We start from the raw sequence: 142254 nt of genomic DNA, 5'->3' as shown, positions 1-142254 counted from the left end.
CATTCTGCATTAGTACCATAGCTAAAAGTCAAGGAAAGTTGATGTTACTTTTCGCTAGGTACCTATGAACATGTCTTAATCTGCTAGACAAGTGGGTTCCTCTTCGTTCTTTTGGTGAGCAATTCTATTCTTCCGTTTCTGGCAGATAGGACGAGCCTGACGTTGTCATACTCATAATTCTAGTCAGAATATGAGTCTGATACCGCTCCGTTGGGCTGTGAGTATGGGGCGTGTTTCAACCGAACCCGGAAAAAAAATGGCTCTTCGCTCAATTGGATAGACCTACAACCAATCAGAGCAACGTAGTATGTTGTTTGTTGAAAACAAATTCAACCCAAGCGCTCTTTGGTGACGTGGTTGATTACGTTACTGTTGATCATCTGTCCATCATCGTATAAAGCCCGCCCTGACAATTTGATTGGTCCGAACAGCTCTTGTTCGGACATAGTTTTTCCCCAACCGAGCGACCCCAGACCCAACTTCCCGACCAAAATTGTTTGTGGGCGGGGCTAAGTTCGGCTGGCACCCAGGCTAAGATAGGATTTGAATGGGGTGTGAATTTTGTAAAGGGTGTTAAATGTGTGTATTTTGGGTTGGGCGTGTGATTCATTTTTTATTAATATTATTTAATATAATAAAGTTCTGTGTAACGAATTATTAACAAAGGAATTATTTTGACCCTCCCCCCCGGGCAGACACGGGGCGACCCCCCCCCCCCCCCCCACCCCCACCCCCACCCACCACCACCACAAATTGCTTTCTAATCTGTGGGAAACACTGCATTGTCTTGAGGACCAATCTCATTGTTACGACCCTTGTTATTGTGTGCTGTTCTGTGTTCTGTGGTTCTGTTTGTACTCCCTTTTTTGTCCCCTCCCCGCTGCCTCCTCCTCTCACAGGCGCGTCCTGATTGGCCGGTCCCGTATCCCGCTCCCGACCAATCAACTGGAGATGGCATAAGACGCCGCGCAGGTCGACCAAGAAAGGGAAGAGCTGACAGACCTTGTTTCAGTGTGCTGCTTGTTCTTGTGACATTCTGGTATTTTACTTCGGTTCGTTTGTGTTTGTTCTCCCTTGTTTTGTTTGTATTGTTATTCGTTTTGTTTCGATCTACACTCGGTGTAGCTTTTCTTTTGGCCCCCCCCGGCAAGGAACAAGGGGATAGGCATGCTACCCATGGGTTTACACCTCCCATCACGTAGGTAGTTACCTGTTGGAGAAACACTAGGTAAGGAGCAGGTACCACCCCTTGTACTTTTGTTTAGTTAGTTTGTGGATAGGCAGACAGGGTGGTTTTACTTATTTTCTTTCTTGTTCTTTTCTTTGGCAACGCTCTCCGTTCCCTTGTACCCTTGTCGGGGTTACTTATCCAGCCAATAAACCTTTATATATACATATATATCCCTGTGTTCAGTGTTCCCTATCACCTGGTCTCGTTTCCTGGTTACCTGTTGGGGTTGCAGCGTTGCATCCTCTCCCCGCCCTAGGCAACTCACTCACATCTGGGGAGGGTTTGTAACACTCATCCTCCACAACAAGCCTATCTCTTTGTGCTTTCATCCACGATTCTGTTCAAAACACAGATCCTTTGATTGAAGCTGCCTTTGGCTCATACCAGTTTATCTGATCTTTACTCACTTCGTCAGCTGGTAATAACTGCCTGACTTCATTATTCAGCTGGGTAAACTCTTCATACAGCTTGAAAAATCTATACAGTAATTCCTGTTCAACTTCATCAACATGCTCTCCATCTTTCTTCATGTTGTCTATTTCTTTCATTTTAGTTATTAACTGAGTCATTTTCGATTTCCTTTGGCTAATAGTTTTTAATTGCTAAAACACTAAATCCCATTGGCTGAACAAAGTTCTCAGTTGCCTGAACTCATTTAGCTAATTGTGCTTGTCTGTTGTCAATACCTTAAACCATTTCACATGGTAAAACACAATTTGCAGATCTCACTTAGACTTTTCAGCAAAACTCTACACATATTGCACATGTCATCCATACTGGTAAACACAAGTGGCAACAATCAAATACAAATGGAGAAAACATGTCATTGATTAAACACAACCACTCAAAATTGATTTCACTTGTTTCAAATGATGTGACACAACCAATAAAAGCCAGTTCAGAGAGCAAACAGGTTGTTGAAGGTGAGAAAATATTGCTTGTCGACAAAGTGCTCTGGCCTGACCCAGCCCAAAGACAAGAAGAAGCACATTGATCACATGTTTACTTCTTTGATTTTTGTCCCTTTCAGTATTGTATACTGTAGTACAGTGCATTGCAGGCTGTATACTGTACAATGAACACATTCTATGGCCCTGAACCAGGGTGGACTGGCCATCTGGCATACCGGGCATTTGCCCGGTGGGCCGACGCACTTTTGGGCCGACTCGCCGATATAATGTATGTTTTTTTGGGGGGGTCGGGCCGGCCCATAAAGAACTGACAGCGGCCCATTGTATTTTTCGTTTTTTTGGTCGGGCCGGCCCATAGAGAACTGTCCTTAATTGGCACTCTCCTGACCCAATCAAATCCAAGAAGACACGAACCCGCCTTAACCCAAAAATGCCAGGGCCGATTTTCGGTCCCAGTCCAGCCCTGCCCTGAACATTGTGCTTTCCATTTGTTACAGTAACAGTACTGACTGCTCAATAGATTTTGACTGGTTGCAGGTTCATATCAACAAAGAACAAGAGTGAGTTGTGAGATGCAGGGTACAGTACTGTATAGGGGTACAAGCAGGGCTGGACTGGGACAGAAAATCGGCCCTGGCATTTTTGGGTTAATTTTGCTTAATATTGCCTTAGCAACTATCAAAAACTATTTACTGTTTATACTACAGGTGATGATGTTGAAGCCCCCCCAAACATGCTAGAAATTTTTGTACTTTTTGCGGCATCCGCCTGTAGATTTTTTTTGCTTTTTCTCTCTAAGCTTTTCTGTGCCTCCCTTGCGCTTTCGTTTCTCCATTTTTATCGATGCTAAACTTTAACGATGACAAACCATGTTAGGCATTAGCCAACAGCTCGTGTCTTCTTGGATTTGATTGGGTCAGGCGAGTGCCAATTAAGGACATTAACCAATGGGCCGCTGTCAGTTCTCTATGGGCCGGCCCGACCAAAAACAAAAACAAAGGGCCGCTGTCGGGGGTATTCGTCGTAGCTCGCTAAGCAGTTTAGCGAGCTAATTTTCAAGCTAAGATAAAAAACGCCCGTCTTTTTGGTTCGGGGAAGCAACTTTCGATAAATCACCATAGTAACATATCAATTAGCACTAACCTGCTCCAGAGCAGGCTAACGTAAGTGTAGCTGGATAAGCTTGCCACACCCCCGGAAAATAACAGGGCAGCTTCCTTTTTGAGAGACCCAGTTGACCAAGGAGCTATATTCTAGTTCGATTACCTTTCCATACCAATAGAGTTCTTCGCAATCGCCAAGATCCTTTATTTCATTCGGATGAGTTCTTGTTTGAGCGATATCGATTCAGCCGACAAGGACTCATTTATTTGCAAGACCTTCTCGAGCCGACACTGCAAATATCACACGCCGCAGCAAGCTTTATGCTTTATTATGAGCTTATGCTGCTGTATGTGAATATGTAACGCTATGTTTTAGGAAATGTCTTGTCTTATCTGTTGTGCCTGTGCTTTTTATATGTTTCACTGTGGGAGAGTGGGAAACGTCATATCGATTCCTTTTTATGTCACATGTGAAGAAATTGACAATAAAGCTACTTGAAACTTTAACTGTGCTTCAGACTGCATAGCCTTGAGGTTTTTTGCGTCAGGTATAGGCTACATTTTTATACAGTATAGGCGATGCAGAAAACATTGGCAAAGCCGCAGCATGCGTTGCTGTAAGAAAAGTGTACTTGGCGCTTAACCAGCTGATGAATTCATCATATTCCCTGGCCATGTCCCAGTCAATGAAATCAAAGAGGGATTTACACATAGGCCTACATGCATATACACATATAGTACTACATGATATAAGCGCTTTCAGTACATATATCCTCATAAGTGTCTATGAATTCGTATCAATTAGATACTCTTTGGCCTTTTTATCTAGCCTACTTATTCTGAAAGAGTTGAGATCATTATTTTCATTCTCATTATTATTAATGAGACCATTATTAATTTCCATTAAGCCTACTGCCAGAAGGCACATTTAAAGACATGTGATCTGATTGATTGGGGTAATATGAGGCACTTAAGACAGTTTTGAGGCGAAAGTTTCATTTAGCAAGAGGATTCAGAGGTTTTGTAAATAGTGCTTGAAGATGAGGTTTTGTGTTTACAGTTTTGAGAAAATGGGTGACTGTTTCAAGAAATGTGTTTTAGCAATCTTGAAAAACTGTAAGCCTTTGAAGCTTCTCTTCCATAGCCTTTGGTGTGAGCTTGCGCTCCCTCTTGTGGTCATTATGAATTGGTGCATCAGGCAGCCATCTTGGAAGCTTTCAGCAATGGCTAAGCACTAATTCGAAACAAACTTTTAAACAATCAGAACAATCTTCAGTCACTCCATAAACTCAAAAATGAACTTCATAGGTCTTCTCTACTGTCTTCGGAAATTAACCAATGCTTGAATGAACTTCCACACGTCTGTAGTAAGCAGAATGAAGCACAATTTCCTTCGGCGGAGCTCCTTCTTACCGCTCCACTAGCATCATAGCACATGTGTTACCATGAAAGCTGCACTTACAATGCTCCATCCATCTTGAGAAATCTTTTCTCACCAACGTCCACATTTATCTTCTTTGTTTTTCGTTGAATGTCCTTCCTTTCCGTTTGGAGTAGTTTTCTGACTAATGTTATGGCAGCAGATCAATATCTGTGACATTCTTTGAAGCACTCGGGGAAAGTAATGTACACGTGCAAAACTTAAAAGTTTAAATTTCTTTATCTTCATAAATGTTCAAGTAACCCATGTATTTACATAAATAAAAGATTCTTATTTCACGATTAAGCTAGCACGGTCAGAAAACTGTGAACCTCCGTGCCTCTATGTTCCTTCCAACTAAGCGTGCTCTCTTCACATGGTCAAAACAACGTGTCAAAATAAGAGTCTCTACTTTACAGAGATATTCATTATAATAACAAGGTGATACAAAATAATATTATTCCAGAAATAATACACATCTTGTTTATGGCCCCGGTACTAATGCTGAGGGCTCGCTGATATCGCTGTCTGTCTTACTAGAACTTCGTATCTATGCGTCGTTGCTAACGTGTGCTGACGTTGTGACGTTAGGCTAGCACTGAGTTCCCTTGTGCGACTCAAGGCACTTTTTGCCACAAAAACTTAATTCAAGCCTAAACCGTGCAACGGAATGTAAATAAAAATACAAGCAATTCAATCGGGACCAATACGAACATGTTGAGACCTACGTTGTCTATGTAGTCCAAATAGTGAGGGATCCTTAGCCCTGAGGGATCCTCAGTAATATATATTCCCCAATATATATTATGATTACGGCCTTGATTCATGCAAATTATTATGTAGCCTTCATTTCCTATGTTATAAATTGCTTATGTTGATAAAAATGTACTATATTGGTTGTCTTTATATCAACTTTGCAGAGTGCCTGGTTCTCGAGATATTCGTAGGAAACTTGCTGCAGACCAGAGGACCAATCAGAGTGAAGCGGCTGGGAGGCGAAGAGAACAAGCCAATTTGGAGGCAAATTAATTTGTTCATTATTTTATGTCGAAATGCTTATCCAAACAACACCAATTGCGGCACTGCACTCTGTTGGATTATAAAGAGGACACATGCAGAATATGAACTTTGCAGGGTGCCCGGTTCTTGAGTGACTCACGACAATGAGTTACTGCTGCCCAAAAAAGGAAGGACAGCTAGCAAATGCCACAGAGCCGGATGCATTTCTGGGGGGTATTGTGATTACGGAAAGGGATTGTATAATTTTTTATATTGATACCAGAAGGACCCAAAGACTCAACTACCAGTCGGGCAGAGGCTGATGAGGCACACCTGACCCCCCCAATGCTAAAGTCTGGAGTTTCTGGACGGACTCTCTACTTCACATGTGTCAAACTCAAGTGTCAAACTCACTCAGCTTAAATGGTGTATTGAAATAAGTCTACGCTGCTTTACAGCGTGCATTGACCATAAACTACATCTCTCACAATGCATTTTGATGATGTTACGGCAAAGTGATGACATCCCGCCTCTAGAAAGCAGTGTATACACATCAGTGTTAAATAGTGATGGGGATTCCGGCTCTTTTTTGTGAGCCGGCTCGTTTGGCTCAGCTCACTGAAAAGAGCCGGCTCTTTTGGCTCCCAAACGGCTCTTTAAAAAATTAATATTTTAACTATGAATTTGACTATGATAGGTGTGAAAACAATTTGAATTTAATTATTAAATGAAATCATACTCTACCTTGACCACAATGTCTTTAAAAATGCATTGATTTGTTATGGCTCTCCTCCGAGTTTCGACTACTCGTCTAACTGAGTGTGTGTGAGTTGGCTCGGCCCTCCCTCATGCAGTATAATTGGTTGACACCGCGTGTATGATTGACAGGAAGAATGTGAGGATGATCGTGTGCGCCTTTAGGCCTACAAGTATTTTTTAGTTGTTCTTTGAATTAGTCAATTATTTTAAATACAATTAAAATTCATTATTTCATAATCATTTGATTTTTATAGGCTATATTAATCTATTAAAAATAGAGTTGGCTCTTCAGATATGCGAGCCAGCGCCCGACGTTCACCTACAAGAGCCGGCTCTTAGAGCCGCATAAAGCTCAAAAAGCTATTCTGCGTTCAAATGAAGGGCAAAAAAATTCGCTCTCACGTTATGCGCGCTTGCATTAAGTGTGGAAGTCCCTATCTAGCATCACAACAAACCCAGAATACGTTTTAGGTTTGGGCTAATCCCCGCATGTTTACAACGCCTGGCTCCGTGCCTGATTAACACTCGGATCGATAAGCAGTCTCTAAAATGGTAGGCCTATCAATATAAAATATAATACGATCCCCTTCCGTAATCATGATACCCCCAAAAAATGTTCACTGCACCCTGTGGAAGAAATTGCGATTTCCGGTGTGCTTACATTATTCACTAATCAATATAACTAGTCATTGGATACTAGTTAGTATGTTCTCATGTAAGCTTGCTATTAATAAGAGTAGATTGTGTCTATGTGTCAGGGTTAATAGATGTTCGTGATCAGGAGAAAGTACTGGGTAAACGTCCTTTGTCACGACTACAAGGAGAGTGCCAACTATGATCTCTCTAGTCTGAGTGGTCATGTGTTGGGAGCTGTGAATCTCTTCCTCTGAGACTGTTGTAACGTCATTACTGCCTGACTGTCACTATCTATGTTTACATTCCTGTGCCCTATAAAAGATGGTCCTCTGGCTTTCAGAGCTGAGAGAGACATGATTGAGACCTAAGCCTGGTGTTGTGTTGTCATTTATTGTCAGAGGTCTGGTTTTCTCTCCCAATCTGCAGATTGATAATACTTATTAAAATCCAGAACTCAACTGAACTTAGTCACTCCGTTTATGAAGAGACGGACAAAACACTTTCTTCATCAATTGGTGTTGTCGAGCAGCAGGATTGCAGAACCAGATCCAGGAGAGACCCACGGCAGCACCAGTATAAAGCAGAACCCGTGGTGCACAAAACTAAATGGTAAGGGGATCCTTTTCCAAAACCCCATTCACGGATTGCTTTATGCTTGGTGCGCCTGCTGTCCCTCTGCGATGCTGGTAACGTAAACAATTTAAGAACCTTTTATTGTGACGTTCAGTTGGGAGCCTGGTCTTAGCAGACCAGAGTCTGCTAGGCCTCAACAGGAGGAAGATAATACTAGAGAGGGTACAATTTCTGGGGAAATTGTAGGGTGTGCTTGCTTGCGTCGGTTGCACAGGGGTCCGTTTTTGAATGACATTTTTACAACTGATATTTCTGTATATTTTATATAAAAATGCATACTTATTATTTATAAAGATTACATAGATTTAAAAGCATTTTTTTTGCTGCTCATTTACAACTGAAAATACGAGTGAAGTGTAGAATGAAATAGATGTCTTCTCATTTCCCCTGCAAGAGGCAGCCTCAACGTTGAATCAAAACGAATACATTTGGCAGACCGGTGTAAAAATTTACCTAATCTCTATGACTTAAACGTCATTTTAAGTTTTTCCCTTCTCATGATATTTTCAGGCATTTAGCCTACTCATTGCATTCATTCATTAATAAAGAACTCCCTTTGAAGATTATTCTACGACGTTACCCGGCAGTAGAAGATGGAATCGCGATTCAAACAGTACCATCTTCTAACTGAAAATATGCCCCCCAAAACGTAAATAAGCTTGACATTCATTTAGTGGAAAATCGCTCATTCATAAAAAGCTCACTGGTAGCGATCATTGTCAGTAACAACGCAAAATGCGATATAGCCCTGTGTGGAGAAGCTGCCCCGGTAAATTGTACTACTACGGTACAGTACTAGACTACTGCTGTGTTCGTCTTGGTAGCGATTGCGTTGGTTGAATTGGATTTAACGTTCCGTTGTACGGTTTAAGCTGAAATTAATTATTTTCATGAACAGATTGACAACGTTTAGGCTGTGGCAATGAAGTTCAGGTTAGTAGTTAGATAGACTTTTGATTTAACCCTTGTGTTATCTTCGGGTCATTCTGACCCATCAGCCGTGTGACCCACCGTCGTATTGCGACAAATTTACCCCATACAAAAACAAAGTGAAGCATTTTCTTTTAACCGTTGGGCTGTCGCAGACCCCCCACATTGCAAAGGTTAAAAGAAAATTATTTTTATTTGTTTTTGTATTGGGTAAAACTGGGTAAACACAACGATGGTTCGTTATGAACCTTTGGGTCATGTGACCCGAAGGCAGCACAAGGGTTAAGTAAGGGGAGTGCCGAACATGTTCTGTCGCCGTTTGACTTCCTAAACAGCTGTGTAAGTTAGATGTTTTTGTCGTGTGTCTCGCGTAAGCTACAGCGTTGCAGTGAGCTACACTGGTTTGAAACCACAGGTAATGGTAATTTCACCAACAAATCGTTTACTAATGTCAGAATAAATCCTACAACGAAAATGTATATGTGAGGAATGTTTATTTTAACGATTGAAAACAGATAACGCTACATAATAGACTACTGTAGTATGTGTTGCCCGGGCAACACAGGCTAATGTCATGATGCTAATACTTCAGTGAAATAGTAGACTACTGTTTCCGAAAGTAGATGTACTTCCTTAATAATATCAGCTTATACTGTACATTACACATCACAATTGTGTGTCATATCACAAAGTAAAATGAGTAAATAGTTATCACCCTGGCCTCTTTGCTTGTGGCGTTTCTGCAGCTGCCTTGCAGTAAAGCTATAGTTAGCCTAGCTATCCCCCAAGTTAACAGATGCGAAACGAATGTTCTGCCAAAGGTAGTCACGCGTGTTTTCGTGACGTTAGTGACGTAGTGACGTTAGTAACGTCAGTGACTGTGGCTAGCAAATTAGCCACCGTTAGCTTCACTTTTCGCCACAAAAACTTAACTTCAGCCTAAACCATACAACGGAACGTAAATTCCAATAGAAGCAACTCAATCGCTACCAAGACGAAACTTTTGACACCTACGTTGTCTATGTAGGCCAAATATTGACTGAGTTTTAGGGGGGCAAAAAGAAATAAAAATAATAATAATAACTAGAAAAGGCTGTTCCTGCGAAACAGCAGTGAGAATGCTGAAAACCTGAATGGGGATAGCTGACCATGCTAAAAAAGCTGAAAATAGTGAAAATTTAGTAGAAAGTTATAAGCTGAAGCTTCAAAGCAACCGAAATGTATTTTTGAAAGGGGCTGGAGCAGCATTCCAACAATGATTTGAAAGGATTTACCATTACTTTTAAAGGGAGAATAATTTGCACAAAAACCTTTATATTTTAAAAAGTATAAAAGTGAGAAATGAGAAAATACTCGCAAGCTGAAATGAATTTCAAAAATGTGTGAGTGACACAAAAGAGGCAGTGTGGAAGCTGAACTGCATCATCTGCATCATCTTAACAAAGCTAAGAGCTAAAATAGCCTACAATGCGGGAGAAGCTGAAAGCTGAACTGTTAAACAGAAGAAGTAGGCTAGCTAGTCGGAACAAGAATATTATCGTTTTAACAGCTGAAATTATAGTTGGGATAGTAATAGCAGTAGCAGATGTAGCCTACCATTGAGTGCGTTTACTCGGCTTTCTTAGTAGGATTCAATGTGTTGATGGAATGAAACATACAGCAGTAGAGCCGATACAGGAAGACACGGCGACACTTTGTTGCAGAAGGATGATGGTGCAAGTTTTGTCCGTGGAGCATACAACGATTAATAAAAAAGAATCATGTAGACGCGTTTATTGAGTAATCGCATAACTAATTACACATGTAAACGGAGTAATCGTATTATTGGCATAAACCGACAATTGCTAGTAATCGTGTTTCTCATGGTCAAGTAAACGTACCAATCACCTGTGTGAGAGACTGAGTGGTGCGTGTCTGTCGTTACGGTGATGGTGCAGCTATGATTGCTAACGCGCTGAGGGCAGAGAATAAGAGAAATGTAGCTAGAATCCACACCTCAAACAAGATAACCTAGACGCAAAACTGTACGTCCAATCCAAAATATAAGGATATTTTCCGAGACCCAAGACTCTGCCGAAACCAGAGATATTCTTTATATGTCTGTGCAGTCAGAAATACGACTCTACCTGCAGTTTCAAAAACGTGTTCCTTTTGCTTTCCTGGTGCTTGTTTGTTTGGTTGCCACGGTGATGGCGCAGCTGTGATAGCTAACGAGCTAGGCAGAGAGAAAAACGAACATTTACCTAGCATCCACACCTCAAACAAGTTGACCTAGACGCAAAACTATACGTCCAATCCAAAATATAAGGATATTTTCCGAGACCCAAGACTCTGCCGAAACCAGAGATGTCCTTTATATGTCTGTGCGGTCAGAAATACGACTCTATCGGCAGTTTCAAAATCTTGTTCCTTCTTGCTTTCTCTGACTGATTTTACTCACCTCTCCATTGAAGTTAGTGAGAGAATTTGAAAGGCTGCTCTCGCTTCAAGTCTCATAGCTGAAAATCTGTAAATGTGAGCTCTTTAGTAGTTACATTGGCTGAAAGAGGACAATTTTTCCTACATTTTAAGGTATAACTTGTTTCTGTAAGTTAAACTATATGAACGTTAGAGGAATTTGTTTGACAAATTAGTTGAATATCAGAAAAAGAGCCATTCATAAAAATCAAGAAGGAGCAAACATTTTAATGTATTTCAAACTGTCATAATTCAAAATTGGCTGAACATTTGAAAAAGCTGAATCATTTGGGAATAGCTGAATGTCTTGTGAACATTTTAAAGGTTGAATGGTGTCTCTAGCTGAAAGTAAGCTGAAGTAGTTACGTTTGAAAGAGGAGGAAGCTTTTTAATGATTTAAAAAGGATTTATCATTACTTTTAATGGGAGAATAATTTGCACAAAAACCTTAATGTCTTAAAAAGTATAAAAGTGAGAAATACCAAAAGTCATAGCCATCATCTCCTGAAGGAGCTGAACGTTTTGATACAAAAGTTGTAGGAATCGGTTAAAGTATGCAGAACGAGTTAAAGGCCAAAAAACGGCGGAAGAACTAAGAAGTTGAAAAACAATAGTGAGAATGCTGAACAGCATTCTCACAATAATATATATGTGAGAGAACAAAGTTTGTGCTCTCGCCGAAGGCTTGAGCACACCCAATTAGAGTTTTGGTTTAGTAAATTTGGGTCATTAATTGACTTGCTATTTTTACTTTGTCTTGGTCAGAGTTGGCAAACTCTGATAGCGTACAAGAACTCTGGTCGTGTGAAGTATTGAAAAAGTATGTAAAACAATCTGTGTTCTTGATCTGAGGCAAAGGATCTGTTAAGAGAATACGTCCCATACTCTTGATCTGGGGAAAAGTATCTGATAACAGAGAGTATGGTTTTACAGATGCAGACCAGGGGTGAACCAAACAAGGAAAGGTATGTGTTTCTTTTAAAATGCACGTTTACAGCTGAAAACTTTAGTTGAACAGAGATCTTATGTTGGTTTGAATTGTATTAAGTTGAATTGTAACTGTATTAAGTTTTGTGTTGGGCTTTTCTCTTTTGAACAGAGATCTTAGTGGGACTTTAATTTTGGTTTGAATTGTAACTGTATTAAGTTTTGTGTTGGGATTTTCTCTTTTGAACAGAGATCTTATTGGGACTTTTATTTTGGTTTGAATTGTAACTGTATTAAGTTTTGTGTTGGGCTTTTCTTAACCCTCGTGCTGCCTTCGGGTCACATGACCCAAAGGTTCATAACGAACCATCGTTGTGTTTACCCAATTTTACCCAATACAAAAACAAATTAAAATAACTTTCTTTTAACCTTTGCAATGTGGGGGGTCTGAGACAGCCCAACGGTTAAAAGAAAATGCTTCACTTTGTCTTTGTATGCGGTAAATCTGTCGCAATACGACGGTGGGTCACAATGACTGATGGGTCAGAATGACCCGAAGATAACACAAGGGTTAAGACCAAGCACAGTAGGTGGGCGGTCATAATGTATCAGGGTCACAGGTTTTATGCGAGAGACCAACTTTTAAGGGTAAAGTGGTTTTAAACAAGTTAGGGATACTTTGAAAATGTAAAGGGGCAGTTAGGCTTTTAACTGACAAGCTTGGCATTTAATTATCAGCGAGGGACACAATCAAATACTAAGGGAAAGATATAGACTGGCAGTTTATGAATTAACTCGTCCCTTTTAAGCACGAATTGTGGTTATTTTGTTACTTATGAGGTAACGGAGTTGAGGAAATTATTGTATGCGTGTTCCCAAAGAGTTGGGTCTTTGTAGGCGCGTCCCATGATCGAGCGCCGGAGGGCGAGGATAGTTTGGCTTGAAAAAGGCCATATTTGTAGTTCACTACCACATGATATTGTAGTTCTTTTATTCTTCAATATTGTGACCGTTTTACAGTGCTATGAGATTGTGCGACTGTTTTATAGTGCCATGTGATTTTGTGACTATATTCTAAAGTGCTGTGTGATTCTTGCTGCAGTAAATCATAAGAGTTGGCTACATAGCCTACCGTTATGAGATTTGTTTCAGATACAATGGGTAATCTAGCTTCCAGTACAGGAGCGATAGAGACGTTGTTAGTCCAGCCCGATATATGATTTGATTTACATGGAATTCAAGCAGTGTCAAGCATTGAGAGATGGCATGCGTGGATTAATCATGACCCGAGACATTGTTTTCCGCTGGAGTGAACGTTTGATGTAAAAAAAAAAATATATAGGAGAGTTTAAAGCGGTTTTGAAAGACAAGGAAACAAGTCGGACGTGTAAACAATTTGTCAGCTGGCCAATGTTTATGATATGGTTAACTGAAGCTACGAGACGACATGGCATTGTCTATCTTGAGAAAATACAATCAGATCAAGCTAAAACGGATTCTGATAGAGAAGCAAGAAATGACCCGGAGCGTCTTGAGACAGAGAAAAGATGATCAGACTGAACAAAGTCATAAAGTGAGGGAACTCAAGACATTGCTCGAACATGTTAACATGAAGTTGCTTGAACAGACTAACAGTGCCAAAACTAATTGTGAGAAGTCAGTAGTTGTGAAACAGGCTGAAGGTAGCGCTAATTCTCAAGGGAAACAATAGAGTCTACCAAAGATTTGTAGCCTATTTACCTACGATGAAGATGATGTTGTTGCTATAGCTGTGGCTATGCAGAGGAGAGCCAGAGACAGGGAAATGCATTATTAGGGGAAGCAGCGGGTCAGGTGCAGCCAGAACAGAACCTACAAGAGAAGGTTTATATCACAGCAAAACATGATGGGTGAGGTTAATCAGGAAGGCCTGTCAGTTGAACCCCCAGGTATCAATGAACCCTATGTGTGCATATCCAGGTCCTGATGTATGACAGCCTATGTACCTTTATCGCCCATGGTCAGTGACTGAGCTGAGGGAGCTAGGAAAGGGATTTCCTGACATGAGAGGACTCAGCAACATTTCTAAGAGATTTGCAAATAGCTATCAATGCCAACATACCTACTTTTATTGATTTGAATCAAGGCTTAGAGGGTGAACTCCAGACCGTTATGTTGAGAAAACTTAAAGCATAGATTTCTGATGGTGTTTAATGGCAGTAATACTGGAGGGGTGTTGCTTGACTGGAGCAAAGTGTATGATCGCAAACAGAAAAGATGAGGATCCTACAGATGATCTGGTAAGACTTACTAGGATTTTTTTTGTTGAAAAAAAAACATTCTGGTTTTACAGCAGCTGCATCCCCATGCCACTTTATCATTTGTTCATATGTGGATTGCTTCCTGAACTCCAGGTAGAAGTTAAGAAACAGGTTCTAAATTGGGAGAACAAAAACTGTTGATATGATTATGGATTATGTCAAACATAATTGTACATTGATGCAGGAGAATGCAGGAAAGAGTCAAAGCAGGCTGCATCCGGCCCTGGATGGAAGGCAGTTTCAATAAAGATGGGAAAGCGAATGTTTGTGCAGCAGAATAGGCCCTATATTCACAAAAGCTACAACTAAAACACGTTTTTACATCGTGACGTTACATCTTACAACTGGCCCTTTGAGGGCAACCATAATGCTGATGTGGCCCTCGGTGAAAATGAGTTTGACACCCCTGCTCTACTTGATAGTTCTCACACCCTATTGTGTAAAGATTTGGTCTGATTGGTTGTCCTTGTGTATAAAGGGAAATGTGATGCATTGTTCTGGGGATTCTTCATCTTCTCCTCTGCTCTGGCTTGTCATACTGTCCTACTCCTTGCTCACCTCTTGCTTTCTCTCTAATTTACAATGATCATGGTAGAGTAGGTAAGATTTAAAGCCTTCATTTTTTTCTACAGTTTGCCTTGTAATTGATTTCATTCATTTTCAATGTTATTAAATGTTTATTTCATTTGACCTTACTTTGACCATTCTTGCTCTGATTTAACCCATAGAGTCAAATAACTGTAATTCTATTTGTATTGGCATTATTTGATTCATGCTAATACACTGTTCAGTTTCCCATCTTCCTTTAAACCATAGGGGAATTCGTTTTGGTTGTTTGGCCAATATTTAACCCCCTACAGTATTGACGCATAGTATACCTATTTTAGACCATAGTATACGTAGAATAGGTATAGCTCAGTGGTTGAGCATTTGACAGATCAATCGGTCGCAGGTTCAAATTCTCCCTGTATTATGCTATGGATAAAAGCAACCAAATAATAGCATTATAGTATGAAGCATTGCTTTAATGGCATATGTGGACATGCAGTAGGTAAGCTGCTTCAGAGTTGAACTTTGTGCTATTCCCGGTACACATTGAGTTTGCATCAACTCACTTGCCTGTGTATTTCCAATCCAACATTGATACATGAACACCTAACACAGCACTTACTTGTGTAAAGACCTGTCTGTATGACCAAGCAGTTGGTGAGAGGATCTAATACTACAGTGGATAATGAGGATAATGAGGTAACAGTTACAACACTGCTGCATCTGCCTAAGCTGCTCCTCATAGGCTTGTTAGCTGTGTGTCTGGTGTCATGTATTACAGAGCATGTGTGCCCTGCAGCTCCGAAAAGGGCCTGGACACTGACACAACAACAGCAGTACCTACACTGACACAAGGTCCAGATGAAGCCTGAAGGGTGGTCTACAAATCCAATTTGCATACACACACACACCCACATCCATTCACTCAATCTTCACACACACATTCTCGTTATAGACTGCATGTTTCCTCATGTGTGTAGCCTGTGCATAAGACAAAGGTACTCTCCACATTTAAATGCAACTGGGTTCTATGGGCCAACTATGTAAAGCAGGGCTCTCAAGTGTTATCAAAATGGGGGGGGGGGGTGTTTTCTGACTGGCTTTTTCCTCTCTAACTCGAGACAACTATTACCTCAGTATGCCTGCGCCTCGTCCATTAATTTTATATAGCGAGAAATGGCTGAAATGTATGAGTCTCACGGCAAATGTGTTAGACTTGAGAGCCATGCTTTAAAGCTATATACACATTCGCTACCCACTTTTAAATAAAATTCTAATCCAGGCTTTATTGGGTGTGCTCAAGCCTTTGGCGAGAGCACAACCTTTGTTCTCTCACATGTATATTATTGGGTGTGCTCAAGCCTTCGGCGAGAGCACAACCTTTGTTCTCTCACATATATATTATTAGGTTCCTCCGGTAGGAGGGAACCTATTGTTATTGTTGGTATTCTTATTATTAGGTTCCTCCGGTAGGAGGGAACCTATTGTTATTGTTGGTATTATTATTATTATTTTTCTTCTCCTTGCGCCCCAATATCTCAAAAAGTCCCTGGTCATAAATTTTCTAATTTGGCACATTGATACTACATCCAAGTGGGTACCCCCACACCAAATATGGGCCACATCGGACCATAGGGGGCGCCACAGGCCACGCCCAAAAGTCCGATTTTCAAAGTGATGGCATTTCCACCCCATTGCTCCAATTCTTCTGAAACTTGGTGTGCATGCCTCATTTTTCATGAGGAACAAAAAAGCCTCAAGGACCCATAAGGTCCGCCATGATGGATTTTCCTGTACTGTGATAATTTGGGAAAACCTTCAAAATTCCTCTTCTCTTGAACCAAAGGTGAAATTGACTTGAAATTTGGTACAGATATGTATCATTGACGTATTTAAAAACGTTACTTAAGGCAATTGAATCAAGTACAAAATGGCTGAAATGGGTGTATTTATGTAAATGTACACATTGCCTCAATATGTTTGTGTCACTAAATCAAATGTATTTTTGAAGGATGGTTCAAACTTAATAGTCTTTAAGGTGAGATGCCCCTGAAGTACCATGCAAAGTTTCACTTTGATATGTCGAAATATGGCTGAATTACAGATGTTTGAACTTCGACCAAATCTGACAATGCTCACCTTTGGAGAAACAGCTTTTTTTATTATCCAGTTTTGTGTAATCCATGTCTGGGAATGGCTCAATTGGCTGGTAAGCAAATGGTTGTAGGTTCAAAACCAGTCAGAAGCATAGTTTTTTATTTTTTATTCTGGCAAAACGGTTTCTAGTCTTCCGATCAATCCTCCGGTTGTAAAAACATAGCAATGCGTGTTTATTTGAGCCCATCACAACACTCTGATCATCTGTTTAGCGAGACTGTGTAAACCACTGCAAAACAAGCCAGGTTCACCACAGTAGCTAGCTACTTGTAGTCTACGCATGGTAGAGATAACTCTAATGGTTTTCTCTAATGAAGTCAATTGATTGTTCAGGTGGATCCCTTGCCTGTTGCACAAATTCATTTCAGTAACCTAAGCCAGGACACATTCCCACTGATGCTAGGCATGATTTAAAATTCCCTTCCATGACAAGTTATGGCACTCCAAACAACCTGTTTAAAAAAACGATGAGAAAGTTATTCTTTACAGCAGCAACCCAGTCATACCGTTTTTATAGGAAATGTACAAGCAGTTTCAACTTAGGCTGAATCTAACAACACTTACCACAGGAGAAACAGCTTACTTTTTTATACAGTAACTGAACATGACAATATTCAACACTGAGAATAGGGCTGGGATGGTGACCTGTAAAGTATAAGGTTGTAGGTTGGAATCCAGCCATAGTCTTTTGGCCTGTCATAATTTTGATTATCTGTTTAGTTCAACAGGATGACATCTTTCTGAAGTACCACAAACAATTTCACCTTGGTATGTCAAAATATGATTGAATTAAAGCTGTTTCAACGTTGGCTGAATCTAACAACGCTTACCACAGGAGAAACAGCTTACTTTTTTATACAGTAACTGAACATGACAATATTCAACACTGAGAATAGCTCAATGGGCTGGCATGGTGACCTGTAAAGTATAAGGTAGTTGGTTGGAATCCAGCCATTATCTTTTGGCCTGTCATAATTTTGATTATCTGTTTAGTTAAACAGGATGACATCATTCTGAAATACGATGCACAATTTCATGCAATTTCACCTTGAAATGTCAACCGTTTCTTAACCTTTGTCCAAAAGCTGACCAAAGCTAATACTCTGCCCTTTCTATTCATACAATCTCAACAGTTGGTGTGTAGCAGAGAGGATAGAGAGACTGACTTGTAACCTTATGCTCATGAGTTCAAATCCCCATTCAGCCTGTTGTTGGCCAAACATTAAGTAGTTTTGCTCCCTTGTTGTCCAACTCTCGATCTTCTGCAGTGTACATGTTTATAATATTTTGCCATTTTGCGGAGGAACCCGCATCGCTGCTTGCAGCTATATTTATTATTATTTTTCTTCTCCTTGCGCCCCAATATCTCAAAAAGTCCCTGGTCATAAATTTTCTAATTTGGCACATTGATACTACATCCAAGTGGGTACCCCCACACCAAATATGGGCCACATCGGACCATAGGTGGCGCCACAGGCCACGCCCAAAAGTCAGATTTTCAAAGTGATGGCATTTCCACCCCATTGCTCCGATTCTTCTGAAACTTGGTGTGCATGCCTCATTTTTCATGAGGAACAAAAAAGCCTCAAGGACCCATAAGGTCCGCCATGATGGATTTTCCTGTACTGTGATAATTTGGGAAAACCTTCAAAATTCCTCTGCTCTTGAACCAAAGGTGAAATTGACTTGAAATTTGGTACAGATATGTATCATTGACGTATTTAAAAACGTTACTTAAGGCAATTGAATCAAGTACAAAATGGCTGAAATGGGTGTATTTATGTAAATGTACACATTGCCTCAATATGTTTGTGTCACTAAATCAAATGTATTTTTGAAGGATGGTTCAAACCTAATAGGCTTTAAGGTGACATGCCCCTGAAGTATCATGCAAAGTTTCACCTTGATATGTCAAAATATGACTGAATTACAGCTGTTTGAACTTGGACCAAATCTGACAATGCTTGCCATTGGAGAAACTGCTTTTTTTATTATCCAGTTGCTAAACTTTGTGTCATCCATGTCTGGGAATGGCTCAATTGGCTGAGGAGCTCAATTGGCTGGCTAAATTGGCTTACATTTGAATACCTGTTTAGTTAAACAGGATGACATCGTTCTGAAGTACCATGCGCAATTTTACCTTGATATGTCAAAAGATCATTGAATTACAGCTGTTTAAATTTTGGCTGAATCGAACAATGTGTGCTACAGGAGAAACGGCTTCTTTGTTATATACAGTAACTGACCACATGTTCTCAGCCTTGATGGTAGCTCAGTGGATTGAAACGGTGTCCTGCAAAGTGCAAGGTCACAGGTTTGAATCCAGCCACTGCCTTTGGGAATGTCATAATTTTGATTATCTGTTTAGTTAAACAGGATGACATCATTCTGAAATACCCTGCGAAACTGCAATTTTACCTTGACATGTCAACCGTTTCTTAACCTTTGTCCCAAAGCTGACCAAAGCTAATACTCATATCACGCAGTCGGAGCACGGATAGATAATCAGCGTCAGCACCCTTGTGTACCCAGCATGCAGTGCGGCATGTCAAAAAACGCAAAGACTTGTGGAAAATAGTTTGGTTACAACAGCCGTGCGAGGGATTTCAGTTGTTGTGTTCATTCAGTTAGATGTTTGTAATGTTATTGTTTGTTAGTTAATATAATCTTGTTGGTCACCCTGATTGTGCATGTTGTGTAGTTTAATGGGACCAGAGAGTCGGCTGCTGTACTATCACAAGCTATTCTCGCAAGCAGCTGACCCTAACCCTAGCAACGTGAGCTCTGCCTAGCCCTGTTGCCCACATCACTATTGTTAATTGTGCATTGACTGAGATTCTGGAAAGAGATCAACTCAAGAAGAGTTTCAATATCCTATAAAAAGCTAATACTCTACCCTTTCTATTCATAAAATCTCAACAGTTGCTGTGTAGCAGAGAGGGTAGAGAGACTGACTTGTAACCTTATGCTCATGAGTTCAAATCCCCATTCAGCCTATTGTCGTTGGCCAAACATGAAGTAGTTTTGCTCTCATGTTGTCCAAGTCTCGATCTTCTACAGTGTACATGTTTATAATATTTAGCCATTTTGCGGAGGAACCCGCATCGCTGCTTGCAGCTATATTTATTATTATTATTATTATTTTTATTTCTTTTTGCCCCCCTAAAACTCAGTCAATATTTGGCCTACATAGACAACGTAGGTGTCAAAAGTTTCGTCTTGGTAGCGATTGAGTTGCTTCTATTGGAATTTACGTTCCGTTGCATGGTTTAGGCTGAAGTTAAGTTTTTGTGGCAAAAAGTGAAGCTAACGGTGGCTAATTTGCTAGCCACAGTCACTGACGTTACTAACGTCACTACGTCACTAACGTCACGAAAACACGCGTGACTACCTTTGGCAGAACATTCGTTTCGCATCTGTTAACTTGGGGGATAGCTAGGTAACTATAGCTTTACTGCAAGGCAGCTGCAGAAACGCCACAAGCAAAGAGGCCAGGGTGATAACTATTTACTCATTTTACTTTGTGATATGACACACAATTGTGATGTGTAATGTAACTACAATATAAGCTGATATTATTAAGGAAGTACATCTACTTTCGGAAACAGTAGTCTACTATTTCACTGAAGTATTAGCATCATGACATTAGCCTGTGTTGCCCGGGCAACACATACTACAGTGGTCTATGATGTAGCGTTATCTGTTTTCAATCGTTAAAATAAACATTCCTCACATATACATTTTCGTTGTAGGATTTATTCTGACATTAGTAAACGATTTGTTGGTGAAATTACCATTACCTGTGGTTTCAAACCAGTGTAGCTCACTGCAACGCTGTAGCTTACGCGAGACACACGACAAAAACATCTAACTTACACAGCTGTTTAGGAAGTCAAACGGCGACAGAACATGTTCGGCACTCCCCTTACTTAAATCAAAAGTCTATCTAACTACTAACCTGAACTTCATTGCCACAGCCTAAACGTTGTCAATCTGTTCATGAAAATAATTAATTTCAGCTTAAACCGTACAACGGAACGTTAAATCCAATTCAACCAACGCAATCGCTACAGTACCAAGACGAACACAGCAGTAGTCTAGTACTGTACCGTAGTAGTAGAATTTACCGGGGCAGCTTCTCCACACAGGGCTATATCGCATTTTGCGTTGTTACTGACAATGATCGCTACCAGTGAGCTTTTTATAAATGAGCGATTTTCCACTAAATAAATGTCAAGCTTATTTACGTTTTGGGGGCATATTTTCAGTTAGCAGATGGTACTGTTTGAATCGCGATTCCATCTTCTACTGCCGGGTAACGTCGTAGAATAATCTTCAAAGGGGGTTCTTTATTAATGAATGAATGCATTGAGTAGGCTAAATGCCTGAAAATATCATGAGAAGGGAAAAACTTAAAATGACGTTTAAATCATAGAGATTAGGTCAATTTTTACACCGGTCTGCCAATTTTTTTTAGTTTTGATTCAACGATGAGGCTGCCTCTTGCAGGGGAAATGAGAAGACATCTATTTCATTCTACACTTCACTCGTATTTTCAGTTGTAAATGAGCAGCAAATATGCTTTTAAATCTATGTAATCTTTATAAATAATAAGTATGCATTTTTATATAACATATACAGAAATATCAGTTGTAAAAATGTCATTCAAAAACGGACCCCTGTGCAACCGACGCAAGCAAGCACACCCTACAATTTCCCCAGAAATTGTACCCTCTCTAGTTGGGTGTGCTCAAGCCTTCGGCGAGAGCACAACCTTTGTTCTCTCACATATATATTATTTATTGTTTATTTTCGCCCCCCTAAAACTCAGTCAATATTTGGCCTACATACACAACGGCGGTGTCAAAAGGTTCGTCTTGGTAGCGTTTGCGTTGCTTCTATTGGAATTTACGTTCCGTTGCATGGTTTGGGCTTAAGTTAAGTTTTTGTGGCGAAAAGTGAAGCTAACGGTGGCTAATTTGCTAGCCACAGTCACTGACGTTACTAACGTCACTACGTCACGAAAACACGCGTGACTACCTGTAGCAGAACATTTGTTTCGCATCTGTTAACTTGGGGGATAGCTAGGCTAACTATAGCTTTACTGCAAGGCAGCTGCAGGAACGCCACAAGCAAAGAGGCCAGGGTGATAACTATTTACTCATTTTACTTTGTGATATGACACACAATTGTGATGTGTAATGTACAATATAAGCTGATATTATTAAGGAAGTACATCTACTTTCGGAAACAGTAGTCTACTATTTCACTGAAATATTAGCATCATGACATTAGCCTGTGTTGCCCGGGCAACACATACTACAGTGGTCTATGATGTATCTGTTTTCAATCGTTAAAATAAACATTCCTCACATATACATTTTCGTTGTAGGATTTATTATGACATTAGATTACAAGTAAACGATTTGTGGGTGAAATTATCATTACCTGTGGTTTCAATCCAGTGTATCACTGCAACGCTGTAGCCTACGCGAGACACTACAAAAACATTTACACAGCTGTAGGAAGTCAAACGGCGACAGAACATGTTCGGCACTCCCCTTACTTAAATCAAAAGTCTATCTAACTACTAACCTGAACTTCATTGCCACAGCCTAAACTTTGTCAACCTGTTCATGAAAATAATTAATTTCAGCCTAAACCGTACAACGGAACGTTAAATCCAATTCAACCAACGCAATCGCTACCAAGACGAACACAGCAGTAGTCTAGTCTGTACTACTACTGTACCGTAGTAGTAGAATTTACCGGGGCAGCTTCTCCACACAGGGCTATATCGCATTTTGCGTTGTTACTGACAATGATCGCTACCAGTGAGCTTTTTATGAATGAGCGATTTTCCACTAAATAAATGTCAAGCTTATTTACGTTTTGGGGGGCATATTTTCAGTTAGCATATGGTACTGTTTGAATCGCGATTCCATCTTCTACTGCCGGGTAACGTCGTAGAATAATCTTCAAAGGGGGTTCTTTATTAATGAATGAATGCAATGAGTAGGTTAAATGCATGAAAATATCACGAGAAGGGAAAAACTTAAAAGGACGTTTAAGTCATAGAGATTAGGTCAATTTGTACACCGGTCTGCCAAATGTATTCGTTTTGATTCAACGATGAGGCTGCCTCTTGCAGGGGAAATGAGAAGACATCTATTTCATTCTACACTTCACTCGTATTTTCAGTTGTAAATGAGCAGCAAATATGCTTTTAAATCTATGTAATCTTTATAAATAATAAGTATGCATTTTTATATAACATATACAGAAATATCAGTTGTAAAAATGTCATTCAAAAACGGACCCCTGTGCAACCGACGCAAGCAAGCACACCCTACAATTTCCCCAGAAATTGTACCCTCTCTAGTTTGAATTTGCTATTTTAAGCGTGATGCCAATTTCCATGCATTTAAAAGCATTTTGAAGAAACTTTAAAGAAATATACAAATAGTGCATGGCAGCACATTTGTAACTCGAAGCTGATAAGAATGTGTACAGATATATCCATAACATCCAAATGAAAATCCAGAATTGTCCTGGTTTATCCCTAACTGCACACACACTCAGAGGTAAACCCCAGGTCCCCTGGCTTCATTCCTCCGTCCATTATCATTATCACGGTCAGTGTTTTATGTATTTTTTGTTTGTCAGGATTTAGAAGGAATCACAAGTCTACTGCACTTGAATAAGATTACCGCCTACTGTGGCTAGGTAAATAAAGAAATTAACAGGTAAACCAATTAATTCACATTTCTATGCATGTGATATGTTTCTTATCACTTACAGAGGGAGTTTGGGGTTTAGAAGCTGCTTTCCTGCTACTGGGTGAATGTAGTTGATTCACGAACAAAACATCTGTCATGAGAAAATAAACCAACCTCATCTTTTCTCGAAAATGTTGCCTGATTTTATCTCATGATTCTCTCCAAAGCGTTAGTTAAATTGTTGTCGCAGTCCACAGAAACAGTTTGAAATATACGCGTGGCATGGAAATCATAGAGGCTGCTATAAATTCTTCTCAGTGCAATATAAAATGATTTAATAGGGTAAAACGCTAGGCTACTATATTAGCACAGAGGGATTGTTTTGCTGCCGTTCACGTGTTGTCCTGCAGAGCCAACGTAAGCACGCGCTCAGGTGACATGACAGGAGACCACGCCCGGTGCTTACTCAGCTGAAGACGCAGTGGATACAGAAGAAAGGCAGGTAGTTCATTTAGATACCTCAACAAGTGCCCGTCCCTCTCCTCCTTTTCACAACGGTAAGAGTACTACATTTGTTTCACCTTTTCTTTTGTCGTGTTTAATACAAAAGCCTACCCGAATAATAGCTGTAAGTGCCTTTGATGCCTCTTTATCAATCATAATTGCACTCTACTTTAGTATTTTGCTGTGATTCGATAGCTAGGTGTTAAAAAGTAGTACAATTGTATCCAGTTTGATACCGCGATTGATCCCTTTTATGTTTGCCTTTAATTCTCTACTAAACGAATCCTTTTTGGCTTTGTTCATGTGTTTGTTAATGTGCACGTGAACTATGTAAAATGTAGTTTTGTCAAATACAATATGTGCATGTCTTAAAAGCAAATGAGGTATGACAGATTACAGACATGATCAATTAACAGAAGAGAAAAAAACAATTACACCCAGGGTAGTTTTTATTGCATGTGGATTTAGTAGCCTAGTTAATTTCAGAAAATCCTGTATTTCTTCACACGGAATTCTATCATGGATTATTTAATTTGAATAACATATTAGGACGGGCGATAAGGATTTATGAGACTATATCATACAACATGGATTTATAGAAAGCCTTATCAATTTCTAGTGTACAGTAGTTTGAAACGGGAGAACACTTGCCTTACGTTCAGAAAAACGACTTCCACCAATGACTTTAACATAATTAAATTGCATATATTGTAGATTTTATATATCAAAGACTGATAAGCGACTAAGAGGTAACAATGCATGTTGGTCATGGTTAGTTACTGTTTGGTGTTTAGTCACATAGCACAGTTTACTAGCATGTCCTCCATTTTCAGAATGATAAATTGACCCAGTTTGATAGTGTCAGAGACTGGTAATCTGTTTCCCAAATTGTCTCAAGGAAGGGGATGATGGACCCGAATGGAAAAAGTAGCAAGATCCCTAATCCTGCATGCCTTTGGGCCTTTTGTAACTGATAGGTACAAACAAGCTTAGAACAACTAGTACTGACCCCCTTATTGGACATGAAACCTTTTTATATTAGATCAACTGATTTGAGGACATGACCTTAAAAGTATTTGGTATACTTCTCTTGTGTCCCTCCTAATAAATGAATAAAATGTTTCTAAACGAGACACAAGCTGTGACCTATATGTCAGCAAGCAAAGAAAAGTAAATTAAGTGTGTGTGTTATCTTCAGGATTTCAAAGCCATCATGGGGCGTAAAGAAATCACCTGCAGTTGGAAGAAAAGTGCAAACAACATCAAAGACGTGTTTGACTTCAAAGGAACCCTAGGATCGTAAGTCTTCCTTTTATTACTTCTGCAATTGTGATTTGTACCTACTTTCTATAACAGCCTGAATGAATTTCCTTGACAGATACCACCCACTCAATTAAGGCTAAAGGCAGAACCTGATATTGGATAACACATTTGTATCATAATATTGAAACATTTTGACCACAAACGTAAAGCCATAACATTCATGCGTGGCAGCCATTGTATTTGAGCCTGACTAGCAATTTCTAGTGACTAGCGGCTCTTCTTAATTTAGGGTGAAGTACCATTACTGGATTAAGTGGATTATGAAGAGACCAACTTTAACTGTTCCCTGCAATTGAGACCAGTTTGGCAACACTGCTGAGATAATCCCTGATCACAGCCCAAAGTTTGTTCTTGAATGAGCTGAGACACACAGGAACCTTCTTCATCACCAGAGTTTATCACAAATGTATTTGAGGCCTCCATACACTTAAAGAAAGTTCATACCTGACTTGAGTTTGGAAAGAGGGTATTGAGTTGAAACAACACAAAAGACAGAGGTCATTTCATAGGGTTATATCGGTGAAGTGGATTCGGTAGTCTTGTTGAATTAGCTCACGTACACACTCTAGTCGTAATTACCTTCTGCTGGACATGCAACATTTTGTTTAAGAACACTTATTTGGAGAACACAACCCTAAAATAATTTGGTATACTTGTATTTAGTTTTTGATCCTGCCAATATATAAAAATATGCCTCTATATGAGATCCACACAAACACACATACATAAACACTTCTACATACAGTTTTCAGACACCTACCTTTATGACCCCTCCTCACAAACACACACACAGACACATTCTTGCCAGGCCTCTAATCCCTTAATTGAAGAGGATGTACCCTCGCTGCTGTGAATGACGTCAGTGCTAAGCAGCCTGGCCTACACACACACACGGTTGTGCCCTGCCCATCTAACCAGCAGTGCAGTGAGAGATGTAATCAGCTTGGGGTGAGGGGATCGGGATCTATGGGGATGGATGCTCAGACAAGACTAAAGGCCGCAATATGCTTCTGCGTCTCCGTTTACGGATGGGCGGGCGCACGGATACGCACGGATACGGACGGATAGACTGAGTTTATGGTTCTCCGTAGTCTGTGGGTGCTGAAAACAATTCACCGCCAGAAGAGTAGGTGGCGCAACGGTTTTTTGTAAATCGTCGTGGAGTGTTTATTTACCTAGGTTATCGAGAACTCTGAGCAAATTTACAAATTAGCCGTTTCATCAATAAAATACGCACATTTTCAGCAACTACACTGCCCATTTCTCGTCACATTTTAATTCAGATGCTGATTTACATGTACTGTTTAGCTGAAATATGAATTGTGAAAACTTACAGCAATGGCGGTCAAAGGATTCTGTTCGTCCTGTTTATCCCGGCAACCCCGCCCCCACCCCTGACGCAAGCGATTCTTAATACTGACCAATCACAGCCAAGGGGGTCTCCGTAGCTCTCCGTCGCTCACGACGGATAGTTAGAAAATTCAGGAGGTGCACGTCAAGCTCTCCGGGGCTCTCCGAGGGCTGACGGAGAGCTCGTAGAGGGCGTTCCTCGGAGAAGAGGGCGTTCCCATGTGTCCGTTTTTCGAAAAACGCAGAAGCATATATAAGCCTTAAGGCCGCGGGCCAGCCAGCAGTTAAATCTGTTTTAAATTGATGTTTTCTATGCAATTCTGTATTTTTCTATGTTTGAGTTGTGGAGATAGTGGAGGGGGCGAGATCACATAGATCCACAGAGTAGGGGATATTTATTTTTGTATCTACTGTATTTGTGTGTGACATTTGGGTTTTATCATCACATCAGTAGAACAGATTACCACATTTTCAGCCTCCAAGGATCCCAGGAGAGTTCCATTCCAAGATTAAGGGATATCAGCACCTCTATACAACACTTCTTCCTGGATCTCATAGTCTGTCTGGGGAACTGGAAGTGTGTGGGGGATGGAGGGTTCTGGAAGCTGATCAAACTTAATTTAGCACGTGGTACCAGCTTGACTGGAACTTGAAATTACTAATTCACAGAAGTATGGCTCTGTTTGTGTTGAACTGTTTATTGTGCATTGCGAAGTAAAACTTAACATTTGAGTTTTTGTTACTGTTCCACAACATAATTTGTTCTTAAGTATATTAAGCACATTCTCAAATTATAAGTGCATGCTGAATTTGTTGTATTGCCTATTACACATTACTGACTTATTACTTACTTAGTAACTGCAATTGCACTGTAACAAGGATGCTTAATGTAAAGTTGAACCCATTGGAATTATGAGGAATTGTAAAGCAGCTGTCTAAATTTGTATTATCCAAGCATTAGATATTTTTTACGTCACCCAAGTTAACTTTGCATAGCTCCGGAGGAGAGTTTGGGAGGAGGAGCATTATATGCATTATAGAGCATATGTATATTCATAACATAATTAATTTTCAAAACCACAATTTGAATAGGCCTATAAGGCAATCAGTCAACAAAGCACATACCGGTATATGACATACTTGATATACACTACTTTGTATGTGAATGACCATAAATGCCATTATTAGCCTACCATATAAGCATGAAGTAGGCAAGTTATGTCAAAACATTTATTAAGATAAAGCAATTGATCAACTTTTAGTTTTACGTCAACAGAAATTTTCCAATATAGGAAATATATTGTAGATGCATTTCTAAATATAGCAATGTTGGGGCTGTTAAGCATCTCCATAGATCTTTTCTTAATATATACAAATATATACACCTCTACATTGGCAAACTTCAATCAGCCTCACAAATCTAGGTTGTAATCTTTGTATAGTTACTCACATCTTTTCACACAACCCCACATTTTGTACTGTAGGACACCTGATTACCTGGTTATAGGCACCAGTTACTTACACAGTTATTCCAACCACATGGTGGAGCAGGTCTCACCGATTTCTGGATTAATTGCGGGAACAAGATACCAAATTATTTTAAGTTGGCGAGCGTTAGACAATAGTGTTAGACTATACACCAGTACCTTAGCTGGTACCCCAGAGCCTTTGCATTTCCATGGTTACACCCTGGGTCTTAATCCAGTCTTATTTTGGAAAAAATCACCAGTATGTTTTGGGTTTTTGATACTTTTGGTGTCACTCGGCTAATTTAAGAATATCTATATACTGTATATAAATGTTATGAGGGACCAAACAGGAAATAAATATGTCAGTCAATATAAATATAAGTCTCAATACATACATTTAATTCCTGAATATAATAAATTCATCTGAAAAATATATAGAATTCCTGAATATATAAATGTAACTCCTAAAATGAATGATGTAAGTCAGAATCTAATGTAACTATAAATATAAAAATGTAACTCAGAATATATACATGTAAGTCTGAATTTATAAATGTAGATCTGAATATATGAATGTTACTCTGAAAATATTAAAACATATTTTCTACTCAGCCATATCACAAGACTTTCTGGTCACAAAAATGGACGTGGTTGCAGCTATTGTAAATTTCCTTTACAAGTGTAACATCAGCATCAGTCACATTTTACAGTACAATCAAAGATAATCACATTACATTAGAGTGTCCTTATTTTCTTGGTATTTAGAGTTTTGTAGTGTGTGCCAAAATTCACAGGGAATGGCTCAGCTAGTGAAGTATTAAATTATATCTTAACCAATGGGTTAAGGGGGTTTCATAAAGTTTCTTGCTGCAGCATAGGACTGAAGCAGAGGAAGACTGCGTAATGGCTCAATGCCAAGTTCCAATGCACACCAAACTATGGAGGAAGTAGTCTGCATGCTATTTCGCAGAGTCTTTCAATCAGGCTGTTGAGAAACCTTTTAAGAGCTATCATAAAAGCAAAAAGGATATGATGGGCACCCCCCAAGGATATGTCTTGAGGTTGTTTTAAATATATTTACATTTGTTTGGTCATTGCCAAAGTAAAGAAAATCATCTAATTCTGATCCAAAATGCCATAATTCCGCTGTGTGCCTAATGTACCAAAATGCTGTAACTGTGGCAATTAAAATGGTTTTGGAGCCAACAGATGATGTGTCTGATTTAAGACCTCAACATGATATTCAAAGATATTCCTTGAGACAAAAGTTCTACATTCGTATATACAGTACATATACAGACAATAAAGTTCCAGGTCACAATAGCCAGGTCAATACCCATTTTGTTGTCTTTTGCAGGTTACATGTAGTTTATAACTAGCCTGGCTCTGCCCTCCTACGTACTTCCGCTCAATTTTGATTTTGCTTCTGTACTAGGTCTGGCCATGAGATACGTAAGTCAGATGTCTCCGGTAGATTTTCTACCGGCGAATCAGCGAACAGAGGGAGTGGCTGAGAACGATGACGTTGATGTTGTGCGCTAGTTTGTGTTGTAGTTCGGTAATGGCGGCGGAGAAAGATACGAGCGAAGCCATTCGTTCCGTTGTGGCAACACTGCCGAATATCTATAAACTAAAGCCGGAGCAAGAACAAGTTTTGCTGAGTTTTGTTGGTGGCCATGATGTTGTGGCCCTCCTCCCCACGGGGTTCGGGAACAGTTTGATTTTCCAGCTATGGCAGCTAGCTCTGTTACAGTAGTGGTGAAGGAATTGGCGAACGCTAGCGATTGGTTATGGCAGATCAGAGTGGCTCTGGGCAGATCCAATAGTTTTAAACTTCAACAGAGTACCCGCCTACAAGGAAGTCAACGCTTGTCAATGGAGCGAGGCCTGACTCTCTGTACAAATGAAATGTACGAGAGTCTGGTTAGGACCAGGCTAGTTTATAACAGGCTTGAGACCTAATCCTTATGGCACTGTAGCTATTCCCAGGCTCATGGGTTAAGACAAAGCAGGCTCAGAGAACACACACACATGAAGGCACACGAGTCCTTCCACTCAACATGTCATAAATACATGCATACACTGCCAACCATTCTGCTTTCTCATTCAATGCGTTTACGTTTTTATTTTGTTTTATAGTGTCTGTCTCAACATTGAGCTTTAATATGAGTCACTGTTTTCAACAAATAATCTCATATACAGCCTGTATTTAATGATGATATATTTACAGAAATATGAATCAGGTTTAATCATGTTAATATGCTCAATGTCTCATAAACATTTTGTACTCTCTGTCTCTCTCCCATTACCCTCTCTTTACTCTCACCCTCTATCTCTATATTTCGACTTTTCACCCTCTATTTGTGTGTGTGTTTAGGGGGGCATTTTCAGAGGTCTACATGGTGAGAGAGAAGACGACAGGGAACCTTTATGCTCTGAAGTGTCTGAAGAAAAAACACCTCGCCCACAGTAACCTGGAGAACGAGATCTCTGTACTAAGGAGGTGAGACTCACCAACACACAGAATCACACCATTCACACATCCTCATTCACACAGTCATTTACATTTAGTCATTTAGTCATTTTAGCAGACGCTCTTACATTTACATTTACATTTTAGTCATTTAGCAGACGCTCTTATCCAGAGCGACTTACAGTAAGTACAGGGACATTCCCCCGAGGCAAGTAGGGTGAAGTGCCTTGCCCAAGGACACAACGTAATTTTGCACGGCCAGGAATCGAACCAACAACCTTCTGATTAATAGCCCGACTCCCTAACCGCTCAGCCATCTGACCCCCCTGCTCTTCAGTCATAAACCTAGTCATTCATCTCACTTGTCTATCATACAAGTTAATGTAACTAATGTTGACAAATGTTTCATCCATCTCAGGATAAAGCATGAAAATGTTGTGGGACTGGAGGACTTTTATGAGACCCGGACTCACTACTACCTTGTCATGCAGCTGTGAGTTGGCATGTTCATCATTGTAACAATAACACGGTCTAGGAATTCTAAGAACTCTAGAAAGATTGCTGAGAATGTGCTCGCATTTAGTTTTTTTTTACAATAATGTCTACTGATGATAGGGATGAAGAATGCAGTGACGTTTACTGTTGTGATGATGCCAGTGACCGTGGGTGTGTGCTTGTGTGTGTGTCTGTCTCCAGGGTGTCAGGGGGAGAGCTGTTTGACCGCATCCTAGATCGGGGGGTGTACACAGAGAAGGACGCCAGCCAAGTGATCAGTCAAGTATTGAAGGCAGTCAGTTACCTCCATGAGAACAGCATCGTACACAGGGACCTCAAGGTACAACACATGTGAAGAATGCGCAAAGCAAGAAATGCATGTAGACACACACAGACATACACCCCTATACATAATACATACATTTACACATTTTATACTGTTTTTTTTTTTTAAGGGTCAGAAAATCACCCCTGGTCTACTTTCTCTGCATCTCTCTTTTTCTCTCTCTCTCTGAGCAGCCAGAGAACCTGCTGTACTACAACCAGGATGAGAACGCAAAGATCATGATCAGTGACTTTGGACTTTCTAAGATGGCCGACCACGGAATCATGTCCACAGCCTGTGGAACGCCAGGATATGTTGGTCAGTTGCATTGCAAAAGTTAAGGTCATCAAACCAAGGAAGATGGATCACTCAATCCTCACATCTACTCTTTTTCCACAGCTCCTGAAGTTCTAGCCCAGAAACCTTACAGCAAAGCTGTGGACTGCTGGTCCATCGGAGTCATCACATACATCCTGTGAGTATGAATAGCTTAAACAAACAATACCAAACAGTATGTGGAAAGATGTGATAGATTGAAGTCATGAATGGTATGGTATATCATACCCGCTCAATGGTTTATAGATTTTACACTACAGATACATCAGAGGAAAACTTTAAAACCAATCATTTCAGTGTGTTTCAGAAGTCAGTTAAACAGCAGGTTATTAGCTAGCTGGTTAGCCCTGCCATTTTTGCAAATGAGCTGCTGCCTATTCCATAGCAAGAAACAACGAACAGTGACATAGTAATAATAAAATAGAACTACGAAGAGGTTGTACCTGTGAAATAGCATGAACGTGAACATAAAATACTAGGAAATTAGGTCATACATGACTGTATTCTAGCTATGGCTGTGTCTCCCTGACAGATTGTGCGGCTACCCTCCATTTTTCGAGGACAATGAGACGCGTCTCTTCTCCAAGATCATGAGAGCAGACTACGCCTTCCACGCCCCCTTCTGGGATGACATCTCAGAGTCCGGTGAGTCACAAGGCCATCTAACACCATGAAGAGTTCATTGGTAGTCAGGAAAACCAGTAGAAAACGAAAAGAAACACAGTCCTAGAAACATTTTTGACATTTTACATTAACTTACATTTGGTGGGGACAGATTTACGGCTTATGGTTCCCAGGTGACATCATTTTAAGATTGAGACTAGCGGTTGACCTACATGGACTTAAATAAACATCTTTAGTGAGGTCATGTGCTTTGATTTAGGGAGCCAGAATACTTGGTAATCCTATTTTAGTCCCACCCTTTCAGAATAAACGTTCAGATATAAATAGTAATGTAAATAATAATAAAATGTAATGAATTGCATTGTTTGGAAGGTTGATTTATTGATAATAATATAATCACTTAAATACAAAATAATACAAATTTTCACTTAAAGGTTCATATCAGTGTTCTCAGAGCTACAGTATAGAACCATTTTATGAATCTTGGTAACATCTTTACATAACCAGCACCATGTAATTGCATTGCTTCTGCCTTTTGTTATCCTCATAGCAAAAGACTTCATAAGGAACATGATGGAGAAAAACCCTACTAAGCGCTACACCACAGAACAGGCTCTCAGACACCCCTGGTGAGTCTGACCCCTTAGACACACATAACAATAATGTCAGAAGTGATGTTCCCATAGCCTGAGCGCAATAATCAAACACTTACCATCAGCGAGATAGCTTAATTAAGCTTTTCTGTCTCTCAAGGAAGTAGAAAATAAATTGATAGTCGCAGGTTGTGCAAGGGTAAGAATAACAGTGTTATTTCCGATAGGATTATTGGGAAGACGGCGAGTAGCCAGGACATCTACAGCTCAGTCAGTGAGCAGATCCAGAGGAACTTTGTCAAGTCCAAATGGAGGGTAAGAAACATTGTGCTTCCCTCAAATGAACCATATTGGATCCGAATGCTCAATCCTAGCGTTGAAGGCACTCAAACAAGCTTTGTCTAACTGGATCAGGTAACAGTCAATGCCTCATTTGTGTTATGGTGTCCTGTAATGTTGAACTTTGTGTGTGTGTATGTCACAGCAAGCCTTCAACGCCACAACAGCAGTCAACCATATGATGAAACTGCAGCTCTCTCATGCCGCACCCTCAGCAGCTCCCCCAACTGTACCCAACATTGCTGTAGTCAACGCCTTCCAGAATCCCCTGTGTGGTCTCAGCAACCTAACAGACCTGGACAGCAACGGAAACCTTCCCATCCCGACAGACCACTCAACTCCAACTGCCAATCCCGAGCAGTGTAGGGGCCCGCCCCTGAGAGCCAGTCACAGCGAGCCCATGCACTGCCCCTCTGTCACAGAGAATGGAAGGGGTGCCCACGCCTACCACTCAGAGAGTGGATTTGCAGCAGTTAGCAGGTGAGCATCCCAACTAGATGAAACCACATTTTGTATAATGCCCAGTGAGGTTGCACCTTTATAATACAGTGTACCCAAACAGCTATTGGAGATACTGGAGCTCAATACCGGGTTAGGAGGGGGAAGAGGCGAAAGCTTTTATTTTAGATCAGGTTTTATATATATAACCAAAAAAAGCACCTAACCCCAACCTTAACGCCAAACTTAATCCAACTAATCCAATTTATCAATGCAGAAGCATTCCACTTGACTTTCCTGATTGAGAAAATAAATCTAAATGTCACCTGCACAATTCATTTTGGATATCAACTTATTATCATGAAAGAACATAAAGATGCAGCAACTAATTTCCAATTATGATAATTTCTTTATTGTCTGTGCAGTTTGTCTCTTTGTCAAGCGAGTTTGTATTCTTGGTTTGCAGCTGTGAGGCCATAGACAGAGGGACCAATAGAAAAGGCCAGAACCTACAGACCGGGGTGTGTTCCATCATGTGATTGGATAAAGAACCCCTTAAGGTATAATCTCTAAACATAATATTGTTTCACCCAATGTAGATTTACATTTTGTTCACTTAGCAGACACCTAAAACAAAATACAAATGGTGCATACAGTAAGTATTTCAGGGGTTTAGAGTCATGGAACAGTCTGTGTTTTACCAAGCACAGTGCAAAAATAACAACATCTCAACTACCAGGCACAGTGTAAAAATACCTAAATCGCCACTACAGTGCAACAACAACATTGCAAGTACAATATTACAGTGCAACAGAAACAGCATCATATGTTAAGGGAAACATTGACAATTGTGTGGATGCAGTCTGTTGTGAGACAGTGCTACCACAGGATCACAAATACAGCGACACAAAATGTACAGAATTCTTAATCAATGAAATTGGTTTAAATCTCCCTGCTTATTATTTCTTCAATTTTTTCCTTTTTCTCTCTCCCAGTTATTCTTGGTGAGCAGTTCAGCTTTTGCAGTCTGAAGACTTCCTGTAGAATTGTGCAGGTGCTGCACCCTGCTGTTTGAATCATGCAGTGCTTCACTGGGACTTGAAGACCAAAAATTGGTCAGATTCTTAACCCTGAGGAAAACAGGAATGTCATTGCAGTAAACCCACCCACCCTTACACTTTGAATGATCTGAGGCAGGCCGCTGAAGAGGCATCAGCAGAGTAAAATACTGCATTATATTCTAAGACATCAGATATTTTACATATACATGTATACAACATAACGTAAACAAATTATTTACTGGGAATATAATTGCAGGAATGTATGTCAGCTGGGATGGCAGGGAATTTGCTGTTAAATTCCATGTGACCAATAGACGGTGTTGGAATCAGGAAAAGTGTTTTGGGGAAATGGCATTTCAAGTTGTCGTCTATCAAGGTGACATATCAGAGTGTATTTTTGTATCTTCTCTAAAACCTTTTGTATCTTATATCTTCTGTCATCCTGCAATATTAGCATTTCGACTCCTCTGAAACTTGCCGACATGTATTGTTTCTGTGTTCTTTGCTGTTATTATGTACCACACCATAGGCCAAGATTTCTCTGTGACAGAAAATACCATTACAAAGAAATATCAATTTAGCCATGTGACTCTACACAAAATGACAACCATAGAAGTATAATTCTAATTCTATGGCTGTAACCTTCTTGTTTTATTTTTGTTTGATTGCTGCAGGAAGTTGCTGAGAAATTTGTGTTGGCTGTTGAATTGTTTAATTGACCTTTCATGGGTCTCATGCAACAACTCATACTGTGTAAAGCCATTGGACATAAGATGTTTTTTGTCTGGCTTTTAAGACCACTATCGGTAGAGTTTATATGTGCCACTTTTATGCCACACACGCTATAAAGTTATACAAGTATCATCATCAATAGACTTTGAAATATTGTATGTAAAATGTATTAACTTGTTTGCTTCTTGTCTTTTCTCAATAAACATTTGAATCACAATATACTTTGCATACGCTCACACTCCCCCCAACCCCCATTATGTGACTGGTGAACAACAAACAAGGCTAAAAGGCTGTGAAAAGTAGTGAATAATCTGTTTATTGAGAAAAAGATTTGTGGGTATTTGACCAAGTTTTATGTTTACTGTGAGTACACACAAAAAATATGCAACATTTCTCTGAATAGCAAATCTTTAACCATCAGTTGATTACTTTAAACTTTAAAACTTTACATTTTACTAGGAATGTCATGCCATAATGTGTTCTAACAGTACATTGCTGACAATTAGTATGTATTTAATCCTAAATTTAGGATTAAATACATTTAAATGGATAACTTCAATTTTTCCAGAAGGTTCCATGAACTCGTCACATGTTTTGTTGGTAACATCCAAAACATTATAAACTCCTATTTTTTTAATAAAAAAAATAAAGTGTAATTGAGCATATTTTACTATAATCTCTAGGATCAGGAACATTAGATTGTAACACTGCTGAACAGTAATTATGTACATGTAAGTGGACTGGACTGCACATTAAAAGCATTAGGTTGCAATTCATATAATTAAATATGTAAATCATTTAGATGAACACATTTGGCCCCATATTGGCTCCAAGTATTACATTACTACCTTGTTACGGTAAAAAAAAAAAAAACAAGAATTCAATTGAATACTGAGAATTTGTTATGGCTGTCAGTGTAATACAATTTCCACTGGTGACAACTATTTGAAGTGCAGTGCCAACCAGTGGAAGTATGTTGTAGGTGTTTGAGATGTGTCTTTTGACCCCTCATCCCTGGCAAGTGGACAGGATGGTAACCTTCTCACGGAGGTCAGCCAAGATTTCCTGCAGCTTGGCATCCAGGCCACTCAGCCTCTCCGACTTCTGGAGGACCTGGTTCTGCAGATCACGCAGGGAGTCGGCTTTGCCTGAAAAGAGGGTTGTAACTTTTTTTTTTGTTGATAAATTCGAAAGCAAACTTTAAAATGACAACATTTGACAAGTATTTAGTATTTTGTTTTGTTATTTGTTACTAAGGTTCTTATCCAACAGATCAGATGGGTTCAACATACTTTTTATTTTTTTATGTCCTGGACTTTACTGCCTAAATGTTCTTATGTTTGTGATTCATAATATGCTCTGATTTGACTATGTTTTCCTGGAATTCATCTTTACCTGCAAGAGCCTTCATCATGTCTCCTGTGTCCTGGGCCAAGGACCCACCCTCTTTCTGCAACATCTGGAGACGATTGCCTGCTGACCCCACCGCATCACCATCCCCGTTGGCCTTTGCTGCAGCCTGCAGCTTTTTGAGTTGCTTCTCCAGGGTCACCAGATCCTACACACACACACACACACAGGTAGATGTGAGCAGATCATTACCTAAAAAAACAATCTCTCAGCAAAACATTAATAAATTCATCGATCACACAGACAAACATGCTGTACACAGACACATTCCTGTAGGTCTTCTTGTTGCTGTGGCTATATGTGTGGCGGCCTGCGGAAACCCGTCGGATGTCGCGGCCGCTCATGTTGGCTATAAGCCATAAAAGATCGAAAATAGTTTTCTGTCAAAATTGAGATTTTTGATGTTTTGTATAGTTAACACCCTAAACTTCATTGTAATGTACAAAAAGTATATGATTACTAATGAAAAACTGTTAATTTCAACGGTTTTTGGACATGTCAGCTAGCAAGATTTTCAAGCCATGTCAAATCAAATGCTCAGTTTGCCTGCTCTTTTGAGTGCTGCAGCAGCCCCAAACAACTGATCAATTAAGTCAGGCTGTAAAACTTAAAAATAACTTGCTGAGAAGTTATTAATGTAGCCTATAGTTAAACTGACATTTACATTCTCAACGTGATTACGAACAAAAGGATTTCCTTTCCATATTCGCCACAGTAAACTAGAATGAAACGGAGTGGAATCTTTGAATGCAGTTTTCTCCCTTATCACTTTTTGACACAGGTCAACTTTAAAATGATGTAACTTCAGTTGTGATAAAGATATCTGAGTGGTTTAAACATATTTGTATTCAGGAGAGTTTGTAGTTTCCAAATATGTATAATACCCAGAAAGGTATTCAGTTTCCCCAGGCCGTCACACATATTCATGTAAAACTCTGAAATTAAAGTGTACACAATTACCTCAGCTGCAGCATCTGCTTCTCTCTTGGCTTTCCCAGCCTCTCCTGTTGCATTCTGGGCCAATTGGCCTCCAGAGTTCAGCAGTGCCTTGAGCCCCTCTAGTTGAGGCTTCATGCCATTGTTCAGGGCAGTCACCTCTCCCAGGGCCTTAACCGCTGGGTCCATTTGAGCCTGAGCCTGGGGAGGAGAGGGATTGAAAGAATGGAAAGAGGGAGATGTTATAGAGAATAAATAGGAAAAGGTATGTAAAAGAAGAACTATTATTTTCATCCATTATGTTGAATATTTGAACATAACAAACTAAACTTGTTGGTGGTTTGAATAATTATTATTTTACACAAAATAGTTACACATTCTATGCAAATCTATTTTCTAACTTTTACTGCCGTCTTTTTCCCCAAAGGTTTCCCAACATTCCTTCTGTTCTGCCTATTGGCAAATGCCATTGACCAAGAACTTGGGTCATTGGGCTCAAATTCAACAAAGCTGGGGTGCTTTGCGACTCCACTTTATTGGAATGTCCATTTAAAATTAGCAAGGAAAAGTGACAAAATCTGAAACAATTTTTTTTAACAGCGCATGGATATTGACAATTATGTAATGTTTGCATTGGGGCTGCCAATGAACCTAGTGTCTGCAAAAACGACTTGTACACTATTGCCCACAACCACGCATCCATCCAGCAGCCGTACCTGCCTCTCCTTCATCTACCTCTTTCTCTCCCTCTCTTTCTTACCTCAACAAGGTTGTTCTGTAGGTTTTCTAAAAGGTCCGTGCTGCCTTGCAGTTTGTCCTCCAGGCCAGAGAGAGAGCCTTCCACTGAACGGAAGCCGTCCAACAACCTGTCAGCCTCATCCTTCACCCCCAGTGCTGCATCCCTGATTTTCAGCAACGTAAGACACCATGCAACTGTGTTACTTAGTGAAAAGGGACAAGTCATCCAACTGAAGTTTACTTTTAGCCGAGTCAGTATCCCTTCAAGTTAGTATTTTAAGAAGTTTTTTTAATCCTCAAAAGAAAATAAACGTAATCATGAGTTGTAATTTCTCTCATTTTTGACCAGAGTTTCATTAACAGGAGTTATAGCAGCACACCTGGAATCCTGGGCCTCCTTTAGCAACCGTCTGGCTGTGTCTAGCTGTGGCATGGTCTGGTCCAGTAAGGAAGTGCTGTCTGGTAGCCCTGCAGCCAGGTCCTTCAACTTCTGAAGCTTCTTCTTCAGATCGGCAAGGCTGAAGGGCAGCTTGGCGTTCAAGATCCACTCACTCACCTCCTGAATGTGGGTCAGGTTGGAGGTCGGGTCTGTGGAACAGAAGGGGAAGCGAGGCGTAGAAATAGAAAAGGAGGTAAAAGAGGTTCTGTGTTTTGTTAATCGACAATAATGATCCATTTGTGTATTCTATCCATCTATCTTCTAAAGATATTCAATGGTGCTTCGATGACTCACCTGACAGGAAGTCCTTCAGCTCTTTCACAAAGTCACGTGTTTCCCTGAGATCTCCTTCCAGGTCGTCCCGAGCCTTCCTCATCTGATTCGTCAGCTCGTCTGTTGACTTCCTCACCTTATTGGCCATATCTTGTGTTTCCTGGATCTATGAAACAGGAAATGTGAGGAGTCAAATATTATCACATGGTCAACAGGAGAGAACCTAAAATCATTAGAATTTTTACATTATTGCTTGGATTTTGTGAAACAAATTGTATATGTAATTTACCCCTGGTATTCATGATAATTTTCCTCTTAAAATATACATAGTTTTAATTGTCACTCACTCAAGTCAGAATTATGTTAAAAAAAACAACTTTCTTTTAATAGTCTGAATTGTTCTAAAAATCCCTAGAAAAATCTCCAATCAAGTATCTCCATAATACTTCACAAACTATAATCTATATACAGGCTGACAGGTATAGCTATTCTCCTGGCTAATGTATGTCTGGTACATGTTAGCCTGTGTCTGACATTAACTCACCTTTGCCTCTGTCTGTGTGATCTTCCTGCTGAGTTGCTGCAACCTCTTCTTTACCTCCTCTGCATCACTCACAGCTCTGGTCCCCAGTGGCAGAGCTCCCACACAAGTCTCCCCACGGCCACATGGGGGCGCTCCTTCAGCAGGGCACAGCTGCCCCACGCACTGTAGAGGGGTGCAGGGGGCCGAGCGGTCACCGCCACAGACCTAACAACGGAGGATGGTGAATCTAAATTCAAATCAACTCAAACAAACCATGGTTAAATAAACTGACTATGTGGAGATGATAGTCTTCCCCTAATATAAACAATGATTCAGACAGAAGGTTTTAAAAAGTACTTTACTTAAAGGGATGGGGGTGGGGTGGGGGGAGGATAAAAAATGCTATACATTTTGATTAGGTAATTGACTTCACAGAAGTGATGACTTAACTTTCTGGTCAAGGTTACCTGTTTAGCTGCAGGAGTGAGGTTAGGCTTTGTGGCCAACTTGTCTTTCAGTTTTTCCAGGTCTCTAATATTTGCCAGTTGAAACTGGTTCTGAAGGTCAAGAGCATCCCCTCTGACCCCTGTTGACTGCTCGACTGTCTTACTGCTGGCGCCAATACTTTTTCCCGCATCCATTGATTCATCATAGGCCTTCTTTATGGCAGCAATAGCACCTGGTAGACAAGACACGGGTAGATTTTGAGGTTTATATTGATTGTGACAGTCAGTTCTATGGTTAAGTACTTCAGACCAACGTTTTACTTTCTGTTCAGTTTTAACCAATAGCCATGTTACAACTGCAGGTTACCAAAGAAGTATCTCTCTCTTCCTCTTTCTTTCCCTCTTCCTTTATGTCTTTCTCTCCCCTTCTATTTATCTCCTTCTTACCTGCGTGGTTGGAGCTAACTGCGTTTCTGACTGCGTCTTTCGTGATGTTGTACTCCAGGCCGAGACTGTTCAGGAGTGCCTGGAGATCATCTAGCTGCGAGCCCAGATTGGACACTCGATCCTGGGGTAACAAGTTCCCATCCACCTGTATCATCTTGTCTCTGGAGGATTACCACCAATAAATAAAACAATGAGTCAAGTTAATAGGTTAGGTGACTGTAACAACATCAACATCAACCTGGTGTCCACCCACCTGAGTTTGCTCAGCTGGAAAAGAGCTTGGTTGACCTGGCTGACAGAAGTAGGCGGGAGAGGCAGGGAGTCACGTATCTGCATAAGCCGGGTCTCCAGGGTTTGAATACGTGGGCCCACATTGTAAGAGCCTGTAACTTCGGTGAGAGAGGGTAAGTTGTGGGAGAACTTCATCAGCCCCAGGGTGAGGTTCTGGAGCTGGGCGTCCATGGAGAAGAAGCAAGATGGGCAGACATCACAAGTGGGGAAACTACTGCAGTGACCACGGCTGCAGGCATCGCAGCGGACACCTGTGATGCCCAGGCGACAGTGACAGACCCCTGTATGCTTGTCACACCCTCCATGTACCGTTGCACCAACAGCACATTCACATGCTGTGGAGAGAGGGAATGAAAGAAAGGGGGGTAAAAAAGAAAGAAAGGAGGAGTGTTACAGATTCATATTAGAATAAAGACCGGTAAAAACCAGTTTATGACTAGATGGGACAGGAGACAATTACGTTTGCAGCCTCTGAGAGGGTCTCCGTAAGAGTTGTCGGGGCATTCTGTACAGGTTCTTCCTCCGAACCCTGATCTGCACTCACACTGACCAGTTACCTAGAGAAAACAGAGAAAATAATCAAATGGATGGCCAAAATGCACCACAGAGTTATTTCATCAGTTACTGTACAATGGGAAAAACAGGTTTTTGCTACATAGCCTTCAACATTCAACTGACATATCTACCGGTAATTGAGTCCATATTTATTTCAAGCTGCATTGTTTAAATGCTTACAAACTTATGATATCTCAAAAGTCATATTGTTTCACAAATTGTGATAAACGCCTCTAAGAAAATATGTTGAAAACTGTGAAATGTCCCTACAAGTTTCATTGAATTGGGTTTGTGTGACAGGTTGGGTTACACTGAGTGCTTACTGCGTTACAAGTGTTGCCGTGAGAGTTTGTGGGGCTACAGCGACAGGGCTCACAGCCGCCAGATAAGGAGGTGCTCCAGTAACCCTGGGAACACAAGGTGCAGGTCAAGCCTTGGTAGTTGGGTCGGCAAGGACACTGCCCAGTCAGGAGGTCGCACACAGTGAACCGAGAGCCATCAATAGAGCAAGAGCATTCTGAGATAGAAAGAGGGAGAGAGAGGGTTAGGCTGAGACATGCAGAAGTGTTCACAAAAATGCTAAAAATGAGCACCACACACACTACATACATCTCTCTAAACAACGATAATAAATAATACTTTGTGAGGCTTTGTTGAAATGCAAAAGTTTAAAAGTCACCCACTAGTGCAGCCCAGTGGGTTTGATGCTGTCAGACCATAGTAGCCCATCCTACAGCGGTCACAGCGTGGTCCCTCCACGTTGGCCTTGCAACGACAAGACCCTCTGGTATCATCACACTGACCGCCATTCTCCGCCCCCTCTGTACTGCAATGACACCCTGTTTCATATAAGAAGAAAATGTACAGTTTCATAGTTTGATTAATACAAAAATGTCACCTCGAGTATCTTAGATTTCAATAGTGTTGAGATTTAGTAAACTGAATGGTGAGATTGCATTCAGAAAATCCTTTCTGATTCTTTTGGTTGGAAGATGAAAGGATATAATATTTTTTGCTAATGGAAGTCAATAGTGCAAATACAGTTATTTTAATGGATGATGTGAAGTTGTTCTTGGATCTTTGATAATATACAAAAAATAAGTATTGCACTTATTTTTATTATTCTATAATGGTTCACAAAATATAATTGTAAACCATCACAGAAGTACGGAACTTTCATTTTAAGTTTACTAAGATGATAACCAGTGATTGGGAAACATTGCCTGCAAACAAACACAAAGAACCCAGTGACGGCTGGTGGTGATATTGGGTGTGTGGGCTATAAAAGTGTAGGCTATTATCCATTAATCAATAGTTCACACTGCAGCAAATGCATGATTACATCCGAGAAAAGCGAATTCTTAGCTCTACACTTGCCGCTAGCCAAAAAGTCAACGGCCTGTGTGGGCTGAATGAATTTAGGCCAAATGGGCAACAAATCAAGAGGGCGTGCCAGACACCTGTCACTCACAAGTCCCCACTCTTGTACAGTAGCGCCCCCAGCAAAAAAACGTAACACCCCCGGCTGTCAGTGGCCTGTGGGCTAGTGGGGTAATTTAGCCCTAACCAGCAGCAAATCAAGGGGTGCTGCCTCAAAATCTGTCACACACTATGAAGATTAGATTTAAAACCTAAAACAAGTTTGCTTTGTAATTGATTCAATTCATTTGCAATGTTATTAAATATCTATTTCGTTTAACTTACTTTGACCATTCTTGCATTGATTTAACCCAATAACTGTAATTCCAGCATATTTGGTTCATATTAATACACTGTTCAGTTTCCCCTTATTTCTTTAAACCGTAAAATAGGGGAATAGTTTTGGTTGTCGGCCAATATTAGAACCCCCTGAAAATAAAGCCTAATAGCTCTTTAGTGTCAAGAACCTGAATTGCCCCAGCAATAAACTGACACCCTCAAGAATCCCTGTGTTCAACTACCCTGTCTAACTCCTACTGTTTAAGCAACAGTGCAAGAACAAGGGCAGCATCGCAATGGTGCAGCCTCAAAAAACGCAGAAAGTCTGTGAACGTTATTGTAACAGCTTGGTCTTGAAGATCAACTAACTAATAAGCAAACGTGATCCTCTGGTAGATCTTCTGAAGAGAAATATTGGGTGGTCTGGAGAACAGGTCAAGGAAATTGTGTGAACAAAAAAGGTCCACCATACCCTGGATTAACTAAAATCAGTGTGACACAGTGTGAACATTTTGTAGGTTTACATTCAGAAGGTTAGTCAGTTTCTTCAAAATAATCCAATTCAATCAATTTTCAAACTAAAAAGAAAGCTGAAATGTGTGTGCATAGTTCAGGTTGCTTACGTATGCAGGCATCCGGGCGGTCCATGCTGCTCCTGGGGTTGGGTTGGTATCCTGGAGCACAGCGGTCACACTTTGGTCCAGTGGTTTGGTGCATACAGCCCTCACACACACCACCACTCCTCCGTCCACTCAGCTCGTACACAGCACGGTCAAAATGACAGCGTTGGGCATGGTTGTTACACTCGCATCCTGAAGGGGGTGGTAATGAAGGGTAAAGTATAAGGCAGAAGAATCAAAAGTTTAAGAGTTTATGCTCACATTACAGGTTAATTATAACAATGTATCCAGAACCATCTCAGGTCTTGGTAGTGAGAGATTGTGGTAGGTGTTGCGTACGTTTGCAGGTGTGGGTGTTTCCTTCTTCGGCTGGTCTCCAAGGCAAGTCGTTGTAGAGGTCTGCACAGCGCTCACAGTTCAACCCTGCTGTGTTGTGGTGGCACTCACACTGAGCACTGACCTGTAAACACACACATTCACAAGTTTACATGTGACACAAGCATTCATACACAGAGAGAGACATACGCACGTTGTGAGTTCCTACCACACACACAGACAAACACACACCTGCATACTGGGTGGCTGGTTGGAAGAGGTATCTGGTAGGCAGCGGTTTGCATGGCCATGGCACATGCAGCTGCCAATAACCTTCATCTCACTGAGGGCGTAGAACTGACTTGCGGCTCGGCCTTGGAGACGGGGCACAGGCCCCAGTTCTGTCAACCTAACCCTTAGTCCTGTCAATCCAGACACCTCTGTGGATGGAGACTACTGTCAGTTTCTAGGCAAGGCATTTGATTAGACAACAAGAATGTCAATAAAGAGTGAGTGGTTTCTTATTAACCTTCGATCTTCTGCCAATTGGGAACTCTAACAGCAGAGAACTGACGCAAAGGACTGAACTGGATCTGGAGGAAAAGTTTTCACTCAATAAAATGCACAGAAGAAAACTACAAACACATGTTTTTAAAATGCTAATCTTTTAGATAACAAAATCACAACATCTTTTAGGAGTTGTAGTTCCAATCTCTAAAGGTAGTGACCACCTCACCATCTGGTCCTGGTAGGGGTTTGGTGACACTGGAGACATAGAGTAGCAATAGGTCTGGTCCAATGTGCGAGGTGCTGTAGTGGTGACATCAGGAAATGCTGAACGGCAGTTGCTGGCCATGTAGAGGGCCGGTTGCCATGTTTGTCCGTTATCTAAAGTCCGTTCCACAACAAGAGCGCTGGGACGAGGACCCTTTAAACACAAGCCAAACAAGGTCAAGAATTTGTAAGTCCATTTAATATTGCTGTTGACAAGGGTTTTTCCAAAAACTTCTGAAAAATGGCAACATTGTATCAATACATTCTGTGAAGTTACTTTTACCTTGAAGGTCAGAACCAAGGTCTCCAGCTGAAAAAGGTTCTTAAGGTCCAACTGAAGCGTTACTGGGTTTGCATCTACAGAAAGTTTGAGTAGTTGATTAGTTAGTATCAGTTAATTATTCATTAATAATTCACTCCTACCCTCTCTAATGAATTCCTCATCCTCTTTTCTCTTACCTTTCTTAGATTGCCACCAGCGTTTGGGTCCTGCAGTGGACAAAACGTTCTGCACAGTGTGGGCCAGACTACCCAAAGAGTTGCGAGAGTCACATGGACAGCACTTCATTTTCCACTAAGAAAAAGAGAGAATAAGCAACGTCATTAGAGTCATTAGCCTATTCATTATATTATATTCATGGAAAGACATTAGCACAGGAAGAGTTGATAATATGGCAACCTTGTACTGTACTGGACACACAAATAAAGCAGAGATATTGAGTGACAGATAAAAGTTAATGGGTTTGTGTTTGTTTGAGAGAGATCGCAGAGAGAAAAATATAAAGCACAATGCGGATTACCTTAGTCAAGTGAAATATCAGTCTTCCTTTTAAGTCTTTCAAAAACACAAAATCACGTGTGTGTCTTGTATGTGTGTGTGTTACAGTGCTGTGTGCTTGACCTGTGTTTGGACATATGATTCATTAAGCACATAGTGAGGGGATTCCCAGTGTTACACAGTCATGCAATCGTGGAATATGGATTTAGCCAACCTCCATCACCTTGGTGACATGAAACCTGATCAGCAGAGAATCATTGGGATGTTTAGGTCTGGGTTATCTATTGTGTGTGTCTATGTGTTTGATTATCTGAAAGTGATCCCATATCTTTAGCCAAAATCCACATGTGCGTACATGGAATTGTACATTGGTCACTTGTATTGAGTTGGAAGAGGGATTGAGGCAGTGCCACACACACAAACACATAGAGGAGTGTCATCGCTCCAATATTTACTCCTTACTTCTTCTTTCCCATTTCAAACTCCTCTCTTCCTTCTTGCCACCTCTGTTCTATTCATCTGCATTTCCTTGCCTCCATATTTTCTAGATTTTCCCTTTTCCCCCAATCCCCTTTCCTTGCTCCTTACTCCCCCCTCCCCTTTTCCCGTCCTTTCTCTGCCCCTCCATCTGCTTGTGTCCGAGGGGAGCAGCAGGTTTAGGATGGTCTGAGTCCTGCTGACCCCTCTGCTCAGAGGACACTGTGCTTCTGCCTTCTCCCCAGTGGGTAAAAAGTATTGCTGCACTGGTTGTTTCAATGAGGGCCAAGGTTACTGTCCATCTGGAAACTCTATCTCTCTCTCTTTCGCTCTCTCCCTGTATCATGTAATTTTCTACCCTCTCCCTTCCTTTTATCGTGTCTTTCTTTCTTTTATTTCAACACTATCTAACCCCACTCATTTCTCCATTTATCTTTGACTCAAGTCAAGTCTACAAGAAACCACACAGACATCCACACACATACAAAACCATATAATCTTCCATCCATGTCTTCTATACTTTTACAAATCTTACCCATTGACATCAATGACTTGATCGCATTTTCCTCATGTTTGCTGGCATTTGTGAAAAGGGAATTATGTGATCTTCAGTGTTGTGTAAAGTCTATGCTCTAATCAAATTGTACGGTGGGTTTATGAAGTAATGTGACTAAGCCTGCATGATTGAAAGGAGAAATGTCCGTTGTTAAATTATATGCATAACAGTGTACAACATTTGATTAATCATCCCAAGATGATTGGGCCCCAAGATGAAACCTAAACACAGCCACAAAAAACTTCTTTGAGCGAGAAGGCCAAGAACTGACTGTAAAAGGGTTTCTGTAAGAATAAAATCATGTGCTGCACTATCTTTTCTGAAACAATGTAGGTACACAGTGTCACTTGCACTGACCTTGCAGTCTCTTTAGTCCTTTCAATTGTCAAAAAGCTAACACTCCAGTCATTTGATATTATTCATGTTGCCTCAGCATAGGAGGTTTGAAGTCGCTTGATCAAGTTATGGGAGAGTTAGAAGGAAGTGTTGGGAGAAGTGCCGTAAGAGCTGTGGCAGTACATATGAAATTGCCTAGACCAGTGTTTTTCAACTGGTGGGTCCCGACCCAAAAGTGGGTCGCAAGCTGGTGTGGAGAGGATCGCAGACACGTGCTTTTATTTTAAAAAGTTACCGAACTTACGATGGTGCGCTTTTAGTTTGAAAGGTGCATAGGCTCACAAGGTGCCGCCCGCATTCAACTGAAATTAATTATAATGGTTTGGAAATGAAATTATATTTGGGTCGTGACTTAAGGACAAATGTGGCTCCTAAGGTTAAACCAGTTGAAAACCACTGGCCGAGACGATATAACAAAACATAAGATGTACCGATTTTTGACAGCTGTACAATGTGTCTATGTTTTTTTATAAGACTGGTGGAGACAAAAAAAGGGGAATGCCTCTTTCCAAAATCATTTAACTATTCCAACCATTTGAACTAGTTCCATCGACTTTTGCGCTAGCGCAATTTACCGTCCATTTCCAGTACCATTTGTTACATAATAATAGTGTTTAGACAATACCCCATCACCTCCTTTGTTTCCAATATCTAGTCCTCTGTCACCATCAGGAGTTACACTCACTGGAAAAGTGACCAAAGAAGAATGGCATGTTTTACATAATACTGATACAAGTTGAACAGTAATATGGTTGTCTGTCTGTCTGTCTGTCCATCCATTTGGTTAGTGCCCATAAACCACAAAGACTGTGCGTGTGTGTATGTGTGTGTCTGTGTGTGTGTGCCAGTGATAGAGGATGATAGACAGATGGTTCATCCAATCACCTGCCAAGTATTTTTGCCAAGTGCCTGCAGTTTCCAAGGACGACATCCCAGATGGTTATATGTAACAAACACATTACACGTGTAACAAACGCATTATCATCTGGATGGTTATGTGTAACAAACACAAAACCATTTGGTTTGTTACCGGTTAGAGACAGTTGGCTTGAGGGCGATTTCAGGCAGACATCATCGAACATACTAAATAAAGTTTAGAAGACAATTTTAAGAACCACAGACAAACTAGAAAATAAAATTGTTTTGGACAGCCGACTAGAATGTAGTTGGATGGGCCCTGATAAACCTTCTCATTGGCTAAAGGCCTCTCTGTCTCATAGGATTCGGGAACAGCCCTGCCTATCTACTCTCGGATTGGTCCTTCATGAGACCAGAGGAGGCCTCTTGGGGAAGCCATTTTGGCAGCAGGCTAACTCTAACAACTCTCCTACTGCCATGGGCAGGTCAAGGTTAGAGGATAATGTTGCGCAAGTTAGGTTTGACTGTGTGGTTAATTCAACCTCTTTGGGTTTACTTTGTCAAACGAATAATGTCCTACTGTCCAATCTCAGCACTCTCCCTTGATCCCTCTCCCCCCCCTCTCATGTTCCCCATTCCAGTTCTTCTACCTATATCCCTCTGCAATCTCTCAAGACTCACACATTTACATTTTAGTGTGTGGACTTGTGGATTTTCTCAAATGTACAGGTTGAGCATTATCTACTCTTGTACACATGCTTACATTATAGAAACCAAAAACAAAGAAATTATTCTATCTCTATCTCCAAGCTGTTCCTTCCGTCAAAGAAGGTCAGCAGTGTGTGTGGCAATTTGTATACTGAACTAGTCTGGACCGTGTATGTCTTTCATTTAACATCATGTAACAACAAAATACCATGATTATCTTTTGTCTAAAAAAATTTTTTTTCTCACAAACACAGAGGCAGACTGGCAGTCACTATGTCACCCTGTTTTTAAAACAAATGCTCAACTTCCACCACTTCAAGCTGAAGCTTGGCACATTTAAACTAAAGAACGTTGTCATATACCGTATTTATTCAGTGAGAGGTTTGAAAATAATGGAACTGACTTAAGTGTCTTTTCCAAACTAGGAACCAAGGCCAAACTAAATATACTGTATAGTGTAGGAAATGCATTAGACCAAATGACACACATTGACATTCAAACACACACACGCATGCACACACATACATACAGCCTTGCTTGTCCTAGACTAATCCACAAGGCAGTAGGTCTGTGACGACTGCCAGGGTATGACCACAAAAAGATGGGCCTACACACACGCACACACACTGTCTCACTTGAGCTGAGTAAAGTCTGTGTCAGACTTTACAACTCCACCCTACGGACATGATTCACGCTCAAATAAGCACATACACTTGCGCAAACGCACACACACACACACACACCAATCGTCGAGACAAGGGGTCCCAACCCTGTTCCTGGTGAGTCTGTAGTGTACCTGTAGACTTTTTCTACAACACTAATGCACACCTGATTGTAATAATTAACTGGGTGGTCAGGTAACTAGTGTTGAATCAGGTCAAAAAAACTTTGGTTGGAGCAAAAACAGGCAGGTAGCTCTCTAGGAACAGGGTTGGAGACCCCTGGTCTAGACACTCCCAGGCCAAATTTACCACATTAAACATAATTAATGATGTATACTGTCACCCTCAGCTAAATCACTAAATGCGTGTGGGCTTATCAAAACACAAAAATGCTGAGATTTATGATCTCAGCGCTTTAGTTTAACCAATACCATTAACAGAAAAAAAGTGAACCACAGTTATCAATCCCACACACTGTAGCTCTATCTTAGGTCTTATGATCTAAATGATTAATTCTCATACACATGTATACAATGTCTGATCATAGAGTGAAGAACAAGTTAAATGGACATTTTGGGCTCCATTTAGAATGAGATATCTACTACTTTGGAATGAGTGAGACAAGATCAGACTGGTATATGATGACATGGCAAACAGGAAGTATTCGATGGTCTACGGGAATGTTCAGATTCATTGTGTGGGTGTGTGTGCTCGAGCATGCCTGTGTGTGAGGGAATGTGGGTGTGTCTGTCTAGTCTCAGACATGCTCATACAGTTTTTGTCTCTTCAAACAGTGTAACATTTCCTTGCCCCTCCCAGACTGACAGAGATGTGGCTCAGGTAAAAAGTTAAATAAACTGAGTGACACTGACAGGAAACATTTGTCCATAAACTATGGAAAGTGTAAGCATTGTGTAGTATTATGGATAATATTGTTTATGTATCTAAAATGCCCAAAGGAGAATATTTAATACTGTAAAGACCATTATTGTGTGACATTTCTTAATCAAAGATCTGTTTGATTTGGTTGGATTATGCAAATGTTCTGGTTTTGTATAATCACTGTTGACAATATATTTTCTTCTTAACACAGCAAATCTGATCTGGATGCTCTTCTTCAGCATTTTTTGTCAGACAGCGGTCAAAGACTACAGTTGCAACATGTGTCCAGCCCTGGGTGTCTTTGGCACTTAACCTAGACGATTTCACACACCAGACAGGCAGCCAGGAAACTAGTAAACCAGACAAACAGCCAGTGAGACAGCCAACCAATAAACCAAGCCAGTCAGCAGCCAACCCATGCCTAATGGATCTACTGTCCACCAAGCGGCCAAGCTGGACAAGAATGTGTGTCTGTGTGAACATACCAGTAAACGCATGCACACGTATAGCAGAAGAAGAAACCTACCAGTTGAAAGGGAGAGCAGAAGACTTCACTGCCCATCAGACCGCAGGTGGAGGAGGCGTAGAGCAGCTGGCCACGGCCCAGGAGCAGGTCACCTGTAGGGGGGTAGCAGGCCCCCCTGGAGCAGTCTGTCTGGGCATACGCCACTGCAGCCAGGGCTATGGGGGAGGGAGGGGTCAGTACAAAATATGGGATGACCACTGTTGGTTTGCTTGCCTGCCTGTCATTCAGAAATAGGTAGTGTCCAACAGATCGTATTTCATCATACATTCTTCACAAAAGCACTAAAATAACAGCATAAGTATGGACAGTGGAGGGATGAAGAAATAAATGAGTCAAGTAAACACTGAATAAAAAGTATTTCATACATGAAGAGAGGAAAATAAATATATTGTAAACAGATCAAATAAGTTTGCATAAATATTGAAAACATACCTGCTAAATGGAGTGCAATCCAAATCTTCATTTACTCCCGTCTTTATAAATATTCTTACTAAAGATAAAAAATTGAATATGTGAACATCAAATGCAAAATCACAAAAATCTGAATATTTCAGAAAGGCAAGATACTCCAAACCAAGAAAAGCTACGAAAGCTTTAAGAAAAGTGACAAAACAAGAGAAGACAACATTTAAATCCAATGTATAACCACATCAAATGTATGTATTTATTCTTCTCAAAGCTCACCAGTTGTAGTTCTGTGTCCTGTTCAGTAAGTCTTTCAACATGTGTGTGTCTGTCTTTTAAATACTGTCTCACCTCTTCGCTATGATGCAGTGTGTGTCAAAAAGGTAACTCTGACAACCTCCACTCCACTGCCACACCCTACATGACACACATACACACACACCAACATCACAAGCCATGGCAAGGCTTAACTCTATATCCCTCTGGACATAAAGTAAACCTCAATATAATCACAACCAAATAAACAGTGAGCGATACACAATCAAAACCCCACACACACACTTTCTGTACATTCACTGTGTAGCAGCCTCTGATGAAACAGAACTGTGTCTGAGATAGTCTTTGTCAAGAAATATGCCACACTTTTCACATCATGTTGCTATGCCAGGCTTCTGACTTTATCCCTTAAAATATAAAGAAATTCACAACTTCAATAAATACACAACTTGCACAAGTCTTGCTGATTTCTTCTTAAATAAATAAACTAACATTTTGGTGGTGAGCTAAAAAGAATTCTCTAGTAAAATCACACATACACATAAACCCAGAAGGTGTAACCTCAAGGCATGTTCCAGGTTGCCAACCTTTGTGTGGCCAACACATGTGCCCTGAGGGGGTACTCTTGTGTTGGCATATAGGTGGTACGTGGATCGTCACCTGTGTGTAATTAAACGTAGCCTCAGGTCCCGTTTTGTTTTTCTTCATTGTGCATTTGACTAAGGACAAGGGTGTGTTCTCTGACTCACCTGTTGCAGCACACACGCACACACATCATCAGACGGGTGTGGTCTCGTCTGATGGGCTTCCACTGCCAATCAATAACTTAACTATGGCAGTTGGTCAATCACTGTTGCTCTAGGCTGTACTGTACTTTTCCGAGGGTTTTATTCTACATTTACATTACATTTAGTCATTTAGCAGACACTCTTATCCAGAGTGACTTACAGTAAGTACAGGGACATTCTCCCTGAGGCAAGTAGGGGGAAGTGCCTTGCCCAAGGACACAACGTCATTTGGCACGGCCGGGAATCGAAGCAGCTTTGGAGAGTGTGTTGGGGACATTAGGGACAGTGCGGGGTAAAGCTCAGAGGGTGTTACCAATGGACCGTGGAGAAGAGGGGTTCCAATGGTCCTTGGTGACTGGGCAGCATGCAGTATAGCCTTGAGTGGGCCCACAGATTACTGATTGCAAATATTTAAGGAATTGTTGATCACTTGTATATGTCTATACTTGTATGGATGTCACATAACTTTCTTCAGCTCAACCAAGATAAAACAGAGATATTAGTTATTGGTGAAAAAAACAAAACAAAAGAGAAAGACTATCTGCACATTTAAAAACACTGGCACTTAACACCAAGTGCCAGGGCCCCGTTCGTCGTAAGGGTTGAAGCTAAGTTAATCAATTGTCCCTTTAGCCCGTTAACATTAGCGAGATGAGTGAGAACAGCAAATATCGGTTCGTCAACGGCTGATCCGCATCCAAATCATGTGGTTAATTTCAATCAGGCTAAACTTATCAGGGAAATTGCACGTGCACGTCCTACTTCAAAAGGCAGGAAAGGTCGATCACCAAAACCGTGATTTTCTAACGGTATGATAGCGGAAAAGACGAAAGAGAGAGCGGTGATAGGCTATTCTCGCCATCCGAGCAAACTATTATAATGAGTCTGTCTCTACGAAGACAATAAGCATATTATCATGGCTAAGTCAAACACTGCCGCTGCCAGAGCAAGACAAGCAGCAAAAAATTGCCGATAAGCTATAAATGCGAAAGTTCTGGGGAAATGTATAGGCTCATCTTAAGTGCCTCATTACCCCAATCAGATCACATTTCTTTAAATGTGCCTGCTGGCAGTAGGCTTAATGGAAATTAATAATCGAATGAGATCTTGCAAGCGAAAATAATGATCTCAACTCTTTCAGAATAAGTAGGCTAGATAAAAACAAGGCCAAAGAGTATCTAATTGATACGAATTCATAGACACTTATGAGGATATATGTAGGCTACTGAGCTTATATCATGTACTATATATGTGTATATGCATGTAGGCCTATGTGTAAATCCCTCTTTGATTTCATTGACTGGGACATGGCCAGGGAATATGATGAATTGATTCATCAGCTGTAAGCGCCAAGTACACTTTTCTTACAGCAACGCATGCTGCGGCTTTGCCAATGTTTTCTGCATCGCCTATACTGTATAAAAATTTAGCCTATACCTGACGCAAAAAAACTCAAGGCTATGCAGAGTCTGAAGCACAGTTAAAGTTTATTGTCAATTTCTTTACATGTCAAGACATAAAAAGGAATCGATGACTTTTCCCACTCTCCCACAGTGAAACATATAAAAAGCACAGGCACAACAGATAAGACAAGACATTTCGTAAAACATAGCGTTACATATTCACATACAGCAGCATAAGCTCATAATAAAGCATAAAGCTTGCTGCGGCGTGTGATATTTGCAATGTACGGCCCGAGAAGGTCTTGCAAATAAATGAGTCCTGTCCGCTAAATCGATATCGCTCAAACAAGAACTCATCCGTGTGAAATAAAGGATCTTGGCAATCGCGAAGAACTCTATTGGTATGGAAAGCTAATCGAACTAAAATATAGCTCCTTGGTCAACTGGGTCTCTCAAAAAGGGAGCTGCCATGTTATTTTCCGGGGGTGTGGCAAGCTTATCCAGCTACACTTACGTTAGCCTGCTCTGGAGCAGGTTAGTGCTAATTGATATGTTACTATGGTGATTTATCGAAAGTTGCTTCCACGAACCAAAAAGAGGGGCGTTTTTTATCTTAGCCTGAAAATTAGCTCGCTAAACCGCTTAGCAAGCTACGACGAATACCCCCCTGGTTTGAAACCTAGGGTTAATTTTGAAACTCATATAAACTCATCTAAAAAATATAACTATGTTATATAAAAAATCTGATATTCCGATATATCGGCCGATATATCGGCGGAATAGTGCCATCTGGTGGACAAACTATGCAACACCAACACTCATAACATGGTTGAAAGGTGTTTTGTCAGTAAAAAATATGTATAATTATATATTCATTTATCGGCCATTATAAATGCCGATACTGCTAGTTTGGAAAATGCCTAATATTGGCCGATAATATCGGCCCGCCGATAAATCGGTCGGGCTCTAATGAATATACATCTCTTTGGTGGATTCAGAATACAGGTGGTCCTCGCCACGGAGGAGCTAATCTGGAGTGATTAGTGCCAGGTGTCTCCTTCACCTCCAGGGTCCTTGTGCTCGCAGGGTTAGTGGAGTGGGGGCTTGGTTGAGCACTGGCGCGGCGCAGACACCACCCATACCACTGTGTGGAGAGTAAAAAACTTTTTATATCTACTTTCAATATGCTTCCAGTTCAGATTATATATGGTGTATCCTGGTGCATCACTATGCAACACAGATCACATTGCTGCAGACAAAACCTCTTTGTGCTTACTGAAAATGTTACTTTTTGTCCTGCTTCTGCTTTGCAGACCAGTTGAAAGACCATAAGAAGAGCAAGTTCTACAGCTTTTCATTGCATTAAAAAGTATTTTCTTTTGTTCTCTTCAAATTCATAGTCATAACTCTCAAACAAGTCCAAATGATTAGTCAAATTTATAGCCATATTGTAACCTTGTTTAATCCGGTTTAGAAAAATCCAGACATTTTTCTTTATTGATCTTTTCTTTATTCAAATGAAACTCTGAGTTGTATTTTGAGAAGATGGTTACCATATGAAACAATATTGTATTTAGCTTATGGTAAGCAATTCTTCCTTCAGCTCAAGATGGTAAAGCAAAGTTCAGCCCTGTCAGCTAAGCTGTTCACCAGAGAGGTCATATCTGGACATATTCATAGCAGTGGACTCCTGATGACAACTCACCATTTCACATGGACCCTGAAGGTGTCAGTGGGTCATCCTGAGGTGAGATGGTCAGTGAGATAGAAGACATTACAACTAGCGAGCTTTCAACAGTATAGTCGGCTAAAATGTGGCCAAAGATGTGGTTGAACACAGACTTTTGGAAGGTCAGAAATGCGGGGGGAAAGTATGTGTGTGTGTGTGTGTGTGTGGGGGGAGGTGCTTATGTCTGTGTGTTGACTGCTGCACACCAGTGACCAATCCCACAGTAGTACATGATGCGTTTTGTCATGTCCCTGGGCTGGACCTGCCCTTTTCGTTTTCTGTCTGTTCTTTGTCTGTCTGTCCCTTTTGTTTTCAATTACAGTCAGGGTCCAGCATTCCTGTCCACACACTCCATCTACCCTGTTAACTAATCACATCTGCGGCCCATCGGCGCATCAACTCAACTCATCCGTCCGACTCCGTCCGTCTGTCCGTAACGGAGTCGGAGTAGTATAATTCGGCCTTTATACTACTCCGTTTTCACGGAGACGGACACAGAGAACGCCCTCTCCGATGTGGAACGCCCTCTCCGAGCCTCTCGGAGAGCTCTACGTGCACCTCCTGATAAAGACCGAATTATACTTCTCCGACTCCGTTAAGGCCGAATTATACTTCTCCGTTTCCGTTACGGACAGACGGACGGACGGAGTCGGACGGATTGGTTGAATTTATAGTACTCCGAAGGCTGTGGGTGCTGAAAACACTTCACTGCCAGAAGAGTAGGTGGCGCTGCACTGCGATGCTAGCTAGGTTATCGAAAAGTCGGAGCAAATTTACAAATGAGCCGTTTCATCAATAAAATAAGCACATTTTTAGCAACTACACTGCCCATTTCTCGTCACATTTTAATTCAGATGCTGATTTGCATGTACTGTTTAGCTGAAATATGAATTGTAAACTTACAGCAATGGCGGTCAAAGGATTATGTTCCGTCTTGTTGGTCACGGCAACCCCGCCCCCGCCCCTGACGCAAGCGGTTCTTAATACGGACCAATCACAGCCAAGGGGTATCCGTAAAATGACGGACGGACAGATAGTCAGGAAAATCAGGAGGTGCATGTAGAGCTCTCCGAGGGGCTCGGAGAGGGCACGGAGAGGGAGTTCCTCATCGGAGAGGGCGTTCCCTGTGTCCGTCTCCGTAAAAACGGAGAAGTATAAATTGGCCTTTACGGACAGACGGACGGACGGAGTCGGACGGATTGGTTGAATTTATAGTACTCCGAAGGCTGTGGGTGCTGAAAACAATTCACTGCCAGAAGAGTAGGGGGCGCTGCACTGCGATGCTAGCTAGGTTATCGAAAAGTCAGAGCAAAATTACAAATTAGCCATTTCATCAATAAAATAAGCACATTTTCAGCAACTACACTGCCCATTTCTCGTCACATTTTAATTCAGATGCTGATTTACGTAATGTTTAGCTGAAATATGAATTGTAAACTTACAGCAATGGCGGTCAAAGGATTCTGTTCGTCTTGTTGGTCACGGCAACCCCGCCCCCGCCCCTGATGCAAGCGGTTCTTAATACGGACCAATCACAGCCACGGGGTATGTGACGAGAAATGGGCAGTGTAGTTGCTGAAAATGTGCTTATTTTATTGATGAAACGGCTAATTTGTCAATTTGCTCCGACTTTACGATAACCTAGCTAGCATCGCAGTGCAGCGCCACTTATTCTTTTCTGGCAGTGAATTGTTTTCAGCACCCACAGCCTTCGGAGTATTATAAATTTAATGAATCCGTCCAACTACGTCCGTCTGTCTGTCTGTAACGGAGTCGGAGTAGTATAAATCGGCCTTTAGGAGCTATTTACTACCCCTAACTTTTCACAGATTTAGCAGCTGGTTCTTTATTTTTAAGAGTTTCTCCTGAATCAGCAAGTTAGGAGCTACTTTTAGGCTTAAGATGTTTTGTGAATATGGCCACTGATCAATTTTAATTTAATTTAATATATTATTACTGACAAAAAGCCATAAATCACATGCAAAACTAGAGAGGGTACAATTTCTGGGGAAATTGTAGGGTGTGCTTGCTTGCATCGGTTGCACAGGGGTCCGTTTTTGAATGACATTTTTACAACTGATATTTCTGTATATTTTATATAAAAATGCATACTTATTTATAAAGATTACATAGATTTAAAAGCATTTTTTTTTGCTGCTCATTTACAACTGAAAATACGAGTGAAGTGTAGAATGAAATAGATGTCTTCTCATTTCCCCTGCAAGAGGCTGCCTCATCATTGAATCAAAACGAATAAATTTGGCAGACCGGTGTAAAAATTGACCTAATCTCTATGACTAAAACGTCCTTTTAAGTTTTCCCTTCTCGTGATATTTTCAGGCATTTAGCCTACTCATATTGCATTTATTCATTAATAAAGAACCCCCTTTGAAGATTATTCTACGACGTTACCGGCAGTAGAAGATGGAATCGCGATTCAAACATTACCATCTGCTAACTGAAAAATGCCCCCAAAAACGTAAATAAGCTTGACATTTATTTAGTGGAAAATCGCTCATTCATAAAAAACTCACTGGTAGCGATCATTGTCAGTAACAACGCAAAATGCGATATAGCCCTGTGTGGAGAAGCTGCCCCCGTAAATTGTACTACTACTGTACAGTACTAGACTACTGCTGTGTTCCTCTTGGTAGCGATTGCGTTGGTTGAATTGGATTTAACGTTCCGTTGTACGGTTTAGGCTGAAATAAATTATTTTCATGAACAGATTGACAAAGTTTAGGCTGTGGCAATGAAGTTCAGGTTAGTAGTTAGACTTTTGATTTAAGTAAGGGGAGTGCCGAACATGTTCTGTCGCCATTTGACTTCCTAAACAGCTGTGTAGATGTTTTTGTAGTGTCTCGCGTAGGCTACAACGTTGCAGTGAGCTACACTAGTTTGAAACCACAGGGAATGATAATTTCACCCACAAATCGTTTACTTGTAATCTAATGTCATAATAAATCCTACAACGAAAATGTATTTGTGAGGAATGTTTATTTTAACGATTGAAAACAGATGCATCATAGACCACTGTAGTATGTGTTGCCCGGGCAACAGAGGCTAATGTCGTGATGCTAATACTTCAGTGAAATAGTAGACTACCGTTTCCGAAAGTAGATGTACTTCCATAATAATATCAGCTTATATTGTAGTTACATTACACATCACAATTGTGTGTCATATCACAAAGTAAAATGAGTAAATAGTTATCACCCTGGCCTCTTTGCTTGTGGCGTTTCTGCAGCTGCCTTGCAGTAAAGCTATAGTTAGCCTAGCTATCCCCCAAGTTAACAGATACGAAACGAATGTCCTGCCAAAGGTAGTCACGCGTGTTTTCGTGACGTTAGTGACGTAGTGACGTTAGTAACGTCAGTGACTGTGGCTAGCAAATTAGCCACCGTTAGCTTCACTTTTCGCCACAAAAACTTAACTTCACCCTAAACCATGCAACGGAACGTAAATCCCAATAGAAGCAACTCAATCGCTACCAAGACGAAACTTTTGACACCTAGGTTGTCTAGGTAGGCCAAATATTGACTGAGTTTTAGGGGGGCAAAAAGAAATAAAAATAATAATAATAATAACTAGAGAGGGTACAATTTCTGGGGAAATTGTAGGGTGTGCTTGCTTGCGTCGGTTGCACAGGGGTCCGTTTTTGAATGACATTTTTACAACTGATTTCTGTATATTTTATATGAAAATGCATAGTTATTATTTCTAAAGATTAAATAGATTTAAAAGAAAAAAATTGCTGCTCATTTACAACTGAAAATACGAGTGAAGTGTAGAATGAAATAGATGTCTTCTCATTTCCCCTGCAAGAGGCAGCCTCATCGTTGAATGAAAATGAATACATTTGGCAGACCGGTGTAAAAATTGACCTAATCTCTAAGACTTAAACGTCATTTTAAGTTTTTCCCTTCTCGTGATATTTTCAGGCTTGTAGCCTACTCATTGCATTCATTCATTAATAAAGAACCCCCTTTGAAGATTATTCTACGACGTTACCCGGCAGTAGAAGATGGAATCGCGATTCAAACAGTACCATCTGCTAACTGAAAATATGCCCCCCAAAACGTAAATAAGCTTGACATTTATTTAGTGGAAAATCGCTCATTCATAAAAAGTTCACTGGTAGCGACCATTGTCAGTAACAACGCAAAATGCGATATAGCCCTGTGTGGAGAAGCTGCCCCGGTAAATTGTACTACTACGGTACAGTACTAGACTACTGCTGTGTTCGTCTTGGTAGCGATTGCGTTGGTTGAATTGGATTTAACGTTCCGTTGTATGGTTTAGGCTGAAATTAATTATTTTCATGAACAGATTGACAACGTTTAGGCTGTGGCAATGAAGTTAAGGTTAGTAGTTACATAGACTTTTGATTTAAGTAAGGGGAGTGCCAAACATGTTCTGTCGCCGTTTGACTTCCTAAACAGCTGTGTACTGTAGATGTTTTTGTAGTGCGTCTCGCGTAAGCTACTACTGTACAGCGTTGCAGTTAGCTACACTGGTTTGAAACCACAGGTAATGGTAATTTCACCAACAAATCGTTTACTAATGTCAGAATAAATCCTACAACGAAAATGTATATGTGAGGAATGTGTATTTTAACGATTGAAAACAGATACATCATAGACCACTGTAGTATGTGTTGCCCGGGCAACACAGGCTATAATGTCATGATGCTAATACTTCAGTGAAATAGTAGACTACTGTTTCCGAAAGTAGATGTACTTCCTTAATAATATCAGCTTATATTGTAGTTACATTACACATCACAATTGTGTGTCATATCACAAAGTAAAATGAGTAAATAGTTATCACCCTGGCCTCTTTGCTTGTGGCGTTTCTGCAGCTGCCTTGCAGTAAAGCTATAGTTAGCCTAGCTATCCCCCAAGTTAACAGATACGAAACGAATGTCCTGCCAAAGGTAGTCACGCGTGTTTTCGTGACGTTAGTGACGTAGTGACGTTAGTAACGTCAGTGATTGTGGCTAGCAAATTAGCCACCGTTAGCTTCACTTTTCGCCACAAAAACTTAACTTCACCCTAAACCATGCAACGGAACGTAAATCCCAATAGAAGCAACTCAATCGCTACCAAGACGAAACTTTTGACACCTAGGTTGTCTAGGTAGGCCAAATATTGACTGAGTTTTAGGGGGGCAAAAAGAAATAAAAATAATAATAATAATAATATATATGTGAGAGAACAAAGGTTGTGCTCTCGCCGAAGGCTTGAGCACACCCAATAATATATATGTGAGAGAACAAAGGTTGTGCTCTCGCCGAAGGCTTGAGCACACCCAAATATATATATGTGAGAGAACAAAGGTTGTGCCCTTGCCGAAGGCAAAGCACACCCAATAATATATATGTGAGAGAACAAAGGTTGTGCCCTTGCCGAAGGCAAAGCACACCCAATAATGTTTCAGTAGGCCTACTATTTACAGAGGCATTGTAAATATTGAAATTAGTTAGGGAAAGTCTAAGTTAAAGCGGTGGATATTAGAAAAGGAATAGGATGATTTGTAATGGCTTGTGTGATCAGCTGTACCATCCTGCTGTCATTAGTCACTGTTTGTCACTATGTGTGTCTGTCTCAGAGTTCACAGACTGTCATACATGACAGAAGTGGAGACTGGGTTTGAGTCTGGTTCAAACTATTTATTGTTTCCAGCAAGATTGGGGACTACAATAGATCAAATGGATGTTAGAAAGCTATCAAGTTGACATGACTTAGGTCCACAAATTTCCGATGACGACAATTAATTCATAATAAATGGGTGTTTTAATGAAATTATCTATTTTCAGTCATCCACTTAATAGAATGTCTGTCAAAGACCGATAATTTGGTTTGCCCGAAGGTCTTTTGTTTCAGCTCTTAACGCATCACTCACACAAACACGCCTCACCAAACTGCGGATTCATCACGTAGCTCACGTTCAATTGATCTTGGCTTTATTTTGACTTTACTTGTGCGTGGGGGACTCGTGTTTGTCTTCTCTTTCAATAAACGTCAGAGAATGGGCGGCAACCCGTAAAGCTTCATTTAAAAGCGAGAAGCGCCCCTTCATCCGTGCGCATTGTGACCAAACCAAGCTTCGCCGAAGGTTCGGATATCCCAAGTCTTCCAAGAAGAAACAGATTAAATAACACAATTCAAGTAAGTAGCAGTCTTTGAACGGTAGTGCATTTAAATATAGAAATGCTTGTCACTTGTCATTAAACTGAGCGATATTTTGAAAGATAATCTGCTGTAGCCTATATGTAAAAAAGGGACCGACAACAATAACTCGATGTCTCTCGACAGAAATGGAAACCATACACGAAATCATCCCCTTTGCTAAGGAGATGCTAAGGCAGAAACCTAACCGAAGTATGCTGAAGTTGTACCTGATCGGCTCGGTGGTGGCTACCCTGGGAACAGTCCTTGGTCTTATGGACACGGTTTGCAAACTATTTTCCTTCAACGAACCATTAGATGCCGAGCTGGCACAGCTGATGGTCAGGGAGCAGAAGTTGCTGGAGACTGAGGAGCAACAGAGAAAGACAGAATTGGAAGTTGGGAGACAGGGGGGAGTAGCCAAAGAGGTCACTCAACCCAAGGAGCAGAAGGAGACGGTGGTGCAGAGAAACGCAGCCAACCGCCTCCACGCATCTTAAAGTTCCCAGTGTCTTTCGCTGTTACATTGCGCAGCTTTTATAACACATTGCGCAGCTTTTATAACTCATTGGTGCGCGTCAAAAGCTACTGAAAAAGCTTGACGAGAGCGAATGCAAACACAGTCAACTGTAACGTTATTTGAGTCTGACTGCTGAGCTGCGCTACGCTGCCTTGTGTGACCTGACGCAAAGTTGAATGACCCTTGTCGACTTTTCTCCACGAAGGGAAGGTTAGAAGGTCTTGCTGATAGACGAAAAAGAGCAGGGTCGCTGCTGTGCAGTCTCCCAAGTTACATTTGCTACAGTGGTGCCAAAGAACGTTACGTTGCTACGTGACAATCCTGTAAATGTATGATCTCTTTTTGCAACTTAATAAAGAAATATTTTTATTCAACATGCTGAAGGAATAGGTTGCACGTAATGAAGTGAGCTTTCTGTTTGAGAAATATCCAACAATTGGATATTTAGAGTGTAACTGTCCTAAATCTTCTTTCTGGTGAAAAGTTGTGGGTGGGGATTTTCTCATGAATGATCATTTATGTGGTCAATGAAATGTAAGTGGCACTGACGTACCCAATTATGTTAATAATGCTAGATTATATTTAAAAATAGAAATTCTGGAGAGCAATGCTAAAACACTGTAGCCTGAGTCTGTAAAATCAAATGCAACGTCTGCAAGTGAAAGGTCATGCAATGTTGAGGATTTCTCCCCACTTGACTTCCCTGTCATTGGCTATTGCACAGACAGACTGCACCTGTTTCAGTAAAAACCTGTCAGCAAGGCTGGGACAGGTGAAGCCGAGGCTATGGAAGGAGAGATGATGAAAAGGTAAGCTAGGCTATCTGAATAGTACTAGATGAGACCGGAGCATTTTTCTTCCTGGGGCTAACGTTTCACAAATCCTAATACCACCAGTTGCTAAAGCACTCCTGCGGGAAATGGGACATGCACATTCCCTCCGTTTTGGCAGGCAAATTGATTCTGATACCATTTCTGTGCCAGGGCGCAATTCTGCAGTAGCCTAAACCATACAATCTGTGATATTCTACTCTTGCAAAAGAAAATAAAGTATTAGTCATAGACAGTGACACACTCAAGAGGGGAGAGGGGGGGCAGGGGCGGCACCCCCCCCCCTGGTGCCCCCATGTTAGACAAAAATGCAGCAAAAGTTCCCTCTTGGATGCCCCAATGGTAGATCAAACATGATAAAGGGCTACTATGGTGGCCCAGTGCAAGAACATTTGATAAAGGGCTCTCTAGGGTGCCCTTTCCAGTGTAGAAAATGTGATGCAGTACCCTAATAGGTTCCCTTACAATGGACAAACTGTAATGCAGTGCCCTATAGGGTGCCCCTATGTGCAAGGAAATGTGGGGAAGTACCCTCTGGGTATCCAGTGAAAAAGTGTATTGTTATGAAATACCTTTTATGCTGCCTCTTTGGGGCAGTGTCCCAAAGGGTGCCATTACCAGTGGATAAAATGTGATGCAGTGCTGAATAGGGTACTCCTACTGGTGAGAAAAAATTGTGCCCAATTATGTGCCCTGCCAGTGGATTAAAGATCCTGTAAAGTAAATTCCATGTTTTGCTTCTAAGTACATTATATTCGTGTGAAATGAGTTCCTGAAAGCATGTGCAAAGCGCTAAAACTTTGTCACACTGAAATGTGGAGTTAAACCGAAGAACAGTTTCTCTTCCGTTTTCAGATCAGGTTTTAATGGGCGGAGCCAAAAAATGCCCTATCTACGTCATTTCGCCCTATCTACGTCAGATCACTGAATGGCTCCTCCTGCTGTACTGTTATTGTAGCCTCCATCAGCTAGCTAGCTAGCTTCAGGATGTCTCCCACCACCCGCAACTGCATCTTCCCTATTGATAATGAAAGGAAAAATAGGTGGATAGATTTTGTGAAGAGCAACACGCTCATGGAAAGCTTCGGATAAACTCCAACAGCCGCCTCTGCACTGACCATTTCACAGCGGATAGTTTTAACATGGACCAGAGACAGACGGGGTTCGCGGACACACGGCTTCTCTTGCAGCGCGGAGCCGTACCGAGCATCGCCCTCCCGGTCGTTCCTCCTCCGGTCGCACCTGGACAATCCACCGCTGCCAGCAGTTCATCACTCTGTTCTGTGTGCTTGTTATAATTATACTAGATAACTTTTCCAGAGGTATCTCTGCTATGAGTTAGTGCAAACTGCTAAATTGATATTAGGCTACTCGGTGTAGAATTATGGTATTTTGGTGAAATGGTAGCTAATGTGTTAGAAGTAGCCTAGTTGGAGAGCTCACTGTCTGCTGTCTCTGGTGTCCATTTTTACTGTTACAGCTCAGGGGAACATTTCATTTATATGCATCTGTATGTTTCACTCATTGACATAGCGTCCATTATCTGGGTCGGAGGTAGGCACTAGGCAGCGAGGGGCGGAGCTTCAGCTCCTTCAGGCGACACGCCCCCCCAGTCTCAAGCAGAGAAGACTGCTGATTTTTTCACGATTTCAAAGCCTAATTTAACATACTTGTCGGTGTTATTTTTTCATTAGAATTTGGGTAGTTAATAACACATTATTCTGTGGTGTGGCAAACTTAAAACTCGTTTCCAGGTCCACTTTACAGGATCTTTAAATGTGATTTGGAGCAATATAGGTGCCCTGGGATAAACGACAGGCCCTACAATTTCCCCTACAATGTTCCCTCTAGGGTATGCTTTCCTTAAGTGAGTCCTGTGACAACACTAGTGTTTTTGCAAGGGGGTCGATAAATTAGGCTAGTATCTGCACAGTCCCTTTTTTTCAATACATGTACCCTTTAGGTTAGGTTATATTATATTAGGTTAACTGTATTTGATAGTTTAACAAATTAAATTTGGTTGTCAAATGTGACACAATAAAGGAAAATAAAATACTAATTCATTGTTGTGCTGGTGGGGCCCCATGGTAAAGAATATAGGTTCCTTTAAAAATGTTCTCCCCTGCTCTTTAGAGAGATGTGCAACTGTCCTTCTAGGCCGTCAAATTTGAGTCAAAAGTCTATAGGGCACTGAATCACATTTTCTTCACTGGCATTGTTTTCTCTCTATTGCAAGGCACTTCAACATGTTTTCTCACTTGGAAGGGCATCTAAGAGGGCACTTCATGAGCTTTTTCATCAGCAAAGCACCTGTAGGAAACCTCAAGTTTAGTCCATTGTATGCCACTTGCATGGCACCACATCACATTTTCTCCACTGGTGGGGTATCCTTTAGGACACTTACCCACATTCTCACACATGTAGGGACACCCTTTACAGCACTGCATCACATTTTATCCACTTAAGGAGCTCTTCTCCATTAGATGAGCACCTAATTGGGCACTTCATGTTTTTTCTCACCAGTAAGAGGACCCTATGCAGCACTGCATCCCATTTTCTCTACTGGCAAGTGCACCCTTTGGGACACGTCATGTAGGAGCAGCATAGACAGCACTTCATAATGACAGTCTTTTTCCATTGGAGGGAAGGGCACTAATATGGAATGTCATGTTTAGACCAATGAAAGGGAATCTTAGAGGGCACTGCATCACATTTTCTACACAGAACAGCACTCATGAAGACATGTCATGAAATGTTCTTCCTCTAGAGGGCACATCATCATAATTTCTTGCATGAAAGGGAATCCTGGAGGACACGCAATCATTGTTTTCCCATGTGAAGGACAGCCAGAATGACACTTGTTCTCTCTGTTCAACTGAGCACATCTTCAAACTCCTACATTAAGCACGTGACCTGAAGCCACTTACTTAGCACTTATGTACCTTCCTTCTCATGGTATCTTTGAATCTCTTTTCTACGGTGGCCGACATGTGCAAACGCGCTGCAAATTAAGAAAACACGTGCAAATAGACAAAACACAAACAAATTAAGAAAACATCTTCATGAATTTCACAACACATGCGCAGCATTCAGCAAACGCGCTGCAAATACACACAACACAACCAAATACATAAACGTGTTGCAAAAACGAAAGCACGCAAACCAAAAACGATGCAAATATATAAACGCGTTGCAAAAACGAAAGCACGCAAACCAAAAACGCTGCAAATACATAAACGCGTTGCAAAAAACGAAAGCACGCAAACCAAAAACGCTGCAAATACATAAACGCGTTGCAAAAACGAAAGCACGCAAAACAAAAACGCTGCAAATACATAAACGCGTTGCAAAAAACGAAAGCACGCAAACCAAAAACGCTGCATCCAGTTTTCACAACGGAAGTTTTCCAGGCCTCTAAATGGAACAGCTTGATTTTCGGCCCCACGGAGCGAAAGAGAGTTTGGACCAACATCGAAGTAAAGAGGCGACATAGAAAGGTTGTTTTCATTTTTACATGCGGCCCTCCTCTTTTACAGTTTTTCAAAAGAGAAACTTCGATTTTGGTCCCATTTCCAAAAAAAACTTCTCATATGTCTCTCTCGCTCCGTGGGGCCGAAAATCAAGCTGTTGTATGGTTGTGTTGTGTGTATTTGCAGCGCGTTTGCTGAATGCTGCGCATGTGTTGTGAAATTCATGAAGACGTTTTCTTAATTTGCTTGTGTTTTGTCTATTTGCATGTGTTTTCTTAATTTGCAGCGCGTTTGCACATGTCGGCCACCGTACTTTTCTGCATGATATACAGTTAGGTCCATATATATTTGGACACTGACAGACACAATTCTTTTTATTTTGGCTGTTTACCAAAATATATTGAAGTTACAGTTCAACGATGAATATGGACTTAAAATGCAATCTCTCATCTTTAATTTGAGGGTATCCACATCCAATTTCAAGGAACGTCCATGCTTGGACGTCCACGGAAGACGACAGTGGTGGATGATCACAGGATCCTTTCCATTGTGAAGAAAAAACACATCACAACTTCCAGCCAAGTGAAGAACACTCTCCAGGAGGTAGGCATATCATTATGCAAGTCTACCACAATGAGAAGTCTTCACAAGAGCAAATACAGAGGGTTCACCACAAGATGCAAACCATTCATAAGCGGCAAGTTTAGACTTTGCGGGGGGGAAAGCCAGTCCAGTTCTGGAACAGCATTTTTTGGACAGATGAAACTAAGATCAACCTGTACCAGAATGATGGTAAGAATAAAGTATGGAGAAGGCTTGGAATGGCTCATGATCCAAAGCATACCACATCATCTGTAAAACACGACGCTGTGTGATGGCATGGGCATGAATGGCTTCCAATGGCACTGGGTCACTAGTGTTCATTGATTAGACAGAATACAGAAGCAGCCAGGTTGATTCATCTGCTCTCAACCCAATCGAGCATGCATACTGCATGCATACTGAAGACAGCTGCAGTAAAGGCCTGGAAAAGTATCAGAAAGGACATCGTCTGGTGATGTCCATGGCTTCCATACTTAAAGCAGTTATTGCCTGCAAAGGATTCTTGACAAAGTATTAAGAATTAACCTTTTATACATTATTATGGTTATTTGTCCAATTACATTTGAGGCCCTACAATAAGGGGAACTGTGTATACAAATGGTTCTAATTCCTAGATGTTTCATACAATATTCTTGTTCAACCCCTTGAATTAAAGCTGAAAGTCTGCACTTCAAATACATTGTGTTTGTTTAATTTCAAATCCATTGTGGTGGCATACAGAGCAAAAAAATAAAAAATTGTGTCACTGTCTTAACCTATCTTTTTACCAAAGCATTTAACTAATTTTATCTCAGAAGGGTTTTACTACTTTTATTAGTTTTATTATTGTTTTATTATTGCATTTTATTATTGCATCTAGTCTGGGTTGTTATATGTTTTGGAAACTGCAAAGGCAGCTCGAGTCTAAGACGGATTCGAGATACCTCAAAGACTGCGGCTTATGTGTTTTGATTCCCGCAAAAACTGCGGCTTGTATTTTGTTGAGTTATATTTTAATTTGTATTCTTATTTTGTATTTATTTTTATTACTTTTATCACTTGTATTGTTGTTTTTATTGATTTTATGTAAAGCACATTGAGCTGCAATTCTTGTATGAAATGTGCTATATAAATAAAGTCTTATTATTATTATTATTACTGTCTCAACTGTATTTTAGATTTGTAGCACTGTCTTGTATCACAGACTGCACCTGGGACAATTTACAATGTTGTACCTGACGTGATTTTTTTGTCTTATCTGTGGAACTATGCAATATCTCAATCAAGATTATGTTATGGTTTGAAGCAATTAATGCCAAATTGGTCATACGGTTATCCTGAAGGTAACTAGCCCTCCTCTGAGACAATATGCATTCAATCAAAGCTTTTAAAACTGACATGGCCAGGTTAGCAGTGCTGACTGCTGGCATATAAATCAGATGTTGTCAATGGGTTTTCTTTATGGATGAAATGCTGGCTAGCTAACAGAACAATAACATAAAGTGGATACATTCAGTATAGATCAGTGAATTTTGTTACATAAATTAACGTGTTTACTGATGTCAAAACTGCCTGCACATTGCAAATATGCTATGACATTATTATCACCAGCTGCATCACGGACATGGGCACAATTCCTACCACTTGAGCCTCCATGGCCGTTTTCTTGAGGCATGGATATAGTGACAGGAACAATGTTCGTACAAATATAGTATTTATGTCAATGTGATACAGAAAATACAAGTAAACAAATACAATATGCATTGCATCGCACAAAGGAAAAAATACAAACGTTTATGTAAACATAGCAAACACCTCTTAGGCAGAACTGTACATGCAAGCGCTGTATGGTGAATTAGGCCTACAATTATGAAAACTGGCTCAACCATTGTACATGTTATGACTTCTGTTATGACTGAATGTCTAGATATTTGTGGTGGTAAGAGACTACAGTAGATGATGTGGAGATTGAACAAGTTGCCCACTTCAGAGACGCCTGAGAATTTCAATTATGATCTGAGAAATATAGGTACCAAACTCAATGAGAAGAACTGTCATCACCAGCTGCATCACGAGCACTGCACAATCAGTCTATAATTCCAGAAATCTTTGTGTGTAACCTACATCATCACAGGCACTGTGCCCTATTTATAATTCAAGTGATCTGTATTTGTGTGTTTCACTGACATCTTAATCACCAACTGCATCACGGGCACTGTGCGATTTTTGATGTTGTGACCATGCAGGCCATTAACAGGGCGTGGTATAAAGCCAGGGCCTCCTGGAAACTGGATTTCCTTTACTTCCTCTCCACAGCACCATATTGTCTTTGAAGAGAGACTCTGTGAGCTCTGATCCAGAGGGCAATGGCTGTGCCAGTTTGCAGACAGAAAGACGAGAGATTTTTGAGAATCCAGATTGGGAGAATCAAGAGTTAAAAATGCATGTTGCAGTGTCTGCAGGCATGATGCAGACATGCTTTTTATGCAAGTAAATACATAATGTGGCTTCATTCTGAAACTGCAAAGTTGAAAATGTAACTGTGGTCAATTTACAACTTTTGGCAAATGTTGATATAACTATTTATGAATGGAAACCATTGCAATTGTTGTGAGCTATAAATAACTGTGTGCATTGTGTGTGAATTGGTTTTGAACAACTAAATGGTTTGTTTATGGAACTGGTTATCATAATAGCATAAGAAAGAGAATTTTGAGAATTTTACACGTAGGCTACCGGCCATATTTATTTTTATTATATATAATATTGCTATTTGTATAATGTTTTTTTATTATTATTAAATTACTGTTTGCTAAAAAAAAATCCATTATTTTGAAAAGGATACAAATGAGAATTCTGTTACAAAAAAATCACGAGTAGATCTTGTCCTAAGCAACACATTGCCCCAGTATAAATGTTCGTGTTTTACAGATCATTATACTTGGGACCTGGTACACACCTCAACATTTCTATTTCATGGTTTAGGAAGACTAGAATTAAGTTATCTTCTCTTCCTGCAACCAAAAGATATAGTACCATTGTCTTTGGTTGTGTGTTTACCTTTACACCACAAAAGCGGATGAGTGATGTCTGACCTGGTTTAACAGGGTCAGCACCCATGGCTCAGTCAGTCATAGATGAAGCATCCGGAGGCTTGGGACACAGAGATACCAAGCAGACAATGTTAAACCATTGTGTCAAAATAGGGTAGCAAACACATGTTGAGTAAACAACAAGAAATCAACTTCCACATGTAGTAAGATAAGTCTAAAAATAGTTTGTGTGTGTTTGCGTTCATATGTTTGTTAGTGTACGTGTCTTTTTTGTTGTTTTAGTTTTTACATATGTTAATGTTATATACATATGTTAAGTCTCACTGACATTAAATATGCTAAATGTCAGGATAACCAAGAACAGACAACAATACAGATAATAGTATTTGAGAATGTACAGTTTGTACAGTTTCCTCTCGCTTTCTTTTACCCAAGTACCCACAAATTCTTGTGACTGCATTCCATTGTCAAGTATTTTTTTATATTCTTTGAATTTATGGATTGAAAAAGACACAAACAAGTATAGGCATAGACTCAAAGCTAGATAATTCTCTTTATAAAAAGTGGTAGATTTGACCTGAAAGGTTGCCGGTGGTTACAGAGACAACAGACATAGTGAGTGGCTTCGAGAGACTTTGCCAAGCCCTTCCTATTGTCAACATGGCTCTCATTGGTGATCAACCATCTAAGAAGTATATATTTTACCAATACTTTTTACCTCCTTGTTTTATCTATTAAAGGATATGTACATAATATTCTGAAATAATATTTTGTTCTTCCATAGACCAACCATTACAATGCTAAACAACAGAAACTGATGTAAAATGGTTTAACCATTAAAAGTAATCAACTTTTTTATTTTGTGATTTTTACATTCAAATATCAAATGGTACACAAAGTGATGACTTATCAATTTTGAAATTCAAATAATGAGATAACAATTCATGTGTTGCAGATTGATACAAACTTTGTCTTTGAATATGCACTTTGCAACAGACGCACAAGTTAGTGCTAGTAATCTGAAGTAAGAACTAAAATCACTGACAACCGACTTGTATCTCACTCTCACTCACTATGATTTATATTTTCTTCACGTAATGCAGTGACTATTTGGGCCCTGATACAAGGGCTGACTGCCATGCCATACATAATTATTTCAAAACCCCAGCGTTAAAACACTTTATACATCCTGCTCAATCCCGGACTTGACGCAAAATAGCGCATCCGGGTGATTTGACCAGTGTGTGTGTGTGTGTGTGTATGGCGCATGTGAGTAAGCTTGTGAGTGCATCTATGTGCACATTCTTGTTCAAGAGAGACCAAGATAGAAAGAGGGAGCATACTCAGCTATGCAGCCCAGCAACCCAGAGGGTAGAAACAGCATTCCTGTACGCAGCCAGGGGGTCACCGCTCAAAATCCCTCAAAAGAGAGTGGCGGGGTACTGTGTAATCTGGTTACACAACAGCCACAGATGGAAAACCAGGAAAGGTTATTTAGCTACTCGATCAAGATCCTAATGAACGTTTGTATGGAAGACATGAGAACTGTATGTGTGTGATTTCCCTTGTACCAATGACCTAGCCAAGTGAAAACAATAGCGGTAAAGTAGGATCCACTTTGCTGAAATATTTCCCTTCTGGCCCACACCGGGGGGGACCCCACTGCTAAAGGGGCTCATGTGGGAAATGAAACAACAAGTCAGTTTCAGTAAGTTGGGAGGAGATGGAAAGTTGGGGGGAATCAGTGGAGATCAGAGCAGCTGTAGACAACAGGGGGCTTATTTTCCTGGATTTTTTGGGCCAGGTCACCATCAGAAAACCCTAACACCTAACACTAACCCTTATTGAAACGTATTGTAGTTACAAAAACTAATCTAATCCTAATTTTTTTATAATATATAGAATAGTTGAAAACAATATAAAAGTCAAACAGACTTATTTGGTATCTGCACAGTACATGTCTAATGTTTCACTACGCAGTAACTCTTCCCATATGGTACCCTGCATCGTTCCTTCTAGCTACTGTAACATTCTTTATGACATAGTGAAAAGATAAGTCTCATCATGTTCTTATAAAGTCATAAAATAGGATGGAGAGTAAGACATAGGTTTGAACCACACCACACTGTTTAAGACATTCAATTCAATTCACTTTGGCCTCCATCTCTCTACATTGTTGTAGCCGATGCTACCTCCACGCAGTCTGGATTTAGGATTAGCATGTTCATCTCCAAACCACTGTAGCTAGCCATGCTATGCTACACTGCCACAGTGTTAGCATTAGCATTGGCATTAGCATTAGCCATGGCTGAGGTGAGCACTCCCATGGCAGTGCTGTTGATTGGTCCTTGTGGGGTAACTTTAGCCGGGCGGTGATCCTTTTTGTGGGCACAGCTGCGGGCGCACAGGTGACAGGAGGCACAAGTGGAGTTGCAGCATGGCAAGAAGCGACAGACACTAACCCTCCAGAGAAACCAGCCAGGTGACCAGCAGCACCAACAAAGGAGCAACCCACCAGCTATCACACCCAGGACGATGTAAAGGGCCAGCAGAGACACATGGGAAGGGGAGTCTGGGGAAAGGTAAAGGAAGTCTGTGAGTAGTCAATCATAGAAATATCATGTATTGCATTATAACTGTATACTGGGCATATTTGTGAAATATGATAAAAGAGGTGTGATATAAGAACACACTGTTTGTCTGTTTGTCTGCCTACAAGTTGAAGGGTTGCAGATCTTTCTAAATTGATCTGTCCCTTTAGCTTTTGTTTTGTCTTTTCAACAAAAACATGCTCATCAATTTACAAATCTACCTCAACCAGCCTTAGAATTGAGGCTAAAAGTGGCCTATTCAAAGTGGATCAGGTTTATAAATGACTGACAATTTCCATAGTCATCTAGTTTCTAGTTTTTTTCCTGACCGGGTATCTTATTGGCTTGGCACAGACAAAAGAAATCCAAGGCTAACAGCCAGTCACTAACGTATCTATTTGCACCTTGACTGAGAGGAAAAGAAACAATAGTGACAGGTCACTCAAAGGACCACATTCACCACTGAGTATCCATCACAGTTTATGGGTTTACGACAAGTGCCAACATTAAATGAACAACTATGAGCACCACAGTTAGCTTTATGTCCTCTGTCATAGATAGCTGTGCTTTGCATTTGAATGGGCCTCTAGTTTATTTGTACCCACAAAATAGTTTTCAGATACTAACGTTCCCCTTTCTCCAGCTTCATCCTTGCTTACCAAGAACTAACACAAAACAGTGGGCTATGAAAATTGAACCGGCCATTCACCTGTCACAGAGTCATGATTGGGTATGCTGTCTGGTGTACCACAGTTCCTGTGAGTAGATACTGCCACAGTGGGCGGGTTGAAGATAGGTGGTGGCGGAACAGTTACAACTGGGGATGGGGGTTGCACTGGAGACAACTGGCCTGCTGAGAAGGGAACGGGAGAGGTTCAGTTCTATTGGTCATTGGAATTTATATTGCAACTTGTGCTCAACTTACATTTAGTCATTTAGCAGACGCTCTTATCCAGAACAACTTACAGTAAGTACAGGGACATTCTCCCCGAGGCAAGTAGGGTGAAGTGCCTTGCCCAAGGACACAACGTCATTTGGCACGGCCGGGAATCGAACTGGCAACCTTCAGATTACTAGCCCGCTTCCCTAACCGCTCAGCCACCTGACTCCCATACTTATCCCTGTGGACCACCTGAATTGCATCCTGTGGGCAGGTGGTCTTCCAAGTCACTTCCATCCCCACAGTTGTCGATTCCCTTGTCATCACAGACCAGACTCATGGGGATACACTTCCCATTCCGGCATGAGAAGTAAGGCTCCCCACTGCACTCTGATTGGTTAAAACCTACAGATAGACAAGGAACAATGCATCTGAGTGAGTAATGAACTAATTAACTAACTAACTAATTTAAAAGGAAATGCTACTTAACAGTTTACTACCTTCAGGCCCTGACTATACACTCCAACACAACTCTTATGCAACAGTGGTATTTGACACGACAGCAACAAAAGTTTAAGACTACAGTCAACCATGCCTTCATCTCTCACCCAGTCTAAAGGAAGTGAAGTCTCCCACAAAGTCCACTCTGGGCTGCGTACCCCGGGTCACCAGGCGCAGGGTCAGATAGTTGCCCGTGGAGAGCACGGGTCTCGGTGGACTCTTCCCACATAATGGTGGCCCAATGGTAGGCGAGCTCTTATCCCGCCCGTCATGGAACTGGATGTAGGATCCTGCGTGGCATGGGTCGCCTGGACCCTCCCCTGGTGTGGGCTCCAAACGTGGAGCGAGTGCGGAGGAGCCTCGAGGGGACTCTGGAAAGAGTGGGGCTGGGCTGAGGGGTGCAACGCGCAGCAGACTGTAAACCAGGAAGAAACGGAAATGGAACTGGACCTTGTCCTTGGGAGACGCTGCTTGCATGGTTAGATGGCAGTCTGTGCCCATGGTGACAAAGTAGTACTTCTTGGACTCCAGGTGTGAGTTCACAATCATACCATCTCCCCGGATGATCTGTCCACAGAAGTCCACTACATTCACTACAAGAAACAAATAGGGGGACTGTCAAATGGGAATATATTTCAATTGACCACATATGGCGGACACAGTTTTTCTTGTAGTCTACGTAGGACACGCTTCATTTTAATAAAAAATGTATAAACTTAACCCTCGTGCTGCCTTCGGGTCACATGACCCAAAGGTTCATTACGAACCATTGTTGTGTTTACCCAATTTTACCCAATACAAAAACAAATAAAAATAATTTTCTTTTAACCTTCGCAATGTGGGGGGTCTGAGACAGCCCAACGGTTAAAAGAAAATGCTTCACTTTGTTTTTGTATGCGGTAAAGTTGTCGCAATACGACGGTGGGTCACAATGACTGATGGGTCAGAACGACCCGAAGATAACACAAGGGTTAAAAGAGATACTATGTTCTCAAATGGGTACATGCTTATATTTTCATCAAGCGTTAGGGTCTGAGAAATAGTAATTATATCATCATCCTCATCAATGTAACAACTGACAAATTGTCTGTGAGGGCAAGATGGAGCCAGATGATTTGCCCTCACATTCCCCTATATTGGCAGTAAGCCAAATAATGAGATTTATGTCCACCCCTTGAGTTTATTAGCTCCGTTTCCTGGGGCGACTGCTCAATCCTCCTGCACTGACCTCCGGGAATGTTCACAAGAAGGGGAGGAAAACCAGCCATTTCTGAAATGTTCCAGTGCAAGTCGACATAATGCCACACAATAATTGTTAAAAACAACAGCATAACATTGGTTCTCCAGTGATTTAGTCAGATTTGTGTTAGACTGTGGAATGCTGTCTAACATTGAGGTTTTAATTGCCTTACGAAACATACACTGAGAAAATGAGTGTGTAATGTAAACATAACATTTTAAACACTTTAAACCTAAAGTTTTCAGTCTTCAAAATAAAATGAATATTTGAAAAACGATAACAGCTCCTGATTGCACACGTAGTGAGAGATGAAGAGGGCAACTGGCCCCATGGTACAAACATTAACACAATAGTGTAGCCGTCAATGACTCACCAAAAGTAAACAAACCTAAACTAATCAAAGGCTAAGAAAAAATACGTTTTCAAAATGACCTGAAATATTTAGCGGGGCTTATTTAAGGTAAACTATAGCAGACAGCGTGTTAGGTGTGCGTATATCCTGACGTTATCGTTAAATTACGTTATGATAATACATAACTGTCCGTTCCATACGCGCTCCTCTAGTTTATCTAGATCAAGGTTTAAAGGGTTACATGTACACAGCAAGAAAAAAAACCTAAATATGCTTTATTAAAGCGAAGACAATAGCATGTTATCGGTGGTCTAGACGACAATAGCTCCAAGTGCATTGAAGCGTCAGCAGTCACAAATAAATTACTTGCACGGGGCAGTGCGTCAGCCCAATGGCAACAAGTGGCTGGCAAATGAATCAGCCATGGAATCAATCTTAAAAAATGATCTTCCATCTCCTTACCCGTCTCAATAGCACAGGTCGTGAGTGTCATTAAGCTGAGAAGAACAAACGATTTTGACAGGCGTTGAAATTGGTTCTCTTTGTCCATCTCCATCTCAAGGTCTATACGTATTCCCAATTGTATTCTTCAAGACTCCCACCCGAAAAAGCTGTTATGTTTCAAAACCTGTGTGTCTGTTTCCGTGTAAATCTCTGCTACACGTGAAAAGTTATCATCTGGCTAAATAAACTGTCTGGCCATGCGAAGACTTGTGCGCCCCGAGAGAAGCCAACGATGACGACGCGCAAGGAATATTCCCTTCTCAGGATAATTACTCTTCATCATACTGGCTTTTGTTCCTTTTAACCCCCTCTTTGATGAATCTATCTACGTGTTCTGTCATTCCCATGACAACGGAGGGGCAGTCGGCCCCTCAATCCGCCTCCATTCAATCTCTAGAACACATTCAAATGGGCCGGTGGACGCGGGACAAGCCATCTGTTTCCTTATACTTCTTGAATATAAAGTATAGGTATACTTTGTCTCGCGCTTTTGGGAAAAAGAAGGGACTGCACAGGCTCGGCTACAGAATGAATCAGGTGGTGGTGGGGGGGGGGGGGCATTAGGTTTCCACAGGGGGGCATTATATGCTCTCTTATAGGGGGGGTTGCTTTTTTGAGTCAGCCCAAAAAGCTAAATTGCCATGTTAAACAATAGTTAATTCATACATTTGCCTCACAGTGATGCACAGGTTATTACCCGACCTGACAATTTACACCAGACCTAAGTATGACACCCGTGAGCAAGGTCATGGGTCAGGAGAATCTTGTTAAAAGGTTCCCTGCAATGATTTAGTGAAACTATAGAGGCTTTTCCGCACCGTCACCAGATTTATTGACAGTAAATGTAAGCTGTTTTCTGACAGGATTTAAGAATCAACAAACAAGCTAAACAATATAATTTCATAAATGTATGGGTTTAAAATAATTTTAACACATTTAGTCGGAACTCATTATTCTGCCAATAGTCTGACCTGCACAAATGAGAACAAAACCATGTACTGTTTTATATTTTGAATTAGATGAAGATGCTGTAAATGTAAGATGTTAGAAATACTGGCTGAGTAGGGCGGCGAGAAGCGCATCTTAGTCAGACTAAACTGTAATTATCTTCTTGGTGGTAGAATAATTTAATAAAGGTTGGTTAGCGCTATTGTCAGTGCGCATTCACGTATCATTGGTGGAGATACAACTGAACCAATCACAAATGTGTGCGCTTTTACGTGCAACAAGCACAGCCGGCAGGAAAGACGTGTTGTACGCCAAGGAAAACCCGTACGTCACGCCGCGTAGCTTTGAAACTGAAGGAGGAAATATTTATTTAAAATCTGACGCAAGGGCGCTAAATCTAAAACAAATTGTAAATAAAATGTAAAAAATAAATAAAAACTATTTTACTGAAGCAGCTGCACATTCAGAAGTTTGTGATACACGCACAAAAGGTTCGAATAAACATTTCGTTCAAAATAATTCTATGTAATGATTTTGCTAATGAATGTTAGCTTGTTAGCTTGCTAGCTATAGCTTGAACGCTACAGTAGCTAGCTACGCACTTGTCTGTTGCTGTTGTTGCTAGCTTGTTATGGAAAAAAACGTCTGGCCACTTAGCATTGCGACTTCTAGCTAGCGTTAGCAAGCACTGTAGCTAGCGACTCGTCAGATAGATTTTAATAGTAATCTAAATAATCTAAATCGTGCTTTTCGAAGGTTCCAAATCCGAACAGCAAAAACGCATGTGACATGAAAAACTGCAATTTGAGATTTGCTAGCCAGCTAAGGTCCGATAACGTTAAGATAAAGTAAGGTAACGTTTACGAGTACCAACAATGACTAGTGATATATCCTATGCCATATTGGCTAGTTAGGGTTATCTAGGCCGCAGCAGCCTCGACCTCTACTAGCCAAAGGACTCATTTTTGCGTCCTGTCTCTTGCAGAATGGCACCGCGCTTGCAGCTAGAGAAGGCAGCCTGGCGCTGGGTCGAATCGGTGAGACCGGAGGACATTAAACGGGAGCACATTGAGCTGGCGTACCGGATCGGTGTACCGGCGTGTAAGAGAGGTACTTGCAGGTATAGCGCTCACACGTTATCACTCTGCAATATTCATCTCCAGCTCTGACAATTTACAAATTCAACTAACATGCCACTATCAGCTAGCTAGAGCTAGCTTACTAAAATGTCCGTTTATGGCTACATCGAGATATGCTAATAGATGTGGCAGACTGTAAATAGTTATTCTATGTCTAAGTGCGTTGCTTTATTGTTATATTTCAGTCACGAACCCCAGATATGTGCAAGATGTAGGAATTGCGTGACCTGACTTTCCTCTTATACAGGCGGAATTGTAAAGGAAACCCTAATTGCCTTGTGGGCATTGGTGAACATGCCTGGTTGGGGGAGATTGATGAAAATACTTTCCACAACATTGATGACCCCAACTCAGAGCGTAGAGATAAGGTATCTTAATTTGCGATGAAAAGGTTCACACTTTAGAACAAACTCACAATCACCTTCCAATTTGAATATTGATGTTTGTCTTGTTTCCTCTCTGTCCATTGTTCTGTCAGAACACCTTTGTGGGACTGACCAACCTAGGTGCCACATGCTACGTCAACACCTTCTTGCAGGTGTGGTTCCACAACCTGGAGCTCCGCAAGACCCTTTATCTTTGTCAGAATGCCCGGGCTGAGGAGCACAACATGGACTCAGGTAAAAGCTCATATATGTAATCAACAAATATTAGAAACGTTCACATTCAAAGAATTTACTGTGTGTTCAATTGCTGTCAGCGGTGGTATTATTGGACAATTATGCGTATTTGCTTAAAGGGGTTCAGTTAAGTGTATTTGTACCTGTAGGTAGGTAGATTTTAGGGGTGGTGGTGGTGGTGGTGGTGGGGGGGGGGTTAATCAATAGCATCATATTTGATGCTTGTCTTCTAACGTGATTGTTTTATCCTAGGTCTGGCCACTAGATACACTTTTGTTTGTAACTGGAAAATGCAGTTTGACATGGATAATCCACCCAAAACGTAACTGTTTTTCAAATACTTGGCATACCATGTCATTTCATTTGATAAAATAATTCTGTTTTTTTCTCAGACTATGAGCCTCAGACTATCTGTGAGCACTTGCAGTACCTGTTTGCACTGCTGCAGAACAGTAACAGAAGGTACATTGACCCCTCGGGGCTGGTCAAAGCACTTGGGTTGGATACAGGACAACAGCAGGTAAATTCTATACTGTAAAGCCAGGCTGTGACAAGATAAGTCTTAGCTTGATCAAAATGAAAGTATTTTTTCTTGTATCTCAACCCATCCTTGCTTTTTTGTGGTTTTCTTCTTTCTTTTACAGGATGCCCAGGAGTTCTCCAAACTCTTCCTATCGCTGCTAGAGGACACCCTGTCCAAACAGAAGAACCCCAGCCTGCAGAACATCATCCAGCAGCAGTTCTGTGGACAGTTCTCCTACGTCACTGTGTAAGATAACTAGATTAGCAGTATTATCTTTGGCCCATCAAATAAAACCCTCCTTGCATCAGACCACTCACTTAATCCAGATAAAGAAGTGTTAACAAATCTAATGTTTTTTATATTGGAGGTGTAAGGATTAAAATGGGTATAAACTTAATTGTTTTGTTGCCTCTAAGATGGAGTCTTTGGGTTGCTCCTGGATAGAGTTCTTGCCATTCGGTTGTTGTTTTCGGTTTTTGTTTACACTTTTGATGTGTCAAAGTGTAGGGGGGTTCTCTCCGTTTATCCGTGACTATGCTAGTTGTAAAAGCGTCTGAGATTAACAGGCATTTATTCCTGTTGTGAAGACAAAAGATTAAAAAATGTCTGAGTCATTATTACTGGACAATCCTGACACTTCATTTGGTTTTCATTAGATTTGACATCAAGCGTGTGAGGGATATTGCTTTTATCCAAGCCAGGCTTTGGCCATCTATGGTCTTGGATCAAGAATAATTGTACACCTCTTTTTTAGAGGTGTACAATAACCACACTAGGCATGCACTACTCCAACGATAAAAATGGGTCAATATCTAATCAAATGAGCACTACTGCTAACAACCATTAGCGTGAAAATGTCCAGTATTAATTACAAATAATTTTCAGAGTTTGTGATATAATGTGCTCAGGTGTAACCAGTGTGGCCGTGCGTCCCCCTTGCCCTCCCGCTTCTACGAGCTGGAGCTCAACATCCAGGGCCACAAGAACCTCACAGAATGCATCACAGAGTTCCTCAAGGTAATGTTGCACCATGACGTCACACAGTTTCCCTAGAAAGCTTATCATTACACTCGAGTTTCCTTAGGTAGGAACCTATTATGATTTCACAGCGTTCCTCAAGGTAATGTTGGAAATAATGCAACGGTCGCATGTGGTGGAAAGTATGTGCGACCAGCTAATTGGAGGGAGAGTCTCTACTCTTCGAAAATAAGGATATAGTTCAAGCACACGGTGAGAGTAGCAAAGTCTTTCTGAGGCTTGAAGGTTAGAGGACAGTGTTTATAGTGAATAAGAAAAAAACAAATAACATACAGCCAACAGATGTTCGTCATCAAATGAAGCAGGTACTACATCATAGACCTGTGACTGTCATCACAATATAGGTTACCGTAGGAACACATATATGAATAAAAAGACAATTCATGAACAGATAATAAGGTAATAGCTGGTCTACTGATTGTGATTAACATACTTGTTATGTATCACGTAGTGTCTACTTAGTTTTAATGGATACGCCGTTACAATTATTTTTCTGAGAAACAAATAAATGTATCATGACATCCATTATGCCTTGTTACCTCATAATCCCCCCCACCCCTCCTTTTAAAATATCTATTTTAAGTGAACCTTAAATCAATGCTCTTCCAAATTGATCCGCACCCATTGTCTGTAGGAGGAGAAGCTGGAAGGGGATAACCGCTACTACTGCGAGAGCTGCCAGAGCAAACAGAATGCCACACGGCGCATCAGACTCCACAGCTTGCCGCGCACCCTCAACCTCCAGCTTATGCGCTTCATCTTCGATAGGTGAGCGGTACAGCTTTAGCATTAGCCACATCCTCTGATCGAAGTTAGTGCTACTTACTTACTGTCCGTGATTGACTCGCCTATACAGGAGACATTTCTTGATAGAAACTCTTTGAGAGGAACAATGTGGTAATTCTAGGCTGAATTGCTGTTGTTATTCCAGACAAACAGGCCACAAGAAGAAGCTCAACACCTTCATTAGTTTCCCTGAGCAGCTGGACATGGGCCCCTTCCTGGAGGGCAAAGGTATCGCCAAGCTCTCAATGGTTCAACCAGCCGTATCAATATGACAGTGGACACTGTTTGGAAGGATCCCATTTTTCCAAAGTTCAGTTTTCAATAAATTGCCGCGTTTGCCCAGAACTACTTTTCAAGGAACTAGAATGTTCATGCAGACATTGTGAGCTGCGTTTCTACAGCAGGAACTTTCCCCAGAAGATTAGGCAAATGAGTCTGCTTATGTATGTACTGTACGCAACTGTCCAGGCAGTCAAATCACTTGCTGATGTCAATATCGGTTGATAGACTCTTCAGTACTCAACCAATCAGATATATTAAACACTGCCACCCCCCCCAAGGTTCCTGTATTTTGGAAGGTACAGTCCGAGGAGCTAGGAAACCAATACCCTAAGCAGTAGGGATGCGTATTGATAAGATTTTAACGATTCCGACAATTCCTGCTTATCGATTCGATTCCTTATTGATTCTCTTATCGATTCTCCCCTCTACAGCCAACTAGGTCTGTGCGTCCTGCACCCCCCCACACACACACTCGTTCTAAACAAATTTCTCAAACTGGCTTTGACTGGCTCTGAAATGAGCTAATACCTACCACCTCTAGGCCTCTTCAGGCCTCTGTTTTCAAAACAAAATCTAGTCGGAGATAGAAACTTTCAGTTTCCTTGTGTTCAAGCTTCTATTACTCAACACCAGTAGGACTTACAGGGGTCCTAACAACAGGGGAAATAACTTCAGTGTCACCTTTCAAAAGAGACCATTTACATGCATGTACTCCAAATGGTTCAACAACAGCTTTCAATGTACTTTGGGTATGTTGTTTAGGCGTTTTCAGACACATTTAACAGGACTATTAAAAGGTTAAACAATTAAAATGCTAAGTTTAATAATGGATTAAAAATCAATATGCTCAGTTTAATAATGTTTGCTGATAACACAAGCCGCCCCGATAACGTGAAATGATCATTAAGATCTATACTAATGGGAGACGAATGCCGGAGCTAAAATGTATGCTTCAAACGACGGGACAGAAGATAACTAGATCGACTACACACAATAAAGGCAAATTGCTTCACACAGTAACAAGTGGTTGTGATCACTTTTGAGCAGTTTAGCTCTACCTTAGATAGTTAGAGATGAAGCGCGAACGTTAGATGCGCTGCATCGAACACATGACGTTCCAGTAACTTCATTCCATGCTGTGTGTTCAAATGCTTCTTCATATTTGTAGTATTTCCTCCCTTCGACGAAATAGACTTTTTACACACGTTACAAGTGGCGTTGTTGTCATTTTGTCGTGTGAAATACAACCAAACTTTAGAACGCTTCTTCCTAGTTGCCATGTTTGCTGCAGTCTGTCTGAATAAACTATAAAAGTTCGCGCATGCGCAACGGCACAGAGAATCGTTAACAGAATCGTTAAGGAATTTTGCTAACGATTCCAAGGAATCGATTCACTGGGAACCGGTTCTAAACAAGAACTGGTTCTCGATACCCATCCCTACTAAGCAGTAATGTATGGTTCTTTCAAAATATTTTACCATGGCCTACTTAGTTTTTACCTTGCAAAAAGTCACAATATAGCAATGACCAATGTGGTAACATATATCACAAGGAAAGTTGGTTAGTCTGTTGTTTGTGTGTGTATGTGTGTGTGTTTTGGCTCCCGTGGGTGGTGTACCCCAGACGAGAAGTGTGTGTACGAGCTGAGCGCCGTGCTAATCCACCGTGGTGTCAGTGCCTACTCAGGCCACTACATCGCACACGCCAGGGACGCCCGCACCAGCGACTGGTACAAGTTCAACGATGAGGAGATCGAGAAAATGGAAGGCAAGAAGCTGCAGCTAGGCATCGAGGAGGACATTGGTGAGGCCACTGTACTCTCTCTCTCCTCACTCTAACTAAATAAAAATCTAACCTTTGTATCTTGCTCTCTACACTCAACATAGTATGAACAAGCAAACAGACAAAGTTTTTACAGAATGTTTATTCCATAAGATTTGAAAATCCAGTCTTGAGTAAAAAAAATAAATACAAACCCCTAATCCTAAACCCTTCTTTAGCGAGTCCAAAAATGTTTTGTAACAATAGGTGTGTTCGACTTCATGCAGCGCCGACAGCCGGCTACAGTTGGCTGACTTGAAGCAGTGAATTCTGGTTAGACTTTTTGTCCGACTTGAGACGGCGCCGAGGCTAGGTCACTGTGACGTATCCATCAAAGTACCGTGAGATCGATTGACGTGTGTTTTGTATTTATTCTGACACCTTCAGTTTCTCCGATGCTCAAATCCGGAACAAACAGTACAATTTAATTAAATATTTGCCTTTATTGACAGAGTGCGATAGCCTACTATTGTTGAAGAAAGGGTTTTAGTCCGCCTCTTCACAAACGGAAAGACTACGTTTAATTGAGTTCTGGTTGTATTATCAGTCTGCAGATTGGAGAAAGAGTTTAGCATAGCCCAATACATAAAATGGCAAATTTCAGTGCACTGGTTTCTAATGCGAAAACAATTAAATTCTCGACCATGCAGTTTGTCAACGATAAAGTACGCAAACAGCGCTTGATCGGCCATGACTGACGTCAACGTAGCAAACCACGAGAATCTGGAATGTCTAACTTTACGGACCTGTTTTTAACTTCTCCCCAACTGCAAGCGGCAACTCTCGCCGGTCGTTTCATGCAGCCGCAGTTTTTCTTATCCATTCTCTCCCCCTTCTCCCTCTCTCTCTTTTTCTCCCCGCTCCCCCAGCCGAGACAGTGAAGACTCAAGCACGCAAGCCCAAGTGCAGCAAAGGCTACCACTGCTCCAGAAACGCCTACATGCTGGTGTACAAGTGTCAGGAGGAGGAAGTCACCGATCCCTCACAGACCATCGTCCAGGTGCCAGGTGAGCAGGGCCTCCTTAAAGGGATAGTTTACCCACATATCCACCTGAAGGGCTTATTTTAGTAGCGGTTGTTATACAGTAGGTTTAGGTCCATGCTTGTGAGCCTTTTATCCACCAATTTATCACAAGGCCGTTTGTTTGACTGTTGCTGACGAACGCTTGTGAATAGAACGTTCAGAGTTGACCGTAACCCCCCAGCAAAGCATGTGTGACGTGACAAGAAAACCCTCTGTCTGTGGTGGCAGCTATTTTGCAGAGGCTGGTGGACCTGGACAACCGTAAGTTTGAGGAGTGGTGCTGTGAGATGGCGGACATGCGGAGGCAGAGCGTGGATAAGGGCAAGGCAAAGCACGAGGAGGTGAAAGAACTCTACGAGCTTTTACCCGCGGACGACGGTTGGTAACCCCCACACCACTCTAATTCCAACACCGGGTTCATGATGACTAATTATTTTTTGTCACAGTCAGCGTGGTGTTTTGTTGTGTGAGAGTAAAAAGAGTTAATGTGGTAACCTTAATGTTGAAAAAGGCTTGTATGGAAACCACTGCAGCGTTCAAAAAAATATTTTAATCACAGGATTTTCCATAAAGAAATGTAAAAAATTATGTTTGATGCAAAACGTTTAAATAAAAGGAATATCCCTTATCACGGAACAAAGAAAAAAATGTACTTCAACGATCACCAGATCAAATGATCATCGTGTTAACTGAATGACGACTGCAACAACACGCCGGTTCCCTCCCTCTCTGCCTCGCAGGTGAGCCGTACGAGTTTGTCCCTCTGGAATGGCTGAAGAAGTGGCTGGACGACTCCACGGCCACCAAGGAGATGGACAACTCGCACTTCCTGTGCTCACATGGCAAGCTCCACCCCGACAAGGTGGGCGAGGCCAAGAGGATCTCGCAGCGCGCCGCCCAAATCCTACACGAGCGCTACGGGGGTGGACCCCGACTTGACCGTAAGAGTTCCAACTGCCATTTTAGTGTAGCCTCCAGACATTCGTGGTCGTTCGAGCTATGAGGAGTTGAACCTGGCATTTGATGGTCAATGACCGGAGCACTCATCCTGCAAATGTCACAACTTGCTTGTGTGTGTGTTCACCCGTGTGTCCAGACACGTCTCTGTGCGAGGAGTGTGTTAGCCAGCGCTGCCGGGTGCTCCGTCTGAAGAACCAGCTCCATGAGGACTACAGGGAGGTTTCCAACCTGGTCAAAAGCAACACCAAGAGGTAGTGTGTGGACATACGCATGCTTGTGTGTGTGTGTGTGTGTGTTTACCAACCCTTCTCTCCTGTGGCTGCAGCGATGTGGGCTACTGGGTGAGCAAGGCGTGCCTGCGTGTCTGGAGGGTGCTGGCGCTGGAGCAGCTGGACGAGGACGAGGAGGAGACCCGACACAGCAACGGCAAGACCAACGGAGAGGGACCGGACATCAGCGCCATGAAAGGTAACCAGGCCCGCAAGGCTATCCCGCCGCTACCGCTAGGTGGATCAACCCACACAGGGTGTCCAAACTGTGCCTTTTTATCTAGAGGTCAAACATCCTGTGATGCCAAGGTCATTCCAATTACAATTTAAGGAGCTGTTGCAGATGTGTCTCCTAACCTGTGTGTGTTTTTTACCCAGAGTATGAACCCGAGCCTCAGGAGGGGGGCGGCGACGAAGAGATGAAGACTTTTAACGAGGACATCCTCTGTTGTCACGGTAACAGCCCCTGAACTGGACCACTGCTGCTCTGAGCTGTAGAGTCGATACAGTATGTAACACTAGCCACCAGTCTGAATCCCAGCACTAACTCAGTGCTGGAGTTCAAGGTATTTGTTTGGTAAAACAAATACCCTAGCTCAAGGATGGCAGACATTATTTTTTTTCAGAAGTTAGATGGATGTCGGCGGGGGGGTTTTGGTGATTAAAATGATGGTTATTTTGCCGTTAATGACTGCTTTCTGGCTGTGCTGTGGGCCCATGCAGGAGGTCTGAGTATCCTGGAGACGGAGCGGCGCCTGGTGACGGCGGAGGTGTGGTCCAAGTTGAGGGCGTACTTCCCCAAGGCACCCCAGTTCACCCAGCAACAGGAGCCATGCCAACAGTGCCTGGTGAGGATTGGCTGGCACAAGCGGAGGGGGATGGAGTGTGTGTGTGTGTGTGTGTGTGTGTGTGTGTGTGTGTGTGTGTGTGTGTGTGTGTGTGTGTGTGTGTGTGTGTGTGTGTGTGTGTGTGTGTGTGTTGATAGATGGCATGGAACTTTTAACGCAACTTGCTTGTGTGTGTGTGTGTGTGCGCGAATGCTCACCAGACATTGGTACTGCTGATGCCACAACAGAAACCATACTCAACCATTTCCTCAGGTTGAACTATCTGATTACTGTATGCATCAAATACAATGGAACATTAGCAAAGTACATAGAAGTTATACAAAACAGGGATTTGTTAAAGTAGGTTTACATGAGTGCACATTGTTGTTATTTGAGTTATTGTTGAAAATGGTAGTGAGCATCTCTTAACGGTTTCCCTCCTTTCTCTCCACACACACACAGAGGCTGGAGCGTGAGGGGAAAGAGAACGAGGCCCTTAACAGGATGATGGCATCGGATCAGAAGAGCTCCTTGCTCAACCTCTTCCAAGAGAAGAACAGGCCCGTGCTGACCAAGTGGCCTCAGGTACCAGCTGAGCGTCCCATCTCCAGGGCCTTCTCACAGCCGGTGTGGAAAACACCCTTAGGGAATAGTTTAGTGGTTTAGGAAGACATGATTGGAATTATCGGTATGAATATCTTTAAGTGAAGTACACTTCTAGTCTGCTGGGAATCTTTGGATTCTGGTGATGTGATGGCAGGTACCAAGACTGGGGCAAACCTAGACTATCTTTGTATGGTTTAATAAGCACAAACAGAATATATTATAGCTGAGGAACAGCCTTCAAAGCACTGAATACCTCTCATCTGTATTTACACAATGAGAAGATCTTAGAGGAGAACTTCCTCCTTGCACAATTCCGCTGTCACACGTATACTAACTGCACACGTTTACCCCAAGTGCTACCTATCTCCTACACATGTAAAGGAACATGTTGAAATGTACAGCCCCTGTTTGTCCAGCATACTCAGGGCTCTATGTCACTGTGTCTGATGCAAACCAGTTTCTGTTTTAGGATACGGACACGCTTTATGTGGTTTCTATGTTCTTTGTGGACGAGTGGAAGAAATTCATAAGGTAAGGTCCTCTCCCTTGCATATTATGCATTCTATACTATTAGAGAGTACTTAAGAGTGTATTGCTTGAGAATATAACATCTGCAAGAAATGGATAAATGTGTCAATTTTTCTGTTTTTCCTTTTCCATTTCTTCTCTGGTTCTGTCTCGCTTTAGGAGGCCTGCAAAGACCACACCAGTGTCCAGTGTGGGGAACAGCCTGCTGCTTTGTCCTCATGGGGGGTTCATGTTTACCTACGACTCCATGTTGAAAGGAGACGCCCAGCAGTGAGTGCCTCCTGTCTCATGTCCAGTCCTTGAACAGGAATAAAAGTGATCACATCTGTAACAAAAAGCAAGTCACAAGGCAAGACTTCATTTCAAATAAGCACAATTAAAAATAAGTACTACAATAAAGATATATTGTCAGCCACCAAATCAAACTAAGACCTATTCTCTTGTATATCAGCGGTACTTGCAAAGTTGCCTGGCTAGCAAGACAAACTACAAATGTAGGCTGTATGTCATCTTAGTATTTGCTAGTTATACCAAACATTATAGGCATTACCACAGTAAAATAATCCAACTTTAAACAAACAAATGTGTGTGACCTTTATAGTCCTCAATAGATGCTAAGAACTTAAGTGTAGGAAATAATAGTCAATGAGATGGAAGCATGTAGTTTATTAAATTCTACTCAGTTCACTGTGCTTCAAATATAATTTATTCATAAAAATTCAACTAAATTAAAGTTTACTGTTTCATACCTTGCTGATTGAGTCATTTTCCTAATACTTAACAACCTGTCTCTTTCATATATTGGAATTGTTGATTTACACAAGTCTTGTAGAATATTTGTAGTGAAGGAGAGAGGAAGGCCGGCGACGGACGCTCTCATGTTGTGTGCGGCTCTCTCTGCACAGTATAGCTCTTCTCTGGCCCAGCGAGTGGGAGGTGATCGGCAGACTCTTCCTGGTAGACCAGCCAATCTCCATCTGCCGCCTCAGCCAAACCACGCCCACTGGCCCCACTGTGGAGTACACCACTCAGCCTGGTAAAGGGGGTATGGGAGTGGGATGTACGTTGTGTGTGGAGGTATACAACGTGTCACTTTTTAACCCCCGCTTTTGTATCCACGTGTGCCGACGTACAGAGCTGTGTAGGGAGTGCAGAGACGGCTTCATCTTCCAGCAGCAGAGAGACCTGAGGGAGTATGCCCAGGCCACCGTCTATGTCCGCAAGGTCGTCGATGACAAGAGGGTAAGACTCTCTCTTTCTCAGTGTGCGATCTCACACTCCTGCGTTGTCCCGCCGCCAGCCTGTTAGTTCGCAGTCATTCAGGATAACAGCAGTAAACACCTGTGTTTAGATGATAAAGGACACGGCTCCTGAGATGAATGTGAGCGGATCTGAGGCAGAGGAGGAGAGGGAGGAGCCCACCAAAGTAGACGGAGAAAGGGACCCAGACTTCAGCCAGGTAAGAGGTCTTTACTAGACGAAAGACCCTGCCATGCGCCGCTCTCGCTTCCCGCTCACGTGACCACGTCTCGTCCAGTCAGAAGACGGGGCCAAGCGTCTGAAACTGAGCGATGACGTCGCAGCCGGAGCCTCCCCAAGCCCCGCCCCTCCAGCCCTCTCCAGCACCAGCAAGGCAGGCAGCATCAGGCGGAGCACGCGTCACAGGAAATTGCGGGGGGAGAAAGCTCTTATTGTCTCAGCCAATCAGACACTCAAGGAGCTGAAGATACAGGTAGGGACTCAATATCTGTCCAAATCTTGTCCCTCACTGGGAGGAAACAATATAACAAGATCCGTGTGCCAAGGTTGAGGACCGTTTATGATTCTTATTATATTATAGTAACTTAAACAAATAGTTTATAAAATACTCGTATGTGTTAGGTATGTCTTGTCCCTCTAATCTCTATGAAGACATGGGGCTGGAGCTGGCAGGATTAGCCAAATTTAGCTTCTAATCTACATTGATGATTGTCATGATATGATGACTTATGAGAACTTGGTTGTTGGAAGTGACGAGTTCCATGAGTCCTCACGCATTTACAGCTTCTCCCATGAAATCCGAGCTTTCGCATTGTGATGATGTCGTTGTCTCAACCTTGATATATGTGTGGCGGTCTGCAGAAACCCGTCGGATGTCGCGGCCGCTCATTTTTTGGCTATAAGCCATAAAAGATCGAAAATCTTTTTCTGTCCAAATTGAGATTTTTGATGTTTTGTATAGTTAACACCCTACACTTCATTGTAATGTACAAAAAATATATGATTACTTATGAAAAACAGTTACTTTCAACGGTTTTTGGACATGTCAGCTAGCAAGATTTTCAAGCCATGTCAAATCAAATGCTCAGTTTGCCTGCTCTTTTGAGTGCTGCAGCAGCCCATAACAACTGATCAATTAAGTCATGCTGTTAAACTTAAAAATAACTTGCTGAGAAGTTATTAATGTAGCCTATAGTTAAACTGACATTTACATTCTCAACGTGATTACAAACAAAAGGATTTCCTTTCCATATTCGCCACAGTAAAATATAATGAAACGGAGTGGAATCTTTGAATGCAGTTTTCTCCCTTATCACTTTTTGACACAAGTCAACTTTAAAATGATGTAACTTCAGTTGTGATAAAGATATCTGAGTGATTTTGTATTCAGGGGAGTTTGTAGTTTCCAAATATGTATAATACACAGAAAGTCAAATTTTCACCATGTAAAGGGTTTCCCCAGACCGCCACACATATTCAACTTAGTGCACTCATAGCCTTCATATATTCCAGTAACCAGCAAAGGGTCTAGTACTCCTATTATCATGATCTTTTAAAAAAAAAATTACAGTAAAGCTATACATGGTCATGATCATATCTTAATGTAACTACCTCAACCTGAAAAATCACTACTCCTGTATATAGAGAGTAGAGTAGAGTAGTACTTAATTGATTCCAGGAAGAAAATATTGCCCATACAGGGGAAGGAAAAGGGGTTCATGCTTTTAATGTTTGAGTGGAAGTCCCCTCAATGACCAAACTGTGTACCTCCACAAGAACTTTTCTGCACCATCTGCTGTTGCCCCTCAGATCATGCACGCCTTCTCGGTGGCTCCGTTCGACCAGAACCTATCCATCGACGGGCGGTGTCTAACAGATGATTCGGCCACGCTGGGAAGTCTAGGCGTCATCCCAGATAGCATCATCTGCCTTAAGGTAAACACCCGCCATCTTTAGAAGCATGCAACTGAATCATCCTCAAACTTTTATTTTGTTATTTTTGTCTCTATCTTACTTTCATTGGATGATATATTTGCAGGCCGATGAACCCATAGCAGATTATGCAGCAATGGACGATGTTTATCAGGGTACGTGCTCATTCATATTCTGATGAACATGTTACTCCAGTTTATCGTTGGTTTGTAGTTGTAGTTCAACTACAAACTACAAGTAATTGAGAAATGTAGCATGCACAACACTTCAACAATAATCAATTGAGGGTTTTTTCCCCCAGTTGGTATGCCTGAAGAAGGATTTAAAGGTAAGCACAGCTCATTAAATTCCTGTTGTCACATAGGAACACTACTTTGGTATGTAGACAACTTTGGCTTGAATTGAAATAGTTTTCTATCTAACCACTATTGTCTTGTATGTCTTTTTAGGCACTGGGCTTCTTGGACACTGAGAAAAACACTGCTGAAGATGCCCTTGATAGACTAAAGTCAGAAGAAAATCTAAAGCTTGAATTTGTCAAGTGTCCATACTTGGATTTAAGTGCTTTAATTTGGTTCTGTTTTTTGTTTGTTTTGTTCTTTTTTAAACTGTGACTATGTTGCAAACCTTTTTCGTATACCTGTGTTCAAAATTATTGCTGGCTTTTAATATTTAAAGACGCTTATGCATTCTCTGAGACTGTGTTTGTGCTCTTACCCCGGACTGTGATTGGGTGTAGAAAGTTCAGTAACATTTTCCAGTGCTCTCCAATGCCATTTGTAGCAGAGGCTTTGCATCCTTCATTGTAGGATGCAAAGTTACCCTGAAAGTTACCCTTCCAAGAAACATCTTTACGTTTGATAGAAGCCTGTGGTGTCACTGCAATTTTCTTCACACACATTTAAAGAATGCATGAGCAACTGTTAAATATTGGAATCATAACTATTTGGTGGATAAACGTGAATTACCTCAACAATAAATAAAATATGATAACCCCCTATGAAATTTAGAAGAGATAGCAATGATATCTGTATATTTCTTAAAAACATTTTGAAGTTAGATAAGGTTTGTGCTGCAGCCAGAGCAAGAAAGCAGGCATTGGTGTGAATTGTTTTTTTTCTCTTTTATTTCATATTGGGCAATAAAGTAATTGTTTCTTCTATTTTACAGCAGTTTTTCCATAAAATTATTATGAAATAGAGGTTATTGTTACTGTCACTGGAGAACAGCGCTTATCACTTGCAGAGTGCAATAGAGAACAGTTATCTCTGTTTATTCAGCGGGTTACAAGCTTGTTAAGTAAATTGGTGTTTTTCGTCAAGCGTATACTCTTGTATCGGTCTTTTGTCTTTGGCCAGACAGGCTGCCTGTAGGCATGCGCAGTTGGTAGGTTTTCTGACGTGAAAGTCGCCATAGAATCGCCATTTTCAAAACGCCGAAGCTTTATTGCGCTGTGAAAACACAGTTTGTCGTTTGAGTTTAAATAAAGAGACGGATAATTTGAATTACGTTAAAGGTAAAGAAAGCGATGCTTGCATGTGGAACTGCAGTGCAGAATTTCAGTGAAATATGGTCTCTCACGAACACTTCAATTACCTTATTCTTTGAGGTTAGCTCCTGTGCTAGTTTGTCAGATAATGTTGGAAAAGGTTAGCAAGGTATGTCATCGTCAGTAGCTACCTGCATTTACTTGGTTTGCCAACCAGCTATTAGTCATTGTAAATTCCCATTTTCCCCTTTCGACCAAAAGCGACGCTTGATATGCTATAAGATTCTATTGAACAAGTCTCTTCACTCTGATTTATCACACCTAAATTACGCTAAAGAGGTTCCAGAGTTCATAGTCCAGGGGGTCCAGAAATGTATTCACCGAGCCTCGGAATGCAACACTTGGCTCATTGTCTCGGTGCAAGCTTGACGACCTTTGTCATAGACATACCACATATACAAAACTCACTTTGCGTTGTCTTATTCATTTCCCCTCTCAGACGGCTTACAGAGAGCCATGGAACTTCCTAACTACAGCAGACAGCTGATGCAGCAGTTGCTCTCCCTGAGGAAAGAGGGACAGTTTTGTGACTGCACCATCATGGTGGGAGACAACCCCCACCAAGCCCACAAACTGGTCCTGGCTGCTGCCAGTCTACTCTTCAGGTTCCTATGAGCTGTTTGACAAAGGAATTAAAAGTTTGCATTTGTGTTGATAATTGGCAATTTAAAAACAACCCAACCCTGCTTTGTACATGCACAGGTTACTGTTTTTTGTAAATGCTAAAACAAGTAATTTAGTGCAACAGATTGATAATTCACCAAAGGTGTTTTATTCCCGCATTTGAACAGAACACCTGAACAGCCTAACCCTCTAGAACAAACACCTTCACTTTCCTTCTTATAGGTCTCTATTGGAGGGCTCTGACAGCATTTCCATAGACACAACTGTGGTCTCGACCCAGGAGTTCTCCTGCCTCCTGGACATGGTGTACACTGGAAAACTGCCGCCAGGAAAACACAACTTCACCCGCATCATCGCAGCCGCAGACAGCCTGCAGATGTTTGATGTAGCGGTGGGCTGCAAGAACATCCTCACCAGTCTGATGAAGCGGTCAACTACCACCTCACCCTCAACCACGTCTGTCACCATCCAGCCACAAGCTACGAATCTCCAGAGCCAGGGAGCTGAGATGATAACCTCTTCTAAAAAAGTTGCCCCTTCCCTAGCTAAGGATGAGGCCACGGTTGGCCCCTCTGGAGCTCAGGTGAAAAGGGAGCAGGAGAAAGTGGAGGAAGGTGGGGCTTCAGTCGGGGGAGTAGATAAGGACCCTCAGGAGGTGGCCAAGAAAGAAAATGATGTATCCGCTTGTAAAAGACCTCGACTACAACTCCCAGAATGCACAGGTAGGTTTCAATAATTTAAGAAATCCATTCAAACTAGCAGTCAAATATTTTATTCTGATGCTTACGCTACACAAATCAAAATAATGTACACATTCAAAAAAGAAGATTGCATCTTACACTTCGTTATGACTCGCAGGATCTGACGAGTCAAATGCCCAGAGCAGCGTATCTCCAGTTGGGGAGACCAGTTTGAGTGAGTCTGTAGAGGAGAAGGTCAAGCCGAGTGTGTCGGCAGGGGATGGGAATGGATCCAGCATATTTCTGGAGCGCAACTTTGAGCTGATGGAGCTTCTCACTGAGCTGCCTTCCATCGCTGGGCTACTGAACCAGGCAGCCAGGACCTGTCTGGGGGAGGACGAGAGAGAAGTACGGACAGACACCTACATGGGACGACACGTGTGTTGTCTCCATACATATACATAGATTTGGCATTGTTGATTCTTCTTTGTTCTTGTTGGTATCTTGCTGGCCAAAGCCCCAAGCACAAATCCTCTAATTGTGCTAATATAATGCCATTACTGCTACTGTATTTTGTATGGTTTACAGGTAGTGTGTAAGTGCTGTGAGATTGGAGACCCGGGCCTGACTGTACAGATGCTGATGGGGCAGGTCAAAGAGGGGGCTGTGAGTGAGGAGGGCCTGGAGTCCCTGCTCTACACCGTCCAGGAGATAGCCCCCACTCCTTCCCTCCGACTGAGCCAGCTGCTGGAGTGGAGAGCTGGCGCACTGGACGCTGGAGGTAATGTATCATCCAGGGTATTTTTGGGTGTGTTTTGTATGCTTTCACGTACAGTACAGTGTTGGTCATCCATCCATTCACAGTGATAAAAAAAAATAAAAAATCTAATAAACAGTGACAGTGTCACCTGGACAACCACAATTCTTAAGATGAGGCTGTGGGAGCAGTTATTTAATAAATCTTAGATTAAATAAAGAGTAAAAAAATATTTAAAATAAAATTGAGGAACAGTGCAATTAGTAGTGCAGTCGCAGGTGCAAAAAAGACTAAAACAAAAAACATTTGGTTATAATGTCCAAATGACTTAGTAAAGTGAGTCAAGTGGCCTGGACGTGGAGGCCACGCTGAACTGCCGGTTCTGTGTTCTGCTCTAACCATGTCTACCTTTTCAACAAATGATTCATCTGGAATTCAATCTTGCTGGCGGGGCCTCCCAGGCTCAGAGGCGGGATCACAGGAGACCCAACCCTGTTCCTCCAGCCCTGCAGACGATCACACCATCGAGGAAGAGGAAGGCAAGGAGAACAAAGCAGAAGACAGTGTTGACGAGAGAGACCATGGGGAACCGGCAGATGACGAGGATGACGGAGTGAGGAAAACCAAGGCCAAAGCCGCCTCCTCCCAGCCCTACTCCTGTCGCTGGTGCTCCAAGGCCTTCGCCTACAAGTGTCGTCTGTCGGCCCACACCAAGAGCTGCTCCCTGAACCAGGAGGCCAAACAGCGATGCCCGCGCTGCCCAGAGGTGCTGCCCACTGTGCGGGCACTGCAGCGCCACAGCGCCCACGCTCACCCCGAGGCCGCCCGTGCCAAGAGGAAGGTGGTGTGTGACCTGTGTGGCAGGACCTTCGCCCACCCCTCAGGTGAGATGTCAGTGAGCTTCACTAATGCAGTGCTTGGACTGAAAGCGCTTTGTGTATGTGCTGCCCAATGAATGTGGAACTATTCATTATTAAAAGTCCCTTGTCCTAAATAAATACTCCCATGTCCAGTGACTGCTGTTCTGTTTTTTCTTTTTGTTTTAGGCATGCTTTACCACAAGCGCACAGAACACTTTGAGGAGAAGCCGTTTGCGTGCGAGGAGTGCGGGGCCAAGTTTGCCGCCAACTCCTCTCTGAAGAACCATATGCGTCTGCACACGGGGGAGAAACCCTACCACTGCAAACACTGCGACATGAGCTTCAGTGTGGCCGCAGCACTAGCGTACCACACCAAGAAGAAGCACTCCGAAGGTTCAGCTCTCTCACGACACACATTTACACGCCCGCATTATACACATACTTTCACACTAATGCCGAACTACATCATGCACACACACAATACACGAAACCAGCTGCCCAAAAAGCTATTTGTGTGCCCTGATGTGTGTGTGTTTGTAGGTAAGATGTATTCGTGTCAGTACTGTGAGGCTGTCTTTGCCCAGTCTATTGAGCTAACGCGTCATGTGCGAACACACACTGGAGACAAACCGTACGTGTGCCGCGAGTGTGGTAAAGGCTTCAGTCAGGCCAACGGGCTCTCTGTCCACCTGCAGACCTTCCACAGTGAGTCCCACATACACCCACACCCTCACACTGGAGACAGCTGAACGTTTTGTGTCTTTCACCTGCTCTGAGTTTTCTTTGATGTCTTAGATAAAACACAACAGACATATTTAACCAAAGCACACAGTGCATATAGCAAGTACAGCAAATAGAAGTGCATCATTCTAACAGTATATAGTGACTAGTGCCTAGGAACGGTCTATATTTTACAAGATATTGCTGTTGCACTATCATCTCAACTACAATACCGCATGATTCCGTAGACTCAACGGACAATAATATCTCGAGTCAGTTTTACAAGACATATAACTTGCACATGACATTTCATTTCACTATTACCTCGTGAAGTAATGTACAGGTTAGTGCTGCGCAAGCTGACCTTTAGGTCAAGTGATTAGTCCAGGTGGAGTTTCTGTTTTTTCATTTGTGACACTGATGTGTCTTGTTTGGTTCTTCTGACGCTTCTGTCCTCTTGTTTGTTTTTCACTTATGTTCTCTCTCTCACTCAAACTTGATTACTCTTCCTTGTGCACTCTCTCTTTTTTGTTCTAACACTCTTGTCACTCTTCCATTGTCATCCCTCCATCTCTTCCTCCTTCCTTCCCTCGCCAACTAACCTCTCCATCTACCCTCTCACCCTTCTTTTTTTCCACCCTCTCATTCCATCCCTTTTTCCATTTCTCACCCTCTCTCCCTCCCACCCTCTCCCTTCCTCCAACTCAGACATCACAGAGCCCCATGACTGTCAGAAGTGTCGTCTGAGCTTCCCCTCTCTGGAGGATCACAGGAAGCACATCCAGGAGAGCCACCCTAAGGAGTTCCACCAGTGTCTCCTCTGCCAGAAGACATTCAGTAGCGCCGCCCTGCTGGACAAACACAAGGCCAGCCACACGGGCAGCAAACCTTTCAGCTGCAAAATCTGCCAGAAGTCCTACCAGGTAAGGGTACGATTTTTCCATTCTTCATTTTATTTATCATGTTTTGTGTGACCAAACCCACACACTGATCCCTCCGTTCTCTCTCATCACAGCAACTGTCAGGCCTGTGGTACCACAACAGGACCACTCACCCGGAGGTGTTTGCGGGTCAGAGCCACAAGCAGCTGAAGACGCTGGTCCAGTGCAGCACCTGCCCCCGCTTCTTCCCCAGCCCGGGCAGCCTGGCCAAACATACGAGGGCCGATCACCCAGGTGAGGCCAACCACACCCCCACACAACCCCAGGAAAGGCTGTTTACAAGTTCAACAAACAAACTAGCCTAGTTCTTCAGTTTGAAAAACTGCACTTGAGCACAAAATGTCAGTATGTTGTGATGAAATTCATTCGGCCCATTTGAAGTATAGAGCTCCGGGAGTTGACGTCACGCAATCCCAGCATGCACCGGTCATCGCCATTTTGGTAGTAAAGTGGAGAGCCAAGTGGAGCGCCAGAGTGTACATACATATATACTTACATACATATTATACATAGTTTAATTTGCTGCCTATTTCAGTAAACGTTGATTTAACATGGTGGATAGCTGCTGTGCGCCGGGATGCCTGAACCATCGGGGAAAAGATAAAGGGAGAGACATTTCATAGGATTCCTAAGATCCAGAGAGAAGAACCCCATAATTCCTGACAACCACCCATGGCTTCAACTGAAGATCATTCAGTCTCTTGGAATGACTTATCTGTAATAAATGTTATGGCATTTTTGTGATGAAAAGTGCACTGATATAATGAACGTTAGCCAAAGTTAGTAGCTAACCGTTGACGAACGTTACAGACTAGCTAACACTAGCTAGCTATAGAAGTTATAAAACTGACTGCATTAGCTAACGTTACACATAGCAATTTGTAGCCGGTAGACTTCAAAGCTGAATATTCATCACTAATCCCGCTGATTGCGTCCATTTATATCCCTCCAGGCTTTTGTAGGCTTTCAAAGATTCTCCAGAGTAGGACGAATGAAAGTTGATAGAGAGTTGTAAATATCTGGATACAGAAGGTCATGGAAGCCTTCCGTTTCACTCGTAAAGGTGGTAAAAATAACTCTGGGAGCATTATATGGATCACTAATGTTTAATCGATCAAGTTTTGCTTTATAGTTGCCTATGTCTTTTGAATTAAAGTGCACAGTGAACTCGGACAGCTTGAAATGGCGCCGTTCATTTTTGCCACTCTTTCCTGCCAAAATGGCGACATAAACAGTAAAGTCACGTGACGTCCGGAGCTCTATTTGTTTTGTCTTTCGGAGGAAAATTCAAAACAGAACTTTCAGTGTGAAATGTTTTTAGTTTTAAGATCATTTAGATAATAAAATCCTGTCAAAAATACTTATGCATTTCAAAAGGCATGACTGAAGCTGACGGGCTGGTGATTGGATGTGACTTATCTTCAGGTGAGGGTTGGAATGTCCTATTGATATCACAAGTCTTTGACAATTTTAATATTAATCATGTGTTGGATATACATTAATTAGTGCTGTCAGTTAAACGCGTTATTAACGGCGTTAACGCAAACCCATTTTAACGGTGTGAAGTTTTTTTCACATGCTGCAAAAAAAAAAAACTACAACACCACACCGTATCTAGCTAGACCGGAAACAAAACAACAGTCACGCCGCACACACTTGTTTGGGCTTACAAGCCGGCTAAAGAGTGGCTAACGTTGGCTAACGAGCGCGAGACGCCGAAATGGATGCCAATAAGATTCTGAATGCAAAGGTTACTTTTTAAAAGTTGCCAAATGGTTCCATTGACAAGACCAAATTAATCTGTGTGTTTTGTCGTTGTGAACTGAGCTATCATCGCAGCACATCCAGTCTGAAATACCACTTGATGGCCAAGCACACAGCTGATGCGAATTCTCCGCCCCCTTGTCAAAGCTAGGCAATGTTGTTAAAAAAATAAATAATAATTTGCACTAACTAAGCAATCCAATCCACTTTTCCATGTTGATAAGAGCATTAAAATGAGAAAAAATAATGTGACAAAAAGAAATTAAGGGACATTTAGAATAGATAAGGTGGGAGTCAGGTGGCTGAGCGGTTAGGAAATCGGGCTAGTAATCAGAAGGTTGCCAGTTCGATTCTCGGCTGTGAAAAATGACGATGTGTCCTTGGGCAAGGCACTTCACCCTACTTGCTTCGGGGGGAATGTCCCTGTACTTACTGTAAATCGCTCTGGATAAGAGCGTCTGCTAAATGACTAAATGTAAATGTAGATAAAAATGGCGATTAATTGCGATTAATCACGAGTTAACTGACATTAATGCGATTAATCGAGAATAAATATTTTAATCGTTTGGCAGCACTAACATTAATAGATAGTTTGTCCATTAAAACATTTAACATGCATGTTAAATACTAATCCTTAATCTAAGCTTATCCTATGTGATGACAAAAAAAAAACATAGGCTCATCATATTGTATCAACAATTTGTATTAACACATGATATTGATAAATATACTCGTATATAAACCTTGAACATCCTTTTGATTTATTGTGAATCTGTGTCTCTACATATAATTCACCCGACGTGTTCCTTCTCCAGACTCCAGCGCGGTGAAGTGCCCGTACTGCCCTGCATTGTTCCCCAGCGAGGAGGAGATGCAGGAGCACGCCAGCAGTGAACACTTCAGCCAGGAGGGGGCAGCATTCGGCTGCTCTCTGTGCCCTCTGGTGTGCCCCTCTCAGCTGCAGCTCCAGGAGCACTTCCTCTCCTGCCACATAGGGGCGCTACAGGACGGAGAAGAGGAGGCCTCCACATCCCAGACAGTAAAGCTTCTCAAGTTTTTTCTTAGCAATGTATCGCCTACTTTGGAAACAGTGTAAGATTATGGAATGATTTCCAATGAGAGGAAACATTTAGGGATGGACACATTGTAAATAATGGCCTTGGAGTCTTTAGACAGAAAAGGTACATGACCCTAGATTTAGAAAATGTTCTTACTATGAATACTAATGTGATGCATTCATTTAGCAGACACTTCTGTCCAAAGTGACATACAGTACATGGGAGAATTTGAGCCTGTGACCTTTTGGTCTGCAGTCCAGTGGTTTAACCCTTGTGTTATCTTCGGGTCATTCTGACCCATCAGTCATTGTGACCCACCGTCGTATTGCGACAAATTTACCTCATACAAAAACAAAGTGAAGCATTTTCTTTTAACTGTCGGGCTGTCTCAGACCCCCCACATTGGAATGGTTAAAAGAAAATTATTTGTATTTGTTTTTGTATTGGGTAAAATTGGGTAAACACAACGATGGTTCGTTATGAACCTTTGGGTCATGTGACCCGAAGGCAGCACGAGGGTTAAGCACTGAGCCATGCCCTTCATTGCTCCCTATACTAAAAATGTATAATTTGTCTCCATAATCATTCAGACAAAAGAGCGGGAAGATGATACTGAGCAGCAGGTGATCTCTTTAGACCAATCCCAGATGGGCGGGTCCCAGCAGCAGGTGTACGTTGCCCTGGGAGACGGGGACGGTGGCGAGACCCAAACAGAGGTGCTGGCTGTCAATGTGGAGGACCTGCTCAATGGAACAGTCACTTTCATCTGCAGGGATGGCCAGTGACCCTTGAACTTTGACCCTAACCTCTGACTGAACAGTGTTTGTCGTCAGAGACACGTGCCCCATCACAATCCTCATGGGAGAGTTCCTTCCTTGAGATCACCACAGATATCATGAATGGATCGGTGGAATCCTGCTTGAATACACAGCTTTTACCAAGCCACTGATACCTCTTTGGTTATTTTCCTAAGGAAATATAAACCAATCTGAGAACATTTGACCACTGACAGTTGCTATTACAAGAATAACCTCCTTCAATCTTTCAGACAGCATTGTACAGTATTTATGAAGCTATGGTATTATGTGAGAGTGAAGCATGTGTGTCTAATAAGCTTGATGATATTTCTAAAACACTGCTGGGTGCTGTACCAGTTAGCATCCTAAATTTGGATTTTGGAAGATACAGCAATAATTCACTGTGTAAAGCATATTGCGACCCACTGATCTGCTGAAATCTACTTTGATCAAATTATCGTATTTTCAGATGATAGTCATGTTATTAGAGTCCCCAAATCAAAATGTACAACCACACAGCTACTATGACTTTATTGAAATATTAATTTTAACTGACTCACTTCACCATATATCCTGCCCACAACTGGCTGATCTCCCCTCCTAAATACTCAGCTTGTCAAATCATGAAAAAGTTTATAGATTCAGCCCTGAGTAGAACCAAACTGAAGGATATGCATGATTAAACATAAATAATACATTATACTGATTATCCTTGCAGGTCAAGTATAGCCAGGTTAGCCACATTTGTATGAATCAGTCCACAAATAAACTGCAGTAGTTCATATGAGGACAAATGCAAACATACCAAAAGAAACTGGTCTTGATATGTCTTCCATCCCATCAGCAACTTTGTCAAAGGTACATGTCCATAGATATACACTTTGTGTGCAATTTGAAAGCAATGCCATATTTAGATATTTGACCGATAACAGAAGGGATTATGAATCCAAAAATGTGTAAATCCTAACAATGACAGTTATTGAATGATTGAAATATCCCGCTTTCTAAAATAACTACCACAGGCATGATCGACAAAGACAAGATTTCATTGGAAACCTCTTAATAAAATGTTGGTGTTTTGACCTTACTTTCCTTTTACAACCATGGATAATTAGTGGCCCCTTTAAGGAACAACATGTATTAACCGTTGGGCTGTCTCAGACCCCCCACATTGCGAAGGTTAAAAGAAAATGCTATTTATTTGTTTTTGTATTGGGTAAAATTGGGTAAACACAACGATGGTTCGTTGTGAACCTTTGGGTCATGTGACCCGAAGGCAGCACAAGGGTTAAGGTATTTGTGTTAAACATTTTGGGAATAGACGCTGGCAAAGTGATCTTCATGACCACATGTCACTTTGAGACAGCAAGGGGTGATAGAAAGAACAAATAAGAAAAATAAACATGAGAGAGAAACCAAGGTGTTGTGCTGACAGCTCATAGGCACAATACATCCAATAGATCCTAGTGCAAGAGGCGAGGGATTTCTTAGTAAAATAGGTCTGGCTAAGGATACGTCTTTGCTGGGAGAAGGCTAATACCTGACAGTGTTGGTTGTCACAAAGAATAAAATGTTTACAAAGAAAGGTGGTAGCTAGTTTAAAGTAGACTTGGGCACCCACTAAATATTTTGGGATAAAGGACATATTTCTCTGCTTAATAGAGCCTGTGGGTGTCTAGTTCCTTTAGCTCGGGTGGCTAAATTACTCTTCTGCTAATCTCTGGAAAGACATTTGCAGTTGACGCCAAGTCCACATTTTAAAGACACACACACTAAAAAACACTGGTAATCTCTGTTTTCCCCAGAGATTCAAACTGAAAACATAACATGATGCCCTGTTTTAGGGAAAACCAGTCTTGTTACTGTATACAGTGCCCCTCTTTTGTTTGCTTGAATTGTGCAAAATGGCCTCTGAGGTAACAGGTGGAGCAGAAGACTTGACTTCAGTTACAATTCAATGTGTTCCAGTGCATATTTTTCTATGATCTCATAGGACAGGTTAGCCATACAAGTTCCTCTGGATCCCCACACCCTGGTATTTATGTAGAAGTGCATCCAGAGCCAGCTACAGCTTTTTGTTTAGTACACTATGTACTGTGTGCAGGTGTGTGTGTAACAGGCTGTATGTTAGCTTTTTTGTAAATGTCAGAGCTGCCTTAAATGTGTGTACACATGGTGCGTCTGAGTTGCAAGTATGAATTTTTCAACAAACTTCTGCAACTAAGTCATCATTCATCCTTTTTAACAGAAGTAGTTGCCTATATCACCATCCACTTCAAAATATAGTGACAGATGTCTCTTCCCAAGGTGTCCACCTATGTAGTGATCTTCTTGCGAGGCAGATAAGCATTCGTAATCTGATTCATCACCACCAGTCCTGGAAATAGCGGGAGCAGCACAAAGGCATACCACACCAACCCTTTCACCGTGGCCTGGAACCAATCAGTGAACACTGCTGCGACCACAGTAACCGTCGCCAGGAGATACACCACCAACCCACAGGTGGCATGGTAGAGCTTCAGCCTGGGTGGAGACGCTACCCTAAGTTTAGGTAAGAGAAGGCAGATGCCACAGGCGGCTTGGAGCAAGGTGGCCGCCAGTGTCCCCACCCCCAGAAGGCTATGCCAGGTGGCCAGATGGGGGCGCTCTGAGACGTTCTTGCTGGCGATCATGAAGCCCACGCCCGTGGTGGCTGCCACCAGGACCAGGGCTTGGAGAAACCAGTGCAGGCGGACTTTGCCCTTGCGTGACTTGAAACAGAAGGTGTTTCCTTCGGCTGAGAAGAGGAGGATGCCCTCGGTCATGCACAGGCAGTACTTGTGGGAGGAGAGGAGAGAGGTTAGCACACTCAAACATACAAGGTGTGTAGCTGTGTGTAAGGATACTGTAATCCTGAATACTATATACCCAGACAAAGAGGCCAGGAGCCTTGTTGTTTATTTGGGTTGCAAGTGTGTCCGTTTTGTGGGGGAAGCAAGTGACCGATAGACAAAGGTGCATGGAAGACATGGATCATTTTAACATGCAGAATCAGAAAACAAAACTTTATATTCACTGCTGCTATATAGTGTTACCCCTTTCAAATATATCAGCCCCTATGTATGCACCCAAAATATTCTGGGTCACGTGTAATGGAATATCTGAGGATGACATAATTAGCCATGGGCAATGGGTGAACCTGCCTTTATTCCTTCTGTTCCTATCTATTATTCACAAAGGAGAGAAACAAAGGAGCGGAAAGAAAGATAAAAGGGAGGAGATGGGACAGAGAAAGGGAGGGTGGTGTAGAGAGAAAGGGAAGCTAGAGAGGATAAGACTGATACATAATTTATGTCATAGGTCTAGGATACCTGGGCCAGAATCTACACTCCTAGAAGAAGCATCGATCTTATTTCATTTCGGTCAACATCTGAACAACTCGTGGATAACAGTGTATACTCACAGCGATGGACATGCACACTGGATGCCATGAGAAGAGACCTGCAATACAAATGCAATGAACTATGGTTTTGTACTCAGTAAGGGGATGTATACCAATTAATAAGTGTTCTCAATGCCAGTTGTGGCTGCGATGACATCCAACATTTCTAACCCTATGCAGCTTTTGACCTAACACCAAACACAACTGAATACAATGCGTATTCAAAAATTCATCAGATGTTGGTACTGAGAGCGAGTGCAATTACAGTTTGAGTCTCTGTCAAGGTCTGCACTGCGATAAAGCGGGCGGGATGTTGACCATGGTCGTTAAACATGCTTATGCTACAAAGACCAGTAGCACATACGTAAAATAAAACTCACTTGTTCCAGGACGGGACAGTAGCGAAATCAGAATGGTCAGACCCAAGGCAATGACATGCGCAGCGATGACCGAGACTCTTCGCATCCACACGTAAAGCCAGAACTCGCTCATGACCAGCCCCTCGCCAACCGGGCTGTACTCGATATCGACCGGCATCGCCTCTGTTGTTCAGGCTACCTCAAGTGTATCCTTGCAGGCTTTGCGATGGTTGAGCCGAAAGCGTTGATAGTATTGCAGTGTTGCAGATACAGATCCATCATTTTTAAAAGTGCATTTGTTAAATGTATTTAAATGCAGTCTATGGTAATATTAACATCAAACATAATTCGGTGGGAAATTTGTCAAAACGAAATATTAGATGGGACACCGTAATCATATACGATTCAAAACGATTATATCGGATGGTGGATAGTATATTCACTGGATTAGTCGGCAATGAAAATCCTTCACGGTTCCGAGATTAGGCTATCCGACGACAGCAAGTGTTCTGCTCCTGACCTGCACAGAGCCTAAATAGAACGCGTAGACTGAATTAGATATATACACAAATCTCGGGCTATACCGCAGAGAACGAAACCAGCAAACTCTGGTTGTCTTCATTCATCCTGTGTACGAAATCTGATATTGTTTCAAGATCAGGTGGGCCGTTGACTTTACTTCCGGGATTGTAAAAGGAGTCTTCAGAGGCGCGTTTAGAAAATGGCAACGTCACTGACTCCCGTCAGATTAGGCAGACATCTATTAACGATTTTAGTCGCATCATATACGATTGTTCACGCGGAAAGCGACTTCACCCAGCACACGCCCTACCGCCGATTGACGTAGCCTACTTTAAGGACATTCTTGCCATTTATCTTAGGTGTCATTTCGGGTATCACTTATGTTGGCAGTACTTTATATTTATTTTATTCTACATACCTGTCCCCTTAGTATTAGTTCATTAGACTTTGCACATTTTGTATAGTAGGCCTATAGTTAGACTTGCTTAAATTTACACCACTTATTTAAGATTTACTCCTATATGTTGAATGTATGCACCCTCCTGCCAAAGTAAATTCATTGTCTGTGCAAAACTTCATGGCGTTTAAAACCATTTCTGATTCTGAACAATTGTGAGTTGTGTAGCGTAGCCTACATAAAGTAATCTAGAATTCTTTGATTTGGCACGAACAAAGTCATTCAATAAGCACAACTCCCTGTTGCAGCTATGCAACAGGTCAACCGTGGTTACCATTTACTTAGGCTATACTACTATAGCATGATTCACACTACAAGATAATACACCACAATATATGGAATTCAGGACAAAAAAAAGGTATCCACATTTTATGTATATATTACTTAAATGTAACTAGAGGGTACAATTTCTGGGGAAATTGTAGGGTGTGCTTGCTTGCGTCGGTTGCACAGGGGTCCGTTTTTGAATGACATTTTTACAACTGATTTCTGTATATTTTATATGAAAATGCATAGTTATTATTTCTAAAGATTAAATAGATTTAAAAGAAAAAAAATTGCTGCTCATTTACAACTGAAAATACGAGTGAAGTGTAGAATGAAATAGATGTCTTCTCATTTCCCCTGCAAGAGGCAGCCTCATCGTTGAATCAAAACGAATACATTTGGCAGACCGGTGTACAAATTGACCTAATCTCTATGATTTAAACGTCCTTTTAAGTTTTTCCCTTCTCGTGATATTTTCATGCATTTAGCCTACTCATTGCATTCATTCATTAATAAAGAACCCCCTTTGAAGATTATTCTACGACGTTACCCGGCAGTAGAAGATGGAATCGCGATTCAAACAGTACCATCTGCTAACTGAAAATATGCCCCCCAAAACGTAAATAAGCTTGACATTTATTTAGTGGAAAATCGCTCATTCATAAAAAGTTCACTGGTAGCGACCATTGTCAGTAACAACGCAAAATGCGATATAGCCCTGTGTGGAGAAGCTGCCCCGGTAAATTGTACTACTACGGTACAGTACTAGACTACTGCTGTGTTCGTCTTGGTAGCGATTGCGTTGGTTGAATTGGATTTAACGTTCCGTTGTATGGTTTAGGCTGAAATTAATTATTTTCATGAACAGATTGACAACGTTTAGGCTGTGGCAATGAAGTTAAGGTTAGTAGTTACATAGACTTTTGATTTAAGTAAGGGGAGTGCCGAACATGTTCTGTCGCCGTTTGACTTCCTAAACAGCTGTGTACTGTAGATGTTTTTGTAGTGCGTCTCGCGTAAGCTACTACTGTACAGCGTTGCAGTTAGCTACACTGGTTTGAAACCACAGGTAATGGTAATTTCACCAACAAATCGTTTACTAATGTCAGAATAAATCCTACAACGAAAATGTATATGTGAGGAATGTGTATTTTAACGATTGAAAACAGATACATCATAGACCACTGTAGTATGTGTTGCCCGGGCAACACAGGCTATAATGTCATGATGCTAATACTTCAGTGAAATAGTAGACTACTGTTTCCGAAAGTAGTAGTAGACTACTGTTTCACCCTAAACCATGCAACGGAACGTAAATCCCAATAGAAGCAACTCAATCGCTACCAAGACGAAACTTTTGACACCTAGGTTGTCTAGGTAGGCCAAATATTGACTGAGTTTTAGGGGGGCAAAAAGAAATAAAAATAATAATAATAATAATATATATGTGAGAGAACAAAGGTTGTGCTCTCGCCGAAGGCTTGAGCACACCCAATTAATATTTCTTGAGATGACATCCCCTCCCACATTTGAGACAAGTATTATGACAAGTAGTCTGATATCTGCAAGTTTCTGTATAGCCTATATGCCTGTTACAATAGGAAAAAAAGTGATCTTCAAGTGTAAAGGATACTTTTAATCCGTTTTTTTTTTTTTTTTTAAACAAACATTCATTTAGCAGCATAACCAGAAGGTCTTGAGGTATTTCTAAATGCATACACAAAAATTCACTTGTCCACTTTCTCGCCCCACTCACTCACACATACCATTGCAAAGTCAGTGACACACATACCAACATCTGATTCAGACACTGAACTCCATATTCTGGAACGCATACTGTATTGATTGTGCGCATATGCGCGCACACATCCACAAGACGCATACACTCACATATAGGCTTCAACAGACATCTGAAGGCATACATACACAATGTTGTTCTGAGAACCATGACACCAAACACACACTCACACATTCTCTCCAGTCCTGTTGCCACAGTCAGAGGCAAGGTGTGGGACTATGCAGAGCTGGCTCCCTTAGTGGCTTGTAAGGCAGGCACACTTAATGGTGCAATTTTGGCTGTTGGGAAGAGGAGAGATGGAAGTCAGCAAGAAGCTCTTCTATAGTGTGAACAATGGAAAGGACCAAAAATTAAAACTGAATGTTCCTTAAATTCTACACTTAAACGTTCCTTTTGTTTGTTGTGTGAATAGGCAGAAGAAAAAACGTGGTCAAGACAGACAAAACTGCCCTATTCTTTTCAATGAAAGCCAACTATTGAGGCAGAATCTATGCAAAGACTCGTACATCATAGATCTTATTGTCTCTAGTCTCAACTACTTCCAGGACAAATAATGCTTTAAGAAAAACTGAGGTATGCTGAACTATGCTTTGGTGGCCTCCTACCCCTTCAGACCCACCTTCTGTGTACCCAGTTTCTTCTCCACCCCTCCGGGCAGCACCCCCCCTTTACTATCTTTCCAGGGGTAGAAGTTGGAGCGTGGAGAGGTGGAAGAGGAGGAGGGTGGGCGGTGCGAGGGCTTGGCAGGGGGCGAGGGCTCACCGTTGTTGCCCCCCTTGCGTTTTTTGACCAGTCCCCTGTGCTCGTAGCCACCGCCTCCCCCCCGCACGTGCAGTCCTGAGTCCCCTCCTCCCGGCCCTGTTCGGCTGTGGGAGTTAGTCGGGGTGGCCTCAGGAGGCGAGGAGTGAGTCGACGAGGCAGAGGAGTGTGTCCTTTTGAAGGCCCAAGCCGCCGCAGACGGTGAGTGAGATTCCGAGGGGGAGGGCTGGGGGCGGAGCTTTCCCCCGGGGGAGAGCGTGCCGTTGGTCTGGCCGTGAGGAATGGTGGAGGGGGCGGCGGCCTTGGGGGTCACCGAGGACGACGAAGAAAGGGGCCTGCCTCGGTCTTGAGGGATGATGCAGTTCCTGTCGGGTCCCGAGTGCTCGTCTTCCTGCGATGACGCCTTGCGCTTGCGGAGCGCGGCGGCTGCAGCGGCGGCGGCCTCCTCTCGGAGGCGGAGCATCTGTTTGCTGGGGCGTCCCACCGGGTTCTTGGGCCTTCCAGGACCTGTCTGACGCACAGCTGGTGTCACGGGGGCCACAAGCTGGCCACTAGAACTACCAGAGTTTTCTGATTGACTAAGGGTAGTGGTGGAGAAATGACCACGTGGTTCCCTCACTGGTCCGAGAGAGATGGAAGTCCTAAGGGACGAACTCATGTGACTTCCTGTCCTGACTTTAGAATGCAGAGAAGACAAACAGGAAGAGGAGGGAGAAGAGGAGGGAAGGGTCTTGGTCGAGGGGCTGTGGGACTGGAGGTCTGTGGCTTGAGGTATTTTCCTAACAGGGACAAAATAAAAGATCTCAATTAAAGAGGAATACACGTTTTTTCTGCTAGATTACATTGTAATCAACTTCCTTAGGAGACACTTCCTTATCAGACAATTTTTGTTGTTGTTGACCAATAGTAGTCTTACTTCCAGAGATGGCCACTGAGGTGTTGCTCCACCATGTTGTTGAGCGCTGACCGCAGGTGGTGCAGTCTCCGGTCGAAGGTGTACACGCCATGGCCCAGTGCATGACTGCCAAAAGAGCAACGCTGGAGAGAGGAAAATGCAGGTTGTAACAAGTAGTTTATACCACACATAGGGATGGGCCAATGGGGTTCCCTGACACAATAAAGACCCGTTTGTAATATGAGCACTCCGGTATTATAACTGTGGCATTTTAAACTACATTTCTTAAATGTGTTATCCATGCCTCCTCCCCATTGACCTTTCTACTGTGAGGAGTGAGGTTATTAAAAGTAAAGCACACGACTTAAGAATCAATGTAGAGATAGCCTAGCCTGGCTCTTCCCTCCTACGTACTCCCACTCAATTTGGATTTTGCTTCTGTACTAGGTCTGGGATTTCAGTGCATCAGTCGGTTTTCAGAAAAAACATTTTTGTAGGTCCAATCAGCGAACAGAGGGAGTGGCTGAGAACGATGACGTTGATGTTGTTTACTAGTTTGAGTTGTAGTTCAGTAATGGCGGCGGAGAAAGATGCGAGCGAAGCTATTCTGTGGTTGTGGCAATGCTGCCGAATATCCATAAGTTAAAGCCGGAGCAAGAACAATCCTTGCCGAGTTTTGTTGGTGGTCATGATGTTGTGGCCCTCCTCCCCACGGGGTTCGGGAAAAGTTTGATTTTCCAGCTATGGCAGCTAGCTCCGTGGTGAAGGAGTTGGCTAAGGTGAATGCTAGCGATTGGTTATGGCAGATCAGAGTGGCTCTGGGCAGATCCAATAGTTTTAAACTTCAACAGAGTACCCGCCTTCAAGGAAGTCAACGCTTGTCAATGGAGCGATCCCAGACCCTCTGTACAAATGAAATGTACGAGGGTCTGGTTAGGACCAGGCTAGAGATCTAGTTCTACAAGGATTTTTCAATGATATTGCACAAGTGTCGCCTTACCGCCAGTGGTTTGGGGTGCGTGGCAGAAGACGGATACTCGGCAAGCTCGTCGGAACCGTCTGCGTCACTCTCGTCACTGGAAATGCGTCCGTAGGTGAGGGGCGACAGGGCACGGACACCGCTCTCTTCCTGCCTAGGCTTGTCTTCCTCCAGGGCGCTCTCTGAAGATGTCCTGGATCGACTAACACACACACACACACATTTTCAATGTAGTGTTCATCACTGTTCCTGAAAATGGGTCCTGGTTATTAGGAATTCTATCTTATGGGATGGATCACCCTAAACTATGCATTATGAGTTCACCTACCTGAAGGCAGGGCAGTTGGTAAGGGGTCTCCTGCAGTGTGGGGCTCCTGCATAGTCCCTGTCCCTGGGTGTCTCCGGGCTGGGAGAGCGCCCCCTGCCCCCCCCCTCCGAGACAGGACCGCCCCTCTCACGGATCCTGGCCCCCGTCTTCAGCTCAGCGACCAGCTGGTTAAAGTTCTTACTCCGGCCAACCACCTTCCTACGCTGGTGGATGGAGTGAATCTGTGGAGGGCAGATGAGACAGGAAGAAAGGGTGAGCAGAAGCTCAATAATCTTAGAACACTGGATATGGCAACATTCTAAAGAGAGTTAACCAAACTAAAACCTTCCAATTCCACAAAATGGAAGATGGAACACTAATAGCTTATTAGTGCTCATAAAAATCAAGTCAATTACCGAATGGAAGTACATCAAGTTTAACAGTGGGAGTAATACTGTCCACTAAACTCCTCGTCACATCTGATGCACAGATGGGTCTCAACACAACGTGGGATTTCATTAGCATGTTAATAGTGCCACTACAGACACACATAAGCCAAGCAAAATCTGATCTGCTCTACAGAAGCCTACATAGCAGCTAAAGGCTAGACAAGCAACAATTAAAATTGCATTATTTGTACCAAGGCTGGAAGCATAAGAAGTTGTTGCCTACACGTTTAATGTAGCTTTTAATGAACTTTTCAGCACATGGAGGGAATTGGCCCACTTTGTACCTTTTGTTTGTACAAACATAGTACCCACAGCCAACTACAATGAGACGTGAAGTAAGAAAATGAACAAGAACACTTTGTACAACTCTAGGCATCAATACACACGCGTGAGGGATGATCTTTTCTTCTTGTACTTCCTTTCCTCCTACCATTTCCTGTGGTTCAGAGTCCATCCTGTCTGTCCACAGCTGTACGTCGTCTTTCACTTTCAGACGTACACACGTTCCTGCCGCTCTACTACTCTACAGATGCTCAACGACTTGTCACCCTAACATATGAATCAACACAGTGTTTAGTCATGTTACCATGGTAAGAAAAAGGACTGGAGTGTAGCTAGTCAAATGCAGGAGTTTAGGACAAAGAAAGTATTAAAAATTGGGGATGTGACTCAGGTGCAGGTCAAGCAAAAAGCAAGCACTCCACAATTGTCACCCCTTTCATCAAAAGTGCCTTTGTGTTGTGGATTAAAAAATACTTGAATTAGCAGTGTTTTCTAAAGGGATAGTCTGACATTTTATCATCACTTGCAGCCTTGGGTCTGGGACCAGTGGCCCTGCTACAGTTCTGTTAGCTTTGTTTAGTAACAGGAGGAGGGTAAGGAGGAAAGCCTGATGGCCAGATGAGAGGAGCTTACATTGCAGGTCAGCAGACGTGTGCAGACTTTCTTCCTCTCGGGGTCCAGGACTCCACAGTGCTTGTCTAGGTCACATTCTCTCCCTGAGGGAGGGAGTGTGTGTGTGTGTGGGGGGGGGGGGGGACAACAACCAGGGAGAGTCAGGACTGATTTGGGTGTCTCAGAAATGACATGTCACAAGTCAAGTCGTTTTATCTTATTGCAACATCTCTGTCTGGGTCAAATAAGGGCATGGTTAGCACCAGAGAGGTTAGCAACTGAGACATGAGTCCTTAATTCCTGTTCCTGTAAAACAGGAATTACCAGGGAAAGTAACAGGAAGTAACTGTTTGAACTCACACCACTATTCATCCACATGTAATGTGGGCTCAAATTCTATGGCCATTTGTACTCACTGGAGGCCACTTTGTTGTAGGGTCTGGGGACTCGGTGATGCCCTTGAAGGGAAGGGGCCGAGGTGGACTCCTTTCTTTGGGAGGGGACCCTGTCGCTGGGAGAGGGTCGTCCAGGCGGAGTGCCCCCGTGTGGCCAGGGAGGGTCTCTGAGGGAGGGGGGCGGGGTGCTTAGCGGGGGCTCAAGAGGCGGGGGCTGCTTGAAGATGGGGGACTCCGATTGGCTGCCGTGGGAGGACTTGTCCAGAGGGGAGTGGCTAAGAAGGGCAAAAAAGAAGAGGTTGAAATACCTGGCAAATCTAGGACGGTCACATGAAACTTTCAACCTTGCGATACCCCCCTTCCTCCTTCGCAGTACTTTACTGTACATACTCCTCATCACTTCTTCTCTCTATTGTCTCCCTCCACCACATCCCTCTATTCAATCCCTACAATCCGTTTGTCATTTCACCCATCTTACCGAACTCCCTCCTTGCCAGTCTTGGAGTGTCTGTATTGAGGGGGGGTGGACGGGGAGGGCGGAGCTGCCCGAGGCGGCCCCGACCCCTGGTTCCGCCCGTCCCAGGAAGAGGAGGAGGCCGAGTTGGTGTGGGCGGACGACGGGGAGTGGCCATGGCGGGGCCGCTGCTGTTGGGCTGGCGGCGGGGAGCGGAGGCGAGCGTAGAGCTTGCCCAGGTGTCCGTGTCGCCTCTCACAGTGCTTCTCAAAGGCCTGGGGCTTGACCACCTGGCCACAGTGGCTGCACATCACCAGGTAGAAATCGTCCTGACCCGGATAGTGGCCAAAAATGGACATGTCTGATAGGACGAGAGGTATGATGAAATGAGTTAAGTGAAGAGGAGGATGAATGGGCTATGGGAGGAGGATATACAGTATAACAGACTTGAGGCACACATGCTGTAGGTTAGGGCAGGTGTACAGGTTTGTTGTGCAGGTTAGTGTAGGAGTATTCAAGCACACATGCACAACAATGCTGTGCAGACAATGAGTACATCCCTTTAAATAATTAGCCTGTCCAATCTGACAAACACAAATGCACACACCAGGTAGCGTCTGTCTGACAGATGCTGCTGCAGACTGCCAGCCTGGTTGCCAGAGGGCACCTAGGCACAACAGTCTCCAGGCTTAAACACGCCCCCCCCCACACACACACACACACACACATTCCCTTCCCCTGTGCACACCCTTCCTCAGCCCTGTCTAAGAGCTCCGCATTTGCCACTCTCGCCTGGGAAAGCTAACGAGAGGAGTCTGAGCTAGGGTTACTCTTAATTATAGTCAATCAATCCATCTCTCACACACAAACACACAGAGACACTGTTGTGGCAAGCATATGCACATGTATATGTACCAAAGTCAGGTTTGTAGAGAACTGAAAGAAAAAAACTGTACAACATATCAGATTGATTTTATATTACAAATAATAGAACGTGTGGCCTCAGCAGTCTACCATAACTTACCCTCCTTCCGGAGTGACATGGCCTCGGCAGCTTTCTTTCCATTCTTGTTGCAGTCTTCCACTTCGTGCCCTAGAACACACATACACACAAAACGCCTATTGGACAAAACAATAACCAGACTAAAATCCAAGTCCTTTGTCTCATTTGTCTTCAGTGGATACGCATCTCCTTTCTATTAGGGGTGCTGATGTGACACACCTGCTCCTTGAGGAGGAGGTCAGGATAACAAGGGAAGGAAGCTACATGTGGATGGAAGGCCCAAGTTCCATCCACATGTATGTTTCTACATCACTTTCGATAATGAGAACTTGATACAGCCTTAAAGACAGGCTAATGAGTCATGGCTTAACAATAGCTCTGGGGCACATTATAACTGGTTAAAGGAGGACCACATAGGCAACTTGTTTAAGAAAATGTGTCTGTCCCTCGTGATCCTGGACATAAAGTGCGCCTGTACAGGCTGCATCTGTATCCTATGAGGGTTATAGAGAGTTTATATTAAAAGTTAAGTGAAGAGTGCCACTTGGATAGACGCCAGACAATGAGTGCGTGCACACACTTGGAGCGTGATGGGGAAACAGTGTCGTTTTAAAATACAAAGATATGAGTATTTGTTCTTTTAATTCGATGTTTTGTAAGCATATATTGTATTCGTAGACGACGCAAGCATTAGCATACCTAATACACCTCACACACCCCGAATTGAGATCAAAAGCTAGGCTAGCATTTACATGATGGTAACAGCATCAGACTCCTCCTCCGTCGCCGGTGTCTGTATCCTGCTGTTAGCATTACTAGCTAGCTTGCTAGCTCTCCATGGCAAGAAGTTGCTCGACCAACCATCCCCATGTATAAGCCGCCTTCCGCTTTCGGGCCACAAACTGTTTAGCTAAATACATTGCTATATAAGCATAACTAGATGATGCCATTACATTTCTTACATACATTTCATTAGGAGACAATATAGGCCGTAAAAACAATTTTATTACTTATTTTTGTAAAGACACCGTATGCGCTAGGACCTGGGAGAGTGAGCAACATGTTATCCACCCAGCGCTAGGACCCAGCAGGGTCTTTGTTTGGGTAACATGGTTAGCGCTGCCATCCGTTTCCACGAAAATAAACCTCTACCTTTCGGTTAATTTGCGCGATCTCGCGCAATATCGATGACATAATACTCCCTTACCTTCCGATGCGGTCACACCGGCTCTTTCGGCCCAGGCACTCCAGCTTTGCCCCACGAAATCATCGAGACTAGGCACCCGCCGTTCCAGAGCAGCCATTACTTTTACTGCGCGTTCACGTACCGCCATCATCACTGCGCGGCAAGTGACTTACGTCATATCTCGCGCTCCCGACAGGATGGGAACGGAAAGGAAGTACCTGCGTGCGCGTTCAAGGAGCACCCACAAGCGCAGCGTGAGGAAGGGGAAATGCTGATTTGCATAAGTGCAAGACAGAACAGGACACATTATATTTCGTTATTTTGTAGAATACATTTTTTGTTAAATATCTGGAATTTTGTATTGATTGTGTTTTAAAGATAACCCGAATCTTGTTTTCATGTGAGCAGTAGAAAAAAGTTGAGACAGCTTGTACTTTTTGTTCAGCTGATAAAGACAACCCTCCCCATACTGTACTTTACCACTTCCGGCTTTAGTAAGTCAGTTATTTCTGTGATGACCTGATACTCACTACTTATGATACATAACATGTTCCAACAAGGCTAATTGTGACCATACATTAAGGACCTTTCTGATATTTTTTTTGTTTCTGTATGAATCTGTATGGTATCACAGGCTGGATAGGGACCTATTAGGACATTATTATCTATTTTATTCCAGCCCAACAATGATTGATCTGAACAAGAGGATTGTTTAATAGGTTACAAATGCAATAGAGAAGCCATGTTGTCACAGTAGAATCATGGATATACTACAAGGAAATTTAGTCAACTGCACCACCTGCTGGACAAAACTGTCCAGATGTATATTAGTTGACTGGCTTATATACTTGAGTTGACTGGTACTGAACCTTCCAGAGGTCAGAAAATAAACTTCCATTTCAACTACAGTACAACAGTATAGTAAGAAGACCAGTGCACTCTTATTTTTTAATGCTTGTCAGATGTAAAGACACGCACTTATCATTTCTATTTTCAGAAACAAGGCACAACATACAAAAGAAACAGTCAAATGCCAGAGATACAGTTTGAAAACACAAAACAAATATAAGTCTACCCTAAATAATGAAATTATTGTTTAAAAAATCAATGTGGCACAATTAGTCTAACTCAAAAGACTGTGATTTAAGCTTGCTCTTTGTAAATCACTACATACTAAGATTATACAGAACAGTTGCAGTTTCCCTCAACATTAGAACCATCTTACATATTATAAGACTTAGTTAACTGACACACTTAGTGCAAAGAAAAATGCTCAAACAAGTTCCGTTATTTTCCCTACAGTGAGGCTGACGTAGATCACATGAACTACAAAGAAAAATGACATGCATGGCCAATGATTTGATTAAATTAAATAGCAGTACAAATGAAGAAATACAGCAGGATTAATTTATTTGGCACTAATACTTTGCTAAATGTTTTTGCTGCTCACTTTATTAAACCTAAATTCACGACGACTCCTGCAGCTTGCCCAGTGGTATGACAATACAACAGCAAAAAGGAAATCACAACCACAATGTCCAACAAATTACTCAGAGAAGCCACACAAACATGTTTACTTTAGGGAAACGCATTAAAGACCAAAATGTAAAATACCAAAACAACAAAAAACAACTGCATAAATAACAACATCTAAATTGCTATTCAAACAAATATTTCAAGAGGAAAAGTCACAAACAGAGGAAACTTACTGCTGTTGAAACTTAGTAACTGAACATGGTAAGCTCTGTTTTGGAAGCTAAGTTAAACATAGTGTACCAATGGATACTGACACCCATGAACATCTAAATTTGGCAGCGTCTAGCATTGTGTCTAGCTCAACTTAAATCAGTCAACATAAATTGTTGTATTTTAGGATGCCCAGCTGGGCTGAGCTACTGCTATTTTTGGTGGTAATTACCTAGGCACTCTGCATGTCAATACCAGTAAGAAATAAAATACAAGCTATATCTCGCATAATAAACATGTTTATGCATGAGCATGAGGCACCGTTGTGTGTTCAAGTAGCCACCACAGTTTAGGTTGGTGCTTTTCTCCACCCACTCATTAAGTCTTTTTCAAAACATATAGAAGTAGTATACAAGGGAAGTTAAGCTAAAATGCAAAACAAAAGTTATTCTTACTTTACTACTCAAATCCTGGTTCATAGTCATAGGTTTAATGTACAGCAGGTGTGTTAAAGTTGTATATGTCTGTCTCCTCTATCTTGCACATTGAGGGGTTTAGTGTACGACAGCAAGTTACTGAATTTCTTAACATCTACTTAGTAATAATACTAAAAAAAGTTAACAGAATTATTCATGTAGACCTGAATGCACCTGCTCACTGGGAGGCAAGCAATATTTTGAATATTATAGATGGACAGTTTCTTATCAAAGTATTCAGCTCAAGGCATGCTTACAGTATCTAACTACATTTCATGTAAGGTAAAGGCACTTTGTATTGGCATCATCATTTAAAAGGGTCTCAAAAAGGCACTTATTTTCACCTCGGAAGGGGTAGAACTGATTGGAGTAGGCCTGTAAATCAGATAAACTGATCAATGTGAAATAAAAGGAAATGTAACTTAAGATTGAACTTGAGCTGAACACCTGTAATGATGAGTGACCTGTGAGATTAGTGTAGTAAAAAAAAAGAAGCATTGTTTTCCTTGGTGATTTAGTTGTATTATCTAACGGCGTTACACAAGAACCAGTGTGGGACCCCAAGCATTGTTGTGATATTGTAGGTTTGGGTAGCAAGGGGGCCTTCAGGAGTGAATTAGGTTCCGGTGACTTTGCCCTCCTCCATAGTGGCAGGTGGGTTAGGATCCTTGTGGAAAGGAGTCTCCTTATATATAAACCAACAGTTTCCTCCCCAAAGGATCAGATTCAGGAACCCAAAAATCTAGTTATGGGAAGGGCAACACAGAAAGGCATTTATTACAAAACTAAATATAGATCACTGAGTAACTCAGTCAAATTCTGTTATTTTATGTGTAAATCAAACTAGCTGGAGGACAAATTGCAGCTTGATTAGAATGTCTGCTAAACAGTCTTAAGGGTAATTTGTTATCACTGTTTGCACTTTTTTCAACTGAAAGAAGAGTTTAGCATGGCTATGAGTGCTACCTCTTCCCTCTCAGATGTCTACTGCCTTGTAACATCTTTATTATTATACTAATTATGAAACCATTTAAAAACCACAATATAAATAGAAACTATAAAAAAACATTTTAATAACTATAATATAATTTTAATTAATATTTTAAACACTGTGCACCAGTGCATATGATGATGCATATGATGAGTGCAAATGACTAAATGACTAAATGAATGATACTGTGCTATAAAAACCTGTCCTCACCACTGAAGCATTGAGGCGTCCCATGGGTGGGAAGGCCCCGGGGATGCAGAGTGGGGTGCAGCTCTTTGCTAAGTTCTCAGGGTTGGTGGCCCATTTCACGTCGGTCAGGCCTTTCCCCCAGGCCGAGGACGACACCAGCCACAGGAAGGCAAAGGCTGCAGTCACAAACAGGTCCTGAGGGGCAGGAAAGAACGCAGTATGAAAACATTGTTTACTGGAGAATTCTATCTATAAAGTACAAATGTTACTTTACTGCACCAAATGTTTTTATTTAAATATTGAAGCACGAGAGTGGAGTAACTACATGCTACTCTGCAGTACAGATGTTGGATTAAGATTTTGACTGCCCAACCCTCTGATAGGGGCTACAACTGAACCAAAAATATTTCCAATGACAACGGCATATGATGGCGCACACATCTAGCCCTATACTACAGTGACCGTGAGCCTAGAGCTGATCTTGGTAGTAGTTGAACTAGAAGATTTGGTCATTTAAGCTTTAACTTTACTACAAATATAATACGACTACAGTTTGACGAGCAATATATAACATCAAACAGTGTTGTTTCAGACCATCACAGGCTAATCTGATAGTTTGAAAAAGTGAGGAAAACTGCTACATAGTAGATTCTGCTTTCTAGTTACCCGGAAATACCCCTCATGTTGTCACAATAATGTGTCTGAGGCTGCTGTTGCAGCTAGCATGTGGGTGGCCACAGTTGCCACAAACTCGAAACACACACAGGTACTCACTACGATGGGTCCACGGCTGGTCTCACGGTAGATATGTTGGTATCCCAGGTACAGCACCAGGGTTGCTGTGCAGTAGAGGAAGCCAAACACACCCACACACACGAAGAACTCTGCTGAGGAGGAATAGTCACCCATAAGGTAGGTTGTGTTGATACTGCCACCGATGCATGTTGGCACAAAGTACGGAGTGCTCGGCATCCTAAAAAAATAAGACGAAAGTGTGTTTACAGGGTGTCTGATTGTTTGGTTGAAATGAAGATCAAGCACGTTAATTTAAGCAGAGGACATTTTTGTTAGAAAAGAAAGACTTATTCCCAAGAAACTGTCCCCCTGAAGAGTTCTAGCAAGTTCTGAATAGTTTGTCAAGGAGTGTCACAGCGAGGTCTCCTTTCTAGACTATCTGAATGGAAATGTTCAACATAGAGGGAGAGAATACATTTAAGGAGTCGGATAGCCCATCATATATGGAAAAAAAATATATAAAGTTCTGCCCGGAAATGGATAACAAAATTAGCATTATCACCTTAAGAAAAAGTTGTCAACAACTCTTACATACCCTATACAGTACTCTGATGGAAAAAATGACATTAAACCACTGACAAGTGTAAGTGAACTCATGCATAAAAACATAAAAAAGGCGGCATTGATCAATTACCTGAAGGGGTAACCGAATGTAGCCGGTACATCCACCACGCTGGCAGAGGCATTACATTTACTAGTGATGTGGGAGGTCCCAGTGTAACCCCCTGTGGTGGCAAAGGCAAAGATGGTGAACACCTGTCCAGCGAGAAGAGAAGGGACCATAGCTTAGCGTTATTTTATATCTTATTATCTTAGTGACATTTTCACAATTGAGATCTCCTGGTTCAGGGCCTGCTAGCTTCACAAACTAGTATTCACATGTATATTCACATTCACCTGGTCACAGACTGTGAAAAACACAAATATTTTGGTAGCTCAAAGGAGCTTGAATGGGGTTTCAGTTGCAAGCATGAACTTTCTTTAAAGGGGTCAATGACTGTTTTTTGGGGGTATTTCACACTGTTCCTTAAGGTCTTCGAATGGGGTATGTAACATTGGTTGGGCTGAAAATGGCCCGGGTGCTGTTCTATGAGCCCTGATGCATCCTGTGAAATAGCCCTGGGAAAAAACAAGAGGTTTTCTCTTTTTGTGGTATGCTCATGAATATATAGATGAGCTGCGCGCTGATTGGTTGGTTTAGAATGAGTGAAGCTGCGGAGCAAAGACACAACACGGCCAACAGCACTCACTGAAACATCGAAGGTGGAGACTTGAAATAAAAACGTACAAATAAATCTATTGTGTCTACACAATACTGTTTTCAACAGATTGACTAGATATCATTTGAAATGATAACGTTAGTTGTTTCCACTTCTGTTGTCGAAGCAAACAAGATCAACTTAGGTGGGTAACGTTAGCACTACAGCTTAGCAAACAAACTATCGTGATTCAAGTCAGCTTCAGTTAGCTCTAGCTATCTTGCTGGAAAAATAGATCTGGACAAACATGCATCTTGAATTGTAGATTTACATGACAACACGGTTTTCGTTTATTTATTTGAATGAAACAGTCAGGAACATGATATAACGTTTGCCCCATTGACAAGAAACTAAATCATCACACATTCTACCGATGCTGGATACAGGCAGGATACGTTAGCATTGCTAACAACTGTTAGCGACAACATCATACTACAGCTTGCGGTTGTGATGAACATAAGGTCGGAACAGCACCTCTTTTCAGCAACAGCTTCATGGCAAATGCTGCTTTACATTGTCCCAGGTTTTCAAAACTGTCCTTGGTGAAATGGTTCGAGCAAATGTGTAATTGAGGGTCGAACTACACAGGGATCTTCTTATAGACAAACATCACAGCCCGTCGAGTGTTTGGTTCCTTAGGAAGACTCTGAAAGTGTCAGCATTCCCTGTACAGCCTGGAACACTGCATTTACGATGGTCCATTTTCAATATCCTTTAAAAACTTCCAAACGTTCTCCTTTGTAATTCCCGTGGAAGAACACAGAGCAGCGCGCAGCTAAACTAGTGGCTGAGATCCTGGGCCAGAGCACCAGAGGGCTGGTCTGTATGTAAATGTTGGGGCGTGACAAAGGTGATGCTACATTAGTGACGACACAAATTCAGCTTTTTCGAAACCGATCGTTTTACAGCTGCAGTTTCAATTTGTGAAATTTAGATAGGAAAGAGGTGTCAATAGTCTTTGAGGTTCACTGTATGTCCATTTTACCCACTGAACTGTCGTTATTCAACTATGACAAGGTAAAATCGGTTTTGCACCCCTTTAACCCTTGTGTTATCTTCGGGTCATTCTGACCCATCAGTCATTGTGACCCACCGTCGTATTGCGACAGATTTACTGCATACAAAGACAAAGTGAAGCATTTTCTTTTAACAGCTAGGCTGTCTCAGACCCCCCACATTGCAAAGGTTAAAAGAAAATTATTTTAATTTGTTTTTGTATTGGGTAAAATTGGGTAAACACAACGATGGTTCATTATGAACCTTTGGGTCATGTGACCCGAAGGCAGCACGAGGGTTAAGCATTCTGCACATGCTCAACTGAATGCAGCCCTAATCCATTTGTCTTAAAGGCAGGGTCGGTAACCTTTGCCAACCTAGCAATCTTGGCTTGAGTTCGAAAGGATTCAAACCAAAATATCCCACCCCCTTCCTTTAAAACCACTTCCCCAAAACACATGAATGTGCTGCCTGACGACTGCCGGGAGGTAGGTAGGTAGACAGATAAGTAGCCCATCCAAACATTGCATTCGGTCCGAATGCCTTCCAATCATTAAGTTCAGTCCAAACTAAATGATTGGTCTTGTTTATTACAGTCCTGCAATGCCAACAGATATCGGATATATTTCATTTTACTGTCAAACCTTTAGATGTATTGGTTGCTATCAGGATGTGAAGTTCTTTTCAGAATGACAAAAAGTGCATCTACCTTTATCTTTAACAGTGCATCAGTTTATAAAGCATGTAACTCTTGAAGATTGACATTTAGAAATATGTGGATCTCCGCAACTCCCCTTCTGCTTGCCTTTAACGTTATTTAAACCAAACAGTGATTTGTTGTTTTCCCAAGCTTGGGATGTGCAGCTGATCAATGTGGGCAGGTGTCCCTGATGCTGCACATATAGGAGGATTGTTCAGAGCAGTCAGACCACCTTGGTGACTCAGCAAGCTCAGGTTCAAGTACAACGCCTGACTGGAACCAGGGTTAAACAGGAAGAGGCCCCTCGGATGCTGTGGCTAACTTGTTAGCCTCTTTAGCGCTCTGTGTTGTGTTGCTGACAGGACAAGAGTAGCCACACACCACTTCATTCACTTTGAGCAGAGGAGAAAGACCCGCCCAATGATGTTCCTCAACTTCCCCCTCCAACATCCTTTTTCCACACAGGAAGCTCTCTCCCTCCTGGCCTGAGCTTAGAGTGCACACTGCTAATGCTAAAATGATGAACAGTGCAGCAGAGTGGCTACTGTTCCCTGTCCTACAGAGTAAACGCTGAAGGGCTGTCACTGATGCTAACAAGAAGAAGGTCAAAAAAAGTAAACTACTTTTGCATGATCCTTCCCTCTGGCCTTTTAATATGAGTGGCTGAACAACTTGTCAACTTAGTCGTCGTTGTATGATAACTCTTCTATACGATAACTTCTTTCAAGTTTGTGAATCAATGGTTTGGAAGAGAGGGTTAGTCAATCCTTCTCACACATTATTGAAGTAGTTTGCATACAGTTTATGCCTGCATATGATTGCCTGCTTCAAAAATATAATCTTGGACTGAACGACTTTGTTACTGTCTGAAATATGGCCAATTCCAAGTCTAAAATGTAGGCCTTAACAATCAATCGTTTAGTGTCTGGGTTAGTGTTAGAGTGGGAGCCTTGTGAGGAAACCCTTCCTCCAATTATAACAGTTGAAAGGGGCGTGTGGCGTGTCCGGACTTACTCTCCAGAATAATGCCCTTTGTTCCGCTTGTTCCGCCCACATAAGGTTAAGCTTGTCCCCACATGGTCATAATGCACATTTACATAGCAGTTAAATTGTCAAGTCCCATGGAGGAAGAGGTGGGCCAGAACTTCAATGCACACACAAACACTCACACTGCACAAGTATGTGAAAACACACACAAAAATACATGTCAGTGAAATAATAGGGCAGCAATCTATTTCATAACCATTCAATGCTCAATACTGTTTTTAAGTCCCCGGAAGACTACCGATTGTAGGTCAAATCCCTAGAACACTGGTTTACAGCTCACCCTGTTTGAACTCCATACAATATTTCACAACCCTCATACAAAATGCAGCGAGATGGGTGGCTTAACCCCTTGGATCAGTCGTCTACATGTGTGAGTGTGTTGAGTAACCCTGGCCCCTGGAAAGACACTTTGAGAATGTGGTTGCACAGCCATGCGCAGGATTCCCAGAACATTTCCTGGTAAATGCTGCACCCCCCACCCCGCCCCCCACCCCATTGCTGGAGAGGTATGTCGTTGACACAAACAAACAGGAGAGGGGTTTATGATTCACAAAATACACCGATGATGATTCTTAATGGTGCTATAAGGATGCATGGACTTTGAAATGTTGCCGATGTGCAAATGTTTTCTATGTTCACAGATACAGATGTACCTATGTTCAAATGAGAGAATTCTGGCACAGATGTTCAAATGAGAGAATTCTGGCACAGATGTCAATTGGAACCATGCTTTATGTTCCTTGTGCAACTACAGATTATTATTATTTTTATACAGAAATTAAAACCTTGAAATTAAAAAACCTGAACATAGATAGCAAATATCTGTAAATGTGCATTTGCGATAGTTAACTATATTCAAAGACCTTCACTTTGCAGACAAATTACATCTCCATTTGTCTAAAACCAAGCATAACTAAACAGCAAAAAGACAGTAAGTAGGCCTACATGTGTTGTGAGTTCAGTATGGCTAGATGTGAACTGCTTAGGGCTATAGTCACACAAACAGACTTCAGGAGGATTCAAACTCCAACCTGTAAGATAAGGCTATGTTAATTACCCAAAGCAGGGTGGACTGTTTTAACAGTTACAGTCCACACCTTGAGCATACAGACAGAGCTATCCAAGCCATGTCAGCCTAGCAAGTTACAGGCAAAACCCTAAATGCTGAAAGTCACATTTAGCTTATAGTTAAATGTGAAAAAAGTGGGGCATACAATCCAACTATCTGTGTTGAAGCTTCTTGCATTCTTCAATAAAGCAAGCAAGCAACATCCCACTATAAAAATTACAAAACATCTGACTTTGGCTAATTAGCAACACTACCAGGCCTAGTGTTAAGACCCTGTAATGTCCTGACAGTTGGGCATATTCACCATCTGTCTCATGGCAAATCCCACTGCAAATGTAAACAACTATGTTATGGTAGTAGTTGCAAAGGCATGCATGCTGTCGCTAAAATATACAATGGTATGATTTATGAACATCAGAAGTGGCCCACTTTGTTGTAATGCTGATCACAGGTATTGCTGCTACCAACTATGCACTCTCACTACAGAGACAACAATGCATAGAAGTCCCTTATTAGGAAATCAGTAGCCAAGATGAATGTATTCTATATCTCTAGTGCAGCCTCAATGTTCTTAGACACAATTTAACTACTGAAGGTCAAATGCCAAGGAGAGAATCCTAAATCATCCTCATATCACACAGATGTAATTCATAAATATGCAAAAGTTGTTATTAAAATAACAATGCACTGCTGAATTCCAACTGAGAAGTCACATTGACAACTACTAAAAAGGGTGCAGCCCAACTTGCTGGCAACATAAATAAATACAAATAAGTGTCGGCCTACGGTACCCTTACTTAGATTCACAGATGGAAACAGATGTGAGAAATAAAAGCAACTGAATGTTGCGCATTATGTCCAGCATTTTGTTTTTATAGACAGGCCTAACTACCAAACTATGAAATAAAAGAAATGGCTAACTTACCCACTCTAATACCCGAATAAACCCCAAAGGTTCTTTGAGCGGTCCCAGATCCAGACTGAATCCAGATAGCAGCCTCTGATGATTTTAAAAAAGACGGGGAGAAAATACCTGAATCATTGAAAGGTAGTTAGATCGCTAGAGAATAGTTACAGTAATAATGCTAGTAGTGGTAACTACAGTATTATCGTTTCTTCCAGAACAGCTGATTACCAGATACGTAGACTATATGGCTGGCTTATTAAAATTATGTAAACGTAACCCTTGTTGAATTACAACCATCAAAATGTGTAATGTTCCTGCTACTTATGCTACAGTAGCTTGCTAACGTTAGCTAAAGTTAGTTAGCACTTGCGTCTATCGTCTATCTTTAGCTCGTGTGTCCTACCTGAAAAACATCCATGGTGACTTTAAACAGCTAACAGTAACTTTACGTATTCATAAAATGTATAAACTATGTCAAGGGTAACTTATCCGTTACATTCGGCAAAATTTTGAATTAGTTATCTAAAAACTAGCATTGACGTAAAGTAGCAGGCTGACGTTGTAAACCCTGTTGCTGCTGTCAACTTTCTGAACTAGTCTAGTACACGTGACTGTAAACTTACTCTTAAGGAGACCACGCATATTTATTTGAAATCTGGGGCGTGGCCTTCACAAATTCACATTGACTGCAACACAGTCCAGTACGTTACATTGTATTTACTTTGTAGACGCTTTTATTCACATAGTGCATAGAAAGTAGCCTACAACAGAATATCAAGGATCAGAAGTGCATAGTTCTAAAGCATTTCAGTGGTTAGAGTCAAGGAAAAGTATGTATTTACTTGCCACATTGAAAAGTAACTAGGCAAAATCTCAGCTAGCAGGTGAAAATAACCAAAATAAAGAATAGGTATACTACATTGCAACTATAACATTTAAATTGCTTAACTGTAGCACAACTATAACATCTCGATTACAATAGCTAGCTGATTGATGTCTGGTGAACAAAAATAATAATACTACAGTGTAATGACAACATCCTAATACCTCAGCTATAGTCTTGCAACAACATCTCAATAGTTAGCATTTGTGTCTAGTACAGTTTAATTCCTAATACAGTGCAATGTCAACTACTCATGGGTGCAGTTTCTTGCCAGACAGTGTAATAACAGGATCTTGAAGTGTATGGAAAGGAAAAAGTTGCTGGTATCACAAGAAGCGATGAATTGTTAAGTGCTGCTTCCGGTGGCCTTAAGCCGAGCAAAACAGAAGTTTGAGTGTAAGAGAAGCTTGTAGAGAAGCGTCTTGAGACCACGGTGGAAGGTTTGTTAAATGGGAAGGTCATTCCACCTCTGTGTGTGAGTACGGGAAAGAATAGTGTGCTATTCACATGTTCCCAGGGTCCTATGTCCCAAATGTCCTATCTTTCCCAGCTCTAGCATATAATGGGAATTTGAAAAATATTGGGTTTTCTGTTGCCCAGTACTGCCATATGGCTCTCAATATAGTAAGATACACTAGGCCAATAGACCACTATATGCGATTTGGGATTTATCCACCCACCCCTATCATCGCATGAACTGCAGCTATCATGGTGGCAACTTGTTTGAATATTTAGCTCATCCAAACAACTTAACACGTGACACTGCTGGTCCTTCGGTCCTGGGCAATACACTGACTAATTTTCAACTTTATACAGCGCTAGGGCTGTCACGATAACTACTTTTTGTTGTGCGATATATTGCACCAAAATTAATTGCGATAAACGATATTATTGTAATTTTCAGACCGTTTTATGCCACTGATTACATAATGACAGGGCTGGGGTATCTGGTCTCTAAACACTTTGACTGCAGAGTCCAGTCAGCAGTTATGAAGTGTATGGCCATGCTCATATAAGGCGTCATATTTGAGCTTGACCACATATCTGTAGTGGCAGAGTAAAAGTAGATGTCCTTTATCTCCTTCAGAATGTCGTCTTTTACTTTATTGTACAAGGATGGAATGGCAGTTTGGGAGATGTACGTTTTCTTTGGCAGTTTGTACTGTTTGTCAAAGGTTTGCAGCATATTTGTAAATGCTGGTTTTTCGACCGTGGCTGCATCTCTTTGGCTATATAGCGAGTTACGCTATCCGTGAGTGTGCGCCATTTTGCGCTGTCACGTTTATATTTGCACTGTCGGGAAAAGGCATCTGTAACAGATAACTGTATGGAAGACCCCTTTCCGGCTTCAGCTGCAGTTGTTGTTACCAGGTTGAAAAACTGGGTGGGATGGTTATGTTTTAGGTGAGGTTTTAAAGATCCCATGACATGCTGTTTTTGGATGCTTTTATATAGGCCTTAGTGGTCCCCTAATACTGTATCTGAAGTCTCTTTCCCGAAATTCAGCCTTGGTGCAGAATTACAGCCACTACGAACAGTCCCACAATGAGCTTTCCTCAGAACGAGCTGTTTCGGTGTCTGTAGCTTTAAATGCTATGAGGAAGAAAGAGGCGGGGCTAACTGCCATGCTTCAGGCGTTTGCAAGCCAAAAACCAATGTCGCGCTAGCACAGTCTTAGCTCATTTTGTCATTGGTGGGCCAAATTCTCTGCGCGGGCAAAGCAGAAAAAGGGGAGGTCACCGTCCTCCTTTCCGCCGCAACCTCCGCTCCCTATCCCCCTCCCATTTCTCCTCCATTGTAACATCCTCCCTCCCTCCCATTAACGAGTTCATGTCCCACCCCACTGACACTGCCACCAACACCCTGTTATCCACATTAACTGCATCACTGGACACTCTGTCCCCTGTCAACCAGGCCTGCACGATCTTCTCCCTCCTGCCTGTGGCTCACGGATGTTGTTCGTGAAGAACGGTCCATCCTTCGGGCAGCTGAGAGGAGATGGCGCAAGTCCAAAGACGGTCTGGACCTTGATAAGTATCACTCCCTCCCTCCCTCTGCCCGCATAACTGATGCTAAAACCCACTACTTCCTGAACAAAATTAACTCTGCCTCAAACCCTCACAAACTTTTCTCTACCTTCTCCACCCTTCTTAACCCACCTTCATCCTCTGCCAGGAACCTCGGGGTGACCATGGATGACAAGCTCTCCCTCACAGCCAACATTGCTGCGGTCTCCCGGTCGTGTAGATTCACCCTCTACAACAGGGTTCTCCAATCCTGGTCCTCGAGGGCCGCTGTCCTGCATGTTTTAGATGTTTCCCTGCTCCAGCACACCTGATTCAAATGAATGGTCACTACCTGGCTTCCACAGAGCTTGATGACAACCCATTCATTTGAAACAGGTGTGGTGGAGCAGGAAAACATCAAAAACATGCAGGACAGCGGCCCTCGAGGACCAGGATTGGAGAACCTAGACGCGTCATCTTGTCTACCAGAAAGCAGACAAGATGACAGAGGCAGCTAGCCTGGTCCTAACCAGACTCTCGTACATTTCATTTGTACAGAGAGTCTGGGATCGCTCCATTGACAAGCGTTAACTATTGGATCTGCCCAGAGCCACTCTGATCTGCCATAACCAATCGCTAGCGTTCGCCTTAGCCAACTCCTTCACCACTACTGTAACAGAGCTAGCTGCCGTAGCTGGAAAATCAAACTTTTCCCGAACCCCGTGGGGAGGAGGGCCACAACATCATGGCCACCAACAAAACTCAGCAAGGATTGTTCTTGCTCTGGATATTCGGCAGCGTTGCCACAACGGACCGAATAGCTTCGCTCGCATCTTTCTCCGCCGCCATTACGGAACTACAACACAAACTAGCGCACGACATCAACGTCATCGTTCTCAGCCACTCCCTCTGTTCGCTGATTGGACAGGTAGAAAGTTAACCTGAGACATCTGACTTACGTACCTCAAGCCCAGACGCAGTACAGAAGCAAAATCTAAATTGAGCGGAAGTACATAGGAGGGCAGAGCCAGGCTAAGAGGCAGCGGGATCGACAAAAAAGTTGGTGACATTCGTTTTTATGTAAAAATGAATATAATCATTATTTTATAAAAATGATCAGTTGCAATATATCGCGGCACCAAAAATGATTGCGCTAATTTCCATATATCGTGCGATAAGTCAATATATTGACTATCGCGACAGGCCTATACAGCGCCAGTTTTTTGGGATAATCAAGCCACTGACACAGTCTGCCTTTATTGTTAGATCAGGCTAGTGTAGATCTTGAAGCACTTGCTACTTGCGAGGTGCGCTGGAGAGATTTTTGAAGGGGGGGGCACATTTTTCTCCATTAAAATAACTTTCTGTCTTTCTGGAAGGGACATATGCATGAATGTAACTCATGTACAGATGTACATGTTCTTAATAAAAGAGCTTTGAAATAAATAACAACAAAAATCTGTGTTTAGTTATTTATTCTTCATTTAATCATCAAGGCATTGGGATAGAGAAACTAGAGAGGGTACAATTTCTGGGGAAATTGTAGGGTGTGCATGCTTGCGTCGGTTGGACAGGGGTCCGTTTTTTAATGACATTTTTACAACTGATATTTCTGTATTTTATATAAAAATGCATACTTATTATTTATAAAGATGACATAGATTTAAAAACATTTTTTTTTGCTGCTCATTTACAACTGAAAATACGAGTGAAGTGTAGAATGAAATGGATGTCTTCTCATTTCCCCAAGAGGCAAGAGGCAGCCTCATCGTTGAATCAAAACGAATACATTTGGCAGACCGGTGTACAAATTGACCTAATCTCTATGATTTAAACGTCCTTTTAAGTTTTTCCCTTCTCGTGATATTTTCATGCATTTAGCCTACTCATTGCATTCATTCATTAATAAAGAACCCCCTTTGAAGATTATTCTACGACGTTACCCGGCAGTAGAAGATGGAATCGCGATTCAAACAGTACCATCTGCTAACTGAAAATATGCCCCCCAAAACGTAAATAAGCTTGACATTTATTTAGTGGAAAATCGCTCATTCATAAAAAGCTCACTGGTAGCGATCATTGTCAGTAACAACGCAAAATGCGATATAGCCCTGTGTGGAGAAGCTGCCCCGGTAAATTGTACTACTACGGTACAGTAGTAGTACAGACTAGACTACTGCTGTGTTCGTCTTGGTAGCGATTGCGTTGGTTGAATTGGATTTAACGTTCCGTTGTACGGTTTAGGCTGAAATTAATTATTTTCATGAACAGATTGACAAAGTTTAGGCTGTGGCAATGAAGTTCAGGTTAGTAGTTAGATAGACTTTTGATTTAAGTAAGGGGAGTGCCGAACATGTTCTGTCGCCGTTTGACTTCCTACAGCTGTGTAAATGTTTTTGTAGTGTCTCGCGTAGGCTACAGCGTTGCAGTGATACACTGGATTGAAACCACAGGTAATGATAATTTCACCCACAAATCGTTTACTTGTAATCTAATGTCATAATAAATCCTACAACGAAAATGTATATGTGAGGAATGTTTATTTTAACGATTGAAAACAGATACATCATAGACCACTGTAGTATGTGTTGGCCGGGCAACACAGGCTAATGTCATGATGCTAATATTTCAGTGAAATAGTAGACTACTGTTTCCGAAAGTAGATGTACTTCCTTAATAATATCAGCTTATATTGTACATTACACATCACAATTGTGTGTCATATCACAAAGTAAAATTAGTAAATAGTTATCACCCTGGCCTCTTTGCTTGTGGCGTTCCTGCAGCTGCCTTGCAGTAAAGCTATAGTTAGCCTAGCTATCCCCCAAGTTAACAGATGCGAAACGAATGTTCTGCTACAGTTAGTCACGCGTGTTTTCGTGACGTTAGTGACGTAGTGACGTTAGTAACATCAGTGACTGTGGCTAGCAAATTAGCCACCGTTAGCTTCACTTTTCGCCACAAAAACTTAACTTAAGCCCAAACCATGCAACGGAACGTAAATTCCAATAGAAGCAACGCAATCGCTACCAAGACGAACCTTTTGACACCGCCGTTGTGTATGTAGGCCAAATATTGACTGAGTTTTAGGGGGGCGAAAATAAACAATAAACAATAAATAATATATATGTGAGAGAACAAAGGTTGTGCTCTCGCCGAAGGCTTGAGCACACCCAATAATTTTGGTTTATAGCAGTGCATTCACTCTACGATGTATAGTTAGGAAACAGGGAGAACAAAAAGACAACAGGAAATGGTGTATATTTGGCGTTTGAGTGGACTACAGCTCATTTGAGGTGCTGGCACACCACTAATCCATCACAGGCCCTCTACTGGACCCCCTGCAGTTTGCCAACATAGCCAACAGGTCTGTGGATGACGCAGCTAACATGGCCCTCCACTTCACCCTACAGCACCTGGACTCCCCAGCATCCTACGCCAGGATCCTGTTTGTGGACTTCAGCTCTACCTTCAACACCATCATCCACGCCCTGCTTCAGGACAAGCTCTCCCAGCTGAACGTGCCTGATTCCACCTGCAGGTGGACCACAGACTTCCTGTCTGACAGGAAGCAGTGCGTTAAGCTGGGAATACAAGTCTCTGACTCCCGGTCTATCAGCACCGGATCTCCTCAGGGCTGCGTCCTTTCCCCTCTGCTCTTCTCCCTGTACACCAACAGCTCCACCTCCAGTCACACGTCCGTCAAACTCTTGAAGTTTGCGGATGCCACCACCCTCATTGGGCTCATCTCTGGTGGGGATGAGTCTGAGGTGGGAAGCTGACAACCTGGTGACCTGATGTAGCCAGAACAACTTAGAACTCAACGCTCTTAAGACAGTGGAGAGAGTTGTGGACTTCAGAAAGAATACAGCCCCACTCACTTTAATCATTTTCTGCACAATGACACCTTGCCATATTGCAATTTGCACTGTTACTCTATTTGTATTTTTTTATTGTCTGTATTTTTGGTACTATTTGTATGTTTATGTACAGTATCCCCACCTGTACATACATACACCGAACATAGACGTAAATCCTTACACTGTTGGTCTTGTTGTGTTCCCCCACATTCTACTATCTCCATCATCATCAGCATGATGGAGATAGCAAATGCTATCTCACATCAGCAAATGCTCCATCAGCATTTGCTTCCTTTCCTCACCTCTTCCTCAGACTTTTTTCTCCTGCTTTCTCTCACTGGCTTCCTCCATTATCATTGGTTCTACTTTTGCCTTGGCCTTGATCTTTTTTCCTTTGCCAGCTTTCTTTGTCTCATCATCCAGAGAGTAGAACACATACATGATTAATAAACTTATAGGCACTTAACTAAGAAAGTGTATGGGGGGGTGGTCAGATGGCTGAGATGTTAGGGAATCGGGCTATTAATCAGAGGGTCGCCGGTTCGATTCTGGCCGTGCAAATGACGTTGTGTCCTTGGGCAAGGCACTTCACCCTACTTGCTTCGGGGAATGTCCCTGTACTTACTGTAAGTCTCTCTGGATAAGAGCGTCTGGTAAATGACTAAATGTAATGTAAATGTATGGCTACTAAAAAAACTAAACAGAATTCATAGCTCAGAACAAACCAAAAAGGGAAAATATATATTACTCAGGCCTGGAAGGACTCAAAGACCCTCAACAGTGACAAGTAAATAAATGCCCATAAAAAAAGTACTATAATGATTAATACATCAGTTGTTGGAACCACACGATTTGTGTTCTTGGCATTTTGCAAGTGTTGCTAGTGTAGTATGCTTTTTGGTTCCTTGGCAAATCATTCACCTTTAGTTATCGCTTTCTCTTGCAGTTTTTTTGCAATCAATTCTGCAATACCTGTAATCTACTGGGTGTCTTTTCATACTTTCAAAATGTCCGTCTGGCACCGCCTTTTCTGCCTCACTTGCTGTGTTTTTGTTGATCTTCCTTCCCAATCGGTTTCCTACAACCCACTTGATAACTTGCTCCATTATTTTTTTGAATTCTCTGTCTTATCTGTTTTGACATTGCTATTACTCTTTTTAGCTTAGTCTTTACACTATCTTAGTTTTTCTCTCTTAAATTCTCTGTCCCTTTAGTCAAATTGTATAACCTTTCTCCCCTTCTTATTGTCTCTATACAGAATTCAATTACTTCCTCACTCTCTGCACGGGCAATGCCCAAACTCCTAAGCCCCTCCTAGCAGCTCTTGGTCTCCCATGATATGTCAGATCCTGATAGTTTCAGATTTCTTTTGAGTGAGTATTGTACATTGTTGTTACAATGGCATTATGGTTAATTGCATTTTTTAATGTAAATTGTATTCTGTATATTTTTTTTAACATTTTGGGGTAAAAACGTTTTATTTTCCCATTCAAATAATAAAATACATACGGTCTCAACCTTTTATTTTGAAGAATTTTGAACAAATCTACCGGAAATTGTATTTTCTGGGCCTGGCTTCACCTTGCCACGTCACGTATAAACAACATCGTTCTTCTTCTGTTTATGTGGATGTATGCAGAATACCAGAGCCTGTCTATTAGACATTCTCTGAGAATACCTTTATGTTGAAGTTAAACATTTTACGTTGCGTAAAGTACCTGGAAATTGAATGCTTTTATCTGGCCATCTAGCTAGTTACAATCTATTGCTTGATACAATGAGCTAATGTGTCGTCCTTTTTAACAATTAGAAATGCTAGCCAGTTAGTTTAGCTAGAGCTAGCTAAGTAACGTTAGCTACCCAGCTAGCTAGGCTAGCTAACTTGGTACAGTGATATCGTTCCTGCTAACATTTGAAGATGTATACTTTACTATCTGGCCTGTATAAGTACATGTTCCAAAAGGACGAATACTGTATATTAATACTTGGGTTGGACAATGCAGGGAAAACGGTAAGTGAGACGTTTGTCTTTTAAATTGAAAAGCTATAGCCTAGGGACCATAGGCTACCATAGTATGGTACTACCGACTGTATAGGTTAAATGGCATACAGTTGTATTGTTTGGGAGACTGAAATCTTTCTTTACTCATACACCAGTCAAAGTTGTACGTTGTATTTATTCCAGTGACTTAATTGTAATTCTATTCTCAACTCTTCAGACCTTTCTGGAACAGACCAAGACCAGGTTCAGCAAGAATTACAAAGGAATGAATCTCTCCAAAATCACTACGACAGTTGGTCTGAACAGTAAGTCCTTTCACATTATGTATGTATGCATGCACCGATTTTCAATAAAGGTAATCTATTTGTGTTCTGCTCATCTGTTTTCCTAGTTGGGACAATCGATGTAGGAAAAGCTCGTTTGATGTTTTGGGATCTTGGAGGGCAAGAGGAACTGCAGTCTCTATGGGACAAAGTCAGCACGTTTGTACAATAGTATTATTGGGTCTAATGTAAAGATCACCATATTAATTGAGAAGCACTCACACCCATGACTTGAACTTCCAACAGTACTATGCAGAATCCCATGGAGTGATCTATGTGATAGACTCAACTGATGAGGAGCGACTGTCAGAATCAAAAGATGCCTTTGGTGAGTGTATAACTTAGCCCAATGCTACAAGGGCTAAGTTGGTCTTCATTTTGAGTATCTTCAACTAAAACATGTCAATGGGTATCTGCTATTTGAACTTACTATTGAATTATTCAGTATACACTATTTTATCCCAGACTAAGAATGTGTATAAGCACTGGCCCAAATGATCGATTATCCTCCCAATTAGATTACATTTTGGTATTCTTTATTACTTTTTAGCATTTCCTTTTCCTCTTTCAGAGAAAATGATCAGCAGTGAGGTTTTGGAAGGTGTCCCACTCCTTGTGCTGGCTAACAAGCAGGATGTAGAGGTATGGATAGTGTCAAACACTGAGTCAGCTGAGACAAAGTACTAGTAAACCCTGTTATGAAGAAACCTTGTTTTTCAATTTGGTGTGTCTAATAAGTTATTGGATGTAATTCTTTAATTTATATTATTGTCCTTGGAAAGATTCATTAAGTTTATTTTGATTGTGATAGTTATAAGGTATCATGGTGTCATCTCTGTTTTTAGTTTATCATATATATTTAAATACATGTTTTGATAATGTTAGCACTTTTAGTACATACTCCCAACAATAGTCGATAAACATCATGTACAGGAAAAAATTATAGCCTTAGCATTTAGTGACTGCCTGAAGCCGGTGACACAGACTTCACAAGGCACTGAGTATCTTTTGTTGTGTTGCTTTTCCATTCCTGTACTACGGCTTGTCTTATGTATCTGCATGTAAAATACATGCTTAGTTGGATTCAACACAACTAGAACTTCTCATCTGTGCTGATCCCTCCTTGACCTGTCTGCCTTTGACGTGGTCAACCAGCTTCTCATCTCCATGGTGGCTTAAATGGGCATTGCCGGAACTGCCCTCTGCTAGGTCATGTCTTACCCATTTGGTAGGACCTCCCAGGTCCCCTTCAGCACCCCACTCCTTCGCTACTGGTGTCCCGCATGGACCAGTGCACTCTTCTCTACACCAGATTGGTCATCGAATCACATCTTCTCTTATCACTGCTACACTGACGCCACTCAGCTTAGTCTCTCGGCCCCACCACGGGTCAACAAAAGAATTTGGCTAACGTACTGGTACTCTCCACATCACAAGGGGATCCATCCATTTCTCCACCGTACTCCACCCAGCTGCTCCGTCCAGGCCACACAACTCTCCCATCTTGATTACTTTAACTTTAACTAGTAGGGAGTCAGGTGGCTGAGCGGTGAGGGAGTCGGGCTAGTAATCTGAAGGTTGCCAGTTCGATTCCCAGCCGTGCCAAAAGACGTTGTGTCCTTGGGCAAGGCACTTCACCCTACTTGCTTCGGGGGGGAAGGTCCCTGTACTTACTGTAAGTCGCTCTGGATAAGAGCGTCTGCTAAATGACTAAATGTAAACTTCCTCCCTACGACTATTATTATTGTCATTACCTGCGAGTTGGTCCCTTCTCTGAACGCTGTGTTTTAGGTTCCTTTTGTTCAACTGCTAATCATCTTCTCATCGTAGAGTGGGACTCATCTACATGGGAACACTGTTTCTGACCTATTCCTCTGCCTAATAGCCTCAAATTAAAGCAAGCTGCCTTATGTTTACTTGTGTTATGTTGACCTTAAGGTGACTGTACAAAGTTGTCTGAACTTAATGTCTGAATCTTCTTCTCCTAGAACTGTATGTCGGTGCCAGACATTAAAACAGCTTTTAGCGACTGTGCTCCTAAAATCGGGAAAAGAGATTGTTTGGTGCAGCCGTGTACTGCCCTAACAGGGTGAGCTACCATTTCGGACCCATAAACTATAATCTCCTGTTACAATTATGGTACATTGTTGGCATGTATGACAGAATTACATATGTATTGTTTAATTTATGTATTATATTGGCTTGTTTTAATATTAGCTATATAGCATGAGAGGAACATTTATTTTCTTGTACTACATCTGTAAATACAAAACATTTGTCTTCCAAATCATTGAGGCAAATTCCAGGTGTAGTCTGAGAATAAATTCTTATATTTCATTTCTCAGGGATGGTGTGAATGAAGGTATTGAGTGGATGGTGAAGTGTGTCGTCAGAAACATCCACCGGCCACCAAGACAGAAGGACATCACATAAAGCAAGCAACAACTGTCCACCGCCAGCCAATATAGAACTCTTATACCAGACGGTCACTTTGCTACTGAGTGACAAAATGCAAAGAAAGACATTCAAATTATACTCCGGTGTCAAACTTTTCCCCCTTTGTCATTTTTGGAGTGGATGCAGATGAACAATGTTATCTCTCACATAAGTTTGCATTATAATTTACACACCTACAGTATATGAGAGTTTCATTGTGTTTTTTATTGTGACTTGGGTGAGAGGCAAGTAGTACGTGAAGTTCACTGCTTTTCGTGAAACTAGTTGTTCTTTTCATGGACAGTTTCTCTCTACAAGTATTCTGTCTGATCATGTGGTCCCAGTTGATAGATGGAGGACCAGCAGCAGTGATCTGGCCGACGGTTCCCAAATCTGTCATTGGGAACAACATTATTCCATTTAAAACTATTGTTGAATTTGATATTCAGATGTAAACTATTATATGGGTGGTGTTAGGCAATATGTGAGGATACTTGAGATGAAGTTTCATGTACTTGGGACTGTACCTTGTAGGGGCTTCCCCATCTCGTAGGGAACATGTTGAAAGACACATTTTATATTGGTATTCAAATCTGATTGTAGTGAATATATTTCTACACTGCCTAACTTGACTTATGTCAATTAAGAATGTATATGATGACAACAAATTATTAAAGTGAATTAAGCAAATTAAGTATTAAACCAAAATTTCTTGTTTTGCTCCACGCATTTATTGTTTTTGTGAGATCTATTTCACCAGGCTCGGTTCTAGAACAAATCGGATGGGCAGACATTTGGTTTCCACAAGGTGGAATTTTGTGTATAGCTCTCTTATAGGTAAAATAATGGGGGGTAACAGCATTGCATTTGGGGAGGCATTTCCCGTCGGTGGATGGAAATAGGATTGGTTGTAAGGGGTGGAATGAAAAACGAGTCAAAGTATTGTTTTTGCCATATACATGAACTTTTATCAACAAAAATATTTGTAATGTATTACAAACATAATATAACATAATTTGTTATATAAAGATGAAGTGGTGAGTGCAAGAGGCAAGTCTTGTAGACTGGAAAGCATGACTGCTCTGACTTGAAAGCATTTAGATGTAGGATATGTTTAATTACTTTATTTGTAACATTTCTGCTAAGACCCAAACTCAGTATGGTATCGAATAAGGCCTCTAGAACAATTTTCACATTGGCACTTGTGAAGGGTGCTGTGGTAAAATAATGATTGAGTGCCCTCCGGGATGCCTTTTCATGCAAGAAATTATGTGCCTTTTTTGGGCATTTAAAAAAAATGTGTCCTCATGAGTGCCTTTCAAGTGCAGAAAACATTATGCAGTACCCTATAATATAAAGTTCCCTAAACATGATTTTGTGATGGTGGGTGCTCTTCCCTCCAATGGAAAAAGGTGCCCATACATGACAGTTGTGAAAAGGATGCCCTTTCCAGTACAAAAACATGGTATGCAGTGCTGCCTAGGGTATCTCTACAGGTGAGAGAATGTGGGGAAGTTTCCTAAAGGAAGCCCCTCCAGTGGAGAAAATGTGATGTGGGGCAGTATAAGTGCCCTTACAATAGGCTAAACTTGAGGTTTCCTACAGGTTAGTGATGGGAAGTGTGGTGTTTCAACCTTAGCGCTAGGTGGCGCTGTGCGCAATGAATCCAGTTTAGAGTATAAGTGAATGTAGTAGAAGAGCAAAGAAGAAGAGGTGGCCCGGATCAGGGTTAGACAAGTTTTTGAGCCGTTTCCGCTCTACTTCCTAAACTCCTCCCTTCGATGCAATCCACTTCCGTTCTGGTGGGCTGGGTTTGTTTTGCTAGCTAGCTCCGTTGTGCCGACAAAGCACTGATATCGCAGTGACAAAGAGGATATACAATTTACAACATGAAGAAGTAGTAGGTAGTTGGTTGCAAACACTCGAGAAAGCACGAGTGGTTAGCTATAGGGGAGTCAGGTGGCTGAGCGGTTAGGGAGTCGGGCTAGTAATCTTAAGGTTACCGGTTCGATTCCCGGCTCTGCCAAATGACGTTGTGTCCTTGGGCAAGGCACTTCACCCTACTTGCCTCGGGGGAATGTCCCTGTACTTACTGTAAGTCGCTCTGGATAAGAGCGTCTGCTAAATGTAAAATGTTGATAGAGTGCTACGACCACCAGTTTTAAAACCTAGAATCGCCTCTAGCCTGTTACAGTTATACTACAGTAGTATGCTTATTGTTTGTAGGCTATTCACATTTTGTTGGTGTTACTTTGTCCTATTGTTGCAGTGGATTTAATAATTATACATTGATATGTGGATATAATAATTCAAACCTTTCAAAGTGCCAATACACACATCTGTAAAAGCCCGGCATGAGGTGTGTAGCCAACCGGTGCTTGTTTAAAGCAGTCATAACCGGGTTCATAGGAAGAATAGATAGATAAGTAGGCACTTCAGGCAGTGACAAGCCACTTAAATAAGGATAACAGTGTACTGCCTGTCTTAACTTCTGAAGTTGTTAAATTGAATAAGCTGAACATCAACATGTAACATCAATAGCCTAGAAATTCCAAACGAATTAGCTTTCAATGTTATGTATGCCTAGGCTACTTGGACCGTGTCCTGGCAATAAATAAAGAACATTATGCTACATGTTTTGCCAGGATAACTGGCAAGACCATTGAATGTTCATGATGTTCCTGTGTGTTTATTCCTTTGACTGGGTACAACAACGCGATCAGTCAACCGACTATAAATGTTTTTAATGTCGGGCTACGAATTTATAGAACAACTTCTGTCTGATACGTGTGGCATCCTTTAGCCAAATAATTAGCCTACATTTTGCTGAGAGATTGAAGAGCTAGACAACACATGTTCTAATGAATCACCGACTAAAGTCATCTTCTGACATTGCCTTTGCTCCATGTTAACCCTTGTGTTATCTTCGGGTCGTTCTGACCCATCAGTCATTGTGACCCACCATCGTATTGCGACAACTTTACCGCATACAAAAACAAAGTGAAGCATTTTCTTTTAACCGTTGGGCTGTCTCAGACCCCCCACATTGCGAAGGTTAAAAGAAAATAATTTTTATTTGTTTTTGTATTGGGTAAAATTGGGTAAACACAACGATGGTTCGTTATGAACCTTTGGGTCATGTGACCCGAAGGCAGCACGAGGGTTAAAAGCTCCAAAATGATGGACTGGCAAAAGCTTTATAACTATAAATCTACTCTAAAATGTACTTAAAAGTATGGCGACGACGTTGGAAACTTATCTAGTAGTAAATGTCAAACGACAAGTATGTCAAAGTAGTAGAACCGTGATCCCAAGCTAGCATCGATATCGCTGTGTTTACACCGGCAGACGCTTTGCAAACCACTTCCGGCGGAAATTAAGTGCATTTGTGTAGACTTATGGCGGCCCCCTGGGATTTGGCGCGTAAACTTGTCTGATACACATGTATGCAGACCTTAGACATAATAAAGAGTAGACGTGGCATCGACTACGGTGGCCCTGAAGTGCAAATCACAACAGCAAATCATAAAACACAATGCCAAATAGGAAAACACAACAACAAATCAAAAGCACAACGCCAAATCGGAAAACACAACGCCAAATAGGAAAACACAACGCGAAAACACAACGCAAAATCAAAAAGCACAACATTAACTTCTGACGGAAAAGGTAGGTCCTATCTAGCAGAGGACATACCCTCCTGATTGGACAGACGGACTGTCTGTCTTTTAACCCTCGTGCTGCCTTCGGGTCACATGACCCAAAGGTTCATAACGAACCATCGTTGTGTTTACCCAATTTTACCCAATACAAAAACAAATTAAAATAATTTTCTTTTAACCTTTGCAATGTGGGGGGTCTGAGACAGCCTAGCTGTTAAAAGAAAATGCTTCACTTTGTCTTTGTATGCGGTAAATTTGTCGCAATACGACGGTGGGTCACAATGACTGATGGGTCAGAATGACCCGAAGATAACACAAGGGTTAACAGGAAGGATCATTTTAAGAATGATGCCTTCAAAATCATTCTTAAAAATAGTGATTGGATGACAACATATCAACTATCACGTATACGACGTGATAGTTGATTGGTTGATATATGTCAACCAATCACAACATCAGGATGAGTATAAGCACTTGAAGTCACGTTTGTCAAATTAGTTCTAGTTATTGGTGTTTGTTGGCATACAAAGTTAGTCTTTGCTTATTAGCGTAGTTAGTGATTAGAGCTAGCAACAATGAATTGCAGAATAAGGGTTCCTATCGTCCAGCTAGCTCTCAACGCTCGGCAGGAATTTCAGGTCCACTCACCAAAAACAATGACCCTCTCACTGGACATATTGTATAATAAAATGTTTTAATGAATGCAATTGGTTGCCTTGTATATTCTGTTCTATTTACCAAACTCCTTTCTTGTCTTAAATTGAGCAGTTGCTGGTGTGATTGCTATCTAGATTAGATTCAACTTGCATCAGGTAGGCTACTACAAATATAAATGTTCAAGTTCAAGTCTTTTATTGTCAGGTGCACAGAACAACACAGGGTCCGACTGGGCACGGAAATTCTTAGAACAAGAAGCAAAGCAACCTGGCATAACATATAAGTACACAGAACATAACACATGTTGTTAACGTGGTAAATTGTAAGTGGGCTGATGAATAAAAAAACGTGTTTAACAAGTCCCATTTACTTCAACAGTCGAAAGTTAAATGTTCAGTAGAACAATAGTCCTCAATCATTAGGCTACAGTACGCAGCTAGCATAGCCATTTCTAGCTCTGCTTCACAATATGGCTGCTGAAGAATTGTATTTCTTTGTGTCTATTCCAATATGTAATGATGGTATTCAATGACACAAGTCTGTGTTCTAGAAAGAGTGGTCTGGAGTCGCAGAGGTCCGATAATATCAGCTTTAATGCAGCAGTTAGAAATCAACACGTCCAGAGCTCTGGGGTTGTCTACGTTTCCCTACCCGCAACAGAGTTTGGGTTGGTTCACGAAGTCCAACTGGTTATCTGTCCCTCCTCAGCATATATTTATACAGTGCAATTAAAACAGAAAGATGAAAAGAGGGTTGAGCTTGTTCTCTCGTGCATCAGGGAGTTGTTCTTGCCTACGCGTCCCACCTGCTCGGGTGCCGTCTCCACCCGGTTTCAAGGTTGTTTCTGAAAATGAAGAGATAGAGACACAAAGAACAGCCTGCTTCCCACACCCTGTGTGAGACACCATGTTTAAGCCTGAGCACACTTCTCAGATCATAAGACAGAACTTTAATAAGAACAATATATTCTTTACTGCCTATTGTTATAGGTTAATCATGTAATACATGAATGTTAATAAAGTATGAGACATATACATGATGAAACACACCAGTAACCAATTGATATTATGTGTAGGCAGGGGCGCCGCCAGGAATTTCGAGATGGGTATGGCTGCAGCCTGCAGCCTCCCGTCTCATGCCCTCCCGTCTCATGCCCAGGCTGTCCAACGGTAAGTTCAGAGGGTCAAAAATACTAAATCGCGAATTATTTTACGGATAGAGTTAAAGGTAAGTTCGTGAGCACGTTTGTTGCAATAAATTGAAAAACTTGAAATTGAAAAATGTTATCCATATAGTTTGCTGATTTCTGGATGTTATTGTTCTGTCCCTGATCTTAACGTATATTTGATGAAACCTGCGATGACCTTCATTTAAAACTGCATCAGCTTTTTATGTTGACATTTGTTAGCGAATATTGTGCCTAACCTTAACATCAACCTCTGTGCTCTTACTTGACT

The 142254-nt window shown here is 41.7% G+C and overlaps 10 protein-coding genes across 19 annotated transcripts; 5 read left to right on the top strand and 5 right to left on the bottom strand.

Moving 5' to 3' along the window:
• Positions 1-24198: 24198 nt before the first annotated feature.
• On the top strand, positions 24199-36417 carry camk1ga (calcium/calmodulin-dependent protein kinase IGa). The gene is made up of 13 exons (XM_062453991.1): positions 24199-24288; positions 25434-25534; positions 30755-30880; positions 31269-31343; positions 31547-31685; positions 31865-31988; positions 32070-32145; positions 32539-32651; positions 33181-33259; positions 33451-33538; positions 33708-34042; positions 34467-34560; positions 34996-36417. The coding sequence occupies exons 2-12, from the start codon at positions 25449-25451 to the stop codon at positions 34537-34539; spliced, it is 1314 nt and encodes a 437-aa protein (XP_062309975.1). The 5' UTR covers positions 24199-24288; positions 25434-25448; the 3' UTR covers positions 34540-34560; positions 34996-36417.
• Positions 36089-51879, bottom strand: LOC134014078 (laminin subunit beta-3-like). The gene is made up of 23 exons (XM_062453982.1): positions 51786-51879; positions 51534-51591; positions 51102-51256; positions 45718-45832; positions 45542-45615; positions 45221-45412; positions 45014-45077; positions 44737-44924; positions 44509-44629; positions 44173-44361; positions 42535-42690; positions 42175-42368; positions 41757-41853; positions 41259-41631; positions 41006-41166; positions 40580-40791; positions 40134-40337; positions 39611-39755; positions 39258-39465; positions 38900-39041; positions 38164-38340; positions 37189-37351; positions 36089-36941 (listed from the first exon to the last, which is right to left on the bottom strand). Exons 2-23 carry the CDS (start codon positions 51562-51564, stop codon positions 36802-36804), a joined length of 3501 nt encoding a protein of 1166 aa, XP_062309966.1. The 5' UTR covers positions 51565-51591; positions 51786-51879; the 3' UTR covers positions 36089-36801.
• Positions 51880-61736: 9857 nt separating this feature from the next.
• LOC134013795 (G0/G1 switch protein 2-like) lies at positions 61737-62770 on the top strand. 2 transcript variants are annotated; one of them, XM_062453633.1, is made up of 2 exons: positions 61737-61872; positions 62020-62770. In XM_062453633.1, the coding sequence occupies exon 2, from the start codon at positions 62022-62024 to the stop codon at positions 62370-62372; it is 351 nt and encodes a 116-aa protein (XP_062309617.1). In that variant the 5' UTR covers positions 61737-61872; positions 62020-62021; the 3' UTR covers positions 62373-62770. The 2 variants fall into 2 exon arrangements, with proteins under 2 accessions (XP_062309617.1, XP_062309538.1); XM_062453554.1 differs by having other exon boundaries at positions 61739-61893.
• Positions 62771-72399: 9629 nt separating this feature from the next.
• Positions 72400-76444, bottom strand: ldlrad2 (low density lipoprotein receptor class A domain containing 2). Of its 2 annotated transcripts, none has more exons than XM_062453208.1 (5): positions 76354-76444; positions 74407-74892; positions 74051-74203; positions 73628-73771; positions 72400-72899 (listed from the first exon to the last, which is right to left on the bottom strand). In XM_062453208.1, the coding sequence occupies exons 1-5, from the start codon at positions 76439-76441 to the stop codon at positions 72586-72588; spliced, it is 1185 nt and encodes a 394-aa protein (XP_062309192.1). In that variant the 5' UTR covers positions 76442-76444; the 3' UTR covers positions 72400-72585. The 2 variants fall into 2 exon arrangements, with proteins under 2 accessions (XP_062309192.1, XP_062309282.1); XM_062453298.1 differs by having other exon boundaries at positions 73628-73768.
• Positions 76445-77670: 1226 nt separating this feature from the next.
• On the top strand, positions 77671-92120 carry usp48 (ubiquitin specific peptidase 48). 5 transcript variants are annotated; one of them, XM_062452804.1, is made up of 28 exons: positions 77671-77834; positions 78329-78463; positions 78730-78850; positions 78961-79102; positions 79495-79622; positions 79747-79871; positions 80534-80642; positions 81298-81431; positions 81595-81677; positions 83355-83534; positions 84422-84559; positions 84805-84954; positions 85317-85517; positions 85673-85787; positions 85862-86004; positions 86184-86261; positions 86529-86653; positions 87095-87217; positions 87708-87769; positions 87926-88036; positions 88672-88802; positions 88902-89008; positions 89118-89225; positions 89304-89498; positions 90836-90961; positions 91065-91113; positions 91260-91286; positions 91408-92120. In XM_062452804.1, exons 2-28 carry the CDS (start codon positions 78330-78332, stop codon positions 91428-91430), a joined length of 3168 nt encoding a protein of 1055 aa, XP_062308788.1. In that variant the 5' UTR covers positions 77671-77834; position 78329; the 3' UTR covers positions 91431-92120. The 5 variants fall into 5 exon arrangements, 3 of the variants coding, with proteins under 3 accessions (XP_062308788.1, XP_062308708.1, XP_062308870.1); XM_062452724.1 differs by lacking the exon at positions 77671-77834 and adding an exon at positions 77996-78191; XM_062452886.1 differs by lacking the exon at positions 77671-77834 and adding an exon at positions 78176-78196.
• Positions 92121-92270: 150 nt separating this feature from the next.
• Positions 92271-102000, top strand: zbtb40 (zinc finger and BTB domain containing 40). Of its 4 annotated transcripts, none has more exons than XM_062452976.1 (13): positions 92271-92474; positions 92947-93112; positions 93354-93853; positions 93990-94219; positions 94400-94592; positions 95030-95452; positions 95615-95821; positions 95969-96133; positions 96857-97071; positions 97164-97323; positions 98467-98514; positions 99669-99892; positions 100502-102000. In XM_062452976.1, exons 2-13 carry the CDS (start codon positions 92964-92966, stop codon positions 100694-100696), a joined length of 2709 nt encoding a protein of 902 aa, XP_062308960.1. In that variant the 5' UTR covers positions 92271-92474; positions 92947-92963; the 3' UTR covers positions 100697-102000. The 4 variants fall into 4 exon arrangements, with proteins under 4 accessions (XP_062308960.1, XP_062308999.1, XP_062308957.1 ...); XM_062453015.1 differs by having other exon boundaries at positions 92271-92567; XM_062452973.1 differs by having other exon boundaries at positions 92271-92616.
• Positions 102001-102115: 115 nt separating this feature from the next.
• LOC134013714 (probable transmembrane reductase CYB561D1) lies at positions 102116-105188 on the bottom strand. Its single transcript, XM_062453433.1, has 3 exons — positions 104510-105188; positions 104151-104188; positions 102116-103524 (listed from the first exon to the last, which is right to left on the bottom strand). Exons 1-3 carry the CDS (start codon positions 104664-104666, stop codon positions 103024-103026), a joined length of 696 nt encoding a protein of 231 aa, XP_062309417.1. The 5' UTR covers positions 104667-105188; the 3' UTR covers positions 102116-103023.
• A 2149-nt stretch (positions 105189-107337) lies between these two features.
• On the bottom strand, positions 107338-115073 carry atxn7l2a (ataxin 7-like 2a). The gene is made up of 10 exons (XM_062452490.1): positions 114875-115073; positions 113689-113757; positions 112689-113025; positions 112232-112485; positions 111837-111919; positions 110494-110714; positions 110187-110367; positions 109208-109329; positions 108152-109070; positions 107338-107810 (listed from the first exon to the last, which is right to left on the bottom strand). The coding sequence occupies exons 1-10, from the start codon at positions 115002-115004 to the stop codon at positions 107793-107795; spliced, it is 2334 nt and encodes a 777-aa protein (XP_062308474.1). The 5' UTR covers positions 115005-115073; the 3' UTR covers positions 107338-107792.
• A 714-nt stretch (positions 115074-115787) lies between these two features.
• Positions 115788-125580, bottom strand: sypl2a (synaptophysin-like 2a). Its single transcript, XM_062452608.1, has 6 exons — positions 125372-125580; positions 124987-125061; positions 119625-119746; positions 118970-119168; positions 118217-118390; positions 115788-117757 (listed from the first exon to the last, which is right to left on the bottom strand). The coding sequence occupies exons 1-6, from the start codon at positions 125384-125386 to the stop codon at positions 117632-117634; spliced, it is 711 nt and encodes a 236-aa protein (XP_062308592.1). The 5' UTR covers positions 125387-125580; the 3' UTR covers positions 115788-117631.
• Positions 125581-133355: 7775 nt separating this feature from the next.
• arfrp1 (ADP-ribosylation factor related protein 1) lies at positions 133356-137205 on the top strand. The gene is made up of 7 exons (XM_062452361.1): positions 133356-133728; positions 133937-134024; positions 134111-134193; positions 134289-134370; positions 134614-134684; positions 136031-136131; positions 136388-137205. Exons 1-7 carry the CDS (start codon positions 133636-133638, stop codon positions 136473-136475), a joined length of 606 nt encoding a protein of 201 aa, XP_062308345.1. The 5' UTR covers positions 133356-133635; the 3' UTR covers positions 136476-137205.
• The last annotated feature ends 5049 nt before the right edge of the window (positions 137206-142254 follow it).

This window comes from Osmerus eperlanus, chromosome 1, assembly GCF_963692335.1.
Source record: "Osmerus eperlanus chromosome 1, fOsmEpe2.1, whole genome shotgun sequence".
Classification (NCBI taxonomy): Eukaryota; Metazoa; Chordata; class Actinopteri; order Osmeriformes; family Osmeridae; genus Osmerus; species Osmerus eperlanus.
This window is presented reverse-complemented; position numbering and strand designations above follow the sequence as displayed.

Coding starts and splice junctions, on each gene's coding strand:
- camk1ga (XM_062453991.1), top strand. CDS start 25,449: ATGGGGCGTAAAGAAATCACCTGCAGTTGGAAGAAAAGTGCAAACAAC. Junction 31,989..32,069: donor TGGAACGCCAGGATATGTTG/GTCAGTTGCATT, acceptor CTTTTTCCACAG/CTCCTGAAGTTCTAGCCCAG. Junction 33,260..33,450: donor CAGGCTCTCAGACACCCCTG/GTGAGTCTGACC, acceptor TATTTCCGATAG/GATTATTGGGAAGACGGCGA.
- LOC134014078 (XM_062453982.1), bottom strand. CDS start 51,564: ATGAAGATTTGGATTGCACTCCATTTAGCAG. Junction 39,466..39,610: donor GCTGAAGGACTTCCTGTCAG/GTGAGTCATCGA, acceptor TCTGTTCCACAG/ACCCGACCTCCAACCTGACC. Junction 38,341..38,899: donor TACAGAACAACCTTGTTGAG/GTAAGAAAGAGA, acceptor TCTCCTCCCCAG/GCTCAGGCTCAAATGGACCC.
- LOC134013795 (XM_062453633.1), top strand. CDS start 62,022: ATGGAAACCATACACGAAATCATCCCCTTTGCTAAGGAGATGCTAAGG.
- ldlrad2 (XM_062453208.1), bottom strand. CDS start 76,441: ATGGACAAAGAGAACCAATTTCAACGCCTGTCAAAATCGTTTGTTCTT. Junction 74,204..74,406: donor CTTCACTTCCTTTAGACTGG/GTGAGAGATGAA, acceptor GTCTATCTGTAG/GTTTTAACCAATCAGAGTGC. Junction 72,900..73,627: donor CAATCATGACTCTGTGACAG/GTGAATGGCCGG, acceptor ACCTTTCCCCAG/ACTCCCCTTCCCATGTGTCT.
- usp48 (XM_062452724.1), top strand. CDS start 78,133: ATGAAAAACTGCAATTTGAGATTTGCTAGCCAGCTAAGGTCCGATAAC. Junction 81,678..83,354: donor CCCCTTCCTGGAGGGCAAAG/GTATCGCCAAGC, acceptor GGTGTACCCCAG/ACGAGAAGTGTGTGTACGAG. Junction 89,499..90,835: donor TCAAGGAGCTGAAGATACAG/GTAGGGACTCAA, acceptor GTTGCCCCTCAG/ATCATGCACGCCTTCTCGGT.
- zbtb40 (XM_062452976.1), top strand. CDS start 92,964: ATGGAACTTCCTAACTACAGCAGACAGCTGATGCAGCAGTTGCTCTCC. Junction 93,113..93,353: donor GCTGCCAGTCTACTCTTCAG/GTTCCTATGAGC, acceptor TCCTTCTTATAG/GTCTCTATTGGAGGGCTCTG. Junction 93,854..93,989: donor ACAACTCCCAGAATGCACAG/GTAGGTTTCAAT, acceptor TATGACTCGCAG/GATCTGACGAGTCAAATGCC.
- LOC134013714 (XM_062453433.1), bottom strand. CDS start 104,666: ATGCCGGTCGATATCGAGTACAGCCCGGTTGGCGAGGGGCTGGTCATG. Junction 104,189..104,509: donor ACTGTCCCGTCCTGGAACAA/GTGAGTTTTATT, acceptor TTTGTATTGCAG/GTCTCTTCTCATGGCATCCA. Junction 103,525..104,150: donor CAGTGTGCATGTCCATCGCT/GTGAGTATACAC, acceptor TCCTCCCACAAG/TACTGCCTGTGCATGACCGA.
- atxn7l2a (XM_062452490.1), bottom strand. CDS start 115,004: ATGATGGCGGTACGTGAACGCGCAGTAAAAGTAATGGCTGCTCTGGAA. Junction 110,715..111,836: donor CACGTCTGCTGACCTGCAAT/GTAAGCTCCTCT, acceptor TGCCCTCCACAG/ATTCACTCCATCCACCAGCG. Junction 109,330..110,186: donor CGCACCCCAAACCACTGGCG/GTAAGGCGACAC, acceptor TCCTCTCTCCAG/CGTTGCTCTTTTGGCAGTCA.
- sypl2a (XM_062452608.1), bottom strand. Junction 119,169..119,624: donor ACATTCGGTTACCCCTTCAG/GTAATTGATCAA, acceptor TTATTTTTTTAG/GATGCCGAGCACTCCGTACT. Junction 117,758..118,216: donor GACGCCTCAATGCTTCAGTG/GTGAGGACAGGT, acceptor TCCCATAACTAG/ATTTTTGGGTTCCTGAATCT.
- arfrp1 (XM_062452361.1), top strand. CDS start 133,636: ATGTATACTTTACTATCTGGCCTGTATAAGTACATGTTCCAAAAGGAC. Junction 133,729..133,936: donor TGGACAATGCAGGGAAAACG/GTAAGTGAGACG, acceptor TCAACTCTTCAG/ACCTTTCTGGAACAGACCAA. Junction 134,685..136,030: donor CTAACAAGCAGGATGTAGAG/GTATGGATAGTG, acceptor TTCTTCTCCTAG/AACTGTATGTCGGTGCCAGA.